Source organism: Pristiophorus japonicus, unplaced genomic scaffold, assembly GCF_044704955.1.
Source record: "Pristiophorus japonicus isolate sPriJap1 unplaced genomic scaffold, sPriJap1.hap1 HAP1_SCAFFOLD_825, whole genome shotgun sequence".
Lineage (NCBI taxonomy): Eukaryota > Metazoa > Chordata > Chondrichthyes > Pristiophoridae > Pristiophorus > Pristiophorus japonicus.
Window position 1 is genome coordinate 16,757 of NW_027254746.1, and position 144,179 is coordinate 160,935.

General features: G+C 51.2%; 1 protein-coding gene and 1 long non-coding RNA gene across 2 annotated transcripts; one reads left to right on the forward strand and one right to left on the reverse strand.

Annotated features, from left to right (window-relative positions):
* The first annotated feature begins 10,003 nt into the window (after window positions 1-10,003).
* LOC139257395 (uncharacterized) lies at window positions 10,004-28,810 on the forward strand. The gene is made up of 3 exons (XR_011592285.1): window positions 10,004-10,094; window positions 19,935-19,977; window positions 28,475-28,810. It is a non-coding gene; the product is annotated as an uncharacterized lncRNA (long non-coding RNA).
* A 16,969-nt stretch (window positions 28,811-45,779) lies between these two features.
* Window positions 45,780-75,759, reverse strand: LOC139257396 (tetraspanin-4-like). The gene is made up of 5 exons (XM_070874444.1): window positions 75,634-75,759; window positions 69,079-69,180; window positions 65,121-65,252; window positions 54,305-54,388; window positions 45,780-46,560 (listed from the first exon to the last, which is right to left on the reverse strand). The coding sequence occupies exons 1-5, from the start codon at window positions 75,757-75,759 to the stop codon at window positions 46,492-46,494; spliced, it is 513 nt and encodes a 170-aa protein (XP_070730545.1). The 3' UTR covers window positions 45,780-46,491.
* Window positions 75,760-144,179: the final 68,420 nt, after the last annotated feature.

The following is a 144,179-nucleotide window of genomic DNA, read 5'->3' on the forward strand; positions in this document are numbered from 1 at the left end:
GATGAGCAGCTTATAGTTTCGGGTCAAATAGGACACGAAGGTAACAAACCGTCTGATTCAGCAGCTGGGTTGGGAATAGAATCAGTGGCGAGAGTGCAGAGTTTGTGGTGAATGTCAAAGGCAGTAGCTTCACTCTTCCCAATCTTTAACTGGAGATAAAAGGGTGGCTCAGTTGTGTCACTGTGGGGAGCTGCTGAGCTCTGGGAGTTCAGCAGCACTGGGGATCGAACTTGTGCCCTACATTGGTGGCAGTGAAGTGAATGAGGATAACCTGTAGCCAGGATTGGATTGTAACCGTGCACTCTAATGTTTACTATGACACCGTTTACCAAATGCAGCATCTGGTGTGGTGCTGAGCCATTAAACACATTGAGGGTCAGCCACTCGTCTCTGTTGAGTTAGCTGATCTGTACATGCAACAGCAGGGGAAGCTGCAGTTGACATCAGTGAGCCTGGAATAAAGCACGGTTCCCATTTCCAACTGATGCCTAGTGTAGATGCTGGGTGAGTTTCGGGCAACACCAGGCTCGGCTGCGGTGCCTCCCTCTGCGGTCGAATAGCCTGTCAGCGCTCGCGGCTGAGGCTCACACATAAAGAATGGCCACCGGGCTTCGGTCTGCCACCCCATTGGACCGTAGAGCAGTGAGGGGGAGGCATAGCTGAGCAGCTAACCAGGATTTCATTCTCTTCCTGTCCTGCCAGCGTGGGCGAAAGTGCGGCAATTGAGGTACGGGGCCCAGAAGAGCCCAGGGCCCAGGGGCAGCACGGGCCAGCCCACACTGCGATATGTGCGCATACTAGGTCCGTGCAGCAGAGCAGGTCTCCAGTCGTCCTGGTTAACCCTTGCCACTGGACCAAGACCTAGCTCTGTCAAGCCCGTGTGGTGGCTGGTGTGCAACGGTCACCACACGTTAAAAAAATCCACGCATCTTCCACCCCCTCAATTGGAGTTCAGGACTGGAACATCGGGTCCTTCATTGAACTCTTGTCGAAGCAAGTGATCCTCGTTCAAAGGACTGCCTATGAATGAATGTATTGCCAGCGACCCTCGATGTGGGCAGTATTCATGTAGCCCTGCGAGCTGCCGTTCCCAATCTCCATACATTCATTTTTTTAAATGAGCCATTTCAGGCTCCATGAACCTTGAAATTATTCTGGGGCCCTGTACTCATTTCCCAACCTAATTCTCATTGAGTCTGCTTAATATCGTTTCAAATTTGACAGCCAGACATCATCAATAGTTCTGCTTGAGTGGGCCAAGTAATTTTCAGCGGAGACTCTCCCAGTGGCTGTGTAAAGCGGTCACCGTTTGATGCTTTGCTCTGGCTGTGATTGGATTGCTGCAGCGTAGGTGGGACACGGAGCTGTCATTCTGTAATGCTACTGTTGGACCTTCGACCTGAAGTGAGCTTGGTGTCTAAGGACTCAAATTTATCCACTCCCCGTCACCTTCAAGGAGCTGGTTGTGAGATTCTTGGGAGAAGAAATCTTTATAAATGAGCAGAGGGAATGGGAGGGATGTAGGTGGTGGTGACTGCAGATCTCTGCAGGGGCCCTCCTTATTTATGAGAGTACTACTTGTGCTTTATCGAATTTGCAGCTATGCATGCGTGAGGGTATTCTCAAACCACATCCCGGGATAGCTGGTGTATTAGGGATGGGCTGATCACTTCCAAAGTGTGATATAAATGTGAGGTAACGTGCCCTGGAGCAGCATGTGTGCCTGAGGGGTGCCCATTTGGCAACGGTAGGGAAGAGCATTGGGTGTGACTGAGAGAGCCCGGGCTTTTATCTGGTTTTTGCCTCTCCCAGGAGATCACATGGCTCCGGTTGGGGTGGAGTGTAGAATGTTTCAGTATAAGGGGTGTCACAGTTGTGTGGGGCGGACTGGTTGGGCTGAGTGCTCTTTAACTTTCCACCATTGTTCATTGTTCGTAGGTTTATATGTAACCTTCAGGGCTGCTGACCAAGGGCCGTGCAGCTCTTTGCCGGCCGGCGCGGACACGATGGGCCAAAATGGCCGCCTCCTGCGCTGTAAATTTCTGTGTTTTTATGATTGTGAAGCTGGTATCACACAGATGATTGGTGTACCAGGATCCATCACCAGGGCACATTCTCTGAGTTTGTGTGAACCTCTGGTCAGGTAACGTTTGGCAATGCCTTGTATAACTTCACAAGGACATTGGTCCACAGGAGCAGCGAGGTGGCCATTCCTGTACTGTTGGGGATGGGGAGAGGAATGGTGCGAAATAGTGGTGATGGGTGAATATTCCAGAATTTTGCATAGCACAGTATTTATGCAGAACTTTCCAGCAGAAACATAGAAAATAGGTGCAGAAGTAGGCCATTCGGCCCTTCGAGCCTGCACCACCATTCAATAAGATCATGGCTGATCATTCACCTCAGTACCCCTTTCCTGCTTTCTCTCCATACCCTTTGATACCTGGAAGAGGGGACAGTGTACTGTAACAAAATTTGCAGATGACACAAAGATTAGTGGCAAAGCGGGTTGTGTATAGGACACGGTAAGTTAAAGAAAAGCATTTTTCATTTCCTCAGGGCATCCGAAGTGCTTTCCAATGAACGACTTACTTTTGGAATAAGGTCCCTGTTTAGTAGGCGGGCAGCCACTTTGCTCGCAGCAAGATCCCACAAAGAGCAAATGATGAATGATTGACTGATCTACTTTTGGTGTGTTGGTGGATGGATGAATGTTGGCCAGATCACTGAGGAAACTTCCTGCTCCAGTCAAGTAGAGGCACGGGATCTTTGACATCAACCTGCACAGCAGACGGGGCCTCAGTTTAACGTCTTACCTGTAAAACGGCACCTCCGGCAATGCAGCATTCCCTCAGTACTGAGCTGAACTGGATTATGTGCTCAATCCCTAGAGTGTGACTTGAACCCTGACTCAGAGGACCCAGTATTAGCAACTGAAGCAAACTGACACTTTGGATAGAGTCCGTCACCGAGTAGATTCTGCATGGCCTATTTGGAGGTCCACGGTTGACGTGTTTAGTGACATTTTCTTGATCCCTGGATCCTTATGTTAAAGTAATTGTAAATGGCTAAATGTTGCTGCCTCTGGAGATTAGTGTGTTACCATCAGTTGTTTCCGATTGTCCTTCTCCCAACAGGGGGGGACGTCGCCAGTACATTTTGCTGGTTACCTGATTTGAAAGGAGCCCAGTGTATGGAGCCATCAGTTAAAATGTAGAGAACTGGGCAGAAGCAATGCTAAAATTCTGTGAAGTCCTGCTACCCAGGAGCTCCGCGACCTCTCCGAGGGCTCTCCTTCCTAGGGGGCTATGCCAGGCCTTGCAAATCCTCAGAGGCTCAGCTTTGCCTGTGAAATCTTCTTGCCCATTCCATGCATCAATCCAGACCCCATTAGCCCCCAGCTAATAACAAGGAGAGACAGTGAGCTTGAGTTGCTGAACAAGGGCTTAGTTCTTTTTATTTGTATCTATATTGAAGACATTTCTTAACCTGTATGGGTCAGGATCATCATGGACTAGTACAGCACAGAAGGAGGCCATTCAGCCCGTCAAGTCTGGACTGGCTCTTTCGAAGAGGAATCCAGTTCGTCCCACTCTCCAGCTCTTTTCCGGCAAATTTTTCTCCTTCAATTATTTATCTAATTCCCTTCTAAAGGCTATATCGAATGTGCATCCACCGCTCTATCAGGCAGTGCATTCCAAATCCTAACCACTCGTTGCGTAAAAAAAGTTTTCCCTTGTGTCACCTCTGGTTCTTTAGCCAATCACCTTAAATCTGTGTCCTCTTGTCATCAATCATTCAGCCATTAGACAGTTTCCCTTTATTTACTCTTATCTAAACCTTTCAATATTTTAAATACCGCTATCAAATCGCCTCTTAGCCTTCTCTGCTCCAAGAAGAACAACTCCAGATTTTCCAGTCTATTCATATAACTGTATTCCCTCATCCCTGGAACATCTCTCCTGTAATCTCTCCAAAGCCTTCACGTCCTTCCTAAAGTGTGGTGCTCAGAATTGGACATACTATTCCAGCTGGGGCCAAACTAGTGCTTTATACAGGTTTAGCATAACTGCCTGGCTTTTGTACTCTCTGCTTCTATTTCTAAAGCCCGGGATCCCCTTTGATTTATTGACTGCTTTGTTAATCTGTCCTGCCACCTTCAAAGATTTGTGCACAAGCACTCCCAGGTTTCTCTGTTCTTGCACCCCCTTTAAAATTGTACCATTTAGTATGTATGGTCCCTCATTTTTCATACCAAAACATATTACCCCACACTTCACTGCATTGAATTTAATTAGCCATGTGTCTGCCCATTCCACCAGCCTGTATATGTCTTCTTGAAGTCTATCACTATCTTCCTCATGATTTAATACACTTCAGAGTTTCGTGTCATCTGCAAATTTCAAAATTGTTCCCAAGTCCAAGTCATTAATGTATATCAGAAGCAGCAGTGGGCCTAGAGCTGAACCTTGGGGAACACCACTGTATACCTCCCTCCAGTCTGACAAACTCTCTGTTTTCTATCCCTTAACCAGTTTTGTATCCATGCTCATACTGCTCGAATTACTTTAAAGATAGTAGCTAACTAATCAACTGCACAAGCCCATTCTTCATTTTTTAAATTCATGTTTGGAGTCTGGGCGTCGCAAACAAGGCTAGCATTTATTGCCCATCCCGAGTTGCCCTTGAGAAAGTGGTGGTATTCCCATCCATCTACTGCCCTTGTCCTTCTAGGTGGTGGAGGTCACAGGCTTGGGAGGTGCTATAGAGGAAGCCTTGGCAGGTTTCTGCAGTGCATCTTATAGATGGTACACACTGCAGCCACGGTACATCGGTGATGGAGGGAGTGAATGTTGAAGGTGGTGGATGAAGTACCGATCAAGCGGACTGCTTTGTCCTGGATGGCGTCGAGCTTCTTAAGTGTTGTTGGAGCTGCACTCATCCAGGCAAGTGGAGAGTATTCCAACACATTCATGACTCGTGGGTTGTTGGTGGTTTTGAGGAGTCAGGAGATGAGTCACTTGCTGCACAGCACCCAGCCTCTGATCTGCTCTAGTAACTACGACATTTCTGCTGCTCCAGTTCAAATCCTGATCAATGATGACCCCCCAGGATGTTGATGCCAGGGGATTCAATGATGGTAATGGCATTGACCATCAAGGGAAGGTGGTTAGTAACGTTCCCATTGAGCTGCGTGACCACGCAGTGCTCAGGATGTCCCGTGCATGCCGTTGACTGGCTTTTGCAGAGGAGAAGCCATGAATGCGCGAAGAATTGAGTGTAGGGGCTGTGCACCCCAAAAATACATTACACAGAACATTGGTGGTTAGGCTCTTTCTGATTGGAGATGGTCATTACCTAGCACTTATGTGCCATGACTGTTACTTGATAGTTACCAGTACAAACATGAATGTTGCCCAGACCTTGTAGCATGCGGGCATGGTTTGCTACATTGTCTGAGGAATTATGAATGGTTCTGAACACTGTGCACTCATCTGTTAACAGCCCCACTTCTGACCTTATGATGGATGGAAGGTGATTGATGAAGCAGCTGAAGATGGTTGGGCCTAGGACACTGCCCTGAGGAACTCCTGCGCAATGTCCTGGAACTAAGATGATTGGCCTCCCAACAACCACAGCCATCTTTCTTAGCACTCGTAGAATGGTTACAGCACAGAGGAGGCCATTAGGTCCGTCAAGCCCGTATCAGCTCTCTGCAAGAGCACTTAAGCGAGTCCCACTCCCTCGCCCTTGCCCCCGTAGCCCTGCAATTTTTTTCCCTTCAGCTACTTATCCAATTCCCATTTGAAAGCCACAATTGAGTCTGCCTCCACGACCCTTTCAGGCCGTGCATTCCAGATCCTAACCACTCGCCGCGTAAAAAGGTTTTCCTCATGCTGCCTTTGGTTCTTCTGCCAATCACCTTAAATCTGTGTCCTCTGGTTCTCAACCCTTCCACCAATGGGAACAGTTTCTCTCTATCTACTCTGCCCAGACCGCTCATGATTTTGAACACCTCTATTAAATCTCCCCTCAACCTTCTCTGCTCTAAGGAGAACAACCCCAGCTTCTCCGGTCTATCCAACTGAAGTCCCTCATCCCTGGAACAATTCGTAAATCTTTTCTGCTCCCTCGCCAAGGCCTTCGCATCCTTCCTAAAGTGCGGTGCCCAGAATTGGACACACTATAGGTTGAACCGCCTTGGCCTGTCCCGAACGAGGGATTTTGCCGGATGAGGGGTGGTCATGTGTTTGGGTGGACTGCGTCTTTAAGTGCTGTTGCTGGGGTAAGTATGTGTGTGCGCTGATTGGCTGGACCGACAGTCAGTCAGTCACCCAAATCAGTGTGCAGGGCTCCCCGAAGAGTCGGCGGGCCTTGAAGAATCGGCCCAACTCCCACCCCGAGGGAGCACTGAGGGGAAGAGCGGCCGGCCCAAGGACTGTGACTGCAGGAGTTCCAGCAGGTGACGAGGAGGAGACAGCCGATTGAGGAGAGAGATTATATTGGTGAGTAGGATTTTGACGGTCACGTTCTGCGCATGCACCACTCGCCAGCCGGGAATGGTCCTGAATGAGGGTTGGTGCCGGATAAGGGAGTCCTGGATAACAGAGGTTCAACCTGTACTCCAGTTGAGGCCGAATGAGTGTTTTATAAAGGTTCATCATAACTCTGCAGTAATTATTACACTGTGAGCCCCTACATGGTTGGAAATGAAGTTTCTGAATTATATTGATGAGTTCTACTGGCTACAAATTAAGTGCTGAGCAAGTAACTGGTCCTGATTTCTGCTAATGAGAGTGTGCAGTGTCTGTAGCTCATTGGTAAATTAATGGGGCATCCATCAACTCCAGACAACTGAGTCACAACAAGTAGATTCCTTGACAGGTTGCCAGAGAATCTCCAATTGAACAATTTCAATCCTAATGGGTATTGAGCGTTCCAAAAGTGAGGAAAATTGCTTCTGTCAAAGAATAAATGAAGTGTTGTTCAATTAAACAGCTGGATCTTTCCGTGGCGGTAACTGTGTTTTTACTCGGCCCTCTTTCTCTGATACAATGGTTTGGGCTCTTGCTGCCTGAACTGGTTTCAGTTGCTTTGGCCACCATCTCTGTGAGCCTTTTTCACTTATAATAACTTTATTTATTTTTTACATATATCTACGGACAGATTGATTCCTGGTCCATTTACCCCCAATACCTGGAGTTATTACAGCGTGACATGCCAGGTACTAACAGCCCTATTGAGGCCATTCACCAACCAGGAGCGGGAGCACTCCAATTTCTCTTAGGGTTCATTTCAGCTTTTGATTGTTGACCCACTCTCTCCCAGGGCAGAAATACCTTGCAGCATGTGATGTAATCGACGGATTTAGAACCTACATTAGAATCCGACCTACATTAGTTTTAGTGAGACACACTCATCACACAGAGGATAAATATGGATTGTGCTTCTGAGCACTTCTCTGGGGATCATAGCTTCCTGGACAGTATTCTGCAGTAATTATTACAGTGTTTGTTAAAATGGAAATCTCTGGATCATTTTGTGTTCTAATGGCTGCAAGTTAGCTCGTATATAGCTGAGCCTGATTTCCTCTTATGAGAGTAGGGATTGAACATTCTATATTTTTAAAAAACTTTTATTCATCAGCTAACTGGAAAATACCACTGTCAATTTGCTAGTTTTCCAAGTTAAAGCAAGAGTTGTTGGATTTGCTGACTCTGTCGACATTAAACTTCCATCATTACTGTACACTCACACAGTTGGTGCACAGCTAGAGACACGATTGGTCAGCCTGCAAGATGTGTTATGTTGCATGAAACAATGCATCAGTACTTGTCTCCAAAAAGGTCTGGGGAAGGGGAGGATCCTTGGCCTTGAAATTCCCTTGCCTCCTCCTCCATTGGTGATTCCCCGGGCTTCCTTTCATTAATACCTCGCATTCACCTTGTGGGAATGAATTGACTTGTGATGGCTCAAGATCTTCCTGATGAGTGAGGCAGTGTTATCAATGGCCAGCATACTGCCGGTTTTTAGAAAAGAAGGCTGAACACACGATGAGACTGTTGTCACAGGGCTGCTCCATTGTGTGTCCTGTACTTGTTAATGTTCAGCGCCTCCGTGTACCATCTCTGTACAACTGTACTATTGCTGCATAGCCTGTTCAGTGGGAAATTGTGTTCAAACATGAAATGGCTCCACCTCACCATACATTCCTTCCTATTTTTGCCACCTCTCCTGCAGCTGTTGATTCCTGGGCAGTTGTGATTCGGGTGCCTCTAGTAAGAACGTAGTAAAAGGAGTAGGCCATTGAACTGATCTGCATAACTCCATATACCTGCCTTTGACCCATATCCCTTAAACACTTTGGTTAACATAAATCAATCAATCTCAGATTTAAAATTAAGAATTAATCTAGCATCCGTTGCCATTTGCGGGAGAGTGTTCCAAGCTTCTGCCACCCTCTGTGTGTAGAAGTGTTTCCTAATTTCTCTCCTGAAAGGTCTGGCTCTAAATATTAGACTATTCCCCCTTGCCTTAGAATCCCCAACCAGTGAAATACTTTCTCTCTATCTACCATACCTGTTCCCCTTAGCATCTTGAAAACTTCGATCAGATCACTCCTTAACCTTCTAGATTCTAGGAAATATATCTCTAACTTGTGTAATCTCTCCTCGTAACTTAATCCTTGGAGTCCAGGTACCATTCTGGTAAACCTACGCTGCACTCCTTCCAAGGCCAATGTATCCTTCCTAAGGTGGTTCTCTGATATCTTGCCCTGAATGAGGGAGAACGGCAGCAGATCTGAACCCCAACATCAATACACACTTTCTGGGTGCAAGATTGCTGGATAATCAATGAACAGAGACCCCGAGGGCTCAGTGAATGATTTGTAGCTGTAGGGAGGAATCCCAGTGATGGGTTGATTTGTAGCATTCTAAAAATATCTACATGGTCAAACAAAAACTCACTTTTTATGCTAACATTTCAACCATGTTGCATTGGATTTGTAGTTTGATGGGGGTGTCAATATCTCATGGTGCATGAGGCTGTAATCAGCGTGTAATTTGTGACTGTGAGTCGGGTAAGTGTGGCTCAGTACGGAGTGTGTACTGATACACTCCTTGTATTTATGTATCATATCTGGGAACGTTTGAGTGCTTGGTACTCCTCACACCCATCAGAACGCACTGGCCCCATTGGCTGCTCTTTTGCCTTTGCCAGCGCCGAGCTGCCGCCTTGTGACAATTTACATTGGATGGTGAATAAATGGTACAAGTTTGAGCCACCTAGCAATGCCATGTGTCGCATGTGACTACAGCTACTGAGCTCGACACAAGAATTGGATGGTGACTGACAGTGGCTCAAGCCACCTAACTCAGCCAGTAGTCTGTGCAGTAGATGTGCTGTTGCCAGTCAGTGAGCAGCATTGTTCCACGCACAGGCATCTTCCATCCTTCAAGATGTAGTTCCGGATCCAGAATATTAGGTCCTTCATTGAAACACCTGTGAACTCATCCCTTTTTGGCGTGGAAGCAAGTCATCCTCGCTTCGAGGGACTGCCTCTGATGATGATGATGATTGTGGTTCTGAGCCGGGTATGTATGATTGAGGCAGGAACACAGTGAGGTAATGATGCAGTGTAAAACACAGTCAAATTTGTGGTCTGGTATGTGATGCTTAGTGACGTAGGCAAGACTGTCTGCTCCAGCCTTAACCAGTATAGACTTTTGTGTCAGACATCCAGACTGAGCTCTGTCCTTCATACATCAGTAGCAGGGAATTCGTGGCCACTTCGTCTTCTGTAGAGTGAAGGGTCAAGTCAAATTGTTGGCTTAGCTACTTATTGTTTCTGAGCAGGTGCAAGTTCAGTTTGGCACATTACAGCACCAAGTGGAGCCTGTGCTCTGAGCGGGAGCAGGTCTGCATACCGAGGGTTACTGTGATAATGACCACAGCCAGTAGTCTCTGAACACAGAACCAGCTATTCAATCACCTTAGTTTTACTTTTTCAGATATATAGAGATTCTGAAAGATCACAAGACAAAACTGCTTTGGGATGAGCAAATTGGTGAACATTACTTCGAATATAAAAGGTGAGTATTTTTTTTTCCAAATATTCAATTAAAGAACAAATCAGTAAACTTCCCTGACATTGCCTGTTCCCCCTCGCTCCTCTCCACATGCCTCCTCTGCTCTCTGCTACATCTCACCGATTCCCTGCGTGGTGCCCAACCACTACATTGCTCAGGTCGAACATTAAATACTGTGTAAGATTTAACCAACAACTGAGCAATAAACCAGATATAGACTCATTGGTTACAGCACAGAAGGAGGCCATTCAGCCCGTCGAGCCTATGCTGGCTCTCTTCAAGAACACCTCAGCCAGTCCCATTCCCCCTCCCTTTCCCCGTAGCCCTGCAAAGTATTTTCCTTCAGGTACTTATCCAACTCCCTTTTGAAAGATAAAATTGAGTTTGCCTCCACCACCCTTTCAGGCCGTGAATTCCAGATCCTAACCACTCGCTGCGTAAACATTTTTCCTCATGTCGCCTTTGGTTCTTCTGCCAATCGTCTTAAATCTGTGTCTTCAACCCTTCCACCAATGGGAACAGTTTCTCTTTGTCTACTCTGTCCAGACCCCTCATAATTTTGAACAAATCTCCTCTCAATCTTCTCTGTCCTAAGGAGAACAACCCCAGCTTCTCCAATCTATCCACGTAACTGATGTCCCTCATCCCTGGAACCATTCTTGTAAATCTTTTCTGCACCCTCTCCAAGGCCTAAAGTGCCTCTCCTTCCTAAAGTGCGGTGCCCAGAATTGGACACAGTCCTCCAGTTAGGGCCGAACCAGTGTTTTATACAGGTTCATCATAATTTTCACACTTTTGTGGTCTATGAAGCCGAAATTTCCCGCTACCTGAAACGGGGAACACATGTCCTGTTTCTCCTGTTTTTACTGCCGCGGTGGTTGAAGTGGCCTCTTGAGCGATATTCTGCTCTTTGGCTTTTTTTTCCAGGCGGACCGGAAGTAGCTGACAATGGGGGCGGAAGTGGGGTGGTGTGTGGAAGTTGTGGGGGTGCGGAGTGACCACCTCTGTCAGTCACCACGGCTCTCCCCTTCACTTAAAGGGGAGATCGCTGCGATTTTTTTTCAGTCCACTGGGCCACCAAGGAGATTTTCGGCCGGGCCAGCAGCCTGGCACCTAAGACGGAGTGCCAGGCCGAACCCGGGGACATAATTGTCGGCCCGATATGACAGTCAGCTGACAAAAGAAAAAACATGGTGACAGCGGCAGTGTGTCTTCCCCTTTAATGGAAGCCGCACCGCCATTTCAGGAGGCCACAGCCCCAGTGCATCGTTGGAAAAGCTGGTTTTGGCACCGCCCGGCAGGAGGAAGATTTTCAAGGCGGAATTTCGCCTGGGGGGGTGGTGAGGGGGGGAAACATCGGCAGTGCGCACTGTGATGACATACTTAGGACGGATCGGCAGCAACGGAACGGTGGGGAGGGGTCACCGCCGGGATACCACAGGGGCGGAATGTTGATAATGGCAGCCATTACACGAAAAGTTGGCGGCCGTTGCACTACGTAGCATGGCCGCCGATTTCTGATAAGAGGCCTGCAGGAAAGGGACAATTTCGGCCCCTATGTCTCTTATTTATGAAGCCCAAGAACCCGTATGCTTTTTAACTGCTTTCTCAACCTGCCCTGCCATTTTCAATGATTTAGAACATACGAACATAAGAAATAGGAGCAGGAGAAGGCCATACGGCACCTCAAGCCTGCTCCGCCATTTAATAAGATCATTGCTGATCTGATCATGGACTCAGCTCCACTTCCCCGCCCGCTCCCCATAACACTTTATTCCCTTATCGTTTAAGAAACTGTCTATTTCTGTCTTAAATGTATTCAATGTCCCAGCTTCCCCAGCTCTCTGAGGCAGCGAATTCCACAGATCGACAACCCTTTGAGAGAAGAAATTCCTCCTCATCTCTGTTTTAAATGGGCGTCCCCTTATTCTAAGATTGTACCCTCTAGTTCCAGTCTTCCCCATCAGTGGAAACATCCTCTCTGCATCCACCTTGTCAAGCCCCCTCATAATCTGATACGTTTCGATAAGATCACCTCTCATTCTTCTGAATTCCAATGAGTAGAGGCCCAACCTACTCAACCTTTCCTCATAAGTCAACCCCCTCATCCCCGGAATCAACCTAGTGAACCTTCTCTGAACTGCCTCCAAAGCAAGTATATCCTTTCGTAATATGGAAATCAAAACTGCACACAGTATTCCAAGTATGGCCTCAGCAATAACCTGTACAACTGTAGCAAGACTTCCATGCTTTTATACTCCATCCCCTTTGCAGTAAAGGCCAAGGTTCCATTGGCCTTCCTGATCACTTGCTGTACCTGCATACTAACCTTTTGTGTTTCATGCACAAGTACCCCCAGGTCCCACTGTACTACAGCACTTTGCAATCTTTCTCCATTTAAATAATAACTTGCTCTTTGATTTTTTTTCTGCCAAAGTGCATGATCTCACACTTTCCAACATTATACTCCATCTGCCAAACTTTTAGCTTGTCTATGTCCTTTTGCACATTTTTTGTGTCCCCCTCACACATTGCTTTTCTTCCCATCTTTGTATCGTCGGCAAACTTGGCTACGTTCCACTCAGTCCCTTCTTCCAAGTCGTTAACATAGATTGTAAATAATTGGGGTCCCAGCACTGATCCCTGCGGCACCCCACTGGCGACTGATTGCCAAACTGAGAATGAACCATTTATCCCGATTTTCTGTTTTCTGTTCATTAGCCAATCCTCTATCCATGCTAATATATTACTCCCAACCCCGTGAACTTTTATCTTGTGCAGTAACCTGTTATGTGGCACCTTGTCAAATGCCTTCTGGAAGTCCAAATACACCAAATCCACTGGTTCCCCTTTATCCACCCTGTTCATTACATCCTCAAAGAATTCTAGCACATTTGTCAAACATGACTTGCCCTTCATAAATCCATGCTGACTCTGCCTGACCGAATTATGCTTTTCCAAATGTCCTGCTACTGCTTCTTTAATAATGGACTCCAACATTTTCTCAACCACAGATGTTAAGCTAACTGGTCTATAGTTTCCTGCTTTTTGTCTGCCTCCTTTTTTAAATAGGGGCGTTACATTTGCAGTTTTCCAATCTGCTGGGACCTCCCCAGAATCCAGGGAATTTTGGTAAATTACAAACAATGCATCCACAATCCCTGCCGCTACTTCTCTTAAAACACTTGGATTCAAGCCATCCGGTCCAGGGGTTTTATCCGTCTTTAGTCCCATTATCTTACTGATTGTGATTGTGTTTAGTTCCTCCCCCGCTATAGCCCCTTAACTATCCACTGTTGGAATATTGTTAGAGTCCTAGTGACATACAAAATATTTGTTCAGAGTTTCTGCCATCTCCATGTTCTCCATTACTAATTCCCCGGTTTCGTCCTCGAAGGGACCAACATTTACTTTAGCCCTCTTTTCCTTTTTATATACCTATAGAAACTCTTGCTATCTGTTTTATATTTCGTGCTAGTTTACTTTCATAAACTATTTTCCCTTTCTTAATCATTTTTTTAGTCATTCTTTGTTGGCTTTTAAACACTTCTCAATCTCTGTCCTCCCACTAGTGCACATACACCCCCAAGTCTCTCTGTTCATGCACTCCCTTTAGAATTGTATCCTTTAGTTTATATTACCTCGCCTCGTTCTTCCTACCAAAATACTTTTATGCATTAAATTTCATCTGCCACGTGTCGGCCCATTCCACCAGCCTCTTGAAGTCTATCCCGATCCTCCTCACTGCTCACGACACTTCCAAGTTTTGTGGCATCTGCAAATTTTAAAAACTGTGTCCTGTACATCCAAGTCATTAATATATATAAGGAAGGCAATGGTCCTAGTACCGACCCCTGGGGAACACCACCGTATACCTTCCTCCAGTCCAAAAAACTTCCTTCATTCACCACTACTCTCTGTTTCCCGTCACTGAGCCAATTCCGTATCCATACTGCCACTGTCCCTTTTATTCAATGGGCTTCAACTTTGCTGGCAAGCCTATTATGTGGCACTTTATCAAATGCCTTTTGGAAATCAATGGACAACATGTCAACCGCATTGTTATCAACAAGCTCATTAAAAATACTCAATAAGGTTAGTTAAACACGATTTGCCTTTAACAAATCCATGCTGGCTTTCCTTAATTAATCCATACTTGTCCAAGTGACGGTTAATTTAGTCCCTGATTATCGTTTCTAAAAGCTTCCCCACTATCGAAGTTAAACTGACCGGCCTGTACTGGCTGGATCTATCCGTACATCCTTTTTTAAACAGGTGTTAACAGGTGAGCCGGATAAAGAGGTGTTAATGGGCAGTGAGCCAGGTATTGAGGTGTTAATGGGCAGTGAGCCAGGTATTGAGGTGTTAATGGGCAGTGAGCCAGGTATTGAGGTGTTAATGGGCAGTGAGCCAGGTATTGAGGTGTTAATGGGCAGTGAGCCAGGTGTAGAAACATAGAAAATAGGTGCAGGAGTAGGCCATTCAGCCCTTCTAGCCTGCACCGCCATTCAATGAGTTCATGGCTGAACATGAAACTTCAGTACCCCCTTCCTGCTTTCTCGCCATACCCCTTGATCCCCCGAGTAGTAAGGACTTCATCTAACTCCCTTTTGAATATATTTAGTGAATTGGCCTCAACTACTTTCTGTGGTAGAGAATTCCACAGGTTCACCACTCTCTGGGTGAAGTAGTTTCTCCTCATCTTGGTCCTAAATGGCTTACCCCTTATCCTTAGACTGTGACCCCTGGTGCTGGACTTCCCCAACATTGGGAACATTCTTCCTGCATCCAACCTGTCTAAACCTGTCAGAATTTTAAACGTTTCTATGAGGTCCCCTCTCATTCTTCTGAACTCCAGTGAATACAAGCCCAATTGATCTAGTCTTTCTTGATAGGTCAGTCCCACCATCCCGGGAATCAGTCTGGTGAATCTTCGCTGCACTCCCTCAATAGCAAGAATGTCCTTCCTCAAGTTAGGAGACCAAAACTGTACACAATACTCCAGGTGTGGCCTCACCAAGGCCCTGTACAACTGTAGCAACACCTCCCTGCCCCTGTACTCAAATCCCCTCGCTATGAAGGCCAACATGCCATTTGCTTTCTTAACCGCCTGCTGTACCTGCATGCCAACCTTCAATGACTGATGTACCATGACACCCAGGTCTCTTTGCACCTCCCCTTTTCCTAATCTGTCACCATTCAGATAATAGTCTGTCTCTCTGTTTTTACCACCAAAGTGGATAACCTCACATTTATCCACATTATACTTCATCTGCCATGCATTTGCCCACTCACCTAACCTATCCAAGTCACTCTGCAGCCTCATAGCATCCTCCTCGCAGCTCACACTGCCACCCAACTTCGTGTCATCCGCAGATTTGGAGATACTACATTTAATCCCCTCGTCTAAATCATTAATGTACAATGTAAACAGCTGGGGCCCCAGCACAGAACCTTGCGGTACCCCACTAGTCACTGCCTGCCATTCTGAAAAGTACCCATTTACTCCTACTCTTTGCTTCCTGTCTGACAACCAGTTCTCAATCCATGTCAGCACACTACCCCCAATCCCATAAGCTTTAACTTTGCACATTAATCTCTTGTGTGGGACCTTGTCGAAAGCCTTCTGAAAGTCCAAATATACCACATCAACTGGTTCTCCATTGTCCACTTTACTGGAAACTTCCTCAAAAAATTCCAAAGATTTGTCAAGCATGATTTCCCTTTCACAAATCCATGCTGACTTGGACCCAACATGTCACCATTTTCCAAATGCACTGCTATGACATCCTTAATAATTGATTCCATCATTTTACCCACCACTGAGTTCAGGCTGACCGGTCTATAATTCCCTGCTTTCTCTCTCCCTCCTTTTTTAAAAAGTGGGGTTACATTGGCTACCCTCCACTCGATAGGAACTGATCCAGAGTCAATGGAATGTTGGAAAATGACTGTCAATGCATCCGCTAATTCCAAGGCCACCTCCTTAAGTACTCTGGGATGCAGTCCATCAGGCCCTGGGGATTTATCGGCCTTCAATCCCATCAATTTCCCCAACACAATTTCCCGACTAATAAAGATTTCCCTCAGTTCCTCCTCCTTACTAGACCCTCTGACCCCTTTTATATCCGGAAGGTTGTTGGTGTCCTTAGTGAATACCGAACCAAAGTACTTGTTCAATTGGTCTGCCATTTCTTTGTTCCCAGTTATGACTTCCCCTGATTCTGACTGCAGGGGACCTACGTTTGTCTTTACTAACCTTTTTCTCTTTACATACCTGTAGAAACTTTTGCAATCCGCCTTAATGTTCCCTGCAGGTTTCTTCTCGTACTCCATTTTCCCTGCCCTAATCAAACCCTTTGTCCTCCTCTGCTGAGTTCTAAATTTCTCCCAGTCCCCGGGTTCACTGCTATTTCTGGCCAATTTGTATGCCACTTCCTTGGCTTTAATACTATCCCTGATTTCCCTTGATAGCCACGGTTGAGCCACCTTCCCTTTTTTATTTTTACGCCAGACAGGAATGTACAATTGTTGTAGTTCATCCATGCGGTCTCTAAATGTCTGCCATTGCCCATCCACAGTCAACCCCTTAAGTATCATTCGCCAATCTATCCTAGCCAATTCACGCCTCATACCTTCAAAGTTACCCTTCTTTAAGTTCTGGACCATGGTCTCTGAATTAACTGTTTCATTCTCCATCCTAATGCAGAATTCCACCATATTATAGTCACTCTTCCCCAAGGGGCCTCGCACAACGAGATTGCTAATTAGTCCTCTCTCATTACACAACACCCAGTCTAAGATGGCCTCCCCCCTAGTTGGTTCCTCGACATATTGGTCTAGAAAACCATCCCTTATGCACTCCAGGAAATCCTCCTCCACCGTATTGCTTCCAGTTTGGCTCACCCAATCTATGTGCATATTAAAGTCACCCATTATAACAGCTGCACCTTTATTGCATGGGCCCCTAATTTCCTGTTTGATACCCTCCCCAACATCACTACTACTGTTTGGAGGTCTGTACACAACTCCCACTAACGTTTTTTGCCCTTTGGTGTTCTGCAGCTCTACTCATATAGATTCCACATCATCCAAGCTAATGTCCTTCCTAACTATTGCATTAATCTCCTCTTTAACCAGCAATGCTACCCCACCTCCTTTTCCTTTTATTCTGGTGTTAATGGGAGGTGAGCCAGTTTTAGAGGTGTTAATGGGCAGAGAGCCAGGTATAGAGGTGTTAATGGGAGGTGAGCCAGGTATAGAGGTGTTAATGGGCAGTGAGCCAGGTATAGAGGTGTTAATGGGCAGTGAGCCAGGTATAGAGGTGTTAATGGAAGGTGAGCCAGGTATAGAGGTGTTAATGGGAGGTGAGCCAGGTGCAGAGGTGTTAATGGGCAGTGAGCCAGGTATAGTGGTGTTAATGGGAGGTGAGCCAGGTACAGAGGTGTGAATGGGAGGTGAGCCAGGTATAGAGGTGTTAATGCGAGGTCAGCCAGGTATGGAGGTGTTAATGGGCAGTGAGCCAGGTACAGAGGTGTTAATGGGCAATGAGCCAGGTACAGAGGTGTTAATGGGCAGTGAGACAGGTACAGAGGTGTTAATAGGCAGTGAGCCAGGTATAGAGGTGTTAATGGGCAGTGAGCCAGGTATCGAGGTGTTAATGGGCAGTGAGCCAGGTATAGAGGTGTTAATGGAAGGTGAGCCAGGTATAGAGGTGTTAATGGGAGGTGAGCCAGGTATAGTGGTGTTAATGGGCAGTGATCCAGTATCGAGGTGGGAATGGGCAGTGAGCCAGGTATAGAGGTGTTAATGGGCAGTGAGACAGGTATAGAGGTGTTAATGGGCAGTGAGCCAGGTATAGAGGTGTGAATGGGAGGTGAGCCAGGTATAGTGTTAATGGGCAGTGATCCAGTATCGAGGTGGGAATGGGCAGTGAGCCAGGTATAGAGGTGTTAATGGGCAGTGAGACAGGTATAGAGGTGGTAATGGGCAGTGAGCCAGGTATAGAGGTGTTAATGGGCAGCGAGCCAGGTATAGAGGTGTTAATGGAAGGTGAGCGAGGTATCGACGTGTTAATGGAAGGTGAGCCAGGTATAGAGGTGTTAATGGGAGGTGAGCCAGGTATAGAGGTGTTAATGGGCAGTGAGCCAGGTATAGTGGTGTTAATGGGCAGTGAGCCAGGTATAGAGGTGTTAATGGAAGGTGAGCCAGGTATAGAGGTGTTAATGGGAGGTGAGCCAGGTATAGTGGTGTTAATGGGCAGTGATCCAGTATCGAGATGGGAATGGGCAGTGAGCCAGGTATAGAGGTGTTAATGGGCAGTGAGCCAGGTATAGAGGTGTTAATGGGGCTTGATATAGAGGTGTTAATGGGGCTTGATATAGAGGTGTTAATGGGGCTTGGTATAGAGGTGTTAATGGGAGGTGAGCCAGGTTTCGAGGTGTTAATGGGAGGTGAGCCAGGTATAGTGGTGTTAATGGGCAGTGATCCAGTATCGAGGTGGGAATGGGCAGTGAGCCAGGTATAGAGGTGTTAATGGGCAGTGAGCCAGGTATAGAGGTGTTAATGGGGCTTGGTATAGAGGTGTTAATGGGGCTTGGTATAGAGGTGTTAATGGGCAGTGAGCCAGGTATAGAGGTGTTAATGGGCAGTGAGCCAGGTATAGTGGTGTTAATGGGCAGTGAGCCAGGTATAGAGGTGTTAATGGAAGGTGAGCCAGGTATAGAGGTGTTAATGGGAGGTGAGCCAGGTATAGTGGTGTTAATGGGCAGTGATCCAGTATCGAGGTGGGAATGGGCAGTGAGCCAGGTATAGAGGTGTTAATGGGCAGTGAGCCAGGTATAGAGGTGTTAATGGGGCTTGGTATAGAGGTGTTAATGGGGCTTGGTATAGAGGTGTTAATGGGAGGTGAGCCAGGTATAGAGGTGTTAATGGGCAGTGAGCCAGGTATAGAGGTGTTAATGGGAGGTGAGCCAGGTATAGAGGTGTTAATGGGCAGTGAGCCAGGTATAGAGGTGTTAATGGGGCTTGGTATAGAGGTGTTAATGGGGCTTGGTATAGAGGTGTTAATGGGAGGTGAGCCAGGTACAAGGTGTTAATGGGCAGTGAGCCAGGTACAGAGGTGTTAATGGGCAGTGAGGCAGGTATAGAGGTGTTAATGGGCAGTGAGCCAGGTATAGAGGTGTTAATGGGAGGTGAGCCAGGTGTAGAGATGTTAATGGGAGGTGAGCCAGGTATAGAGGTGTTATTGGGCAGTGAGCCAGTACAGAGGTGTTAATGAGAGATGAGCCAGGTATTGAGGTGTTAATGGGCAGTGAGCCAGGTATCGAGGTGTTAATGGGAGGTGAGCTTGGTATAGAGGTGTTAATGGGAGGTGAGCCAGGTATAGAGGTGTTAATGAGAGGTGAGCCAGGTATAGAAGTGTTAATGAGAGGTGAGCCAGCTATAGAGGTGTTCATGGGCAGTGAGCCATCTATAGAGGTGTTAATGGGCAGTGAGCCAGGCATAGAGGTGTTAATGGGAGGTGAGCCAGGTTTCGAGGTGTTAATGGGCCGTGAGCCAGGTATAGAGGTGTTAATGGGAGGTGAGCCAGGTATAGAGGTGTTAATGGGCAGTGAACCAGGTATAGAGGTGTTAATGGGAGGTGAGCCAGATATAGAGGTGTTAATACAAAATCAAAATACTGCGGATGCTGGAATCTGGAATAAAATCTCAACATGCTGGGAATCTCAGCGGGTCAGGCAGCTGCGATTTGCAACATTTTCTGTTTATATATAGAGATGTTAATGTTGATTGCTAATCACTGTCAAACACACGCTCTGTACTGGATCACTTTTTTTTCAGCTACCAGGGTGGGAAACATCTTGTGTTTTACCCGACATTAAAGGTAAGACAGTTCTTTGGTATGACTAACTGTTCTGCATTAACTGCTGTGATAGGTCTTTAACTTTCATTATATCCAGCTGTGTCTGTAAGCGGTCCATCGGGAATCCTGCAGATTGGCATAGATCCCAACATTCCCTGTGTGCAGGTTGGGACGAATCTGAACGGGGTAATTCAGTGTCACCTCTGCCCCCAGACCTTGTGGTAATGGGATACCTCACAGGGTACCACACACTTCATAGAATGAGACAGCACAGAAGGCCATTCAGCCCATTGTGGCTCTGCTTGCTCTTTGGTCGAGCTATCCCGGTAGTCCCGCTCCCCTGCTCTTTCCCCTTAGCCTTGTAACTGTTTTCCCTTCATGTGCGTATCCAATTCTCTTTTGAATGTTACAATTGAATCTGCTTCCACTTCCCTTTCAGGCAGTGCATTCCAGATTGGAACATCTCGCTGCATAAAAATCACCTTCCTCGTGTCGCCTCTGGTTCTGTGTCAGCCGTGGCTCAGTGGGCAGCACACTCGCCTCTGAGTCACATGGTTGTGGCTTCAAGTCCCACTCCAGGGACTTGAGCACATAAATCTAGGCTGACACGCCAGTGTAGTGCTGAGGGAGCACTGCACTGTCTTTCGGGTTAAACCAAGGCTTCATCTGCTCTCTCAGGTGGACGTAAAAGATCCCATGCACTATTTTGAAGAAGAGCAGGGGAAATTATCCCCGGTGTCCTGGCCAATATTTAGCCCTCAATCAACATAACAAAAACAGATTATCTGGTCATTATCACAGTGCTGTTTGTGGGAGCTTGCTGTGCGCAAATTGGCTGCCGCATTTCCCACATTACAACAGTGACCACACTCCAAAAGTACTTCATTGGCTGTAAAGCACTTTGAGACGTCCGTTGGTCATGAAAGGCGCTATATAAATGGAACCTCTTTGGTTTTCACCTTAAATCTGTGTCCTCTGGTCATTGACCCTTCTGCCACTGAAAACAGTTTCTCCTTATTTATCAAAACTGTTCATGATTCTGAATACCTCTATCAAATCTCTCTTTAATCTTCCCTGAGGGGAACAACTCCAGCTTCTGCAGTCTCTCCACATAACTCAAACCCCTGATCCATGGAATCATTCTAGTAAATCTCTTCTGCACCCTCTCTCAGGCCTTGACATCGTTCCTATAATGTGGTGCTCAGAATTGACCACAAGCTGGTGTTTGACCCGTGATTTAAAAAGGTTTAGTATAACTCTTGCTTTTATACTCTATGCTGCTATTTATGAAGCCCAGGATCCCGTAAGCTTTTTGAACAGCCTTCTTAACTTGCCCTGCCACCTTCAAATATTTATGTAAATGCACCCCAGGTCTTTCTGTTCCTGTTCTCCCTTTAAAATTGTACCATTTTGTTTGTATTGCATCTCCTCGTTCTTCCTGCTAAAATCTGCGTTTAATTTCCTCTACCATCTGTCTGCCCATTTCATCAGTCTATTTCCTCCTGAAATCTGTTGTTATCCTCTTCCCTGTTTATTGCATTTCTGAGTTTTGTGTCATCTACAAACTTTGAAATTATGCCCTTTTTACCCAAGTCCAGGTCATTAATGGGTCTGAAATCCTGGTACTGGGCTTCCCGCGGGCAGGCACTCGGGTGACAATAGTAACAAAAAAAGATGCGCACCTACCTTTTGGTGCTGCACCCTCCAGCGATCCCGGTCGGAGGCCTCCTCTCCCTGAGCATCGCAGCGCGTTCACGTCTTGCAGAGGCACAGGGAGAGGCTGGAGTCACATGGTACTGGGCAGCCAATCCAGGTAAAGTATTCTCATTCATAACAATGGGAACTCCGTAAGTAGGATTCTCATTATCATGATTGAGAACCCCCCAAACACAAAAAAAAAAACTAGAAAAAAAATCACACATTTAACATTCATTTCAATTAAAGTTAATAAATGTGTTACAAAAAAATATTTTTCCGATTTTTTTTTTTTTACGTTTTTGTAATTATGGTTTAAAATAAAATTACCTTAGTGGGCAGGGTTTTTAACATTAAAGTGTGTTTTTAAAATGTTTTTTTAAGTTTTAAAACTCTTACACTGGTCAAAGTAGGCTATGCAAGAGTTTTAAGGACATTCGCAGGGCAAGAGATGGGCAAATACCGCAATCCTGCCCATGCAAATGTCCTTCTCCCCGAGATGCGGGCATCTGTCAAGCCACAGATCGGAAAAGCCGGTTTTCAGCGCATGCCCATTGCGTGCCGAAAACCGGCTTTTGCAATGCCATCCCGGGTCCGCACACACTCCGCACGGACCTGGGGAGGCCGGGATTGCAGGGCCAACATATTTCAAAAAGAGCAATAGTCCTAATAACGAAACTTGGGGAGCACCTCTGTATACCTCCCTTCAGTTTGATAAACAATTGTCACCACTGCTCTCTGCTTTCTGTCCCTTAGCCAATTTTATATCCATGCTGCCACTGTTCGTTCAATCCTGTGGCCTTTCATTTTGCTAACAAGTCTGTTATCAGGTATTTTGTCACAAGCCTTGTGAAAGTCCATATACACAACATCAACCTCACTACCTTCTTCAACCCTCTCCGTTACTTCATCAAATAACTCAGAGTTAGTCAAACACGATTTGCCTTTAACAAATCCGTGCTGGCTTTCATTTATTAGTCCGTACTTTTCCAAGTGCCAATTAATTTTGTCCCGATTATTGTCTCTAATGGTTTCCCACCACCGACGTTAGGCTGACAGACCTGCAGTTGCCAGATTTATCCCTCTCACAGTTTATGAACAGAGGTGTAACATTTGCAATCCACCAGTCCTCTGGCACTCTCCCCCATGTTTAAGGATGATTGGGAGGTGGTGGCCAGAGCCTTTGCAATTTCCACCCTTACTTCCCTCAGTACCTAGGATGCATCCTATCTGGGGTGGGTGACCTTTCTACTTTGAGCGATGCCAACCTTTTAAATATCTCCTTTTCATCTATTTTTATTCTATCCAATATTGCTATTACCTCCTCCTTTACTGTGACATGGCAGCATCCTCTTCTCTAGTGAAGACAGATGCAAAGTCCTCATCTAGATCCTCAGCTTCCACAAGGCGCTCTCCTTTTTAGTCCCTAATCAGCCCCACCCTTCCTTTGACAACCCTTTTACTAAATAAGTTTAGCAATGATTTTTGGGTTCCCTTTTACATTGACCCCTAATCTGTTTTCACAAGCTCTCTTTGCCCCTCTTCATCCTTTTTTTTAGATCTCTGTACTTCCTGTACTGCTTGGTTCTCCACTAAATTATGAGCCTTACATTTGTCAAGAGCCTCTTTTTTTTCTGTTCATTTTAACCTCAATATCTTTAGTCATCCAGGGAGTTCTAGCTTCGAGGCCTTTTCTTTCCCCCTGGTGGGAATGTGTTTAGTCTGTACCTAAACTGTCGCCTCTTTGAAAGCTTCCCATTGTTCAATTGCTGTTTAGCCTACCAATTTTTGATTCCAATCCACCTGGGTCAGATCCCTTTTTAACTCACTGATGTTAGCCCGCCTCCAGTTAAGTATTTTTACGCTTGATTGTACCTTGACGTTTTCCATAACTATTCTAAACCTGATGATATCATTACTGTTCCCCAAATGCTCTTCCACTGAAACACACTCTGCTTGCCCCCACTTCAATCCCCAGAACCAGATCCAGCATTACTTCCTTCCTCATTGGGCTGGAAACACACTGATCAAAAAGTTCTCCTGTACACATTTCAGGAAATCCCCTCCCCTCTTTACCCTTTGCTCTGTTATTATCCCAGTCTATATTAGGATAATTGAAGTCCCCCATTATCATTACTCTATAATTCTTGCATCTTTCTGTAATTTGCCCCTCTATCTCCTTCCCACTATTTGGTGGTCTATAGTCGTCATCATCATAGGCAGTCCCTCAAAATTGCATCCACTCTTAACATGAGTTCTTAGGTGACTATACAGTCCAATATTGGTCTATAGTATACACCCAGTAGTGTAACAGCTCCCTTGTGGTTCCTTAATTCTAACCAAATAGATTCTGTCTTTGAACCCTCAACATCATTTTCCAGTGCCAAAATAGTTTATTTGATCAATGTTACCCCCCGCCCAGCTTTTTTTATTCCTTCCCAATCTTTCCTAAATACCTTGTAGCCAGGCATAAGGTTTCAAATCCTCCCATTCTTTGAGCCAGGTCTTTGTTATTGCCACTGAAAACCAGTTAGTTCGCCAAAATCCCGGAGGATCCCTGCTCTGCCTACCTCGTTCTACCCGGCCGATTGGCCACCCATTTACTGTCCTGAACTCTCCATAGCTGCTGGTTTCAACTTCCCTATAGCCCTTGACTCCCCTATAGTTCCAGAATCTGTCTATCTCCCCCTTAAATATATTCAATGACCCAGCCTCCACAACTCTCTAGGGTAGAGAATTCCAAAGATTCACGACTCTCTGAGAGAAGAAATTCCTCCTCATCTCCGTCTTAAATGAGTGACCCCTTATTCTGAAACTATGCCCCCTTGTTCTAGATTTCCCCACGAGGGGAAACATCCTCTCTGTATCTACCCTGTCAAGCCCTCTCAGAATCTTATGTGTTTCAATAAGATCACCTCTCATTCTTCTAAATTCCAATGAGTACAAGCCCAACCTGCTCAACTTTTCATCATAAGACAACCCCTTCATCCCAGGAATCAACCCGTGAACCTCATCCACCCTGCTCGTTGCATTCTCAAAGAACTCTAATAAATTTGTCAAACACGATTTTCCTTTTATAAAACCATGATGACTGCTTGATTGTACTTTGATTGTCTAAATGTCCTGCTACTACTTCCTTAATAATGGATTCCAACATTTTCCCAATAACAGATGTTAGGCTAATTGGCCGATAGTTTCCTGCTTTCTGTCTCCCTCCTTTCTTGAATAGGGGCATGACATCTGTTGGGACCTCTCCAGAATCCAGGGAATTTTGGTAGATTACAATCAATGCATCCACTATCTCTGCAGCCACTTCTTTTAACACCCTAGGATACAGACCATCAGGTCCAGGGGACTTGTCAGCCTTTAGCCCCATTAATTTGCCGAGTACTTTTTCTCTAGTGATAGTAATTGTTTTAATTTCCTTCCTCCCTTTTGCCCCCTGATTTTGTACTATCATTGGGATGCTTTTAGTGTCTTCTACCGTGAAGACCGATACAAAATATTTGTTCAAAGTCTCTGCCATTTCCCTGTTTCCTATTATTAATTCCCCAGTCTCATCCTCTAAGGGACCAACGTTTACTTTAGCTACTCTCTTCCTTTTTATATACCTGTAGGAGCTCTTACTGTCTGTTTTTATATTTCTTGCTAGTTTACTCTCAATCTATTTTCTCCCTCTTTATTATTTTTTTAGTCATCCTTTGCTGGTTTCTAAAAGTTTCCCAATCCTCTGGCCTACCACTAAACTTAGCAGCATTCTTTTCGATTTGATACCATCCTTAACCTAGTTAGCCACGGATGGTTCATTCTTCTCGTGGAGTCTTTCTTTCTCACTGGAATATATCTTAGTTGAGAATTATAAAATATTTCCTTAAATATCTGCCACTGCTTATCTATTGTCTTACCTTTTAATCTATTTTCCCAGTCCACTTTAGCCAACTCTGCCTTCATACCTTTATTTAGGTTTAAGACAATGGTTACTGACCCAAGTTTCTCATCCTCAAACTGAATGTGAAATTCTAACATGTTATGATCACTCTTCCCTACAGGATCCTTTACTATGAGATCATTAATTAAACCTGTCTCATTACACACAACCGGATCTAAAATAGCCTGTTTCCTGGTTCCACAACGTATTGTTCGAAGGGCCCGAGTTTGGTGAGACCTAAGTTCTGCCCACTAAGATCCTGACGGTACTTTGGGTGGAAGTTTCGTGAAAAAATGTGGGGAAAACCGTCCGGCGTAAAAAATGGGCCTTGCACACCGATTCTGGGCGGCAGTGGGCGGGAGGTCGCATTCTGGGCGGCAAATGCAATCCTTGGCAAAGTACCACCGGGGGTAGAGTCAGGCCCAGGGAGGGGGGAACTGATAAAATTAAAATGTTTCAAAACATTTTTTAAAAAAACACCGGAAACCCTTCAGGGGATCCCATCGACCAAAATCCCTGCAAAAGAAATAAAGAAAAGAAGTGCACTAGCCTTGTTTTGCAGGTCTTCATACTTACCGTTCAGGTAAGACCTGCCTCCATGTGGCGGTCTCGTCTGCTGCTGGAGCGGGGGACCCCCCGGACCAAACTGGGGACTCGGCAGGCGGGAGGACTCCTGTGGGCGTTGCACACCAGCGGACGGTCCCCAGCGGTCTTCTCTCCCCTCCCCGCCGGCATGAGAACCTGACCAAACTCGCTCGGAGGGGAGAGCGCCCAAAACCCATCGAGACCGCCAAGAAAACTCGCACCCTAAGAAACTGTCCCTAATACACTCCATGAACTCGTCCTCAAGGCTACCTTTGCCAATTTGATTTGTCCAATCTATATGAAGATTAAAGTCGCCCACGATTATTGCAGTACTAATATTATTTCTTTGTTTAACATTTATGTAAACCAGATTCTTATTTTATGCAATTTTGGATCCCTTTAGTGTTAGTATCCTCATCTTAATTTATTTTAGCGCCTTAGATATTTATCCTAAATACTTATCTGTAATTCCTTGGGCTTCCCCCTCTGTGCTAGTTGTGACGTCACTACTTCAATGCTGCTCCTTTGTTTTGCAATGCTCTCAGTGTGTCTGCACTGTGATGTTTCTCAGGACTCCCTCAATATGCCCACTTGGTGGCAGAGCTTTCCTCTGCCCGTTTCCTGCCTCCTGGTGCTCCCTCATTAGTCCGTTTTAGTCTTGTTGCTTCTATCTGCGTCCTCAAAGCCCAACATTTTCACCGTGACTTTGGCTCGCATTCAGAATTCTTCCACTGCTGCTAACTTTGTTCTCTCCTGTGTGAAATGCCTTGGGACATTCTTTGATATTAAAGATACTAAATGCAAGTTATTGGAATGCAACACTGGCAGAGGCCAAACTTTGTATTCAGTGTTCACCTTATACCTTTGTCCTAATTTCCTGAGTAAAAATATGTTAAGATTCAATTTCTGTTGTTCTGAGGCAGTTTGATTCATGGCTGATAATATACTGGCTTAATTCATCACCAGGCTTTGAGGTGGTTTATGTAACTTATCATTGATTGATGGTGTGAGACTTTATATGGACTCTGGCAGTCTGAGAACCGCAGTGCTAGTCCAGAACAGTGACACTAATAGGAGTCAAATCAGCATGCACGCACGCACGCACGCACACAAATATGGGCAGAACGTGTGGGGACACAGAAACACGCAGATGCAGCCGTGCGCACTCACCTCTGTAAATGGACAGAATGTGTGGGAATACATGTATGGACACATACTGTGCCCTCTGCTGAATCAGCTGGTTTCTTCCTGCAATTTTTCCTTTCTCCCATCTCCCCCCCCCCCCCAGGATTCGTACTGGAGTACAACTCCACGTACTCCAAGTGATTTTTAGCAAACTTAAGCTGTGGAAAACATCCCGGCTGAACCTGACCCATTGCTCACCTGATGTTCACACATTTAGCCACTGCCAGTGGTGTAACAATCACTAGCTAAAATCCCACACTTCCTTATCGCTCCCACATCCATGGCCATTGAACCCTGTTGTGGTGCCTCTCCCGTTCTCCTATCTGATATGGCTAACTGCTGATCAGAATGGAGAGCCTCCTGGTCTGTCTGGTGGAAATTCACAGTGAGCAACAGACCTGGACTGCTCAGCGAGCTGATCCAAAGTTTATAGTTTCATTTCCTCTGAATGTTAACAGTCCCAAGTCCATTCAGAATAATCTCCGGAACCTTCGAGAGGCCCTTCCCACAAGCTGCTGCTTCCCCCCCCAGTTATGCAGCTTTAAGATTATTTGTTAACATTAGCCAGAAGTGGAAACAACTTAACATTTTTTTTTAAGTTGCCCCTTTATTTTAAATCCATTGCTCACTCTCAGTTTTAACCTTTTAGCTCCCAACATGGTCTGAGGAGGTATCCCATCTCCCTGGGCTGACTAGTTGGTTTTCAGCCTCTGTGCTGAAACATATTACTGTAATATGTTCAATGAGAGTACTAATTGCTAATCAGCGCTAGCTTTATTGAGCAAAATCTCTCACTAATCAATAGTCAAGGTGCAGGAGGTGAGATGATGGGTACGTGGGCAGTAATCCACTGGATGTGGAATAGAGCGCTTGGGGTCACCAGTCCCCGACACCACTGAGCTCGGCCTGAGTAAGCAATTAGTGCTCAAGGGACTGAGCGTGCCGATGGATGGGTAGCTCAAGTTTGCTGTGATTGAACTGTAATTATATTGGATCCACATTCAGACTGCATGTGAGGATGAGGCGGTACATTGTAATCAGTCAGGGGCACTGATGGCTAGAACCACAGAGCACTGAGAGTGTGTAAAGCAGATTTACTTTATCCCTTCTATTCTTCTTTTACAGTCTATCCAGGTGCGGTTGGAACTGGCTAAAGAGTTGGGCACCGGGATATCTATCTGGGAGCTGGGCCAGGGGCTGGACTATTTCTACGACTTGCTATGAAACGGCACTGAGCAGCACAAGGACTCGCACTTGACATTTCCAAGCAGCCACGAGCTGACCAGAACCAATCACACTGTCACTTTACAGAACTCCAATGCCCAGTGAAGTAAACAGTTGTTGTAGCTGAGTTTCAGGAAGAATTTGAAATTTTGAAATTTGAAATAAATATTGAAACTTGAACCTGCAGCTAAAAGTTCCGTTCCCAAAGCCTCTCTTTAAATAAAAGTTTCTAGAATACGCCTGGTTTCTTTTTTAATTAAATGAGAACTTTTCTGGATTGTTGAGTTACATTCTATTTCCTTTGTTCCTGTTACCAGTTTCTCAGGCTGTGCTAACACAGTGTGGGAGCCAGTTGTGTATAGTTCTGGTACTGTCCTGATATCTACTGGTGATGTGATGAAATACCAACTTAAAGAAGGGTTTCTCAGATCCAGTGAACCCAAGCCCTGGGGGATAGGCCTGAGCTTGACTCTGATTTCAAGCTTGGGGAGTAACTGAAGGACATAAGAATTAGGAGCAGGAGTAGGTCATACGGCCCCTTGAGCCTGCTCCGCCATTCAATGAGATCATGGCTGATCTACCTCAACTCCACTTTCCTGCACTGTCCCCATATCCCTTAATTCCTTTGGAGACCATTTCCTTTCCAGGAAGTTGTTGGACTGCTTCTGGGATCAGCGAGGACAATCCCAGCATAGACCCTGCTTCAACAGCATTTTGTGGCAGATTATCCCCACCCTTAAACCTCCCCTATAATTCTTTTTGTGCCTTCTATTTCCATTTGTTGATGAGATAGTGAGAAATCTATCACTAGTTACCATATAGTAATATTGTATATCAGGTCACCGTTAACCTTTAACACTCCAGTGAAAAAGCCCCAAGTTCTCTCGCCACTTAACAAACTCCTTATCACCAATGACATCCCAGTGGATGGATAAGAACATAAGAAATAGGAGCAGGGTTAAGCCCCTCGAGCCTGCTCCACCATTTAATACGATCATGGCTGATCCAATCATGGACTCAGGTCTACTTCCCTGCCTGGTCCCCATAACCCCTTATTGGTTAAGAAACTGTCTGTCTAGACAGGGCGTTGTGTATTGGTGCGAGACATGGTGTTAGATGGCTGAGGTCAGCGGGACTCCCGAAGCGCCAGGTTTCATTCTGCAGTACCTTCCATTGCTGAGGAAGGGATTGTACCTGAAACATCAATTGCCTGGTGGTTCCTCGGCAGCTGCTGCCTGACCCACTGCATGTCTCTAGCTCCAATCTTCTGCTTGTTTCATTCTTTGCCTGTTCTAACTGGCTGAGATTTTTCAACTCTCAAGATGTAAGATTAAAAGAAAATTAATTCTCGAGACGTGGGTGTCACTGGCAAGGTCGACATTTATTGACCCTCCCCAGTGGCCTTGATTTAATGCCACTGAGAGCAGGTAAGAGTCAATCACATTGGTGTGGGTTTGGAGTCACATGTAGGCCCAGACCGGGTAAGGACAACAGGTTTCCATTTCTAAAGGATATTAGTGAACCAGTGTTTACACCAATCCGACAGCTTCATGGTTACTTTTACTGATCCCCTCCCTGTCTACAAGTACATTTTGGAAAAGAGTAAAAAAAGGAGAAACAGTGTTGGTTTGTGTTAGCAACATAGAGCGAGAAAGGTGGCACTGGGAGGTGAGGGGAGAGGGAGAGTGACCAAGCATGGCAATGAGGAGAGTTTAGAGATAGACTCTGGCTGAGATATACTGAGGAGAGGTGGCACAAACCAGAGAGTTCACTGTGTGTATTGACTTGCACTGAAGGGTGGCAGTGGGATAAAGAAAGCAGCTGTTTATTGGGCCAGAGACATTAAATGTCACCTATGAAACCTGACTAAATGAGCCTGGATGCCACAGGCAGTCTAATAGGCAAGCCTCCATCTTCTTATCCCTTCCACATGCAGCAACCGTAAGAGAGAAACCGGGGGAGCAGAGCTGGCTGGACGGAGTCTACGTGGGTACAATATAAACATGCCATGTGTGTGATGCTTTGCCCGTTCTTTAACAAGCACCTTGTCCTGCAGTGTACCAAACACGGCCTTGTTGGGCATAGTCCTGTGTGACTTGTGCAGCTGAAGTGTGAAGTTCTGATACACAGGCTGTGAGAGTTGGGGCTGCATTTTGGGCTTGTTTGGATTTGGGGGCATTAATTGCGGTGGGGCGTTAAAAGCTAGCGCCTGAAAATAGTTTGTGCCTCTGACTGCAAGTTTCGCCCAAAATGTAAGTTGGATGAGCGTTAAGTCAGACATTACACAACGGACTTTGCGCCCGAGCCGAAACTTGCGGCGGTAAAGAAGTTTCATTCAAAAGCAAAATACTGTGGATGCTGGAATCTGAAATAAAAACAGAAAATACTGGAAATCTCAGCGGGTCAGGCAGCATCTGTGGAGAGAGAAACAGAGTTAACGTTTCGGGTCGATGACCCTTCGAAGTTTCATTGTTGTTTAGTGCCCTGCAACATAACATTGTATATTGTATGGTTTGATTTTGTTTGGGGTGTTTGTGACTTTGTTGCAGTAAATTTAGGACTCATCATTTGCCATTGGTGTCTTGTGCATCATTCCAACTTTCATCGGAGATGTGCCTTTATGGGGGCACATAGTGTATCCAGTGTTAGCTCCATCCCTCAGTTTCCTCCATTTAGGAGAGCTGGTCCATTACGAGCTGGCGACGTGCAACTGTTGGTCCGGCAGCATCTCCACGCTGCCTCCCCCGTGGATGGTGTGGCTATCCAATGGGGGCCTTGCCATCGTTCTCCTCCTCCTGAGGTGAGCCTGCAATCCCCACTGGCAATGCTTGGCCCCTCATGATGGCCAAGCTGTGCAACATGTAGCACACCACAATGAATTAGGAGACCTGTTGAGGGGAGCATTGAAGGCTGCCTCCAGAGTGGTGCAAGCATCAGTCTGCCTGTAGGAGATGGCATATCTCTGTCAGCACTTCCTTCTCACACACTACTCAGAGAGCTGGAGGTCTGAGCGTTGGTGCCTGTAAACATGTGGGGGGTAAGCCCTCCTGCCCGGACGTATTCGGCCTCATCATCTGTGGGCCGACATAGCCAAGAGTGTTTCCTCTAACTTGACACGGCCTGACAATAGCACGGAGCATGATACGCTGGTGAACCAGTAATGCCTCCATTAAATTCTCTCACTGAAGTTATAAGGGCACTGTAATGTCAGATAAAAGTGAAGTTCGTAAGTTGGAGCTTCACACAGCATTATGTGCGCAACCTTTGTAGTCAATGTAACCTGCGATGTCGGATCCTCATCCCTCCATTTAAGAATGCTGCCAATACCGCCTGTCACACCCTGGAACCGCCTGTCTTTTTTAGGCGTTTCCTGGGGTGGGTGTTAAATGAGGCATTAAAGCTGAATGTTCCATCCGGGGTGCTAGCGCAGCGTTGCACGATGATTGACGTCATTATCATGCTAAAAATAGAAGGCGGGGCGATAAGCTTTTGCCCTGGTGCAAACCAATAGCTGAATCTTCCGCCTGGGTGGTAAATCCTGGACGCCCGGCATAACATTCCAAAACAGCATTTAACGCCCCAACGGGGTGCTAATTGAGGTGCAAATGAGCCGAAAATCCAGCCTTTGATGTTTTTCACTGTGATACAATTACACAATCATGGTGTGGCCCTATTCTTTACTGATGAGTGGAGAAGTCAGCGAAGAGGACCAGAGGATATTTACACCAATCTGAGCGTATCAAAAGAACTTCAATTTAAGATTGAATTTAGCAGGCAGGTCTGTAGAGATGCTTTAATTTAAATACAGTTGGATGCTGAGATACAAGAGTTAGGCTCTTCAAAGCTCCGCTCTCCAGAACTCAATAACCTTCTCTCGCCTGTGACCTGACTTAGGGTTATTCATAATTATTAGGAAAGTATGCAGGCAAATGATTAAACTCTCAGCAGTCAGATCTCTTTCCTTCTAACTCTGTTAGGAAACATCACAACGGGATCAGAAGGTGCAGTAAGTTTAAACCAGCCAGGAGCAGCAGGGATCAAGCTCTTTTCATCATTGACTCCCAGGTGAGTGCTCTGTGCTATCTGTGTAGTTGATGTGTGATTGATTCCTCACTCCCAACTGCTTCAAAGTGAGAATTAATTGCAATCCAGAAATGCTTAAAGGTCGATTGATTTATTTTCCCTTCTCCCTTGCATTCTTATTTACTGTTAAGACTTTACCAAATGTCACTTATCCAAAACAGTAGCAATTGGGCTGAGTTTAGTACAAGGAGCAGATAAACGGATTCAGAATCAGATCATGCTGCCCAATTAATCTGACTACCTGTTTTAATGGCGAACAAGTAAGTGTCACTTTCCATTATCCCGCAGGGCCCTGACGTCCTACTGCCGAGCTTATTCATTACCTGCAATTACCGAGATAAGGACGGGAAGATTTCTATCAATTACTTTGTGATTTGTTTAGGATCCTAATGGCCTTCTACAGCTGCTGCAATTGTCCGTGAGGAATCTCAATGGAACATTGACTGAAGCCGAAATGCGGAGGGAGGGCTTGCCTGCTGCAGTCTGACATTGACATTTTGTGGGGTTTTGTTCTGGGTGGACCTGTAGGCCTCTGGTTGACCGTCTGTGAGTGCAGTGCCCAGCATCAGATGCCGTTTGCCTTCCTGTGTGTTGGTGGGGGTGATACACCTGGCTAACATTTGCACTTTGGAAGATTGGTTTGCTGGTCCTGGCAGGGATTTGAACTCTGGATTCTGTTGGGGACACTTTTGAAAGCAGGGTACAACTATCAGAGAAGATTGAACAGGCTGGGGCTCTTTTTAAAAAAAATAAATGACTGAGGGTTGACCTGATAAACGTTGTTAAAATTACGAAGGGATTCAATAGGGTTGACATAGAGAAAATATTTCTGCTTGGGGAGGAGACGACCAAAACTAAGGGCCATAAATACAATATAGTCACTAATAAATCTAATGAGAAACTTCTTTACCCAGAGTGTGATGAGAATGTGGAACTTGCTACCACAAGCGATTTACATATATACATTTCAGGGGAAGGAATTGAAGGTTATGTTGATAGAGTTAAATGAAGTAAGGTAGATGGAGCTTAAACACCAACATCGATCAGTTGGGCTGAATGGTCTGTTTCCGTACTGCAAATTCTATGTGCGCTTAAATGGACAGGAAGAAAACAGAGTAGCAGTTCCCAAAGCAGTCAGGCACATTGGCGGGCTCTGATAGCTCGTACATTTTAGCAAGGCCGTTCCTCTTCTGGCCAAGGATGCTCCCTGCCAACAGGTAATGGTGATTCCCTCCTTGAGGTGGTCCAGTCTGCCCTCCTGAAAGCACAACTTGGAGGGAAACAATGAAAATATAAAGTTGAAGAAAAGCATGAGGAGTAACTACAGAGAGAATTTAGATGAAGCCATTCGTGGAACCTAGGAGCTTCTCTAAAGCTTTATAAAGAGCTGGCGATGTAGGGGTTTTGGTGGCTCTGATCTCCATGTGGATTGTGTCGGCTGGCAATATGCCAGGAGCTAATTCCCCTGGTGGTAGTGTGGAAAACTGATGGTATTTAATTTAATAACCAATGATTACCAACCCTAGTCTTGTCACAGATTGTTTAAAAAGTCAGACGGTACAATGAGTCACAAGGATATCTGGGGGTAACTCTGTTTAATGCACATCCAGGTCAGATGGGTTGCATGCATGCCTCCAATTGAGCAAATACATAGTTGGCAAGAGCACCTGTGGGCCATTCATAGTCCAGTCCCGTTAATCCAGTTTGCACACTTCTGCAAAGTATTGAGCTTATTGGGTTGAAAATGTTCTGGTTCCTCAGGAAGCATTGGGTAGAGATATATCTGGCAGTGGAGGTTAGTTTCCATCCCAGCTCTTTGCAGTGTATCCGGGACCTGGAGGAAGTGTTTAATGTACGGCTAGCAGTATGGATGACCTTCATCCCCTCCCAACAGCTCACGGACAATCTGGCTCCTGTCGTGGGGTTGGCCAAACCTGGTGATGTCTTTCTCATGTAGTTCTGTAAACCACCCATGGTGAATGTGTTGGGGAGTTCCCCATTGCAGCAGAATGGGGAGAGGGTCGATTGAAGATTCTGCAGAACAAAGAGCTGCAGGCTTTTTTTCCAGGCTGTTGATGGTGTTGCTGCTGTGGTGTTTCTACACCCCTGTTGGATTTCTCTAAAGCTTTATAAAGAGCTGGCTATGTAGGGATTGTTTTGGAGGCTCTGATCTCCATGTGGATTGTGGAGGCTGGCAATATGCCAGGAGCTAATTCCCCTGAATTGAGCTGCCCAGTAGTAGTGCCTGAGATTGGAAAGCCAGAGCTTGTTTTTGTGTTTGGCTAGCTGGATGTACAAGATATATAAGAACCTGGAATCATAGGAACGCTGACTATTTTTAATAAAACCTCTGGTTTAGCCAGCAGTTACCCGTGATTGCCATATTACTGTCACGCATAACGTGAGTTCTAATCCCACCATGGCAGCTGGAGAATGGAAATGCAGTTATTAAATCTGCAGTTTAAAAAATAAAGCTAGTATCAGTAATGGTGACCATAAAACTATCGAATCGTTGGAAAACCAGCCCGAAGTCGTGGTCCATATCGGTACCAATGACCTAGGTAGAAAGAGGGATGAGGTCCTGCAGGCAGATTTTAGGGAGCTAGGAGAGAGATTAAAAAGCAGGCCCTCACAGGTAGTAATCTCCAGATTACTCCCAGTGCCATGAGCTAGTGAGTACAGAATTAGGAGGATAGAGCAGAGGAATGTGTGGCTGGAGAGATGGTGCAGGAGAGAGGGCTTCAGATTCCTGAGGCATTGAGACCGCTTCTGGGGGAGGTGGGACCTGTACAAGCCGGACTGTTGCACCTCAACAGAGCCAGGACCAATATCCTCGTGGGGGGTGGAAGGGTTGCTAGCGCTGTTGGGGAGGGTGTAAACTAACTTGGCAGGGGGACGGGAACCTGAGAATTCATTCAGTGCGGAGAGAAGCAAAGCTGGAATTGGAAAGCAAGAAAGTGAATTTGGAAGACAGAGGAAACAAAGGCTAGAAAATAGACAACAAGGGAGTTTGACAGTGCTAAATGGTACATACTTCAATGCAAGGAGTATAAGGGATAAGGCAGATGAGCTGAGAGCACAGATAGACACTTGGGAGTACGATATAGCTATTACTGGGATGTGGTTGAAAGAAGGGCAGGTATGGCAGCTTAACATTCTTGGTTACAGGATTTTCAGACGTGATAAAGAGAGTGGATAAAAAAGGAGGTGGGGTTACAGTATTGATTAAAGAAACAATTACAGCTGTGAGGAGGGATGATATGTTAGAATGATCATCAAATGAGATCACATGGGAGCGATCACACTGCTTGGAGTATATTATAGACCCCCAAACAATCAGAGGGCGATATGGATAGACCGAGTAATTACAGGCCAGTCAGCCTAACCTCGGTGGGGAAAAATAGTTGGAAAAAATTCTGAGGGACAGTATTAATCGTCATTTAGAAAGACACGGATTAATCAAGGACAGTCGGCATGGATTTGTTAAGGGAAGGTCATGTCTGACTAACTTGATTGAATTTTTTGAGGAGGTAACACAGAGAGTTGATGAGGGCAGTGTGTTTGATGTAGTGTATATGGATTTTAGCAAAGCTTTTGATAAGGTCCCACATGGCAGACTAGTCACGAAAGTAAAAGACCATGGGATCCAGGGCAAAGTGGCAAGTTGGATCCAAAATTGGCTCAGAGGCAGGAAGCAAAGGTTAATGATTGGTGGGTGTTTTTGTGACTGGAAGGCTGTTTCCAGTGGGGTTCCGCAGAGCTCAGTGCTGAGTTTTTTGTGGTATATATCAATAATTCAGACAAATAAAGGGGGTATGATTAAGAAGTTTTCAGATGATACTAAAATTGGCTGCGTGGTTGATAATGAAGAAAGCTGTAGACTGCAGGAAGATATCAATAAACTGGGCAGAACAGGCAAGGGAATACACATTAAATGGTAGGACACTGAGACCTTGGAGTGCAAGTCCACAGATCCCTGAAAGTAGCAGGCCAGGTAGATGAGGTGGTTAAGAAGGCATACGGAATGCTTGCTTTATTAGCCGAGGCAAAGAATACAAGAGCAGGGGGGTTATGCTTGAACTGTGTAAAACACTGGTTAGGCCGCAGCTGGAGTACTGCGGGCAGTTCTGGTCACTGCATTACAGGAAAGATGTGATTGCACAACAGAGGAGATTTATGAGGATGTTGCCTGGACTGGAGAATTTTGGCTATGAGGAAAGATTGGATAGGCTGGGTTTGGAACTGACGAGGCTGAGGGGAGACTTGATTGAGGTGTATAAAATTATGAGGGTCCTGGATAGAGTGGATAGGAAGGACCTGTTTCCCTCAGCAGAGGGATCAACAACCAGGGGCCATAGATTTAAAGTAATTGGGAGGTTTCGAGGGGATTTGAGGGGATATGTCTTCATCCAGAGGGAGGGTGGTGGAGGTCTGGAACTCACTGCCTGAAAGGGTGGTAGAGGCAGGAACCCTCACTACATTTAAAAAATACTGGAATGTGCACTTAACGTGCCATAACCTACAGCGCTATGGACCAAGAGCTGGAAAATGGGATTAGGCTGGATAGCTCTTGGCCGGCGCGGACACGATGGGCCGAAATGGCCTCCGTCCGTGCTGTAAATTTCTATGATTCTATGATTCACTAATGTCCTTTAGGGAAGGAAATCTACCATCCTTACATGGTCTGGCATTATTGAGAGTCCAGACCCACTGCAATGTGGTTGACTCTTAACTGCTCTCTGAAATGGCCTAGCAAGCCACTCAGTTATACACAACCGCTACGAAAAACAATAATAAGAATAAAACTGGATGGACCTCGGTACCGGCTTTGGATGCGACAATGGCACACCCAGCCCAGTCGACACTGCAAAGTCCACCTGAGGAATTGTGCCAAAATTAGGAGAGCTGTCCCATAGACTAATCAAGCATCAACCGGATATAGCCATACTCAGAACCATACCTTTCAGCTAATGTTCTGGATTCCTCCACCATTATTCCTGGTTATGTCCTGTCCAACTGGCAGGACAGGCCCACCATAGGTAGCAGCACAGTGGTATACAGGTGGGAGGGAGTGGCCCTGGGAGTCCTCAATATTGACTCTGGATCCCATGAAGTCTCATGGATTCAGGTAAAGCATAGGCAAGGAAAGCTCCTGCTGATTACAACCAAAGCACTGAGAGTAACAAGGGCACAAAATGTACTCTGGGTACAAAAACCTACTTGACCTCGTCCTCACCAATCTATCTGTCACAGATGTATCTGTCCATGACAGTATTGGTAGCAGTGACCACCGTACAGTCGTTGTGGAGACGAAGTCCTGTCTTCACACTGAGGACACCCTCCATTGTGTTGTGTGGCACTACCGTGCTAAATGGGATAGATTTAGAACAGATCTAGCAGCTCAAAATTGGGCATCCATGAGGCGCTGTGGGCCATCAGCAGCAGAATTGTATTCCACCACAATCTGTAACCTGATATCTGGCATATCCCTCACTCTACCATTATCATCCAGCCAGGAGACCAACAAGTCCAGTCAATCCCATTCCCCGCTCTATCCCCAGAGCCCTGCAAGTTTATTTCCCCCAAGTGCCAATCCAATTTCCTTTTGAAATCATTTTTGTGTCTGCTTCCATCACCCTTGTCGGCGGTGAGTTCCAGGTCATTACCACTCGCTGCGTAACAAAGTTCTTCCTCTCATCCCCCTTATATCTCTTGCCCAAAACCTTAAATCTTGACCCCCCTAGTCCTTGTACCATTAGCTAATGGGAACAGCCTTTCCCTGTTTACCTTATCCAAATCCATCATAATCTTGTACACCTCTATCAAATTGCCCCTCAATCTCCTTTGCTCCAAGGAGAACAACCCCAGCTTCTCCAATCTAACCTTGTAGCTAAAATCTCTCATCCCTGGAACTATTCTGGTAAATCTCCTCTGCACCCTCTCAAGGACCTTCACATCCTTCCTAAAGTGTGGTGACCAGAACCAACTGCAGTACTCGAGTTGTGGCCTAACCAGAGCTTTATAAAGGTTCAGCACAACTTCCCTGCTTTTGTACTCAATACCTCTTATGAAGTCCAAGATCCCATGGGGCCGATAATGCCCTTTCCCTTAATTAAGGCCTGTTACCGCCGGAAATTGGCGGCCATGCCGCAGAGTGGAATAGCCGCCGACTTTTAGTGGAATGGCCGCTATTTTGAAATTTCCGCTCCTGCGTTATCCCATCAGTAACCCGCTCCCCTCCTACCGTTCCACTGCTGCTGATCCATCCTAAGTGCGTCATCAGAGCGAGCACCGCCGATGTGCCCCCACCCCGATCGCAAATTTCCACGGAGAAAATCTTGCTGCCGTCGCTCGGTTCCACCATCAGCTTTTTCTGTCGGTGCACTGAGCTTGGAGTCCTTGCAAAATGGTGGTGTGGCCGCCATTAAAGGGGAGGAAGCACTGCCGTGGCCGCTATCTTTATTTTTGTCGGCCGACTGCATGGACCAAACTTCAAGAATCGCACAGGCTCTCCCTTTTAAGTGATGGGGAAAGACATGGTGACACGCCAGCACGATGACATCATCAGCGCAACACTGCTGACTGACAGTGGAGGACAGTCCGCCTATCCCCCAACTTCCGCCCCTCTAGTGTGCGAGCTTCCGCTCACTGCCCCGATTATGACCAACATCCGGTCCGCTGGAAAAAAAGCCAAAGACGGGAATTTCACTCGAGGCCACCACATCCACCGTGCCGGTAGAAACAGCTGGATGTGCCGTGTTTCCCGCAGTGGGCAATTTTGGCCCCCATATGTTTTGCTTACTACTCTCTCAATAGGACCTGCCACCTTCAAAGATCTATGTACATGAACCTCCAGGTCCCTCTGTCCCTGCATACACTTTAGAACTGTGCCATTAAGTCTATGTTGTCTCTCCCTATCCCTTCTGCCAAAATGCATCACATCACAGTTCTCTGTATTAAATTCCATCTATGTCCTGTTATCGTCGATTGGTATCATTCTCACTGTTTGCCACTTCAAGTTTGGTATCATCGGCAAATTTAGAAATTTTACTCTGTATTCCAATAGCCAAGACATTTATATGTATCAAAAATGGCTGTGGTCCTAGCACTGACCCTTGTCTCGCATCCTCTACCATTACCATCAAGCCAGGGGACCAACCCTGGTTCAATGAGGACTGCAGAAAGACAACTGTTCACCACCACGCACTGGTTTCTGTCCTTAAGCCAATTTCTTATCCAAGCTGACACTGACCCTCCTATTCCATGAGCCTCAATTTTGTTAACCATGTGGCACTTTCATTTGGCACTTTATCAAACGCTTTCTTAAAATCCATATACATTCCCTTCATCAACCCTCTCTGCTCCTTCATCAAAAAATTCAATTTGTTTAGTCAAACACGATCTACCTTTTACAAATCCGTGCTGGCTCTCCTTAATTAACTTAAACCTCTCCAAGTGTTTCTAAAACCTTACCCGCCACTGATGTTAAACTGTCCAGCCTGTAGTTATGAGGATTGTCTGTACACCCTTTCTTGAACAAGGGTGTCACATTTGCCACTTTCCCATCCTCTGGCACCTCCCGCGTATCTCGGGAAGATTGGAAGATTATGGCAAGCCCTTCCACTATCTCCACCCCCACTTCCCTTCGCAACCCGGGATGCAAGCCCTCCGGACCAGGCGACTTATCGACTCTAAACATATCCAGCCTTTCCAGTACACCCTGCCTATCCATTTTCACCCCATCCCTTACCTCTACCATCTCCGTTTCTACCAATATTTTGTCAGCATCCTCGTCCTCAGTAAACACCGATACACAGTACCCAGTAAGTATTCTAGCCTTGCCCTGCTAATATGCCTCTAAGCATATATTACCTTCTTTGTCCCTAATAGACCCCAACCCGCCTCTTACTACCCACTTACTATTTACATGCCGGTAGAACATTTTTGAGTTCCCTTTTATGTTAACAGCCATTCTATTCTCATATTCTCTCTTTGCCAGTCTTATTTCCCTCTTCACTTTCCCTGTCAACTTACTGTATTTGGCCTGGCTCTCACTTGAAGAATTCACCCGACATGCATCATACACCCTCTTTTTTGTTTGAAGTGAGTGTGACTGCCTTTGACATCAAGGCAGCATTTGACCGAGTGTGGCATTAAGGAGCCCGAGTAAAACTGATCAGTGGGGAAACTCTCCACTGGCTGGAGTCATACCCAGCACAAAGGAAGACGGTTGTGGTTGTTCGAGGTCAATCATCACAGTCCCAGGACATCGCTATAGGAGTTCCTCAGGGCAGTGTCCTAGGCCCAAACATCTTCAGCTGCTATATCAATAAACTTCCCTCCATCATAAGGTCAGAAGTGGGGATGTTCGCTGATGATTGCACAGTGTTCAGTGCCATTCGCAACTCCCCAGATAATGAAGCAGTCCATGCCCACATGCAGCAAGATCAGGAAGACATTCAGGCTTGGGCTGATAAGTGGCAAGTAACATTCACCGGCGCACAAGTCCCAGGCAATGACTATCTCTAACAGTGAGAGTCTAACCACCGACCCTTGACAGTCAATGGCATTACCATCACCGAATCCCCTACCATCAAAATCCTGGGGGTCACCATTGACCAGAAACTTAACTGGACCAGCCACATAAATACTGTGGCAACAAGAGCAGGTCAGAGGCTGGATATTCTGTGGTGAGTGTCTCACCTCCTGACTCCCCAAAGCCTTTCCACCATCTACAAGGCACAAGTCAGGAGTGTGATGGAATACTCTTCACTTGCCTGGATGAGTGCAGCTCCAGCAACACTCAAGAACCTCAACACCATCCAGGACAAGGCAGCCCGCTTGATTGGCAGCCCATCCATCACCTTAAACATTCACTCCCTCCACCACCGGTGCACCGTGGCTGCAGTGTGTACCATCTACAAGATGCACTGCAGCAACTCACCAAGGCTTCTTCGGCAGCATCTCCCAAACCCACGACCTCTACCACCTAGAAGGACAAGGGCAGCAGGCACATGGGAGCGCCCAACTGCAAGTTCCCCTCCCAGTCACACACCATCCCGACTTGGAAATATATCGCCGTTCCTTCATTGTCGCTGGGTCAAAATCCTGGAACTCCCTCCCTAACAGCACTGTGGGAGCACCTTCACCGCACGGACTGCAGCGGTTCAAGAAGGTGGCTCACCACCACCTTCTCAAGGGGCAATTCGGGATGGGCAATAAATGCTGGTCTTGCCAACGACGGCCACATCCCAGGTATGAAGTTTTAAAAAATCTGTTTTTAAAGAACTATTTTGTATTGCACTTCTAGCTGAATGTAAATTTGCCCCTTGGGCATAGATTAATAATCTCTCCAGATAAAGTAGACCTTGAAAGAGAACAGAACTCTCTTTTTCAGGTAACATTCGCTCTCTGGGGCTCCACACTCAGACTTGTGCGGCAATCCTAGGGTAGAGGCAATAATTTGCTATGTCGAACATTTTTTGTATTCTCCAACATGGCATTGGCTTCCTTTCACTCTTATGAAAGCTATGGAGTTAAAGATAAGATTGGCTGACAGAAAATACCTCCGTTTGTTTTCACGGAATAGCCAAGAGTATGGACAAACTTTGTTTGATATTGCTCCTGTGAAGTGTCTTGGGATATTTACTGCCTTAAAGGAGCTATACAAATGCAAGTTGTTGTTGTGGACGAATGCAGCAATCAATTTAAACACAAGCATCTTGTGGGTTTTACCAATAATCTTGCCCACTGTTCCTCAGGGGCCAGTTCCAACAACCTCCTTCCTACCATGCTCGCCTCTGTAATTTGCACTTTGTCATATTTCCATCTGTCTCCTACTGGCTTGGCATCCATTTAAGTTTCAGTGCCCATCTCCAAACATACAAATAGGCACGTCACAGATAGAAGGTGACCCAGCGCACACAGCATGTACAGGCTGGTCTTCTCATTGAATTCACCCACTGGGAAGGCTCAGTGGGAATGAGGCTACACACACAGCATCGTGAACATTGTGCAAATTTGCTTTCTAACGCAACGTCTTAGAATCAGCTGAGGGTAAGTTCGATGATGATCTGTGGCTGAGGAATGATGAGAATAATAGCCACTTTGATTATACTGTGGTGCCTGGAGGCTTCAATATCTGTGGTGGTAATCCATTGAAAATCAGGCTGATTGGAAATCCAAGCTACTGCGTTTAACTGTAAAAGAATAGTGAAGGAATTGACCATTGCTTGCATTGGTACTTCAGGACTGGAAGTAAACACAACACGATGATTTAAGAAGGGCTGCATATCGAACCCTGGCAACGACTGGCCATTGGCTGAATTTCACTAACAGGCAAACCAAGACGTTGTCTGGACAAGGACCTGAAGTGTGGAAATAGCCAGCGTGGAATAGACGGCCAGAATCTTGCTCTTCTAAACCTCGCAAATTCTTGGAGGGTGTTATATATAAATAGGAGCAATCCCTGTCATTCCATTTCAGCACAAGATTTGCACGTGGAAAATCGTGAACGGCTCGGGGAACACTAATTAAACTGAATCCCACAAGAATCCAGGGGCTGTGTAAGAGGCAACTACAGAGAGTGATCCATGACAGCTGTTTGTGTAATGTCACTTTTTAACTTTCTTCTCAGGGTGTGGGCATTGCTGGCAAGGCCAAAATTTATTGTCCATCCTTAGTTGCCCTTTAGTGCCTGTACTATGTGTGAGGGAGGCTGCGATCACCCACCCCTGGTGGAAGGGCCTGTACTGTGTGTGTGAGGGAGGCTGTGATCACCCACCCCTGGTGGAAGGACCTGTACTGTGTGTGTGAGGGAGGCTGTGATCACCCACCCCTGGTGGAAGGACCTGTACTGTGTGTGTGAGGGAGACTGCGATAACCCACCTGGGTTAAACTGCCCTGCACCGTGTGTGATTGAGGGTGTGATCACCCACCCCTGGTGGAAGGACCTGTACTGTGTGTGAGGGAGGCTGTGATCACCCACCCCTGGTGGAAGGACCTGTACTGTGTGTGAGGGAGGCTGTGATCACCCACCCCTGGTGGAAGGACTTGTACTGTGTGTGAGGGAGGCTGTAATCACCCACCCCTGGTGGAAGGGCCTGTACTGTGTGTGTGAGGGAGGCTGTGATCACCCACCCCTGGTGGAAGGACTTGTACTGTGTGTGTGAGGGAGGCTGTGATCACCCACCCCTGGTGGAAGGGCCTGTACTGTGTGTGTGAGGGAGGCTGCGATCACCCACCCCTGGTGGAAGGACTTGTACTGTGTGTGTGAGGGAGGCTGCGATCACCCACCCCTGGTGGAAGGACCTGTACTGTGTGTGTGAGGGAGGCTGCGATCACCCACCCCTGGTGGAAGGACCTGTACTGTGTGTGTGAGGGAGGCTGTGATCACCCACCCCTGGTGGAAGGGCCTGTACTGTGTGTGTGAGGGAGGCTGTGATCACCCACCCCTGGTGGAAGGGCCTGTACTGTGTGTGTGAGGGAGGCTGCGATCACCCACCCCTGGTGGAAGGACTTGTACTGTGTGTGTGAGGGAGGCTGCGATCACCCACCCCTGGTGGAAGGACCTGTACTGTGTGTGTGAGGGAGGCTGTGATCACCCACCCCTGGTGGAAGGACCTGTACTGTGTGTGTGAGGGAGACTGCGATAACCCACCTGGGTTAAACTGCCCTGCACCGTGTGTGATTGAGGGTGTGATCTCTGGACATACACCAATATTACATTTTAAATGTGTAATTTTGAAGAAAATTCTGGATAACATTTCTCACAGTACAACAGAGGTTTTTATTTGCACCAGTTTGACAGATATGTATATTTGTCTCCACTAAAAACATAAGAATTACAATTTATGTGTAAAACTGACATTTCACTTGAAACTGAAGATAGCATAAAGAGTTTCGTTACAAAATTACATTAAAATGATAAGCATTTTCTGACTTACTGTAACACAGTGTGACACTGACCCACTGTACTGTAACTAACCCACGTGAGTCTCCCCATGTCAGACACATATTCCAGGGGCTGCCTTCGATTTCAAAGGCCCTGTCAACACACTAATGTTTGTAAACTCTATGGTACATCAATTCAGCATGGTTTGTGGTTTTAAGTTCTCTACACTGGCTATTTTAATGTGACTTTGGTTTTCAGTTTATAAATCTAGTGGCATGCACACTTGAAAGTCAAGAATTCTTCGCATTCTCAGTTACAGTAGCCTGTTCCAGTCAGTTGACAGTGCTCTGCTGGTGGTATTGTTTTCCTTCCTGTTCGGGTTTGATTCCTTGCCGGAAACATGTTACCAAAAGGCCTCAACGGTTGCGGCCAGGCAGAGGTTTGGCAGCAGCAAGGGGAAAGGTCACAGTTTTAAAAGCGATTAAAATAAATGTAAGAGAATGAGATGTGTAAGCCATAGCACACATTTACATTTGTAACCATTCATGCCTGAGTGGTACACACCCTCAGTGTCCGCTGCTCATGGGCCGAGGGCTCAGGCCTGGTCTGCTCGAGCCTGGTCTGCTCAGGCCTGGTCTGCTCGGGTCTGCTCAGGCCTGGTCTGCTCGGGTCTGCTCAGGCCTGGTCTGCTCGGGTCTGCTCAGGCCTGGTCTGCTCGGGTCTGCTCAGGCCTGGTCTGCTCAGGCCTGGGCTGCTCAGGCCTGGTCTGCTCGGGCCTGGTCTGCTCGGGTCTGCTCAGGCCTGATCTGCTCGGGCCTGGTCTGCTCGGGTCTGCTCAGGCCTGGTCTGCTCGGGCCTGGTCTGCTCAGGCCTGGTCTGCTCAGGTCTGCTCAGGCCTGGTATGCTCGGGTCTGGCCTGGTCAGGTCTGTTCTGGCCTGCCTGATGGTGATTGTTCAAGCGATTTCCTTCAGCTTCGCACCCAGGCCTGAGCAGACCAGACCCGAGCTGACCAGGCCTGAGCAGACCAGGCCTGAGCAGACCAGGCCTGAGCAGACCCAAGCAGACCAGGCCTGAGCAGACCCAAGCAGACCAGGCCTAAGCAGACCCGAGCAGACCAGGCCTGAGTAGATCCGAGCAGACCAGGCCTGAGCAGACCAAGCCCGAGCAGACCAGGCCCGAGCGGACCAGGCCTGAGCAGACCAGACATGACCAGGTCAGACCAGACCAGATACAAGCAAGCTAGACCAGACCAGATCAAGTAGGCTTGAGCAGACCAGACCAAACCAGGCCTGAGCGGACCAGACCCATTGAGGGAGTAACAGCAAGAGTACTCTGTTTCCCAAGTAGCAGCAGACTGGCAGTCGTGTCCAAGTTACCTTCTCACTGGTTTATCTATTCGGTTCAAATATGATGAAGCTGACAAAATTACATTTTGAAACTTGAAAGGTAATTTTTCCCGTGCCATAATGGGGCGTTTGTGTGGGTTTCCTGCACTTGCCTCTGTTATACTGACCGTGAGTGACAGGTAGTAATTTACTCTCTCCCTTTGGCAAATCCCTCTGGCCACCTCATCTCCCAACCCCAAAGAATTCCCTTCAAACTTCCAGCACATTCTTCCACAGTCATCCTTGCACACGCCTAGCTCTCTAAATCAGCCAATCCCAACTTCAGCGTAGCTCCTCCCCATCCCTCAAATCCACACACACCTTCAAAGCGAATACCACTTCAAAAAGGTTTAATTCTCGTGCCTCCATAGGCTGCTGCCCACTCTGAACAGAAGCTAGTTGCTTAGTAGGGGGATAAAGACAATAACACCCATTGGTCGGACAGAGTCCTTGGGGATATCAGGTTAGGAAGGATATCAGTGAGGTATCGGAGCAGGCAAGCTGGCGTACCCCAAATTTCTGACATGGAGGGAGCCACACGGCACGGAAACGGTCACTAGGCGTAGTACGTGTCCGCTTTCACCGCCTGACAGTACATCGTCATGGCAAAAGTCAGACCCACCACCTGAGGAGAGAGCAAGACAGAAATCCATCAGTCATCACAAACCGCGGCATATTACCATTCAGTAAAAAGAGGCCGGATATAGAGATTACAGTGTAGTATAAAGGGGCTGGATATAGAGATTACAGCAGCATAAAGGGGCTGGATATAGAGATTACAGTACAGTATAAAGGGGCTGGATATAGAGATTACAGCAGTATAAAGGGGCTGGATATAGAGATTACAGTGCAGTATAAAGCGGCTCGATATAGAGATTACAGCAGTATAAAGGGGCTGGATATAGAGATTACAGCACAGTATAAAGGGGCTAGATATAGAGATTACAGTACAGTATAAAGGGGCTGAATATAGAGATTACAGTGTAGTATAAAGGGGCTGGATATAGAGATTACAGTGTAGTATAAAGGGGCTGGATATAGAGATTACAGCAGCATAAAGAGGCTGAATATAGAGATTACAGTGTAGTATAAAGGGGCCGGATATAGAGATTACAGCAGCATAAAGGGGCTGGATATAGAGATTACAGTACAGTATAAAGGGGCTGGATATAGAGATTACAGCAGTATAAAGGGGCTGGATATAGAGATTACAGTGCAGTATAAAGGGGCTGGATATAGAGATTACAGTGCAGTATAAAGGGGCTCGATATAGAGATTACAGCAGTATAAAGGGGCTGGATATAGAGATTACAGCATAGAAACATAGAAAATAGGTGCAGGAGCAGGTCATTCGGCCCTTCGAGCCTGCACCGCCATTCAATATGATCATGGCTGATCATGCAACTTCAGTACCCCACTCCCGCCTTCTCTCCATACCCCCTGACCTCCTTACCCATAAGGGCCACATCTAACTCCCTTTTGAATATATCCAACGAACTGGACTCAACAACTTTCTGTGGTAGAGAATTCCACAGATTCACAATTCTCTGAGCGAAAAAGTTTCTCTTCATTTCGGTCCTATATGGCTTACCCCTTAGCTTTGGACTATGACTCCTGGTAATGGACTTCCCAACATCGGGAACATTCATCCTGCATCTTACCTTTCCAGTCCTGTCATAATTTTATATGCTTCTATGAGATCCCCTCTCACCCCTTTCATTCTTCTAAATTCCACTGAGTATAACCCTAGTCGATCCAATCTTTCTTCATATGTCAGTCCTGCCACCGCGGGAATTAGTCTGGTGAACCTTCGCTGCACTCCCTCAATCGCAAGCACGTCCTTCCTCAGATTAGGAGAACAAAACTGCACACAATACTCAAGGTGTGGCCTCACCAAGGCCCTGCACAACTGCAGTAAAACCTCCCTGCTCCTATACTCATATCCTCTCGCTATGAAAGCCAGCATGCCATTTGCTTTCTTTACTGCCTTTCTTTACTGCCTGCCTACCTTCAGTGACTGATATAGTTCCATGACACCCAGGTCTCGTTGCACCTCCCCTTTTACTAATTTGTCACCATTCAGATAATAATCTGCCTTCCTGCTTTTGCCACCAAAGTGGATAACGTCACATTTATCCACATTATACTGCATCTGCCATGCATTTGCTCATCCACCTAACCTAGCCAAGTCACCCTGCAGCCTCTTAGCATCCCCCTCACAGCTCACATAGCCACCTAGCTTAGTGTCACCTGCAATCTTGGAGATATTACATTCAATTCCTTCGTCCAAATCATTAATGTATATTGTAAATAGCTGAGGTCCCAGCACTGAACCTTGCAGCACCGCACAAGTCACTGCCTGCCATTCTGAAAAGGACTCGTTTATTCCCACTCTTTGCATCCTGTCTGCCAACCAGTTCTCTATCCACATCAATACATTACCCCCAATACCATGTGCCTTAATTTTGTACACTAATCTCTTGTGTGGGACCATGTGTAAAGCCTTTTGAAAGTCCAAGTACACAACATCCACTGGTTCTTCCTTATCTCCACTCTGCTAGTTACATCCTCAAAAAACTCTAGAAGATTTGTCAAGCATGATTTCCCTTTCATAAATTTGTGCTGACTTGGACCGATCCTGTCACTGCTTTCCAAATGCGCTGCTATTACATCTTTAATAATTGATTCCAGCATTTTCCCCACCATCGATGTCAGGCTAACCTGTCTATAATTACCTGTTTTCTCTCTCATTGGAAAATGACTACCAATGCATCTACTATTTCTAGGGCCACTTCCTAAGTACTTTGGGATGCAGACTATCAGGCCCTGGGGATTTATCGGCCTACAGTCCCATCAGTTTCCCTAACACCATTTCCTGACTAATAAGGATTTTCCTCAGTTCCTCCTTCCCGCTAGACCCTCGGTCGGCTAATATTTTCGGGAGGTTATTCGTGTCTTCCTTAGTGAAGACAGAACCAAAGTATTTGTTCAATTGGTCTGCCATTTCCTTGTTCCCCATTATGAATTCACCTGATTCTGACTGCAAGGGACCTACATTAGTCTTCAATAATCTTTTTTTCTTCACATATCTATAGAAGATTTGCAGTCAGTTTTTATGTTCCCTGCAAGCTTACTCTCATACTCTATTTTCCCCCTTCTAATTAAAACCTTAGTCCTTCTCTGCTGAATTCTAAATTTCTCCCAGTCCTCAGGTTTGCTGCTTTTTCTGGCCAATTTATATGCCTCTTCCTTGGATTTAACACTATCACTAATTTCCCTTATTAGCCACAGTTGAGCCACCTTTCCCATTTTATTTTTACGCCAGATAGGGATGTACAATAGTAATAATTCATCCATGTGATCTTTAAATGTCTGCCATTGCTTATCCACCATCAACCCTTTAAGCATCATTTGGCAGTTTATCCTAGCCAAATCACGTCTTATACCATCGAAATTTCCTTTCTTTAAGTTCAGGAACCCAGTCTCCAAATCAAGCAGTTTAAAGAGGCTGGATATAGAGATTACAGCAGTATAAGGGGCTGGATATAGAGATTACAGCAGTATAAAGAGGCTGGATATAGAGATTACAGCACAGTATAAAGGGGCTGGATATAGAGATTACAGCAGTATAAAGAGGCTGGATATAGAGATTACAGCAGTATAAAGGGGCTGGATATAGAGATTACAGCACAGTATAAAGGGGCTGGATATAGAGATTACAGCAGTATAAAGGGGCTGGATATAGAGATTACAGCAGTATAAAGGGGCTGGATATAGAGATTACAGCAGTATAAAGGGGCTGGATATAGAGATTACAGCACAGTATAAAGGGGCTGGATATAGAGATTACAGTACAGTATAAAGGGGCTGGAAATAGAGATTACAGTACAGTATAAAGGGGCTGGATATAGAGATTACAGTACAGTATAAAGGGGCTGGATATAGAGATTACAGTACAGTATAAAGGGGCTGGATATAGAGATTACAGCACAGTATAAAGGGGCTGGATATAGAGATTACAGTACAGTATAAAGGGGCTGGATATAGAGATTACAGTACAGTATAAAGGGGCTGGATATAGAGATTACAGCAGTATAAAGGGGCTGGATATAGAGATTACAGCACAGTATAAAGGGGCTGGATATAGAGAGTACAGTACAGTATAAAGGGGCTGGACATAGAGATTACAGCAGTATAAAGGGGCTGGATATAGAGATTACAGCTGTATAAAGGGGCTGGATATAGAGATTACAGCACAGTATAAAGGGGCTGGATATAGAGATTACAGTACAGTATAAAGGGGCTGGATATAGAGATTACAGCAGTATAAAGGGGCTGGATATAGAGATTACAGTACAGTATAAAGGGGCTGGATATAGAGATTACAGCAGTATAAAGGGGCTGGATATAGAGATTACAGTACAGTATAAAGGGGCTGGATATAGAGATTACAGCAGTATAAAGGGGCTGGATATAGAGATTACAGTACAGTATAAAGGGGCTGGATATAGAGATTACAGCAGTATAAAGGGGCTGTATATAGAGATTACAGCAGTATAAAGGGGCTGGATATAGAGATTACAGCAGTATAAAGGGGCTGGATATGGAGATTACAGTACAGTATAAAGGGGCTGGATATAGAGATTACAGTACAGTATATAGAGATTACATTACAGTATAAAGGGGCTGGATATAGAGATTACAGTACAGTATAAAGGGGCTGGATATAGAGATTACAGCAGTATAAAGGGGCTGGATATAGAGATTACAGCAGTATAAAGGGGCTGGATATAGAGAGTACAGCAGTATAAAGGGACTGGATATAGAGATTACAGCAGTATAAAGGGACTGGATATAGAGATTACAGTGCAGTATCATCACAGGCAGTCCCTCGATGCCGAGGATGACTTGCTTCCACGCTATGAATGAGTTCTCAGGTGACTGATGAACTTTTAAATGGTGGAAGATGCCTGTGCGTGAATTCTTTTAACGTGGGGTGGCCGTTGCACACCAGCCACCACACGGGTTTGACGGAGCAAGGTCTTGGTCCAGTGGCAAGGAGATCCAAGCCGACTGGAGACCAGGCTCCACACATGTGCCAATACATACACACAAACTCAGACATACTCCTACTGTCCTCCTTCTGTCCTCCTTCCCACAGGGTCTCTCTCTATGTGGAATTCATAGTACGCAATGTTTGCCTCACAACTTCTCCGTCTCGCTATTGGCCTGTGCTGCGCCTTCCCTTGGTCTTGTCCACGCTGCTCCACCTCTGGGCTCCAACCTCTCTGCTCCGCAGTGCCTCGTCCGTCCTCTCCACTTCCGATCGCCGGACCTCGCTAGTCCCGACCTCCGGACCTCGCTCATCCCGACCTCCGGACCTCGCTCATCCCGACCTCCGCTCCTCCCCACTTCTGTCCTCTGCTTTTCCCATTCCTACTCCTGGGTCCTGACCCCTCCATTAGACTCTATCACACTCCAAGAGATGCTACCAATCATCTACCTGCATTCTGACGACATCTAGTTTTGTCTAACGTCTACAGTGCAGTATAAAGAGGGGCTGGATATAGAGATTGCAGTGCAGTATAATGAATGGTGTGACTATTTGTACTAAGTCTCCCAACGCTTGCACAGAAGCGAGAGTTAGGAAAAAAATCACCGACTCCGCCCCCCTCCCGCCCCCCTCCCGCCCCCAGCACAATTCCTACTAACCCTTTTCTGCGCATGCGTCCAACACCACGTTGCCTCCACTGAGCAGCTGAACGCATCCGCCGAGCCTCCCACAGCCCTGAGCCCAACACAGGGCCCCGAGGCTCTCACAGAGCCTCGAGCCTCCCACAGGGCCCCGAGCCTCCCACAGCCCTGAGCCCAACACAGGGCCCCGAGGCTCTCACAGCCCCGAGTCTTCCACAGGGCCCCGAGCCTCCCACAGCCCCGAGTCTTCCACAGAGCCTCGAGCCTCCCACAGGGCCCCGAGCCTCCCACAGCCCCGAGTCTTCCACAGGGCCCCGAGCCTCCCACAGCCCTGAGCCCAACACAGGGCCCCGAGGCTCTCACAGAGCCTCGAGCCTCCCACAGGGCCCCGAGCCTCCCACAGCCCTGAGCCCAACACAGGGCCCCGAGGCTCTCACAGCCCCGAGTCTTCCACAGGGCCCCGAGCCTCCCACAGCCCCGAGTCTTCCACAGAGCCTCGAGCCTCCCACAGGGCCCCGAGCCTCCCACAGCCCCGAGTCTTCCACAGGGCCCCGAGCCTCCCACAGCCCTGAGCCCAACACAGGGCCCCGAGGCTCTCACAGAGCCTCGAGCCTCCCACAGGGCCCCGAGCCTCCCACAGCCCTGAGCCCAACACAGGGCCCCGAGGCTCTCACAGAGCCTCGAGCCTCCCACAGGGCCCCGAGCCTCCCACAGCCCCGAGTCTTCCACAGCCCCGAGTCTTCCACAGGGCCCCGAGCCTCCCACAGCCCCGAGTCTTCCACAGGGCCCCGAGCCTCCCACAGCCCCGAGCCTCTCACAGGGCCCCAAGCCCCAAGCCTCCCACAGGACCCCAAACCCCAAGCCCCAAGTCTCCCACAGGGTCCTGAGCCTCCCACAGCGGCGGGGAGAGTGAGAAGCGGGGAGAGGGCTTTGTGGTGGGGGGAGAGAGAAAGAGAGCACTTGGGAGGGGGGAGAGTGTGAAAGAGAGCCTGGGGGGAGAGAGAGAGCGCTTGGGGGGGGGGAGAGAGAGAGAGCTTGGGGAGAGAGAAAGAGAGAGCCTGGGGAGAGAGAGAGAGCAGCTTGGGGGGGGGTGGGGAGGGACGGAAGGGGGAAGAGAGAGAGAGCTGGGGGGGCGGGGGGGGAGAGAAGGCTTGGGAGGTGTTGGGAGAGAGACCAGGTGGGAGGGGGGTCAAAGGAGAGAGAGGGAAAACGGATCACATCATTCCAACTCCTGGTGCTTGCAAGCTCGGTGCGTGTGTTACAAGGGACATCATTGGGGTGGATGAAACCCAGAAGTCACAACACTGTCACTATTCACTTCATATCCAATAAACCTGTGAACAATCTGTACACAATGTCCCATCTATCGGGGGGGGTAAGGTCTTGCTCTTGGGTAAGGGACTGCGGCTGGAACTTGGTGGCTTTTGGGGAGATCTATCCTCTGTGGCTTTTGAAGTCAAAATGAACCGAATTACAAATTGGAAAGTCACGCAGAACTTGACTGGGCGGTTCCAGTTACACATTCCAGAGGATCTTCAGGGCATGGCTTATCCTCCAAAGGGACCAATCAGAAATAGGTCTGGAGAGCCAATCAGAGAAACGGTTGCCTTTCAGTTAGTACAAATAAAGAATGGCTGGATATAGAGATTACAGCCATATAAAGACGGGCTGGATATTACAGTGCAGGATAAAGAGGGGCTGGATATAGAGGTTATATCTGTTTAAAGTGGGGCTGGATATAGAGATTAGAGCAGTATAATGAGAGGCTGATGTGGAGATTAGAACATTATATAAATGGCCCTCGCTCAGCACCAGCAGTGTTAACTGTACTGGTGAGCTGCAGTGTCTATTTGCCGAGACGTTAAACGTTGCAGACTGGTAGATCCCTGGTTGAATGAGGACTGCAAACGACCTCTCGCCCGCTTTCTAGGTACATGATAGAGCAGGAGGTGTGCCTGATTGTTATTGAGGGACACCCCCACTGGGCAGTCTGTAGAAGGGCACAGGCAGGCTGGGCCGTGGTCCCTGTGAACAAAGTGCTGACTATCTGCCTGTGCTGACTGGTACAGAGTGAGCATTTGGGTGAGTTATCGGAGTGCATGCAGTGGCCCTTGAAGGAGAACCCGGTAAAATGTGGCTCTCTCTGGACTGGAACAAATGATGGGGATTGATTGGGAAAATGTGTTTCGCTTTTATGTTGGCACATGGCAATGATTTCAGTCGCATGGAAATCCACCATTGTGTCCTCTATATCATCCCCTTTTAGTCTGGGGAGAGAGAATCCCAAGAGCTGCACACCAATTGTCTCTTTATAAAGACGGTATCATTCAGACTCAGTTATGTACCATTGGCAGGGTTGGTGCCAGCTGTTTCACGTTGCCAGCTGCCATCAGCAAGCGGCTCTGTCATTCTCCCTCGACTCAGCGAGACCATAACACTGCACCTCCCTGCGAGCGAGACCTACCATTCCCACTGGCTTTCAGGGACCACTTTTATAGGGTTGGCTATAGCCTCGGACGGCAGATCATTCATACCAGCCGTATCGTTTTCCAGAACGGATGTGTGAAAGCATTTGTACTCAGTAACTCCAAGATGAGTGGAAATAGGAGAAATAAGCCAATGGAAAGCAACTGACTCTGGTGATTGACTGTAAAATGAGTGCAGCGAATCTTTACCTGGACCAGAGCTGTGCAAAGTGCGAAGATCCCCACAGCCAGCAGATTGTCCTGAAGCCACATCTTGACTCTTTCGTAGCAGGCCTGTTGAAAAGGATACAGTTGCCCATTACTGCCAGACTCCAATGTGGAGCTATATGTTCAGTCTATGTCCCTGATAAAGTGCAACATCCCCACCGACACCTGGGAGTCCCTGGCCCAAGACCACCCTAAATGGAGGAAGTGCATCCGGGAGGGCGCTGAGCACCTCGAGTCTCGTCGCCGAGAGCATGCGGAAATCAAGCGCAGGCAGCGGAAGGAGTGTGCGGCAAACCAGTCCCATCCACCCTTTCCTTCAACGACTATCTGCCCCACCTGTGACAGAGACTGTGGTTCTCGTATTGGACTGTTCAGCCACCTAAGGACTCATTTTTAAGAGTGGAAGCAAGTCTTCCTCGATTCCGAGGGACTGCCTATGATGATGATGCCTATGTGCTTAGTAGCTGTGTGGGTTAAGCCTCCGCCAGCACTAACCCCTGCACACCACAATGTCTCCCAGTTGGATCCCGAGCTGATCTCAGCCACAGCGGGAGCCCTTGGCCTCGGAGCCCTGGGCTAGGGAAGGCGAAGAAAATGAGCATCCGATCACTATCCAGCAACCCTACCGAATTCTTTCCAAGAGCCAGCATGGGCCTCCTTCTGTGCTGTGATGTTCTATTTCTCTAACCCCTGCTGAACAGCATGCGTGTCAATGTCGGGTGAGGGCCAGCTTGTGATTCTCTACACCATCTGCTGATGCGCTCTCTAACTCGTGCATGAATAACGACAGGGTTCAGCAGGGGTGTAGAGCTGGAGGAGGTTACAGAGATAGGGAGGGGCGAGGCCATGGAGTGATTTGAAAACAAGGATGAGAATTTAAAAATCGAGGCGTTGCCGGGCCACGAGCCAATCTATGTCAGCGAGCACAGATGTGGTGCGAGTTAGGATGCGGACAAGCCTTTTAGCTTCACCGATCTATTTTGTGGCGAGTTTTAAGCTGATTTGGCAGTTGGCGAATCAGGCCCAGGAAAAGGTTTGTAGTTCCCTGGCACAGAAGGAGCCTTGGATGTTGAGCAGCAGCCCAGCCATACTCGTGGTCAAAAACATAACCATGCATGTTGGATATCTGCCCAGTGGGACCTAGAACGGCCCAATTAAATACAGGCGTGTAGCCGAGTGCATTTGGAATAAGCACAACCCCTGAGGTAGTTCCTGGCACTCATGCTATTTTAATACTGCGTCTTCATTCATTATTTATCTCCCTGTGTGTCCTTGGCGTTAGTTCAGTGTTTGGCTTTTTGTTTTGCTGGTACAATTTGTGTTTACATCGAGTCGTAACAGAAGAGCATTTCCCAAAGGGCTTCACAGAAATGTAACTTTACAAGATGGGCGCTGAACCAAAGAAGGAGAGATTAAGAGGGGTAACATAAAAACATAACATAAGAAAATAAGAATTAGGAGCAGGAGTAGGCCATTCGGCCCCTCGAGCCTGCTCCGCCATTTAATAAGATCATGGCTGATCTTCTACCTCAACTCCACTTTCCTGTACTGTCCCCATATCCCTTGATTCCCTTAATATCAAAAATCTGTCGATTTCTGCCTTGAATATACTCAAAGACTGAGCCTCCACAGCCCTCTGAGGTAGAGAATTTCAGAGATTCACCGCCCTCTGAGTGAAGAAATTTCTCCTCATCTCAGTCCTAAATGGCCGACCCCTTATTCTGAGACTGTAACCCCTGGTTCTAGACTCCCCAGCCAGAGGAAACATCCTCCCTGCCTTTACCCCGTCGAGCCCTGTATGTATTTTGTATGTTTCAATGAGGCTACCTTTCATTCTTCTAAACTCTAGAGAATATAGGCCTAGTCTACTCAATCTCTCCTCGTAGGACAATCCCCCCATCCCAGGAATCAGTTTGGTGAACCTACCCTGCACTCCCTCTATGGCAAGTACATCCTTCCTTAGGTAAGGAGACCAAACCTGTACACAATACTCCAGGTGTGGTCTCACCAGGGCCCTATATAATTGCAGTAAGACATCTTTACTCTTGAACTCAAATCCTCCTATAATAAAGGCCAACATACCATTTGCTTTCTTAATTGCTTGCTGTACCTGCATGTTAACTTTCAGTGATTTGTGTACAAGGACACCCAGGTCCCTCTGAACACCAACCTTTCCCAATCTCTCACCATTTAAAAAATACTCTGCTTTTCTATTTTTCTTACCAAAGTGGATAACTTCACATTTCCTTACATTATATTCCATTTGCCATGTTCTTGCCCACTCACTTGGCCTGTCTATATCCCCTTGAAGCCTTCTCACAACTTACGTTCCCACCTAGCTTTGTATCAGCAAACTTGGGTATATTACATCCGGTCCCCTCATTGGGCCCAAGTTTCCACATGATTTGCGCCTGATTTTTAGGAGCAACTGGTGGAGAACGGACTATTTTAGAAATCGCAATTCTCCACATTTTTTTTTCTGCAGTTCTAGTCAGGTAGAACAGTTCTAGTTTAGAACAGAATTTTTTCTTCAAAAGGGGGCGTGTCCGGCCACTGACGCCTGATTTGAAAGTTTCCACAGTGAAAATGTACTCCAAACTAAAGTAGAATGGAGCCAGTGAAGATTTTTGTAGAACTGAAAAAACCTGTTCTACACATTAAAAAATCAGGCGCAGGTTACAAATTAGGCGTCTAGAACGAGGTGGGGAGGAGGGGGGGGGAAGAGAACTCATTAAATTCGACAATAAATCCTTATTTATACTTCTACAAATATTATACAAATAAATCCAACCTGAATAAACATTTATAAGCCAAGAAAAGATTAAATAAACCATCTTCCTATCTGTGTGAAAGTGCTTCAGCCAGGGAGAATTCTGCAGCCGTTCGTGCCGCTGAGCGGAAGGGGGAGAGAGAGAGAGAGAGAGAGGGAGGGAGAGAGAGAGAGGGGGGGGAGGGAGGGAGAGAGGGGGGGGAGAGAGGGAGAGAGAGGGGGGGAGGGAGGGAGAGAGAGAGGGAAGGGAGGGAGAGAGAAGGGGGAGGGAGGGAGAGAGAGAGAGAGAGGGGAGGGAGGGAGAGAGAGAGAGCGGGGGGGGGAGAGAGAGGGGGGGGGAGAGAGAGGGGGGGGTGGGGAAGGGAGAGGTCAGGTCGGATCGGATCCAGTCCGGGAGTCAGGAGTCGGGTCCAGTGGCGGGGGGGAGGGGCGGGTCGGGTCGGGGAACAGGAGCGCGGGTCGGGTCGGGTCAGTCGGGGGGGGGGGGGGATGAGCGGGTCTCGGGTCTCGGGTCGGGGCGGGGGGGGGGAGCGGGTGTCGGGTCTGGTCGGGGGGGGAGCAGGAGCAGGCCGTGGGAGGAGCCTCATTCATGCAGCCCCAGTGAGGCCATTCAGCCAGGGCTAGGGGCTGCGTGCTTCGGGCCCCTCCCACACAGTTCGGCGCCTGGAGCTACTGCACTTGCGTGCCCACTGTAGAGCGTATGTGCAGAGGTCCCGGCACTGTTTTCAGCGCCGGGACCTGGCTCCGCCCCCCCCACAGCTCGTGCTGGCTGCGCCGGGGGCCAGAGGACCTGTAAGTAGGTGGAGAATACTGAGGATTTTTTTAGGCGCCGTGCTGGGCGCCCGTTTTTTTTCTTGTGGAAACTTGGGCCCATTGATTGTGAATATCTGGGGCCCAAGCACCAATCCTTGCGGCACCCCACTAGTTACAGCCTCCAACCCGAAAATGACCGGTTTATTCCTACTCTCTGTTTTCTGTCTGTAACCAATCTTCAATCCATGCTAGTATATTACCCACAATCCCATGAGCACTAATTTTGTTCAAAAGCCTCTTGTGTGGCACCTTATCGAATGCCTTCTGAAAATCTAAATACACCACATCCACTGGTTCCCCCTTATCTATTCTACTAGTTACAACCTTAAAAAACTGTAACAGATTTGTCAAACATGATTTCCCTTTCATAAATCTGTGTTGACGCTGCCCAATCCGATTATTATTTTCTAAGTGCCCTGTTACCACATACTTAATAATCGATTCTAACATTTCCCTACAACTGATGTCAGGCTAGCTGCTCTGCAGTTCCCCGTTTTCTCTCTCCCTCCTTTCTTAAATAGCGGGGTTACATTAGCTACCTTCCAATCTGCGGGAACCGTTCTCGAATCTATACAATTTTGGAAGATGATAACCAATGCATCCGCTATCTCTATAGCGACCTTTGATCGAATACTATCTTTAACTTTACTTGTTATCCACGGTTGGATCACTTTTCTTGTGGGGTTTTTGTGCCATAAAGGAATGTATGTTTCTTGTAAATTATGTATGAATTATTTAAATGCTAGCCATTGCTTGTCTACTGTCTTACCTTTTAATGTAGTTTCCACCGGGAGCTTCCTGCTACCAAGCTTTTCGCTCCCCACTGGATGTGGCTGACTCAGCTGCTTCACTCGATCCCCGACGGCATCCGGTGAGCCTCCGACCAGCTCCGACCACAGGTTTGGTCCCTACCTTCACTCTTTGCCCTCACGTTTGGGCCTCCATCCCTCTGCCGACGTTTGGGCCTCCCCCCCGGTCGCTGGTCCCACTCAATGGCGGAACCCCTGGTGAGCATGTGGTGTACACAATGGCTGCGGCCTCTCTGACCTCTCCGCCTTCCACAAAGTGGACCTCTGGCCATCCCGTTGCCTGGGAGAGGGAAGCAGCACCTGAAATATCTCACCCCTCCTTCCACGCCTCGGATCTCTCACTATCTCATCGAAGGGCACTGCTCAGCATCGAGCTTGCAGCTCGCAGCCTGCCATAGGCAGCTAGGCCCATGCACTAGAGCCTAGTCTCCAGTCATCTTGGACCCCCTTACCACTGGACCAAGACCTCGCTCAGCTAAGCCCGTGTGGTAGCCAGTGTGCAACGGCCAACCCACGTTAAAAGAACTCACCACAGGCATCTTCCACCCTTCAATATGAAGTTCGGGACCTGGAATGTCAGGACCCTCATGGACAACTCCAACAGCGACAGGCCGGAACGCCGCACCACCATAGTTGCCCGGGAACTTCGACGCTTCGATGTTGATGTTGCCGCCCTAAGCGAGACCCGGCGGGCAGGGGAAGACCAGCTCAAGGAACAAGGCGAAGGTTACACCTTCTTCTGGAAAGGCAAACCAGAAGAAGAACGCCACCTCCATGGAGTCAGCTTCGCCATCAAGAACGAGCTGGTCGACCGCCTCAGAGACTCCCCCTGCGGAATTAGTGAACGTCTCACAACTCTCCGACTCACCCGACCCCGGAACCAGTGCACAACAGTTATCAGCGAGTACACCCCAACACTCGATGCAATAGATGAGACCAAAGAGGCATTCTACTCCAGCCTCAAACAATCCCTGTCCCACGTCCCTACGGTCGACAAATTGATCCTCCTCGGCGACTTCAATGCCAGGGTCGGTAAGGACACAGCCCTCTGGGGAGGCGTGATCGGCAGAGAGGGGGTAGGGAAAGCCAACTCCAGCGGTACCCTACTCCTGACAAAATGCCGAGAAGATGAACTTCTCATCACCAACATCTTGTTCCGCCAGAGGGACAAATACAAGGCATCGTGGCAACACCCTCGCTCCAAACACAGGCACCTGCTTGACTATGTCATCATCCGAGTGAGGGACCACAAGTATGTGCATATCACCCGCACATGACAGGAGCCGACAACTGCTGGACAGACCACTGCCTAATCCGACCCATCATCAACATTAATATAGCCCCAAAGTAACGATGGCAACAGAAGCAGTGCCGCAGAGAAATCAACGCCGGAGCAGTCAAAGACCCAGCTAAGAGAGCCCTATACAGCCAGCGCATCACTGCATCCCTTGATGACCTCGAGACACAGAATGCCCACAGCGCCTGGTCTGCCCTCCAGGCCACCATAACCAGTGCCTGCGAAGAGACGCTGGGGCACTCAACCAGGAAACACCAGGACTGGTTTGATGAGAATGACCAGGAGATCCAAGAGCTAATAAATCACAAGCGCAGGGCATTTTTGAACCTAAACCAACAACCCAACTTGGGAGCAGCAAAGCAGCTTTGCAGACGGCTTAAGGCGAGGTCCAACAAAAAAACCCAGGACCTAAAGAACAGATGGTGGGTGGAGAGGTACAGGAGATTCAGCAGCTGGCCAACAGCCAAGATGTGCGAGGATTCTTCACCGCAGTCAAGGCCACCTACGGCCCAAACACCCAAGGCCCCACCCCACTGCTGGCCAAGAATGGGGAGACACTCATCAAGGACACCAAGGCAGTCAGGACCCGCTGGAAGGAGCACTTTGAAGATCTCCTTAACCGAGAATCTGTCTTTGACACGAGTGTCCTCAACTCCATCCTGCAGCATGCTACCCACCACCACCTCAGCAAAACCCCAGCCCTGCATGAGGTAGAAAAGGCCATCCGCCAGCTCAAGAACAACAAGGCAACGGGAGCGGATGGAATCCCTGCTGAAGCACTAAAGTATGGCGGAGAGGTACTATTGGCACGAATGCATGACCTCATTTCTCTTATCTGGAAGGACAAGAGCATGCTGGGAGATCTCAAAAATGCAGTAATCGTGACCATCTTCAAAAAAGGGGACAAATCCGACTGCGGCAACTACAGAGGAATCTCCCTGCTATCAGCCACTGGGCAAGTCATCGCAAGAATCCTCCTCAACTGTCTTCTCCCTGTGGCTGAAGAGCTCCTCCCAGAGTTACAATGCGGATTTCGTCCACTAAGGGGTACAACGGACATGAACTTCACCACGCGACAACTGCAAGAGAAAAGCAGGGACCAGCACCAACCCTTGTACATGGCCTTCTTTGACCTCACAAAGGCCTTCGACACTTCAACTGTGAGGGACTATGGAGCGTCCTCCTCCCTTTCGGCTGCCCCCAAAAGTTTGTCACCATCCTCCGCCTGCTCCACGACGACATGCAGGCCGTGATCCTGACCAAAGGACCTACCACAGGCCCAATCCACGTTTGGACCGGGATCAAGCAGGGCTGCGTCATCGCGCCAACACTCTTCTTGATCTTCCTCGCTGCAATGCTCCATCTCACTCTCAACAAGCTGGAATGGAACTAAACTATAGAACCAATGGAAACCTGTTCAACCTTCGTTGCCTCCGGGCTAGTTCCAAGGTCGTCCCATCCTCTGTCGTTGAACTACAGTACGCGGACGACGCTTGCATCTGCGCACATTCAGAGGTCGAACTCCAAGTCATCGTCAACATCTTCACTGAGGCGTATGAAAGCATGGGCCTTACACTAAACATCTGTAAGACAAAGGTCCTCCACCAACCTGACCCCGTCACACAGCATTGACCCCCCCCCCCCCCCCCCCCCCCCCCCCACTGGTCATCAAAATCTACGGTGCTGCCTTGGACAACGTGGACCATTTTCCATACCTCGGGAGCCTACTGTCAGCAAGGGCAGACATCGATGACAAGGTCCAACACCGCCTCCAGTGTGCCAGTGCAGCCTTTGGTCGCCTGAGGAAGAGAGTGTTTGAAGACCAGGACCTCAAATCTGGCACCAAGCTTATGGTCTACAGGGCAGTAGTGATACCCACCCTCCTGTATGGCTCAGAGATGTGGACCATATACAGTAGACATCTCAAAGCGTGAAATACCACCAGCGCTGTCTCCGCAAGATCCTGCAAATCCACTGGGAGGATAGACGCACCAACGTCGGTGTTCTTGCTCAGACCAACATCCCCAGCATCGAAGCACTGACCACACTCGACCAGCTCCGTTGGGTGGGCCACATTGTCCACATACCCGACACGAGACTCCCAAAGCAAGCGCTCTGCTTGGAACTCCTACACGGCAAGTGAGCCCCAGGTGGGCAGAGAAAACATTTCAAGGACGCCCTCAAAGCCTCCTTGATAAAGTGCAACATCCCTATCAGCACCTGGGAGTCCCTGGCCAAAGACCGCCCTAAGCGGAGGAAGAGCATCTGGGAGGGCACTGAGCACCTCGAGTCTTGTCACCGAGAGCATGCAGAAAACAAGCGCAGGCAGCGGAAGGAGTTTGCGGCAAACCAGACTCCCCATCCACCCTTTCCTTCAACCACTGTCTGTCCCACCTGTGACAGAGACTGTAATTCCCACATTGGACTGTTCAGTCCCCTGAGAACTCACTTTTAGAATGGAAGCAAGTTTTCCTCGATTTCGAGGGACTGCCTATGATGATGAGTTTGCCGATCTACCTTAGCCAACTCTCTCCTCATACCTACGTGGTTTTCTTTGTTTAGATTTAAGACCCTAGTTTCAGATTTAACTTAATCACTTTGAAACTTAATGTAAAATTCTATCATATTATGGTCATTCTTCCCTAAAGGCCCCTTTACTGCAAAGTTATTAATTAACCCTTTCTCATTGCACAATACTAGATCTAAAATAGCTTGTTCCCTAGTTGGTTCTTCAACATACTGATCTAGAAATCCATCTTGTATACATTCCATGTATACTATTACTGTAAATTTGGTTTGCCCAGTCTATATGTAGATTAAAGTCCCCCATGATTACTGTATTACCCTTGTTACATGCACCTCTCATTTACTGATTTATACTCTGCCCTACATTACCACTACTGTTTGGGGGCTTATAAACAACTTCCACCAATATTTTCTCCCCTTGCTGTTTCTTAGCTGCACCCAAACTAATTCTACTTCTTGATTTACTGAGCTAAGATCCTTTCTCTCTACTGTCTTTATCCCATCCTTTATTATCAGGCTTTTCCATTTTATCTATCTCCTCTAAAAGTTAAATATCCGGGAATATTTAGTTTGCAACCTTGGTCACTTTGCAACCACGTCTCTGTAATGGCTATTAGATCAAACCTATTCATTTCTATCTCAGCTGAACGGATGGTCTCAATCTTAGTGACAAAAGTTTTACTGGAGTCAAGGGCATCACAGGAGAAGCTGAGAGACTGGTTGAGCAGATGCTCAATGAGCAGTAGCTGCAGATAAGTCGTGGTTATTGGAGGGCTAAAGGCTAGATGGCTGGGAATTTGAAAGTGCTGTGGGCAAGAGTTTTTCCAGGGGCTGGTGCTGAAGGAAGTAGGGTTGGAAGCAGGAAGGGGGTGTGGATGGTGTGGGACACAAGGAAGTGATCAGATATGGCCTTATCTGGGATTGAGACAATGGGAGTAGAGAGGCACATGAGATGGTAAGGTGGAGGGGGTGTTGTGAACATGGGTAGGTATATAGAGAGTTAGGTTTAGGGAGGACAGGACAACAAGGATTCAGTCGGGGGGCTGAGTGCACTGAACATAGTAGAGGCAGAGTGACAGATGTGAAAAGGCTGAAGATTCAGAGTGTCAGGTGGGCTGGTGTTAAGGGGTGTCACCTTTAGCTGCACTGTATATTTTAACCTGCAGCAGCGAGGGACAAATGTTTGATTTCTTTGATGAAAAAGAGACTTTGAGGTGACTTCACTGATACTCTGAGCAGTATCAAGGGTGCAACAAATGAAGGAGGAGTTATTGTCTCGTCCTCACAATGTCTTCCTTTGGGAGAGATATTTGGATCAGAGTGTGTATTGACACCACTGTGTCAGCCAGTGAATTGGAGGTGAGGCAGAACTTCCTGCAAAGATTCTATTCAAACAGAGTCTGCACACACTACAGCAAACAGTGTCTATTTACTCAGCAACCAGCAAACAGTGTCTATTTAAACAGTCTCTGCACTGCAGCAAACAGTGTCTATTTACTCAGCAACCAGCAAACAGTGTCTATTTAAACAGTCTATGCACTGCAGCAAACAGTGTCTATTTACTCAGCAGACAGTCTATTTAAAAAGCAGCATTATTTCTCCAGCATAGTTATACAAGTCAGATTATGTGTAAAATCAATCCCGGTCACTTATAACATAGAGATTACATAGAAGGAATCCAGTCCATTCGGCCCATCATGTCTGTGCCAGCCTAACAAGAGCTAGCCAGCCTAATCCTACTTTCCAGCTCTTGGTCCGTAGCCCTGTAGGTTACAGCACTTCAAATGCACATCCAAGTACTTTTTAAATGCAATGAGGATTTCTGCCCCTACCACCCTTTCAGGCAGTGAGTTCCAGACCCCCACCACCCTCTGGGTGAAAGGGAATCTTCTCAAGCCCCCTCTAATCCTTCTACCAAATACTTTAAATCTATGCCCCTAGTATTAACCTCTCTGCTAAGGAAAATAGATCCTTCCTATCCTCTCTATCGAGGACCTGATAATTTTATACATGGGTGTGATTGCCGTAGTGCTCAGTGGGGTTAAGCTGGGGAGTGCTGCGCCTGGAAACAGGGCTCCCGCTGACACCGACTAACTGTACACACATCATCTGTGCAACAGGACCAGTGTCAGTAAGATCCTAAGCACTAAGACGGGACATTGTGGGGACACCTACCCTAGATTCTATTCTCCATCATTCCCTTCCCTCTGCCCCCCTTTCCCCCCATTGTCCTCCCCTGAAGGCACTGACTCCTCAATGGGTTACAGTTCCACTGGCATTCGGCACCCCTTCTGCCAGTGGCCATTCCTCGCGCGAGAGCCTGGGCAGTGATTATCTGTTTGGCCCTGAACGACATTATAGTTGACCTCCACTCCAAGCAGGGACTCCGGGATGTTAGGTAATGTTGATTTTTTCCTCACCTGTCCAGAGGCGAGGAGGCCGTGACTGAGTTGGGCCAAGCTGCTACCATCTGGGATTGTGAGGCTCAACCTCTTGCCACCTTTACCAACTGGCCCCTCGCTATATCAGTTCTAAAATGTAGTGACCCGCACAGAGCCCACAGGCGACAGCGCTGTTACTTACATCTTTCCACCATGTGTCTGGAGAGTGCAGGCCACAGCTCGCACTGTATTCCCGGCAGCAGGAGTCGGGCACTTGAGTGGTGTTGAAGACCTCAAACCAGTCGGTGTAGTTTGAAACTCCGCAGCACCTGAACTGGAACAGCCAATGTAAACAAGTTAGGGCGGTCCACGAAGGGGCAGTGAACTCCAGCAGTAAATGACCATCACCGACCGTTAACCTTTCGCCAACCTAATCCGTTTACACCTTTGTCACAAGCATAAATGGCAACGTGAACTGCTGGGGCACAAGGGCTTGTTTCCATGTCGTTCTATGTGAGGTGTCTCTGAATTTAACCCTGTGTCATACCTCTCTCTCAGTCTACCTTTCATTCTCCTGGGATATTTACTCATGCTGGCCCTATTCCTAAAGAAGGCGCTCACTCCCACCTTTCCAATTACCATCCCATTGCCCTGAAATCTGCACCATATACTTGTCCTCACTATCCTCCCTGATGGTAAATGGGACTCCCACCTCTCCTCTGTCACTAAAACTGATTCCAAGGAGCTTGGTTTTCTGCTTCTGCTCTAAACGCATCTCTTTCCTTGTGACAACTAACCATCTAAATAAAGCCTGAGTCACCTCACACCTGTATGCTGCTCTCTCATCTAGAGACTCCTGTAGTGCCAATCTTACTCTCTTGTACAGGACAGAGTGAAACATTGTCTAACAGAGAAGCCTCTGTCACATCCAGCCTCCAATTTCTCTGTTTTTTTCTCGGATACTATGGTCAATATTACTCTGAATTTCCCCTCTTTTTCCAATGTACTATCCTTCGCACATTCCCTCCCTTACACTGTGTTCCAATCAAGTCAGCAAACATTTTTCAATGCTACTTTGCTCTTTTCCAGAACCTCCAGAATGACTTCTCACCATTTCCCTTCCTCCTAGATGCTTCACCGTTTTAAACCCCAAGCCAAGCCTGATCCACTCACCCTTTACTCAATTTTTTATCTTTACTACTCTTCTCAACCTTGCATTGTGTGTCTTGGTCCTTCACCTGGGCCCGTCAGTAAAAAGGCAGCAGGGGTACAACTTAACATAATAAGGATGCATTTATATAGCACCCTTCACCACCTTGGGACATTCCAAAGCGCTTTACAGTCAATGAAATATTTAGAAGTGTAATCACTGTTATAATGTAGGAACCGCGGTAGCCAATTTGTCCTACAAACAGCAATGTGTTGGTGACCAGGTAATCTGTTTTTTGTGATGTTGGTTGAGGGATAAATATTGGCCAGGACATCTGGGATAACTCTCCTGCTCTTCTTCGAAATAGTGCCATGGGATTTTTACATCCACTTGAGAGAGAAGACGGGGCCTCGATTTAACGTCTCAGCTGAAAGACGGCACCTCCAACAATGCAGCACTCCCTCAGCACTGCACTGGGAGTGTCAGCCTAGATTGTGTGCTCAAGTCTCTGGAGTGGGACTTGAACCCATAATCTTCTGACTCAGAGGCGAGAGTGCTGCTCACTGAGCCACACTTAATAACCTTGATAAATCAGGGGGTAGAATTTCCCTGGTGGGGGGGTTGTTCCCTGATCTTCTACCATAACCCCGATTAAACCCCAAAGTCGAACACAGTCAGAACACAGAATGCAGCATAGCCCGCACTGTCCCTGACCTGCGGACCCCTGGGTGAAGCACTACAAGCGGAGCTTTACTCAGCATCTAACTATGGTGGATCTTACCTGAGTGTGCTTCCTGGAGTAGAATAGAGCCATGGGCTGCAGCAGCCCCTGATAATCTGGCCGTCCCTCCTCGCCCAGTGAACTGGGTGTGCGAAAGCAGAATTATCCAGGTTCCTGCTCCTGATCACTATCCATGCATAGACGTGAGGTGAGGACAGGCTCAAGTTCAACTACGGTGCCTCCCCTCCCCACCCAAACCAATTCACCTCCACCCGCCAGTGCCCACCGCAACCCCCCACCCCCTCCAATTCTGCTTCCTCTATCCTCTGCATTGTAGTTGAATAGTTTGCTGAATTTAACCATCGAGGCACATAAAAATTATCAGGGCTAACTTAGCATTCATAGTGCTAGTGAAAGGTCTCCATTATAAGTATAGACCCTGTAGAGGAGCTCACTACTGCTACAAATGCTGAGATTTCCTGTATAGTAGATGAGGTTAGTGAGAGTCCGAACTCCCCAGCCACAAGAATGGGAACTCATGAATTGTCCCGTGAAGTTGATAGTCACGAGCACTGGGTGTATTCCAAAGATTACTAACCTTTGAACTCCTGCTCTTTAAGCTCCTCCCTAGCTCCTGAAACTCGATAGGACCTCAACCTTTTTCCTTTCTATGTCATTGGTTCCTACATGGACCACGACTTTTGGCTGATCTCCATGCCCTCAAAAGGTTCTGCACCCTCTCAGTGATGTCTTGCTCCCTCTCACTACCTTGCTGCATGGCCACCCACTTATTATTCCCCTGGGCTCCATGTAGCTGTAGGGGGTGACCACCTCCTGCAACGTGCCCGCCAGAAAACTCGTAGCCTCCTGTTTGCCTTGCCATGACGCCAGCCGCTCTTCAAGCTCAGAAACTCTGAGCTCAGCTTCAAGCAAATGGAGTCACTTTTGTTTAAAAGTCTTTTGTAATAGATTAGTATCCCCTTACTCCATTTACTATTTAATTATTTATGTATACCAGATTTGTATTTAATGCAATTTGGATCCTTTTAATGTTGGTATCTTCTACTTAGTTAATTAAATTTATCTCCTTAGATCTAATTAATTACTCTTGATTATTTATATATTTACTCATTTACTATTGCTCCTTGGTTTCAATTAATTGGCATCTCCTTCCCCCTCTGCACTGAATTCCCACTCTCAGCAAATTGCCATCGGCCACTCTGTTTAGCAGATTGCCCCACTCCCACACAGTTCTGCGCTTCAGCAGGTAGCCCTCTAATATATACATCTTTTGGAACAACTGGTCACTCAGTTGCCAGCCACAATGATTAACACCTATAATATAAACAGCACACGTAGACTTTACTCTGTATCTAACCCATGCTGTACATGACACTTTGTCAGTTCTGACACAATACCTGACGAAGGGTCATCGACCTGAAACGTTAACTCTGTTTCTCTCTCCACAGATGCTTCCCGACCTGCTGAGTATTTCCAGCATTTTCTGTTTTTATTTTACATTCCAGCATCTGCAGTATTTTGCCTTTATAATTAACACCTAGTCAGTAACCTACATACAGCAGTTTAACTGTTAATTGCCACATGCAATTTTAAAATACAGTTTAACAGGAAGAAAACTAGGGTTAGGGTTACACTATCAGCACTACTCACCCACAATGTACCAATGAATTCCCACTCACCAAATTCCCGTTATCACTCAGGTTAGCAGATTCACCCAACCCTCCCTCAGCTTTGTGCTCACAGCTCTGTATCTAACCCGTGCTGTACCTGCCCTAGGAGTGTTTGATGGGACAGTGTAGAGGGAGCTTTACTCTGTATCTAACCCATGCTGTACCTGCCCTGGGAGTGTTTGATGGGACAGTGTAGAGGGAGCTTTACTCTGTATCTAACCCGTGCTGTACCTGCCCTGGGAGTGTTTGATGGGACAGTGTAGAGGGAGCTTTACTCTGTATCTAACCCGTGCTGTACCTGCCCTGGGAGTGTTTGATGGGACAGTGTAGAGGGAGCTTTACTCTGTATCTAACCCGTGCTGTACCTGCCCTGGGAGTGTTTGATGGGACAGTGTAGCTGTTTAGTATTAACTTGTGTTGTTAGCTGATGCCCACCTGGAAGTGGACTGAAACTCATTTCACATGGGACCCTTACAGCAAACAGGCAGAGAAAATGTTGTCCTGACAGTCTGGGCTGGATTGAAACTTAGGGCCCTGAGTCAAAGACCAGTGTCTCCCCCACAGCACCCCCCAGTGCTGTGCGAAATGGTGCACCTACATCTGTCTGTATGATGCTCCAAGCGTTTGTGAGTCCGATGTTCCCGTCTGTCTCGAACAGTCGAAGCCCTTTCTTCAGATCCTCCTGAGCGTAAGTATCAATCTGAGAGCAGAAAAAGAGAGAAGCTTGTGTTCAGAGAGATTTGATCCAAAGTAAATCTCTGGCTTAAGTTATAGGAGAGTAATAGGTAGGGTGGCAGGAAGCTGTGAGCGTTACAAAGCAGAGGGGCTCAGAGAACATCAGAGATGGTGAGGGCACAGTGAGAGTAGAATATCAGGATACAAAGCATTGGAACAGTGGCTGCTGTCTCAGAACGGCTTGGATTAAACCACAGACTGGATGAGTCATGTTTTGCCTACAGCCATTGGGGCCTTGTAGCTGAAGTGTCAATGGTGTGCAGACATGTTACATCCCATCCCACCGGGCAGAGTGAGTGCGGATGGGGGTCGGGGGAAGGGGGGGTTGGAGGGTGGTGGTCTGAAGTGGAGGAGGGGGAGTTTGCCCGCTCTGACCTTTCTGCTAGTTTTCAGGCTTTGTTCCAAATGATTCCTCTTTAATGCTTAACAGGCAATGTGACAGACGGCAGCCGATGTCAAGTGTTGAGCTGTGAGGTACTTCACTCGCTGCTCCTGCTGTGACTGTCACCTCAGGCACTCCAACACACTCAGGGTTGACAGGCCTAGCGTCACAGCTCACAATAAATTCCAGCCTGATCCCATCGCCACTTAACATGCTGCCAGGTGTGTTGGTGCGTCCCTTGGCGTGTTACACCAAGGAGTCTCCTCGCCTCATATACACAGAATGTATTTGTTTGATCAGCTGATGGAAGTTGAAAGGTGAAGTTAGCCTGGCAGCAGGTTTGGGATTGGGCTTTTGTGAGCAGCCTGCGGCCTTTGCATCGCTCCTGATGAGGATGGCTATCAACCAGAGCAAACTGAATTACACAGACACGCGCTCTGAGACTAACATCAATCGAATTAGTCGCTGCAAAACCCAGGTAAATTGAAATGAGAAGGCTGGTCCCTTTCTGGCCAAGTGACTTGGCTAAGTAGATATGGATTGTACGAGAATTAAATGAGGATCCAACACTAATCCGCTGGGATCGGACGAAAACACATTGAGGTATACAACAACAACTTGTATTTGAATAGTGCCTTTAACGTAGTAAAACGTCCCAAGGTGCTTCACAGAGTGTTTTAAGGCAAAAACAAATAACTTTGACACCAAGCCACTTAAAAAGAAATTACGGCAGATGACCAAAAGCTTGGTCAAAGAGGTAGGTTTTAAGGAGCGTCTTAAAGGGGGAAAGAGAGGTAGAGAGGCGGAGAGGTTTAGGGAGGGAGTTCCAGAGCTTGGGGCCCAGGCAGCTGAAGGCACAGCCACCGATGGTTGAGCGATTATAATCAGGGATGTTCAACAGGGCAGAATTAGAGGAGCGCAGATATCTTAGGGAGTTGTGGGGCTGAAAGAGATTACAGAGATAGGGAGGGGCGAGGCCATGGAGGGATTTGTAAACCAGAATGAGAATTTTGAAATTGAGGCATTGCTTAACTGGGAGCCAATGTAGGTCAGTGAGCACAGGGTGATGGGTGAGCGGGACTTGGTGCGAGTTAGGATACGGGCAGGCGAGTTTTGGATAACCTCTAGTTTACATAAGGTAGAATGTGGGAGGCCAACCAGGAGTGCATTGGAATAGTCAAGTCTAGAGGTAACAAAGGCATGGATGAGGGCTTCAGCAGCGGATGAGCTGAGGCAGGGGCGGAGTCGGGCGATGTTACGGAGGTGGAAATAGGCGGTTTTAATTATGCCGCTGATATGTGGCCGGAAGCTCATTTCAGGGTCAAATGTAATGCCTAGGTTGCAAACCGTCTGGTTCTGCCTCAGACAGATGCTAGGGAGAGGGATGGACTCGGTGGCTAGGGAACGCAGTTTGTGGCAGGGAGCAAAAACAATGGCTTTGGTCTTCCCAATATTCAATTGGAGAAAATTTCTGCTCATCCAGTACTGGATATTGGACAAGCAATCTGACAATTAGAGAATGTGGAGGGGTTGAGAGAAGTGGTAGTGAGGTAGAGCTGGGTGTTATCAGCGTACATATGGAAACTGATGCTGTGTTTTCGGATGATGTCGCCAAGGGGCAGAATATAGATGAGAAATAGGAGGAGACTATGGACAGACCCTTCGGGGACACCAGAGGTAACGATGCGGGAGTGGGAGGAGAAGCCATTGCAGGAGATTCTCTGGCTACGATTAGATGGATAAGAATGGAACCAGGCGAGTGCAGTCCCACCCAGCTGGACGATGGTGGAGAGGTGTTGGAGGAGGATGGAGTGGTCAACTGTGTCAAAGGCTGCAGACAGGTCCAGAAGGACGAGGAGAGATAGTTTGCCTTCGTCAAAGTCACCAAGGATGTCATTTGTGATTTTAATGAGAACCGTTTCGATACTGTGGCAGGCGCGGAAACCGGATTGGAGGGATTCAAACATGGAGTTTCAGGGAAAGATGGACTCAGAATTTGGAGGCGGCACCACGTTCAAGGACTTTGGAGAGGAAAGGGAGGTTGGAGGTGGGGTGATAGCTTGCAAGCACAGTGGGGTCAAGGGTTGTTTTTTTGAGGAGAGTGGGACAGTACCTGAGGAGAGAGAACCATTAATAATGTCAGCTAACATGGGAGCCAGAAAAGGAAGTTGGATGGTCAGCAGTTTAGTGGGAATAGGGTCAAGGGAGCAGGAAGTGGATCTCGTGGACAGGATGCGCGTGGAGAGGTCAAGAGGGGAGATCAGAAACTGGAGAGAGATGCGAGTTCAGGACTAGGCCGAGGGGAACCTCAAAGGAAGTTTGGCCCTGTGGGCTAGGGGAAGGAAGGGAAATGGCAGAGGCAGCTGAAACGAGAGAAGCTTGTGTTCAGAGAGCTTTGATCCAAAGTCAATCTCTGGCTTAAGTTATAGGAGAGTAAGTGCAGGGTGGCAGGAAGCTGAGTGTTACAAAGCAGAGGGGCTCAGAGAGCATCAGAGACGGTGAGGGCACAGTGAGAGTAGAATATCCAGGATCCATTGGAACAGTGGCTGCTGTCTCAGAATGGCTTGGATTAAACCACAGACTGGATGAGAGTCATGTTTTGCCTGCAGCCATTGGGGCCTTGTAGCTGAAATGTCAATGGTGTGCAGACACGTTACATCCCATCTCACCGGGCAGAGTGAGTGTGGATGGGGGTCGGGGGAAGGAGGTCGGTGGGTGGTGGTCTGAAGCGGAGGAGGGGGAGTTTGCCCGCTCTGACCTCTCGCTCCCACTCCGACCTCTCCGTCCTCGGCCTCCTACACTGTTCCAATGAAGCTCAACACAAGCTCGTGGAACAGCACCTCATCTTTTGTTTACACATCTTCTGGACTCAACATCGAGTTCAACAATTTCAGACCATAGCCTCTGCCCTTATTGTGTTCCCTTTCCTTCTTTTTTTTAAAACCCCCCCCTTGCCCCCCGCCGATCTTATGTATCTTTTCTCTGTCTCCAATGGCCGCTGATCATTATCCTGCCATTCAGTCCCTGTCTAGACTAATCTTTTTCTAACTCCTGCCATTACCATCTCAAGTCGGCCCATCATCCCTTTCATCTCTCTAATCTCTCCTGTCTTCCACCCTATCACAGGCCTTCCCTTTTGTTCGTTCCTCCCCTCCCCCTCTCAGTGCTCCTTAAGAATCTGTTCATTTCGAACACTCTCCAGTTCTGATGAAGGGTCATTGACCCGAACCGTTAACTCTGGTCCTCTCTCCACAGATACTGCCTGACCCGCTGAGATTTCCAGCATCCTCTGTCTTTGTTTCAGATTCCAGCCTCCGCAGTATTTTGCTTTTGTGTTGTGACTGGGTGGGGGAAGGGGGATGTGGGAGGAGAGCGATGCAAGGAATTGGTCAGAGATGGCCTTATCCAGGAGGTGACCGTGAATAGGGATAGGGGAGTTCACTTGGAGGGAGAGATTAAGGGAGGATTGGAAGGTAGTGAACTCAGAGGAATGAGAGCATGATGAATTGAGGATGAGAAGTCGCTCGGTGCAGAGGCAGAGGGAGGAAATCAGTGAAGGTATCTCGGTGAGAACATTTTTATCATATTTGGGTGGGCGGTAGAGAATGAGACTTTTAAATGAGAGGGGTGGAATAAGGTGAGATGCTCAAAGGAGGAGAAAGTGCCGGAGGAACAGGGGGACAGACCAAGGTGTGAGTTGGTGATGAGAGCCACACTGCCACCACAGTGGTCTGAGCGGGGCAAGTGGTGGAAGGTATAGCTGGATGGGGAGGCTTCGTTTAAAGGTAAGATGTCATCACCCCTCAGCCAAGTTTCTGTCAGGGCCATGATGTCGATGCAATCATCCACGATAAGCTCATGGATGGGAAGGGTCTTGTTCGCAAGTGAACGGACATTCTGGAGGGAGATGCGGAGAGGATCTCCTTGCAGAATGTCCATTTACTTGCGACAACTTGTGAGCATACACAGCGTCAGCACTTGGACGGATGAGTTGGATAGGGAGGAGATTGGCAAGGTTAGCCCCCCCCGGGCAAGCTGGGCAGCAAGGTCGGTGAGAGAGTAGGATGGGATAGTTGGGGTTGCTACCCGTGAGGAGACAGTGAAGACTGCCACAGTGGGCCCTTCAGAGGATGCCAAGAGAGGCCGGATATGCCGACATAATCAGCCTTTCAATATCACTCTGCCATTAGCCGGGTCTAGCACAAGCCTGTGGTCTGTCACTCAATGACGCTGCTCCAATCAGAGCCTGACATTCGAGACTTGGATCTGGCTGGATGCTGTGCATCTAATTTGCTGGAGAATGTCAGCAAGAGATGGCCTAATACATAATCCCGTCCCCTTTCACTGTGCTGAAGATGATGGAGGGTCCTCCAGTGGATCGCAAGCTCTGAATCTGTCTGCTGGTTTAATGAATGATTACCAGCCCCCGTCACAAACTCCGTTTCCTCGCTGAGGCTGAACCAGACTCTTCGCAACCTTGGCATCCTATTTGATCCTGAGCTGATCTTCCGGCCCCTATATCCAATGGTCTGGTCGGCCTCCCATCTTTCACCCTCCATGAACTTGAGCTCAACCAATACTCTGCTGCCTGTATCTTAATTCACACCAGGCCTCATTCACCCATCACCCCTGTGCTCACTGACCGACATTGGCTCCCGGTTCAGCAACATCTCTATTGTGTCTGTAAGCACTCTAGTAATGACTCCACGAGGGTCTGTGGCGACCTTAGTCCATTTATTACAGCTCCTGAGTGTACAGCGTGGTGAGCTCCCTCTTTACCTGGTTACCTGTTGTGTACAGGTGACCCCTAGGTCTCCACCAGTTGCACCCTCTGGTGGTACATGCACACTGTATACAGTGTGAAGGTACATCCAGTGGTCTTATGTAACTGTACATTGAGTGTACAGGGCGTATGCTTATATTATACATACACAATATTACTCTCCCCTAAGTCTTGTGCCACTGGCCTTTGCATTGTGTGCTCTGGCCCGAGACTTGATTGCCCAAAGCCCTTGCACCTTGTCTATGCTTTGGCTTGGCTCTCTCCCTGTTGACCCCCAAGTCCTTATTGTCACAACATTGGGAAATGGTCAGCAGTGGACGGTTAGAGGTTGCAGTGGGGGTTGAGTGGATTCTGGGTGTGATCCATGTGTGTCCATGGCTACATACATCCATTCCCCCCCCACCCCTTCCCATACATAGACCATGTGTGTGGCTCAAACCTGCATGTGCGTACATGTACAGAAAGAACCAAAACATAGGATTAATTACATCACTGTTTGGGTTCTGCAGTAGTAGAACAAATACATTTCACAGATAAGGTACATACATGATATCACAGTCTTGCCCCTGGGGTGTAGGTGCAGGTGGGTGAGGTCGCTAGTTCCAGAGTGCCCGGACTGTGTCCAGGTTGTCTGATGGCGGCGCTGCGCCCCCTGCCAGCTGGGTGGGCTCGGATCGCTCACCTGGCTCAGTCTCAGGGCCTTTGCCAAGTGGTGGGCAGAGCCACATGGGTGTGTGGTCTCTCTGTCCTCCTTTGAGGACTGTAGTGTCTCCCTGCTGCCCTTCAGCGATAGTGGGAGCCTGGCCGTCCCAGGTCCCATTGGGAAAGCTGGAGGGTGCTAGCCTCTTGCTCCTGGTACTGGCCACTGGTGGCCAGAAAGGTAGAGCCGATCAGGGGCAGGGTACCGGTAGTGGTGCCTTTGCCGTCCACTGATCGCTGGCCCTGCAGCTGGTATGCTCCCTCTGTGTGTGGCCACGCTCCCTGGGGCATCACATTGGTCCTGGAGGCGCAGGCTACATGGTCAGGTAGTCCGCTGGACCTGGGTGCTTCCGACAGGAGGTTGCCCTTGGTTTTGTCGGTGTACATGTAGAACCCAGATAGCACATCATCACTTCATTTACTCTCACAATACATTGGTTCCGACCGCAATCACCCGACTTATTATGGTTAGTTACATTTGCATACTTGAATTTGTCAATTACATCGCTTACATATGTATCACCGGCATCGCTGTATAAAGAGTGGAACTATACCTCTAATTGTGATGGATTGCCGGTCTCCTTTAAGACGGCCTTGCAATCTTTACCCCAATCCGGTTCGCTGCTCAGCATCATGTGTTGCTCCATCAACGCTGCCCCTTGTGGCCTGGCCGCCTCCATCTTTATTTCAGGTGCTTCACCTCGTGGTTCAGGCGCCACCTTCTTTCTCTCCACGAGGTAGGCTGCGGTGATCCTTTTCTCCCCAGATTCTGCCACGGAAGCAGGGAAGTTGCCTTCTGCGCTGATTCTCTTCCTCCAGAGTCCTGCCACTGGAGCCTGGAAGGTGAGGTCGGGTCGTTTCGGCTGGATCATCTCGCTGTTGGGTTGAGCGATCTGTGTCATCGAATTGGGTGGTTGGTTTTTCAGGTGCTGTGCTGGATCCAACTTCGGGGCCACGGAGGACTTAGATCGCTGGAGGCTGGAGGTTTTCCCAGCTCCAACGGATCTTTTTCATCCATCTTCTTCCTAGCAGCGTTGGACCATCACCAGCAACGATCCACAAAGGTAATTTGTGCATCGCGCCGTCATGGGGCATCTGGACATCCACGCTGCCAACGACTGGGATGGTGTTGTTTGTGTAGGTGAGCAGCTTCACTTGGATCGGGATCATTTTAGGTCGTTCGATTGGATTGTCCCAGAGTTTCTCAAAGGCCGCCTGATTCATCAGTGACTGGCTCACCATCGTGACTGGAACATCATTGATTTTAACTTCCATTTTCAACAGGGAACTCTCGGTGGTGCAGGTAAACACTCTGTGCACCTCATCGTGGGGCTGAGCTGCCTCATGGACTATCTTTTCATCGTCGCTAGAGTCCGGATGATTGGCCAACTCTTCATCGACTCGGTGAGTACAATTTCTCTTGCACATTCGCTGGAGGTGGCCCTTCGTGTTACAGCCTTTGCATGCATAGTCTTTATAGCGGCACTGGTGGGCCCTGTGATTCCCTCCACAGCGCCAGCATGGGGTTGGCCGGTTGGCCCCATGTGGTGGACTCAGGGTTGCGGGACTCGGGGTTCTGTTCTCTTTTCCCTGACAGAGACCGCTTGCAGCAGCCCTGCCTCTAAAAGGCACCAGTCCGTTCACGTAACTTGCCGGGTTAGAGTCCTGGGGGTGAGACATCTGCTTGGAATCACAGGCCGAGATCATGAACGCCTGGCTCATGTTAATTGCCTTCTGCAGGGTGACCGTGGTGTCTGCAGAGAGCAGCTTGTGGAGAAGGCCCTCGTGGCCGATTCCGATAACAAAGATGTCCCGTAGCACTTCAGTGAGGTGGTCGCAAAATCACACGGTGCAGCCAATCGTCTGAGGTCTGCAGCATATTTTGCAATTTCTTGGCCTTCGGGCCTCCGGTCGGTGTAGAACCGGTGTCTGGCTGTGAGGATGCTCTCTTTAGGTTTGAGCTGTTCCTGTATCATCGTTACGAGCTCCGCATACGTTTTGGTCGTTGTCTTCACTGGGGTTAGTAAGTTCCTGATGAGGCCATTGACGGTGGGCCCACAACTGGTGAGCAGGATAGCTCTGTGCTTATCAGCCAGCAAGGTCGGTGAACCGATACCTCGCCACCACAGCGCTTTCTTTAGGATTTAGGTGCTCCCAGACCAGTGTGCACAATTCTTCATAGGATTTAGTTGTTGGTTTTACCGGAGCTAGAAGATTCTTTACGAGGCCATAGGTTGTTACCCCACAGACAGTAAGGAGGATCGCCCTTCGTTTGGCAGCGTTCTCGTCCCCTTCCAGCTCGTTGGTCACGAAGTATTGGTCAAGTCTCTCCACGAAGACCTCCCAATCGTCCCCTTCTGAGAACTTCTCCAGGATACCAACTGTTTTTTGCATTTTCGCGTGGTTGTTCGTTATCTCATCGCCAATTATTATGCTCATAATAAAGGAAGAAACTGAGTACTGTGAGCAATGAGTAAGTGTGACCTTAGCTCCTTTAATAAGACTCCAGAGTGCAGGTACCTCATGGGTGGCCTGCTTATATACAGTGCTCCCAAGGGATGCTGGGATCCCTTGGGACTCCAACGGGTAGGCCCTCTGGTGGTGGTGTGATACAGGTTACAAGGGTTAAATACATAACATCACTCCCTCATAAAGTTAACAGTACACTTATTTACAGGGTGAGACAATCTGGGGCTTTTTGCTCCCTTGTTGATCGTCTCGGTGCAAATGCGGATGTGGGTGAGTTGGTTGGTTCTTCACTGGGCTGTTGGGCAGCCGGCCTTGCTGGGCTGCTGGGGATGGTGAGTTTGGCTTCGTGGTCAACCATGACTTCGGTTGCCACTTGTGTGTATGTGTTGGAGAGTCAAAGTTGGTGGTGTCGTCTTCGGGTTGATTGTAGCTGTTGGTGAACCGCAAGTTGATTTGCTCCAAATGTTTTCTGCACATTAGTCCATTGGCCAATTTGACCTGAAACACCCTACTCCCCTCTTTGGCTATGACTGCCAGCAAGCCATTTGGGACCATGTCCATAATTGAGTACAAACACAGGATCATTGACCTCAATATCGCTGACTAGGACATCAGGCAGGCCGTGCGTGGCAAACATGGCTCGTAGGCTTTCGATGGTGGCCGTGGACGTGCTTACAGACATTATTACACATTCAATCCATTTTGAATAAGCACCTACGACAACTAAGAATATTTTGCCTAGAAATGGACCTGCATAATCCACGTGGATCCTCGACCATGGTTTGGAGGGCCACAATCACAAACTTAGCAGTGCCTCTCTCGGTGCATTGCTCAGCTGAGAGCAAGTGTTGCACTGGCGCACGCATGACTCTAAATCTGAGTCGATGCCGGGCCACCACACATGGGATCTGGCTATGGCATTTATCATTACAATGTCTGGGTGGGTGCTGTGTAGGTTACAAATGAACGTTTCTCTGCCTTTCTTGAGCAAGACCACGCGATTGCCCCACAACACAGTCCGCCTGCAAGGACATTTCGTCTTTGTGCCGCTGGAACGGTTTAATTGCCTCCTGCATCTCCGCTGGGATGCTGGACCAGCTCCCATGGAGGACACAGTTTTTTACCAAGGACAGTAAAGGATCCTGGCTGGTTCAGGTCCTGATCTGGCGGGCCGTAACAGGTGACTTTTCGTTTTCGAATGCATCCATCACCATGAGCAAGTCTGCAGACTGTGCCATTTTCACCCCGGTGGTGGGCAATGGTAGCCGACTGAGAGCATCAGCGCAGTTCTCTGTGCCTGGTCTGTGGCAGATTACATAGTTGTATGCCGACAGCATGAGCGCCCATCTTTGGATGCGGGCAGAGGCATTGGTATTAATCCCTTTGCTCTCTGAGAACAGCGATATGAGCGGCTTATGGTTAGTTTCAAACTCAAACTTGAGGCCAAACAAGTACTGGTGCACTTTTGTACCCCGTAAACGCACGCCAGAGCCTCTTTTTCAATCATGCTGTAGGCCCTTTCGGCCTTGGACAAACTCCTGGATACATAGGCGACCAGTTGCAAAATCCCCAATTCGTTAGCCTGTTGTAACACACACCCGACCCTGTATGACGGCGTATCGCAAGCTAGCACTAATCATTTACATGGGTTATACAGGACAAGCAGTTTGTTTGAACGCAACAGATTTCTGACTTTCTCAAAGACAGCCTCTTGTGAAATCCCCCATACCCAGTCATCTCCCTTGCGCAGTAGCACATGTAGGGGTTCTAGCAGGGTGCTTAACCCGGGTAGGAAATTACTGAAATAGTTGAGGAGTCCCAGGAACGACTGCAGCTCCGTCACGTTCTGTGGTCTCGGCGCGTTCTTGATGGTCTCCGTCTTGGCGTCGGTGGGTCCGATGCCTTCTGCTGCGATTCTTCTTCCCAAGAACTCAACCTCCGGCACCAGGAAAACACACTTCGAGTGTTTCAACCTGAGTCCCACGCGATCCAACTAACTAAGAACTTCTTCCAGATTCTTCAAGTGCTCAATGGTGTCCCGACCTGTAACCAGTATGTCATCCTGGAAAACCACGGTGCGAGGGACCGACTTTAGCAGCTCTCCATGTTCCGTTGGAAGATTGCCGCGGCCGACCGAATCCCGGGCATCTGTTATAGATGAACAGACCTTTGTGCGTGTTGATGCAGGTGAGGCCTTTCGAAGACTCCTCCAGCTCCTGCGTCATGCAGGTCCAGCTTGGTGAACGTCTTCCCTCCAGTCAGGGTCGCAAATAGGTCGTCTGCCTTGGGTAGTGGGTACTGGTCCTGTAGCGAAAAACGGTTAATCGTTACTTTATAATCCCCACAAATTCTGACCGTACCGTTACCTTTAAGTACCGGGACAATTGGACTAGCCCACTCGTTGAATTCCACCGGCGCGATGATGCCTTCTCGCTGCAGCCTGTCCAGCTCAATTTCCACTTTCTCACAAATGGATCTGCACTTTCACCCCCGAGAAGCTTCCAATGCCTGGCTCGAACAACGATGGAAATCTGCTCAGAACCTGGGCACATGAGGTGTCGTCGACGGATGAAAGCACTCTGATGTCGTCCCAGTTCCAGCAGATTTTTCCCAGCCAGCTTCTGCCAAACAGTGTGGGGCCATCCCCAGCACAATCCACAGCAGGAGTTCGTGCACTGCTCCGTCATAGGAGACTTTGATTTCAGCATGACCAATCACAGGGAGTTGTTCCTTGGTGTAAGTTCTTAGCTTGGTGTGAATGGGGCTGAACTTGGGCCTGTGTGCCTTGTTGCACCACAGCCTGTCGAAGGCCTTTTTGCTCATTATGGACTGACTCGCACCCGTGTCCAGTTCCATGGATACTGGAATTCCATTCAGTTCAACTTTCAACATTCTTGGTGGACATTTCGTGGTGAAGGTTTGTACCCCGTACACTTCTGCCTCCTCGGTTCAAGTCACCGATTAAGCCTGACCCACAGTGGATCAACCTTCCTTTGCAACGCAGTGGTTTACAGGTTTTGCAGCTCGTCTGCACATTCGCTGGCGGTGTCCCATTGTTCTGCAGCCGTTGCACGCATAGTGCTTGAAGCGGCATTGATGAGCTCGATGATCACCTCCACAGCGCCAACAAGGTGTTAACTGCCTCGCATTAACCATTGATGGCGGACTCTGGGTCATCTGAGGACGTGCAGCAGCAGCCGGCGTGTACGTTTTGCCACGTATATACCTGCTCAAAAACAACGTTACTTTGTGCACAGTACTGGTCGAAACCTCTTTATGCTGCAAAATTTGTTTGGTGTTGTTGCTGGTGGACATAAATGCCTGGGGTAGCGTTATGGCTTTGCTCAGATTCGGAGTTTCAACAGTCAATAATTTGCGAAGGATTACCTCATGGCCAATGCCATGCACAAAAAAGTCTCTCAGCATTTGTTCTTGGAATCCATCAAATTCGCAATGTCCTGCGAGGTGCATTAGTTCGGCGACGTAGCTCGTCACTTCCTGGCCCTCCGACCTTTGACATGTGTAGAACCGATACCTCGCCATCAGAATGCATTCTTTAGGATTTAGATGCTCCCGGACCAGCTTACACAATTCTTCATAGGATTTAGTTGTTGGTTTTACCGGAGCTAGAAGATTCTTCATGAGGCCATAGGTTGTTGCCCCACAGACAGTAAGGAGGATCGCCCTTCATTTGACAGTGTTCTCTTCCCCTTCCAGCTCGTTGGCCACGAAGTATTGGGTCGAGTCTCCACGAAGGCCTCCCAATCATCCCCTTCTGAGAACTTCTCCAGGATACCGACTGTTTTTTGCATTTTCGCGCGGTTGTTCGTTATCTCATCGTCAATTATTATGCTCATAATAAAGGATGAAACGGAGTACTGTGAGCAATGAGTAAGTGTGACCTAAGCTCCTTTAATAAGACTCCAGAGTGCAGGTACCTCGTGGGTGGCCTGCTTATATACTGTGCTCCCAAGGGATGCTGGGATCCCTTGGGACTCCAACAGGTAGGCCCTCTGGTGGTGGTGTGATACAGGTTACAAGGGTTAAATACATAACAGTCAGGTTGTCTCCCGCCAGGTCGTTCGCAATGAAAAAGTGTTCGAGCCTTTCCACAAAGGCCTCCGAACCTTCCCCATCGGCGAATTGTTGAATCGTGCCAAGGTTAGCCATTTTCACGTGGAGATTCGTAATGTCGTTGCCAGTTATTGTGTCTGTAAGCACTCTAGTAATGACTCCACGAGGTAAGGTATTGTACTTGAACTGTGGTGACCTTAGTCCATTTATTACAGCTCCTGAGTAAGGGTACAGCATGATGAGCTCCCTCTTTACCTGGTTACCTGTTGTGTACAGGTGACCCCTAGGTCTCCACCAGTTGCACCCTCTGGTGATACAAGCACAGTGTATACAGTGTGAAGGTACATCCAGTAGTATCCTGTAACTGTACATTGAGTGTACAGGGAGTATACTTATGTTATACACACACAACAGTCTCGATTTCAAAATTCTCATTTGTGTTCAGATCACTCCATGGCCTCCCCTCCCTATCTCTGTAACCTCCGCCAGCACTACAACCCTCCGAGATCTCTGTGCTCCTCCAATTCTGGCCTCTTGTGCATCCCTGATTTCCTTTATCCTACCATTGGCAGCCATGCCTTCAGCTGCCTAGGGCCTAAGCTCTGGAATTCTCTCCCTAAAACTTGCTGCCTCTCTACCTCTCCCTCTTGAAGCTGCCCTAGAAAATCTCCCTCGTTGACTAAGCTTTCGGTCACCCCTACTAATATCCTTCTTTGGCTCAGTCTCGTCGGGACTGATAATATTCCTGTGAAGGCTTTGGGACCTTTTACTATGTTAAAGGTGCTATATAAATGCAATTGCTGTTATTCTTGAATCACTGAATTGGGTTAAACAAACACTACTCTCCCTTCCTCCGTCTCCACCAGGTACACTAGGAACACCAGCTCAGTCCAGGTCATGTGCCTCCTGTTGGGGAGGAGTGTAGAATGTTTCAGTATAAGGGGTGTTGCAGTTGTGTGGGGTGGACAGGTTGGGCTGGGTGCTCTTTGCCTTTCCCTCATTGTTCATGGGTTTATATGTAACCTTTAGGGCTGCTGACCAAGGGCCGTGTGACTCTTTGTCGGCCGGTGCGGACACGATGGGCCGTAATGGCCTCCTTCTGCGCTGTAAAGTTCAATGTTTCTAAGACCATCCCAACAGGAGTTGCTGATTATTTTTTGCATGCGTGTGTGTGTGTGTGTTTGTGCACTTGTCTCTCCACCTAGCTCAAGTCTCCCAGATGTGATGATTTGATAGTGTGTGTACACTCGCTCGGTATTTGCCTGTGTTTGTGATGGGGCTGGTTATCACTGATGTTTGTGCAGGTACTTCGGTGGCTGCACTGTAATGTAATGTGCAGTCAGGAGCATCAATCCGGGTCAAACGTGTCCCTTTTAGAGCCCCGGGAACATCCCTCCATCCAGCTTTTAAATTAAAACCCAACACAGTCACTGCTGCGATAATTGTGATAATTACACATCATCAGTGAGCACCTCCACCAGCCAATCAGAAGGGATGTTATTACTGTTCACCTCCCTTTGTCTCAGGTTGTTCCTCAGTCTTCAGACGCCATTTGTTGTTTCAGCGAGCAGAATGACTTGAGGATTCAATCCGCTTTCAGTCTCCACGCTGCAAACTCATTTACATCCTTTAAACTCTCCTGGGAATTGGTGCATTCTGTCCCAGGGAATTGGAAATAGAAGTGAGCTGCGCTCGTCATTGAGGTTATTAATGGTGATCTATTTTATCGATAAATCTGTTCAGATCAGTGTGTTCGATAAAATAATCTGTGATCCATTGCTTGTCCAGATTTTGCTGCAGTTAAACTCGGACAAAGACTCACTACTACATCGGGACCCCGGCCCGTTTCATAAATGGTCTTGGCTTTCGGGATCACCCCCTGGGGCCGAGACTCAGGGCCGCCAGTAAGCTGGTGCACCTACCTTTTTCTTGCAAGTTTTTCCGCCAGGATCGTTGAGGCGGCCTTTCTGTCCGTTTTCGGGACTTTGCCGTTTATTTTGACATTGGACCAGAAGTCGGTCACAGTGGGGGCAGAAGTCAGGCGGTAATCATGCTGAGGGGCGGAAGTTGGGTTGGGATCGTGTCTCTGCCGCCGTCACTCAGCGGTGGCGATGTCACTGCGCGTGCGAGGGGCGAGATTGGGGGTTTTTGTATCTTCGGCCCACTGGGCCAACAGGGAGGGTTACGACCGGGCCAGTGGCCGAACCCCCAAGGGGGGTGCCAGGCTGCCCGTTGGCGGCCCGACCGAACCTGTGAGCACTATTTTGTCGGCCGATCGGGAAGTCGAAGGGCTGCCGCACTGACGGGCCATGAGCACACAGTCGGCCGAAGGTGCACCAACAGAGAGAGCTGTCGGAGGCACCACGCAGCGGGGCAATGATTGTTTCAGGTTTTTTATGACGCGCTTGCGGCGGTCGACAGCAGCGGGGCATGAGTGGGGACAGGCCGATAAATCCCCGAGCTGAATTTGGGTCGGTCCGGCCTGTTAACCACAGAGCGGCGGCAGCAGGATTCCGCCGTATGGCCGCCGCAAACGGACAGTAACGGGTCTTACCAAGACCCGAGGTTTCGGCTCCAGCTGTTTTCTACATTTTACTCCCAGTACCATCAAACACAGTCACACTCAATGCATTTTTACAGGCACACCCATTTTAGTATACAGGTTCTTCACATTCTCCGCCCAACTCCCCATGGCAGGCAACGTTTAACTCTCCCACAGGGACAGGTATCTCACCCACAGGGACAATTGTGTCACCCACAGGGACAGGTATCTCACCCACAGGGACAGGTGTGTCACCCACAGGGACAGGTATCTCACCCACAGGGACAGGTATCTCACCCACAGGGACAAGTATCTCACCCACAGGGACAGGTATCTCACCCACAGGGACAGGTATCTCACCCACAGGGACAAGTATCTCACCCACAGGGACAGGTATCTCACCCACAGGGACAGGTATCTCACTCACAGGGACAGGTATCTCACCCACAGGGACAGGTGTCTCACTCACAGGGACAGGTATCTCACTCACAGGGACAGGTGTCTCACCCACAGGGACAGGTATCTCACTCACAGGGACAGGTATCTCACCCACAGGGACAGATATCTCACCCACAGGGACAGGTATCTCACCCACAGGGACAGGTATCTCACCCACAGGGACAGGTGTCTCACCCACAGGGACAGGTATCTCACCCACAGGGACAGGTATCTCACTCACAGGGACAGGTATCTCACCCACAGGGACAGGTGTCTCACTCACAGGGACAGCTATCTCACTCACAGGGACAGGTGTCTCACCCACAGGGACAGGTATCTCACTCACAGGGACAGGTATCTCACCCACAGGGACAGGTATCTCACCCACAGGGACAGGTATCTCACCCACAGGGACAGGTGTCTCACTCACAGGTACAGGTGTCTCACCCACAGGGACAGGTGTCTCACCCACAGGGACAGGTATCTCACTCACAGGGACAGGTATCTCACTCACAGGGACAGGTATCTCACCCACAGGGACAGGTATCTCACTCACAGGGACAGGTATCTCACTCACAGGGACAGGTATCTCACTCACAGGGACAGGTGTCTCACTCACAGGGACAGATATCTCACCCACAGGGACAGGTGTCTCACTCACAGGGACAGGTATCTCACTCACAGGGACAGGTACCTCACTCATAGGAACAGGTACCTCACTCACAGGGACAGGTATCTCACCCACAGGGAGAGGTATCTCACTCACAGGGACAGGAATCTCACCCACAGTGACAGGTATCTCACCCACAGGGACAGGTATCTCATCCACAGGGACAGGTATCTCACCCACAGGGACAGGTACCTCACCCACAGGGACAGGTACCTCACCCACAGGGACAGGTATCTCACTCACAGGGACCTGTACCTCACGCACAGGGACAGGTACCTCAGCCACAGCGACCTGTATCTCACCCACAGGAACAGGTATCTCACCCACAGGGACAGGTATCTCACCCACAGGGACAGGTATCTCACCCACAGGGACAGGTGTCTCACTCACAGGGACAGGTATCTCACTCACAGGGACAGGTGTCTCACCCACAGGGACAGGTATCTCACTCACAGGGACAGGTATCTCACCCACAGGGACAGATATCTCACCCACAGGGACAGGTATCTCACCCACAGGGACAGGTATCTCACCCACAGGGACAGGTGTCTCACCCACAGGGACAGGTGTCTCACCCACAGGGACAGGTATCTCACTCACAGGGACAGGTATCTCACTCACAGGGACAGGTATCTCACTCACATGGACAGGTGTCTCACCCACAGGGACAGGTATCTCACTCACAGGGACAGGTATCTCACCCACAGGGACAGGTATGTCACCCACAGGGACAGGTATCTCACTCACAGGGACAGGTATCTCACTCACAGGGACAGGTGTCTCACTCACAGGGACAGATATCTCACCCACAGGGACAGGTGTCTCACTCACAGGGACAGGTATCTCACGCACAGGGACAGGTACCTCACTCACAGGAACAGGTACCTCACTCACAGGGACAGGTATCTCACCCACAGGGACAGGTACCTCACCCACAGCGACCTGTATCTCACCCACAGGGACAGGTATCTCACCCACAGGGACAGGTATGTCACCCACAGGGACAGGTATCTCACCCACAGGGACCTGTATCTCACCCACAGGGACAGGTATCTCACCCACAGGGACAGGTATCTCATTCACAGGGACAGGTATCTCACCCACAGGGATAGGTATCTCACCCACACGGACAGGTACTCACCCACAGGGACAGATATCTCACCCACAGGGACAGGTATCTCACCCACAGGGACAGGTACTCACCCACAGGGAAAGGTATCTCGCCCACAGGGACAGGTATCTCACTCACAGGGACAGGTATCTCACTCACAGGGACCTATATCTCACTCACTGGGACAGGTACCTCACCCACAGGAACCTGTATCCCACCCACAGGGACAGGTATCTCACCCACAGGGACCTGTATCTCACCCACAGGGACAGGAACCTCATCCACAGGGACAGTTATCTCACCCACAGGGACCTGTATCTCACCCACAGGGACAGGTATCTCACCCACAGGGACAGGTGTCTCACCCACAGGGACAGGTATCTCACTCACAGGGACAGGTATCTCACCCACAGGGACAGGTGTCTCACTCACAGGGACAGGTATCTCACCCACAGGGACAGGTATCTCACCCACAGGGACCTGTACCTCACCCACAGGGACAGGTACCTCACCCACAGGGACCTGTACCTCTCCACAGGAACCTGTATCTCACCCACAGATACCTGTACCTCACCCACAGGGACCTGTATCTCACCCACAGGGACAGGTATCTCAACCACAGGGACCTGTATCTCACCCACAGGGACAGGTATCTCAGCCACAGGGACCTGTACCTCACCCACAGGGACCTGTATCTCACCCACAGGGACAGGTATCTCACACACAGGGACAGGTATCTCACCCACAGGGACAAGTATCTCACCCACAGGGACAGGTATCTCACCCACAGGGACAGGTATCTCACTCACAGGGACAGGTATCTCACCCACAGGGACAGGTATCTCACTCACAGGGACAGGTGTCTCACCCACAGGGACAGGTATCTCACTCACAGGGACAGATATCTCACCCACAGGGACAGGTATCTCACCCACAGGGACAGGTATCTCACCCACAGGGACAGGTGTCTCACTCACAGGGACCTATATCTCACCCACAGGGACAGGTATCTCACACACAGGGACAGGTATCTCACCCACAGGGACAAGTATCTCACCCACAGGGACAGGTATCTCACCCACAGGGACAGGTATCTCACTCACAGGGACAGGTATCTCACCCACAGGGACAGGTGTCTCACTCACAGGGACAGGTATCTCACTCACAGGGACAGGTGTCTCACCCACAGGGACAGGTATCTCACTCACAGGGACAGATATCTCACCCACAGGGACAGGTATCTCACCCACAGGGACAGGTATCTCACCCACAGGGACAGGTGTCTCACTCACAGGGACAGGTGTCTCACCCACAGGGACAGGTGTCTCACCCACAGGGACAGGTGTCTCACCCACAGGGACAGGTATCTCACCCACAGGGACAGGTATCTCACTCACAGGGACAGGTATCTCACCCACAGGGACAGGTACTCACCCACAGGGAAAGGTATCTCGCCCACAGGGACAGGTATCTCACTCACAGGGACAGGCATCTCACTCACAGGGACCTATATCTCACTCACTGGGACAGGTACCTCACCCACAGGGACCTGTATCCCACCCACAGGGACAGGTATCTCACCCACAGGGACAGGTATCTCACCCACAGGGACAGGTATCTCACTCACAGGGACAGGTATCTCACCCACAGGGACAGGTGTCTCACTCACAGGGACAGGTATCTCACTCACAGGGACAGGTGTCTCACCCACAGGGACAGGTATCTCACTCACAGGGACAGATATCTCACCCACAGGGACAGGTATCTCACCCACAGGGACAGGTATCTCACCCACAGGGACAGGTATCTCACTCACAGGGACAGGTGTCTCACCCACAGGGACAGGTGTCTCACTCACAGGGACAGGTATCTCACTCACAGGGACAGGTATCTCACTCACAGGGACAGGTGTCTCACCCACAGGGACAGGTATCTCACTCACAGGGACAGGTATCTCACTCACAGGGAAAGGTGTCTCACTCACAGGGACAGGTGTCTCACTCACAGGGACAGATATCTCACCCACAGGGACAGGTGTCTCCCTCACAGGGACAGGTATCTCATTCACAGGGACAGGTACCTCACTCACAGGAATAGGTACCTCACTCACAGGGACAGGTATCTCACCCACAGGGAGAGGTATCTCACTCACAGGGACAGGAATCTCACCCACAGGGACAGGTATCTCACCCACAGGGACAGGTATATCATCCACAGGGACAGGTATCTCACCCACAGGGACAGGTACCTCACCCACAGGGACAGGTATCTCACTCACAGGGACCTGTACCTCACCCACAGGGACAGGTACCTCACCCACAGCGACCTGTATCTCACCCACAGGGACAGGTATCTCACCCACAGGGACAGGTATGTCACCCACAGGGACAGGTATCTCACCCACAGGGACCTGTATCTCACCCATAGGGACAGGTATCTCACCCACAGGGACAGGTATCTCACCCACAGGAAAAGGTATCTCGCCCACAGGGACAGGTATCTCACCCACAGGGACAGGTATCTCACTCACAGGGACAGGTATCTCACTCACAGGGACCTATATCTCACTCACTGGGACAGGTACCTCACCCACAGGGACCTGTATCTCACCCACAGGGACAGGTATCTCACCCACAGGGACCTGTATCTCACCCACAGGGACAGGAACCTCACCCACAGGGACAGGTATCTCACCCACAGGGACCTGTATCTCACCCACAGGGACAGGTATCTCACCCACAGGGACAGGTACCTCACCCACAGGGACAGGTACATCACCCACAGGGACAGGTGTCTCACCCACAGGGACAGGTATCTCACTCACAGGGACAGGTCTCTCACCCACAGGGACAGGTGTCTCACCCACAGGGACAGGTATCTCACCCACAGGGACAGGTATCTCACCCACAGGGACCTGTACCTCACCCACAGGGACAGGTACCTCACCCACAGGGACCTGTACCTCTCCACAGGAACCTGTATCTCACCCACAGATACCTGTGCCTCACCCACAGGGACCTGTATCTCACCCACAGGGACAGGTATCTCAACCACAGGGACCTGTATCTCACCCACAGGGACAGGTATCTCAGCCACAGGGACCTGTACCTCACCCACAGGGACCTGTATCTCACCCACAGGGACAGGTGTCTCACTCACAGGGACATGTACCTCACCCACAGGGACAGGTACCTCACCCACAGGGACAGGTATCTCACCCACAGGGACAGGTATCTAACCCACAGGGACCTGTACCTCACCCACTGGGACAGGTGTCTCACCCACAGGGACAGGTATCTCACCCACAGGGACAGGTATCTCACCCACAGGGACCTGTACCTCACCCACAGGGACAGGTGTCTCACCCTCAAGGACAGGTATCTCCCCCACAGGGACAGGTACCTCACTCACAGGGACCTGTACCTCACCCGCACGGACAGGTATCTCACCCACAGGGACAGGTATCTCACTCACAGGGTCAGGTATCTCACTCACAGGGACATGTGTCTCACTCACAGGGACAGGTATCTCACTCACAGGGACCTGTACCTCACCCACAGGGACAGGTGTCTCATTCACAGGGACAGGTATCTCACCCACAGGGACAGGTATCTCACTCACAGGGACAGGTATCTCACCCACAGGGACAGGTATCTCACTCACAGGGACAGGTATCTCACCCACAGGGACAGGTGTCTCACTCACAGGGACAGGTATCTCACTCACAGGGATAGGTATCTCACCCACAGGGACAGGTATCTCACCCACAGGGTCAGGTATCTCACCCACAGGGACAGGTATCTCACCCACAGGGACAGGTATCTCACTCACAGGGACAGGTATCTCACCGACAGGGACAGGTATCTCACCCACAGGGACCTGTATCTCACCCACAGGGACAGGTATCTCACTCACAGGGACAGGTATCTCACCCACAGGGACAGGTATCTCACCCACAGGGACCTGTATCTCACTCACAGGGACAGGTATCTCACCCACAGGGACAGGTATCTCACCCACAGGGACATGTATCTCACTCACAGGGACAGGTATCTCACCCACAGGGACAGGTATCTCACCCACAGGGACCTGTATCTCACTCACAGGGACAGGTATCTCATCCACGGGGACAGGTACTCACCCACAGGGACCTGTATCTCACCCACAGGGACAGGTATCTCACCCACAGGGACAGGTATCTCACCCACAGGGACAGGTATCTCACTCACAGGGACAGGTATCTCACTCACAGGGACAGGTATCTCACTCACAGGGACCTATATCTCACCCACTGGGACAGGTACCTCACCCACAGCGACCTGTATCTCACCCACAGGGACAGGTATCTCACCCACAGGGACCTGTATCTCACCCACAGGGACAGGAACCTCACCCACAGGGACAGGTATCTCACCCACAAGGACCTGTATCTCACCGACAGGGACAGGTATCTCACCCACAGGGACAGGTACCTCACCCACAGGGACAGGTACATCTCCCACAGGGACAGGTGTCTCACCCACAGGGACAGGTATCTCACTCACAGGGACAGGTATCTCACCCACAGGGACAGGTGTCTCATTCACAGGGACAGGTATCTCACCCACAGGGACAGGTATCTCACCCACAGGGACCTGTACCTCACCCACAGGGACAGGTGCCTCACCCACAGGGACCTGTACCTCACCCACAGGGACAGGTATCTCACCCACAGGGACAGGTATCTCACCCACAGGGACAGGTGTCTCACTCACAGGGACAGGTGTCTCACCCACAGGGACAGGTGTCTCACCCTCAGGGACAGGTATCTCACTCACAGGGACAGGTATCTCACTCACAGGGACAGGTATCTCACTCACAGGTGTGTCACCCACAGGGACAGGTATCTCACTCACAGGGACAGGTATCTCACTCACAGGGACAGGTGTCTCACTCACAGGGACAGATATCTCACCCACAGGGACAGGTGTCTCACTCACAGGGACAGGTATCTCACTCACAGGGACAGGTACCTCACTCACAGGAACAGGTACCTCACTCACAGGGACAGGTATCTCACCCACAGAAAAAGGTATCTCACTCACAGGGACAGGAATCTCACCCACAGGGACAGGTATCTCACCCACAGGGACAGGTATCTCATCCACAGGGACAGGTATCTCACCCACAGGGACAGGTACCTCACCCACAGGGACAGGTATCTCACTCACAGGGACCTGTACCTCACCCACAGGGACAGGTACCTCACCCACAGCGACCTGTATCTCACCCACAGCGACCTGTATCTCACCCACAGGGACTGGTATCTCACCCACAGGGACAGGTATGTCACCCACAGGGACAGGTATCTTACCCACAGTGACCTGTATCTCACCCACAGGGACAGGTATCTCACCCACAGGGACAGGTATCTCACCCACAGGGACAGGTATCTCACCCACACGGACAGGTACTCACCCACAGGGACAGATATCTCACCCACAGGGACAGGTATCTCACCCACAGGGACAGGTACTCACCCACAGGAAAAGGTATCTCGCCCACAGGGACAGGTATCTCACCCACAGGGACAGGTATCTCACTCACAGGGACAGGTATCTCACTCACAGGGACCTATATCTCACTAACTGGGACAGGTACCTCACCCACAGGGACCTGTATCTCACCCACAGGGACAGGTATCTCACCCACAGGGACCTGTATCTCACCCACAGTGACAGGAACCTCACCCACAGGGACAGGTATCTCACCCACAGGGACCTGTATCTCACCCACAGGGACAGGTATCTCACCCACAGGGACAGGTACCTCACCCACAGGGACAGCTACATCACCCACAGGGACAGGTATCTCACTCACAGGGACAGGTATCTCACCCACAGGGACAGGTGTCTCACCCACAGGGACAGGTATCTCACCCACAGGGACAGGTATCTCACCCACAGGGACCTGTACCTCACCCACAGGGACAGGTACCTCACCCACAGGGACCTGTACCTCTCCACAGGAACCTGTATCTCACCCACAGATACCTGTACCTCACCCACAGGGACCTGTATCTCACCCACAGGGACAGGTATCTCAACCACAGGGACCTGTATCTCACCCACAGGGACAGGTATCTCAGCCACAGGGACCTGTACCTCACCCACAGGGACCTGTATCTCACCCACAGGGACAGGTGTCTCACTCACAGGGACATGTACCTCACCCACAGGGACAGGTACCTCACCCACAGGGACAGGTATCTCACCCACAGGGACAGGTATCTAACCCACAGGGACCTGTACCTCACCCACTGGGACAGGTGTCTCACCCACAGGGACAGGTATCTCACCCACAGGGACAGGTATCTCACCCACAGGGACCTGTACCTCACCCACAGGGACAGGTGTCTCACCCTCAAGGACAGGTATCTCCCCCACAGGGACAGGTACCTCACTCACAGGGACTTGTACCTCACCCGCACGGACAGGTATCTCACCCACAGGGACAGGTATCTCACTCACAGGGTCAGGTATCTCACTCACAGGGACATGTGTCTCACTCACAGGGACAGGTATCTCACTCACAGGGACCTGTACCTCACCCACAGGGACAGGTGTCTCATTCACAGGGACAGGTATCTCACCCACAGGGACAGGTATCTCACTCACAGGGACAGGTATCTCACCCACAGGGACAGGTATCTCACTCACAGGGACATGTATCTCACCCACAGGGACAGGTGTCTCACTCACAGGGACAGGTATCTCACTCACAGGGATAGGTATCTCACCCACAGGGACAGGTATCTCACCCACAGGGTCAGGTATCTCACCCACAGGGACCTGTATCTCACCCACAGGGCCAGGTATCTCACTCACAGGGACAGGTATCTCACCCACAGGGACAGGTATCTCACCCACAGGGACCTGTATCTCACCCACAGGGACAGGTATCTCACTCACAGGGACAGGTATCTCACCCACAGGGACAGGTATCTCACCCACAGGGACCTGTATCTCACTCACAGGGACAGGTATCTCACCCACAGGGACAGGTATCTCACCCACAGGGACCTGTATCTCACTCACAGGGACAGGTATCTCACCCACAGGGACAGGTATCTCACCCACAGGGACCTGTATCTCACTCACAGGGACAGGTATCTCATCCACGGGGACAGGTACTCACCCACAGGGACAGGTATCTCACCCACAGGGACAGGTATCTCACCCACAGGGACAGGTATCTCACTCACAGGGACAGGTATCTCACTCACAGGGACAGGTATCTCACTCACAGGGACCTATATCTCACCCACTGGGACAGGTACCTCACCCACAGCGACCTGTATCTCACCCACAGGGACAGGTATCTCACCCACAGGGACCTGTATCTCACCCACAGGGACAGGAACCTCACCCACAGGGACAGGTATCTCACTCACAGGGACCTGTACCTCACGCACAGGGACAGGTACCTCAGCCACAGCGACCTGTATCTCACCCACAGGGACAGGTATCTCACCCACAGGGACAGTTATCTCACCCACAGGGACAGGTATCTCACCCACAGGGACAGGTGTCTCACTCACAGGGACAGGTATCTCACTCACAGGGACAGGTGTCTCACCCACAGGGACAGGTATCTCACTCACAGGGACAGGTATCTCACCCACAGGGACAGATATCTCACCCACAGGGACAGGTATCTCACCCACAGGGACAGGTATCTCACCCACAGGGACAGGTGTCTCACCCACAGGGACAGGTGTCTCACCCACAGGGACAGGTATTTCACTCACAGGGACAGGTATCTCACTCACAGGGACAGGTATCTCACTCACATGGACAGGTGTCTCACCCACAGGGACAGGTATCTCACTCACAGGGACAGGTATCTCACCCACAGGGACAGGTATGTCACCCACAGGGACAGGTATCTCACTCACAGGGACAGGTATCTCACTCACAGGGACAGGTGTCTCACTCACAGGGACAGATATCTCACCCACAGGGACAGGTGTCTCACTCACAGGGACAGGTATCTCACGCACAGGGACAGGTACCTCACTCACAGGAACAGGTACCTCACTCACAGGGACAGGTATCTCACCCACAGGGACAGGTACCTCACCCACAGCGACCTGTATCTCACCCACAGGGACAGGTATCTCACCCACAGGGACAGGTATGTCACCCACAGGGACAGGTATCTCACCCACAGGGACCTGTATCTCACCCACAGGGACAGGTATCTCACCCACAGGGACAGGTATCTCATTCACAGGGACAGGTATCTCACCCACAGGGATAGGTATCTCACCCACACGGACAGGTACTCACCCACAGGGACAGATATCTCACCCACAGGGACAGGTATCTCACCCACAGGGACAGGTACTCACCCACAGGGAAAGGTATCTCGCCCACAGGGACAGGTATCTCACTCACAGGGACAGGTATCTCACTCACAGGGACCTATATCTCACTCACTGGGACAGGTACCTCACCCACAGGAACCTGTATCCCACCCACAGGGACAGGTATCTCACCCACAGGGACCTGTATCTCACCCACAGGGACAGGAACCTCATCCACAGGGACAGTTATCTCACCCACAGGGACCTGTATCTCACCCACAGGGACAGGTATCTCACCCACAGGGACAGGTGTCTCACCCACAGGGACAGGTATCTCACTCACAGGGACAGGTATCTCACCCACAGGGACAGGTGTCTCACTCACAGGGACAGGTATCTCACCCACAGGGACAGGTATCTCACCCACAGGGACCTGTACCTCACCCACAGGGACAGGTACCTCACCCACAGGGACCTGTACCTCTCCACAGGAACCTGTATCTCACCCACAGATACCTGTACCTCACCCACAGGGACCTGTATCTCACCCACAGGGACAGGTATCTCAACCACAGGGACCTGTATCTCACCCACAGGGACAGGTATCTCAGCCACAGGGACCTGTACCTCACCCACAGGGACCTGTATCTCACCCACAGGGACAGGTATCTCACACACAGGGACAGGTATCTCACCCACAGGGACAAGTATCTCACCCACAGGGACAGGTATCTCACCCACAGGGACAGGTATCTCACTCACAGGGACAGGTATCTCACCCACAGGGACAGGTGTCTCACTCACAGGGACAGGTATCTCACTCACAGGGACAGGTGTCTCACCCACAGGGACAGGTATCTCACTCACAGGGACAGATATCTCACCCACAGGGACAGGTATCTCACCCACAGGGACAGGTATCTCACCCACAGGGACAGGTGTCTCACTCACAGGGACAGGTGTCTCACCCACAGGGACAGGTGTCTCACCCACAGGGACAGGTATCTCACCCACAGGGACAGGTATCTCACTCACAGGGACAGGTATCTCACCCACAGGGACAGGTACTCACCCACAGGGAAAGGTATCTCGCCCACAGGGACAGGTATCTCACTCACAGGGACAGGCATCTCACTCACAGGGACCTATATCTCACTCACTGGGACAGGTACCTCACCCACAGGGACCTGTATCCCACCCACAGGGACAGGTATCTCACCCACAGGGACAGGTATCTCACCCACAGGGACAGGTATCTCACTCACAGGGACAGGTATCTCACCCACAGGGACAGGTGTCTCACTCACAGGGACAGGTATCTCACTCACAGGGACAGGTGTCTCACCCACAGGGACAGGTATCTCACTCACAGGGACAGATATCTCACCCACAGGGACAGGTATCTCACCCACAGGGACAGGTATCTCACCCACAGGGACAGGTATCTCACTCACAGGGACAGGTGTCTCACCCACAGGGACAGGTGTCTCACCCACAGGGACAGGTATCTCACTCACAGGGACAGGTATCTCACTCACAGGGACAGGTATCTCACTCACAGGGACAGGTGTCTCACCCACAGGGACAGGTATCTCACTCACAGGGACAGGTATCTCACTCACAGGGAAAGGTGTCTCACTCACAGGGACAGGTGTCTCACTCACAGGGACAGATATCTCACCCACAGGGACAGGTGTCTCACTCACAGGGACAGGTATCTCATTCACAGGGACAGGTACCTCACTCACAGGAACAGGTACCTCACTCACAGGGACAGGTATCTCACCCACAGGGAGAGGTATCTCACTCACAGGGACAGGAATCTCACCCACAGGGACAGGTATCTCACCCACAGGGACAGGTATATCATCCACAGGGACAGGTATCTCACCCACAGGGACAGGTACCTCACCCACAGGGACAGGTATCTCACTCACAGGGACCTGTACCTCACCCACAGGGACAGGTACCTCACCCACAGCGACCTGTATCTCACCCACAGGGACAGGTATCTCACCCACAGGGACAGGTATGTCACCCACAGGGACAGGTATCTCACCCACAGGGATCTGTATCTCACCCATAGGGACAGGTATCTCACCCACAGGGACAGGTATCTCACCCACAGGAAAAGGTATCTCGCCCACAGGGACAGGTATCTCACCCACAGGGACAGGTATCTCACTCACAGGGACAGGTATCTCACTCACAGGGACCTATATCTCACTCACTGGGACAGGTACCTCACCCACAGGGACCTGTATCTCACCCACAGGGACAGGTATCTCACCCACAGGGACCTGTATCTCACCCACAGGGACAGGAACCTCACCCACAGGGACAGGTATCTCACCCACAGGGACCTGTATCTCACCCACAGGGACAGGTATCTCACCCACAGGGACAGGTACCTCACCCACAGGGACAGGTACATCACCCACAGGGACAGGTGTCTCACCCACAGGGACAGGTATCTCACTCACAGGGACAGGTATCTCACCCACAGGGACAGGTGTCTCACCCACAGGGACAGGTATCTCACCCACAGGGACAGGTATCTCACCCACAGGGACCTGTACCTCACCCACAGGGACAGGTACCTCACCCACAGGGACCTGTACCTCTCCACAGGAACCTGTATCTCACCCACAGATACCTGTGCCTCACCCACAGGGACCTGTATCTCACCCACAGGGACAGGTATCTCAACCACAGGGACCTGTATCTCACCCACAGGGACAGGTATCTCAGCCACAGGGACCTGTACCTCACCCACAGGGACCTGTATCTCACCCACAGGGACAGGTGTCTCACTCACAGGGACATGTACCTCACCCACAGGGACAGGTACCTCACCCACAGGGACAGGTATCTCACCCACAGGGACAGGTATCTAACCCACAGGGACCTGTACCTCACCCACTGGGACAGGTGTCTCACCCACAGGGACAGGTATCTCACCCACAGGGACAGGTATCTCACCCACAGGGACCTGTACCTCACCCACAGGGACAGGTGTCTCACCCTCAAGGACAGGTATCTCCCCCACAGGGACAGGTACCTCACTCACAGGGACCTGTACCTCACCCGCACGGACAGGTATCTCACCCACAGGGACAGGTATCTCACTCACAGGGTCAGGTATCTCACTCACAGGGACATGTGTCTCACTCACAGGGACAGGTATCTCACTCACAGGGACCTGTACCTCACCCACAGGGACAGGTGTCTCATTCACAGGGACAGGTATCTCACCCACAGGGACAGGTATCTCACTCACAGGGACAGGTATCTCACCCACAGGGACAGGTATCTCACTCACAGGGACAGGTATCTCACCCACAGGGACAGGTGTCTCACTCACAGGGACAGGTATCTCACTCACAGGGATAGGTATCTCACCCACAGGGACAGGTATCTCACCCACAGGGTCAGGTATCTCACCCACAGGGACAGGTATCTCACCCACAGGGACAGGTATCTCACTCACAGGGACAGGTATCTCACCGACAGGGACAGGTATCTCACCCACAGGGACCTGTATCTCACCCACAGGGACAGGTATCTCACTCACAGGGACAGGTATCTCACCCACAGGGACAGGTATCTCACCCACAGGGACCTGTATCTCACTCACAGGGACAGGTATCTCACCCACAGGGACAGGTATCTCACCCACAGGGACATGTATCTCACTCACAGGGACAGGTATCTCACCCACAGGGACAGGTATCTCACCCACAGGGACCTGTATCTCACTCACAGGGACAGGTATCTCATCCACGGGGACAGGTACTCACCCACAGGGACCTGTATCTCACCCACAGGGACAGGTATCTCACCCACAGGGACAGGTATCTCACCCACAGGGACAGGTATCTCACTCACAGGGACAGGTATCTCACTCACAGGGACAGGTATCTCACTCACAGGGACCTATATCTCACCCACTGGGACAGGTACCTCACCCACAGCGACCTGTATCTCACCCACAGGGACAGGTATCTCACCCACAGGGACCTGTATCTCACCCACAGGGACAGGAACCTCACCCACAGGGACAGGTATCTCACCCACAAGGACCTGTATCTCACCGACAGGGACAGGTATCTCACCCACAGGGACAGGTACCTCACCCACAGGGACAGGTACATCTCCCACAGGGACAGGTGTCTCACCCACAGGGACAGGTATCTCACTCACAGGGACAGGTATCTCACCCACAGGGACAGGTGTCTCATTCACAGGGACAGGTATCTCACCCACAGGGACAGGTATCTCACCCACAGGGACCTGTACCTCACCCACAGGGACAGGTGCCTCACCCACAGGGACCTGTACCTCACCCACAGGGACAGGTATCTCACCCACAGGGACAGGTATCTCACCCACAGGGACAGGTGTCTCACTCACAGGGACAGGTGTCTCACCCACAGGGACAGGTGTCTCACCCACAGGGACAGGTATCTCACTCACAGGGACAGGTATCTCACTCACAGGGACAGGTATCTCACTCACAGGTGTGTCACCCACAGGGACAGGTATCTCACTCACAGGGACAGGTATCTCACTCACAGGGATAGGTGTCTCACTCACAGGGACAGATATCTCACCCACAGGGACAGGTGTCTCACTCACAGGGACAGGTATCTCACTCACAGGGACAGGTACCTCACTCACAGGAACAGGTACCTCACTCACAGGGACAGGTATCTCACCCACAGAAAAAGGTATCTCACTCACAGGGACAGGAATCTCACCCACAGGGACAGGTATCTCACCCACAGGGACAGGTATCTCATCCACAGGGACAGGTATCTCACCCACAGGGACAGGTACCTCACCCACAGGGACAGGTATCTCACTCACAGGGACCTGTACCTCACCCACAGGGACAGGTACCTCACCCACAGCGACCTGTATCTCACCCACAGCGACCTGTATCTCACCCACAGGGACTGGTATCTCACCCACAGGGACAGGTATGTCACCCACAGGGACAGGTATCTTACCCACAGTGACCTGTATCTCACCCACAGGGACAGGTATCTCACCCACAGGGACAGGTATCTCACCCACAGGGACAGGTATCTCACCCACACGGACAGGTACTCACCCACAGGGACAGATATCTCACCCACAGGGACAGGTATCTCACCCACAGGGACAGGTACTCACCACAGGAAAAGGTATCTCGCCCACAGGGACAGGTATCTCACCCACAGGGACAGGTATCTCACTCACAGGGACAGGTATCTCACTCACAGGGACCTATATCTCACTAACTGGGACAGGTACCTCACCCACAGGGACCTGTATCTCACCCACAGGGACAGGTATCTCACCCACAGGGACCTGTATCTCACCCACAGTGACAGGAACCTCACCCACAGGGACAGGTATCTCACCCACAGGGACCTGTATCTCACCCACAGGGACAGGTATCTCACCCACAGGGACAGGTACCTCACCCACAGGGACAGCTACATCACCCACAGGGACAGGTATCTCACTCACAGGGACAGGTATCTCACCCACAGGGACAGGTGTCTCACCCACAGGGACAGGTATCTCACCCACAGGGACAGGTATCTCACCCACAGGGACCTGTACCTCACCCACAGGGACAGGTACCTCACCCACAGGGACCTGTACCTCTCCACAGGAACCTGTATCTCACCCACAGATACCTGTACCTCACCCACAGGGACCTGTATCTCACCCACAGGGACAGGTATCTCAACCACAGGGACCTGTATCTCACCCACAGGGACAGGTATCTCAGCCACAGGGACCTGTACCTCACCCACAGGGACCTGTATCTCACCCACAGGGACAGGTGTCTCACTCACAGGGACATGTACCTCACCCACAGGGACAGGTACCTCACCCACAGGGACAGGTATCTCACCCACAGGGACAGGTATCTAACCCACAGGGACCTGTACCTCACCCACTGGGACAGGTGTCTCACCCACAGGGACAGGTATCTCACCCACAGGGACAGGTATCTCACCCACAGGGACCTGTACCTCACCCACAGGGACAGGTGTCTCACCCTCAAGGACAGGTATCTCCCCCACAGGGACAGGTACCTCACTCACAGGGACTTGTACCTCACCCGCACGGACAGGTATCTCACCCACAGGGACAGGTATCTCACTCACAGGGTCAGGTATCTCACTCACAGGGACATGTGTCTCACTCACAGGGACAGGTATCTCACTCACAGGGACCTGTACCTCACCCACAGGGACAGGTGTCTCATTCACAGGGACAGGTATCTCACCCACAGGGACAGGTATCTCACTCACAGGGACAGGTATCTCACCCACAGGGACAGGTATCTCACTCACAGGGACATGTATCTCACCCACAGGGACAGGTGTCTCACTCACAGGGACAGGTATCTCACTCACAGGGATAGGTATCTCACCCACAGGGACAGGTATCTCACCCACAGGGTCAGGTATCTCACCCACAGGGACCTGTATCTCACCCACAGGGCCAGGTATCTCACTCACAGGGACAGGTATCTCACCCACAGGGACAGGTATCTCACCCACAGGGACCTGTATCTCACCCACAGGGACAGGTATCTCACTCACAGGGACAGGTATCTCACCCACAGGGACAGGTATCTCACCCACAGGGACCTGTATCTCACTCACAGGGACAGGTATCTCACCCACAGGGACAGGTATCTCACCCACAGGGACCTGTATCTCACTCACAGGGACAGGTATCTCACCCACAGGGACAGGTATCTCACCCACAGGGACCTGTATCTCACTCACAGGGACAGGTATCTCATCCACGGGGACAGGTACTCACCCACAGGGACAGGTATCTCACCCACAGGGACAGGTATCTCACCCACAGGGACAGGTATCTCACTCACAGGGACAGGTATCTCACTCACAGGGACAGGTATCTCACTCACAGGGACCTATATCTCACCCACTGGGACAGGTACCTCACCCACAGCGACCTGTATCTCACCCACAGGGACAGGTATCTCACCCACAGGGACCTGTATCTCACCCACAGGGACAGGAACCTCACCCACAGGGACAGGTATCTCACCCACAAGGACCTGTATCTCACCCACAGGGACAGGTATCTCACCCACAGGGACAGGTACCTCACCCACAGGGACAGGTACATCTCCCACAGGGACAGGTATCTCATCCACGGGGACAGGTACTCACCCACAGGGACAGGTATCTCACCCACAGGGACAGGTATCTCACCCACAGGGACAGGTGTCTCATTCACAGGGACAGGTACCTCACCCACAGGGACAGGTACATCTCCCACAGGGACAGGCGTCTCACCCACAGGGACCTGTACCTCACCCACAGGAACCTGTATCTCACCCACAGGTACCTGTACCTCACCCACAGGGACCTGTATCTCACCCACAGGGACAGGTATCTCAACCACAGGGACCTGTATCTCACCCACAGGGACAGGTATCTCACCCACAGGGACCTGTATCTCACCCACAGGGCCAGGTATCTCACTCACAGGGACAGGTATCTCACCCACAGGGACAGGTATCTCACCCACAGGGACCTGTATCTCACCCACAGGGACAGGTATCTCACTCACAGGGACAGGTATCTCACCCACAGGGACAGGTATCTCACCCACAGGGACCTGTATCTCACTCACAGGGACAGGTATCTCACCCACAGGGACAGGTATCTCACCCACAGGGACCTGTATCTCACTCACAGGGACAGGTATCTCACCCACAGGGACAGGTATCTCACCCACAGGGACCTGTATCTCACTCACAGGGACAGGTATCTCATCCACGGGGACAGGTACTCACCCACAGGGACAGGTATCTCACCCACAGGGACAGGTATCTCACCCACAGGGACAGGTATCTCACTCACAGGGACAGGTATCTCACTCACAGGGACAGGTGTCTCACTCACAGGGACCTATATCTCACCCACTGGGACAGGTACCTCACCCACAGCGACCTGTATCTCACCCACAGGGACAGGTATCTCACCCACAGGGACCTGTATCTCACCCACAGGGACAGGAACCTCACCCACAGGGACAGGTATCTCACCCACAAGGACCTGTATCTCACCCACAGGGACAGGTATCTCACCCACAGGGACAGGTCCCTCACCCACAGGGACAGGTACATCTCCCACAGGGACAGGTATCTCATCCACGGGGACAGGTACTCACCCACAGGGACAGGTATCTCACCCACAGGGACAGGTATCTCACCCACAGGGACAGGTGTCTCATTCACAGGGACAGGTACCTCACCCACAGGGACAGGTACATCTCCCACAGGGACAGGCGTCTCACCCACAGGGACCTGTACCTCACCCACAGGAACCTGTATCTCACCCACAGGTACCTGTACCTCACCCACAGGGACCTGTATCTCACCCACAGGGACAGGTATCTCAACCACAGGGACCTGTATCTCACCCACAGGGACAGGTATCTCACCCACAGGGACCTGTACCTCACCCACAGGGACCTGTACCTCACCCACAGGTACCTGTATCTCACCCACAGGGACAGGTGTCTCACTCACAGGGACATGTACCTCACCCACAGGGACAGGTACCTCACCCACAGGGACAGGTATCTCACCCACAGGGACAGGTATCTCACCAACAGGGACAGGTATCTAACCCACAGGGACCTGTACCTCACACACAGGGACAGATATCTCACCCACAGGGACAGGTATCTCACCCACAGGGACAGGTGTCTCACCCTGAAGGACAGGTATCTCACCCACAGGGACAGGTACCTCACTCACAGGGACCTGTACCTCACCCACACGGACAGGTATCTCACCAACAGGGACAGGTATCTCACTCACAGGGACAGGTATCTCACTCACAGGGACCTGTACCTCCCCCACAGGGACAGGTGTCTCATTCACAGGGACAGGTATCTCACCCACAGGGACAGCTATCTCACTCACAGGGACAGGTATCTCACCCACAGGGACAGGTATCTCACTCACAGGGACAGGTATCTCACCCACAGGGACAGGTGTCTCACTCACAGGGACAGGTATCTCACCCACAGGGACAGGTATCTCATTCACAGGGACAGGTATCTCACCCAAAGGGATAGGTATCTCACTCACAGGAACAGATATCTCACTCACAGGGACAGGTATCTCACTCACAGTGACCTGTACCTCACCCACAGGGACAGGTGTCTCATTCACAGGGACAGGTATCTCACTCACAGGGACAGGTACTCACCCACAGGGACAGGTATCTCACCCACAGGGACAGGTATCTCACTCACAGGGACAGGTATCTCACTCACAGGGACAGGTATCTCACCCACAGGGACAGGTATCTCACCCTGAGGGACAGGTATCTCACCCTCAGGGACAGGTATCTCACTCACAGGGACAGGTATCTCACCCACAGGGACCTGTATCTCAATCACAGGAACAGGTATCTCTCCCACAGGGACAGGTATCTCACTCACAGGGACAGGTATCTCACTCACAGGGACAGGTATCTCACCTACAGGGACAGGTATCTCACCCACAGGGACCTGTATCTCACCCACAGGGACAGGTATCTCACTCACAGGGACAGGTATCTCACCCACAGGGACAGCTATCTCACCCACAGGGACCTGTATCTCACCCACAGGGACAGGTATCTCACTCACAGGGACAGGTATCTCACCCACAGGGACAGGTATCTCACCCACAGGGACCTGTATCTCACCCACAGGGACAGGTATCTCACTCACACGGACAGGTATCTCACCCACAGGGACAGGTATCTCACTCACAGGGTCAGGTATCTCACTCACAGGGACATGTGTCTCACTCACAGGGACAGGTATCTCACTGACAGGGACCTGTACCTCCCCAAAGGGACAGGTGTCTCATTCACAGGGACAGGTATCTCACCCACAGGGACAGGTATCTCACTCACAGGGACAGGTATCTCACCCACAGGGACAGGTATCTCACTCACAGGGACAGGTATCTCACCCACAGGGACAGGTGTCTCACTCACAGGGACAGGTATCTCACTCACAGGGATAGGTATCTCACCCACAGGGACAGGTATCTCACCCACAGGGACAGGTATCTCACCCACAGGGACCTGTATCTCACCCACTGGGACAGGTACCTCACCCACAGCGACCTGTATCTCACCCACAGGGACAGGTATCTCACCCACAGGGACCTGTATCTCACCCACAGGGACAGGAACCTCACCCACAGGGACAGGTATCTCACCCACAAGGACCTGTATCTCACCCACAGGGACAGGTATCTCACCCACAGGGACAGGTCCCTCACCCACAGGGACAGGTACATCTCCCACAGGGACAGGTATCTCATCCACGGGGACAGGTACTCACCCACAGGGACAGGTATCTCACCCACAGGGACAGGTATCTCACCCACAGGGACAGGTGTCTCATTCACAGGGACAGGTACCTCACCCACAGGGACAGGTATCTCACCCACAGGGACAGGTCCCTCACCCACAGGGACAGGTACATCTCCCACAGGGACAGGTATCTCATCCACGGGGACAGGTACTCACCCACAGGGACAGGTATCTCACCCACAGGGACAGGTATCTCACCCACAGGGACAGGTGTCTCATTCACAGGGACAGGTACCTCACCCACAGGGACAGGTACATCTCCCACAGGGACAGGCGTCTCACCCACAGGGACCTGTACCTCACCCACAGGAACCTGTATCTCACCCACAGGTACCTGTACCTCACCCACAGGGACCTGTATCTCACCCACAGGGACAGGTATCTCAACCACAGGGACCTGTATCTCACCCACAGGGACAGGTATCTCACCCACAGGGACCTGTACCTCACCCACAGGGACCTGTACCTCACCCACAGGTACCTGTATCTCACCCACAGGGACAGGTGTCTCACTCACAGGGACATGTACCTCACCCACAGGGACAGGTACCTCACCCACAGGGACAGGTATCTCACCCACAGGGACAGGTATCTCACCAACAGGGACAGGTATCTAACCCACAGGGACCTGTACCTCACACACAGGGACAGATATCTCACCCACAGGGACAGGTATCTCACCCACAGGGACAGGTGTCTCACCCTGAAGGACAGGTATCTCACCCACAGGGACAGGTACCTCACTCACAGGGACCTGTACCTCACCCACACGGACAGGTATCTCACCAACAGGGACAGGTATCTCACTCACAGGGACAGGTATCTCACTCACAGGGACCTGTACCTCCCCCACAGGGACAGGTGTCTCATTCACAGGGACAGGTATCTCACCCACAGGGACAGCTATCTCACTCACAGGGACAGGTATCTCACCCACAGGGACAGGTATCTCACTCACAGGGACAGGTATCTCACCCACAGGGACAGGTGTCTCACTCACAGGGACAGGTATCTCACCCACAGGGACAGGTATCTCACCCACAGGGACAGGTATCTCATTCACAGGGACAGGTATCTCACCCAAAGGGATAGGTATCTCACTCACAGGAACAGATATCTCACTCACAGGGACAGGTATCTCACTCACAGTGACCTGTACCTCACCCACAGGGACAGGTGTCTCATTCACAGGGACAGGTATCTCACTCACAGGGACAGGTACTCACCCACAGGGACAGGTATCTCACCCACAGGGACAGGTATCTCACTCACAGGGACAGGTATCTCACTCACAGGGACAGGTATCTCACCCACAGGGACAGGTATCTCACCCTGAGGGACAGGTATCTCACCCTCAGGGACAGGTATCTCACTCACAGGGACAGGTATCTCACCCACAGGGACCTGTATCTCAATCACAGGAACAGGTATCTCTCCCACAGGGACAGGTATCTCACTCACAGGGACAGGTATCTCACTCACAGGGACAGGTATCTCACCTACAGGGACAGGTATCTCACCCACAGGGACCTGTATCTCACCCACAGGGACAGGTATCTCACTCACAGGGACAGGTATCTCACCCACAGGGACAGCTATCTCACCCACAGGGACCTGTATCTCACCCACAGGGACAGGTATCTCACTCACAGGGACAGGTATCTCACCCACAGGGACAGGTATCTCACCCACAGGGACCTGTATCTCACCCACAGGGACAGGTATCTCACTCACACGGACAGGTATCTCACCCACAGGGACAGGTATCTCACTCACAGGGTCAGGTATCTCACTCACAGGGACATGTGTCTCACTCACAGGGACAGGTATCTCACTGACAGGGACCTGTACCTCCCCAAAGGGACAGGTGTCTCATTCACAGGGACAGGTATCTCACCCACAGGGACAGGTATCTCACTCACAGGGACAGGTATCTCACCCACAGGGACAGGTATCTCACTCACAGGGACAGGTATCTCACCCACAGGGACAGGTGTCTCACTCACAGGGACAGGTATCTCACTCACAGGGATAGGTATCTCACCCACAGGGACAGGTATCTCACCCACAGGGACAGGTATCTCACCCACAGGGACCTGTATCTCACCCACAGGGACAGGTATCTCACTCACAGGGACAGGTATCTCACCCCCAGGGACAGGTATCTCACCCACAGGGACCTGTATCTCACCCACAGGGACAGGTATCTCACTCACAGGGACAGGTATCTCTCCCACAGGGACAGGTATCTCACCCACAGGGACCTGAATCTCACCCACAGGGACAGGTATCTCACTCACAGGGACAGGTATCTCACCCACAGGGACAGGTATCTCACCCACAGGGACCTGTATCTCACTCACAGGGACAGGTATCTCACCCACAGGGACAGGTATCTCACCCACAGGGACCTGTATCTCACCCACAGGGACAGGTATCTCACTCACAGGGACCTGTACCTCACCCACAGGGACAGGTGTCTCACCCACAGGGACAGGTATCTCACCCACAGGGACAGGTATCTCACTCACAGGGACAGGTATCTCACCCACAGGGACAGGTATCTCACTCAGAGGGACAGGTATGTCACCCACACGGACAGGTACTCACCCACAGGGACAGGTATCTCACTCACAGGGACAGGTATCTCACCCACGGGGACAGGTACTCACCCACAGGGACCTGTATCTCACCCACAGGGACAGGTATCTCACCCACAGGGACAGGTATCTCACCCACAGGGACAGGTATCTCACTCACAGGTACAGGTATCTCACTCACAGGGACCTATATCTCACCCACTGGGACAGGTACCTCACCCACAGCGACCTGTATCTCACCCACAGGGACAGGTATCTCACCCACAGGAACCTGTATCTCACCCACAGGGACAGGAATCTCACCCACAGGGCCAGGTATCTCACCCACAAGGACCTGTATCTCACCCACAGGGACAGGTATCTCACCCACAGGGACAGGTACCTCACCCACAGGGACAGGTACATCTCCCACAGGGACAGGTGTCTCACCCACAGGGACAGGTATCTCACTCACAGGGACAGGTATCTCACCCACAGGGACAGGTGTCTCATTCACAGGGACAGGTATCTCACCCACAGGGACAGGTATCTCACCCACAGGGACCTGTACCTCACCCACAGGGACAGGTACCTCACCCACAGGGACCTGTACCTCACCCACAGGAACCTGTATCTCACCCACAGGTACCTGTACCTCACCCACAGGGACAGGTATCTCACCCACAGGGACAGGTATCTCAACCACAGGGACCTGTATCTCACCCACAGGGACAGGTATCTCACCCACAGGGACCTGTACCTCACCCACAGGGACCTGTACCTCACCCACAGGGACCTGTATTTCACCCACAGGGACAGGTGTCTCACTCACAGGGACATGTACCTCACCCACAGGGACAGGTACCTCACCCACAGGGACAGGTATCTCACCCACAGGGACAGGTATCTCACCAACAGGGACAGGTATCTAACCCACAGGGACCTGTACCTCACCCACAGAGACAGGTGTCTCACCCACAGGGACAGGTATCTCACCCACAGGGACAGGTATCTCACCCACAGGGACAGGTGTCTCACCCTCAAGGACAGGTATCTCACCCACAGGGACAGGTACCTCACTCACAGGGACCTGTACCTCACCCATACGGATAGGTATCTCACCCACAGGGACAGGTATCTCACTCACAGGGACAGGTATCTCATTCACAGGGACCTGTACCTCCCCCACAGGGACAGGTGTCTCATTCACAGGAACAGGTATCTCACCCACAGGGACAGCTATCTCACTCACAGGGACAGGTATCTCACCCACAGGGACAGGTATCTCACTCACAGGGACAGGTATCTCACCCACAGGGACAGGTGTCTCACTCACAGGGACAGGTATCTCACCCACAGGGACAGGTATCTCACCCACAGGGACAGGTATCTCACTCACAGGGACAGGTATCTCAGCCAAAGGGATAGGTATCTCACTCACAGGAACAGATATCTCACTCACAGGGACAGGTATCTCACTCACAGTGACCTGTACCTCACCCACAGGGACAGGTGTCTCATTCACAGGGACAGGTATCTCTCCCACAGGGACAGGTATCTCACTCACAGGGACAGATATCTCACTCACAGGGACAGGTATCTCTCCCACAGGGACAGGTATCTCACCCTCAGGGACAGGTATCTCACCCTCAGGGACAGATATCTCACTCACAGGGACAGGTATCTCACCCACAGGGACCTGTATCTCAATCACAGGAACAGGTATCTCACCCACAGGGACAGGTATCTCACTCACAGGGACAGGTATCTCACTCACCGGGACAGGTATCTCACCCACAGGGACAGGTATCTCACCCACAGGGATAGGTATCTCACTCACAGGAACAGATATCTCACTCACAGGGACAGGTATCTCACTCACAGTGACCTGCACCTCACCCACAGGGACAGGTGTCTCATTCACAGGGACAGGTATCTCACTCACAGGGACAGGTACTCACCCACAGGGACAGGTATCTCACCCACAGGGACAGGTATCTCACTCACAGGGACAGGTATCTCACTCACAGGGACAGGTATCTCACCCACAGGGACAGGTATCTCACCCTGAGGGACAGGTATCTCACCCTCAGGGACAGGTATCTCACTCACAGGGACAGGTATCTCACCCACAGGGACCTGTATCTCAATCACAGGAACAGGTATCTCACCCACAGGGACAGGTATCTCACTCACAGGGACAGGTATCTCACTAACAGGGACAGGTATCTCACCTACAGGGACAGGTATCTCACCCACAGGGACCTGTATCTCACCCACAGGGACAGGTATCTCACTCACAGGGACAGGTATCTCACCCACAGGGACAGGTATCTCACCCACAGGGACCTGTATCTCACCCACAGGGACAGGTATCTCACTCACAGGGACAGGTATCTCACCCACAGGGACAGGTATCTCACCCACAGGGACCTGTATCTCACCCACAGGGACAGGTATCTCACTCACAGGGACCTGTACCTCACCCACAGGGACATGTGTCTCACCCACAGGGACAGGTATCTCACCCACAGGGACAGTTATCTCACCCACAAGGACAGGTATCTCACCCACAGCGACAGGTATCTCACCCACAGGGACCTGTACCTCACCCACAGGGACAGGTATCTCACCCAAAGGGACCTGTATCTCACCCACAGGGACCTGTACCTCACCCACAGGGACCTGTATCTCACCCACAGGGACACGTATCTCACCCAAAGGGACCTGTATCTCACTCACACGGACAGGTATCTCACTCACAGGGACCTGTACCTCACCCACACGGACAGGTATCTCACCCACAGGGACAGGTATCTCACTCACAGGGACAGGTATCTCATTCACAGGGACCTGTACCTCCCCCACAGGGACAGGTGTCTCATTCACAGGGTCAGGTATCTCACTCACAGGGACATGTGTCTCACTCACAGGGACAGGTATCTCACTCACAGGGACCTGTACCTCACCCACAGGGACAGGTGTCTCATTCACAGGGACAGGTATCTCACTCACAGGGACAGGTATCTCACCCACAGGGACAGGTATCTCACTCACAGGGACAGGTATCTCACCCACAGGGACAGGTGTCTCACTCACAGGGATAGGTATCTCACTCACAGGGATAGGTATCTCACCCACAGGGACAGGTATCTCACCCACAGGGACAGGTATCTCACCCACAGGGACCTGTATCTCACTCACAGGGACAGGTATCTCACCCACAGGGACAGGTATCTCACCCACAGGGACAGGTATCTCACTCACAGGGACAGGTATCTCACCCACAGGGACAGGTATCTCACTCACAGGGACAGGTATCTCACCCACAGGGACAGGTATCTCACCCACAGGGACCTGTATCTCACCCACAGGGACAGGTATCTCACTCACAGGGACCTGTACCTCACCCACAGGGACAGGTGTCTCACCCACAGGGACAGGTATCTCACCCACAGGGACAGGTATCTCACTCACAGGGACAGGTATCTCACCCACAGGGACAGGTATCTCACTCACAGGGACAGGTATGTCACCCACACGGACAGGTACTCACCCACAGGGACAGGTATCTCACTCACAGGGACAGGTATCTCACCCACGGGGACAGGTACTCACCCACAGGGACCTGTATCTCACCCACAGGGACAGGTATCTCACCCACAGGGACAGGTATCTCACCCACAGGGACAGGTATCTCACTCACAGGGACAGGTACCTCACCCACAGCGACCTGTATCTCACCCACAGGGACAGGTATCTCACCCACAGGAACCTGTATCTCACCCACAGGGACAGGAACCTCACCCACAGGGCCAGGTATCTCACCCACAAGGACCTGTATCTCACCCACAGGGACAGGTATCTCACCCACAGGGACAGGTACCTCACCCACAGGGACAGGTACATCTCCCACAGGGACAGGTGTCTCACCCACAGGGACAGGTATCTCACTCACAGGGACAGGTATCTCACCCACAGGGACAGGTATCTCACCCACAGTGACAGGTATCTCACTCACAGGGACAGATATCTCACTCACAGGGACAGGTATCTCTCCCACAGGGACAGGTATCTCACCCTCAGGGACAGGTATCTCACCCTCAGGGACAGGTATCTCACTCACAGGGACAGGTATCTCACCCACAGGGACCTGTATCTCAATCACAGGAACAGGTATCTCACCCACAGGGACAGGTATCTCACTCACAGGGACAGGTATCTCACTCACAGGGACAGGTATTTCACCCACAGGGACAGGTATCTCACCCACAGGGATAGGTATCTCACTCACAGGAACAGATATCTCACTCACAGGGACAGGTATCTCACTCACAGTGACCTGCACCTCACCCACAGGGACAGGTGTCTCATTCACAGGGACAGGTATCTCACTCACAGGGACAGGTACTCACCCACAGGGACAGGTATCTCACCCACAGGGACAGGTATCTCACTCACAGGGACAGGTATCTCACTCACAGGGACAGGTATCTCACCCACAGGGACAGGTATCTCACCCTGAGGGACAGGTATCTCACCCTCAGGGACAGGTATCTCACTCACAGGGACAGGTATCTCACCCACAGGGACCTGTATCTCAATCACAGGAACAGGTATCTCACCCACAGGGACAGGTATCTCACTCACAGGGACAGGTATCTCACTCACAGGGACAGGTATCTCACCCACAGGGACAGGTATCTCACTCACAGGGACAGGTATCTCACCGACAGGGACAGGTATCTCACCCACAGGGACCTGTATCTCACCCACAGGGACAGGTATCTCACTCACAGGGACAGGTATCTCACCCACAGGGACAGGTATCTCACCCACAGGGACCTGTATCTCACTCACAGGGACAGGTATCTCACCCACAGGGACAGGTATCTCACCCACAGGGACATGTATCTCACTCACAGGGACAGGTATCTCACCCACAGGGACAGGTATCTCACCCACAGGGACCTGTATCTCACTCACAGGGACAGGTATCTCATCCACGGGGACAGGTACTCACCCACAGGGACCTGTATCTCACCCACAGGGACAGGTATCTCACCCACAGGGACAGGTATCTCACCCACAGGGACAGGTATCTCACTCACAGGGACAGGTATCTCACTCACAGGGACAGGTATCTCACTCACAGGGACCTATATCTCACCCACTGGGACAGGTACCTCACCCACAGCGACCTGTATCTCACCCACAGGGACAGGTATCTCACCCACAGGGACCTGTATCTCACCCACAGGGACAGGAACCTCACCCACAGGGACAGGTATCTCACCCACAAGGACCTGTATCTCACCGACAGGGACAGGTATCTCACCCACAGGGACAGGTACCTCACCCACAGGGACAGGTACATCTCCCACAGGGACAGGTGTCTCACCCACAGGGACAGGTATCTCACTCACAGGGACAGGTATCTCACCCACAGGGACAGGTGTCTCATTCACAGGGACAGGTATCTCACCCACAGGGACAGGTATCTCACCCACAGGGACCTGTACCTCACCCACAGGGACAGGTGCCTCACCCACAGGGACCTGTACCTCACCCACAGGGACAGGTATCTCACCCACAGGGACAGGTATCTCACCCACAGGGACAGGTGTCTCACTCACAGGGACAGGTGTCTCACCCACAGGGACAGGTGTCTCACCCACAGGGACAGGTATCTCACTCACAGGGACAGGTATCTCACTCACAGGGACAGGTATCTCACTCACAGGTGTGTCACCCACAGGGACAGGTATCTCACTCACAGGGACAGGTATCTCACTCACAGGGACAGGTGTCTCACTCACAGGGACAGATATCTCACCCACAGGGACAGGTGTCTCACTCACAGGGACAGGTATCTCACTCACAGGGACAGGTACCTCACTCACAGGAACAGGTACCTCACTCACAGGGACAGGTATCTCACCCACAGAAAAAGGTATCTCACTCACAGGGACAGGAATCTCACCCACAGGGACAGGTATCTCACCCACAGGGACAGGTATCTCATCCACAGGGACAGGTATCTCACCCACAGGGACAGGTACCTCACCCACAGGGACAGGTATCTCACTCACAGGGACCTGTACCTCACCCACAGGGACAGGTACCTCACCCACAGCGACCTGTATCTCACCCACAGCGACCTGTATCTCACCCACAGGGACTGGTATCTCACCCACAGGGACAGGTATGTCACCCACAGGGACAGGTATCTTACCCACAGTGACCTGTATCTCACCCACAGGGACAGGTATCTCACCCACAGGGACAGGTATCTCACCCACAGGGACAGGTATCTCACCCACACGGACAGGTACTCACCCACAGGGACAGATATCTCACCCACAGGGACAGGTATCTCACCCACAGGGACAGGTACTCACCACAGGAAAAGGTATCTCGCCCACAGGGACAGGTATCTCACCCACAGGGACAGGTATCTCACTCACAGGGACAGGTATCTCACTCACAGGGACCTATATCTCACTAACTGGGACAGGTACCTCACCCACAGGGACCTGTATCTCACCCACAGGGACAGGTATCTCACCCACAGGGACCTGTATCTCACCCACAGTGACAGGAACCTCACCCACAGGGACAGGTATCTCACCCACAGGGACCTGTATCTCACCCACAGGGACAGGTATCTCACCCACAGGGACAGGTACCTCACCCACAGGGACAGCTACATCACCCACAGGGACAGGTATCTCACTCACAGGGACAGGTATCTCACCCACAGGGACAGGTGTCTCACCCACAGGGACAGGTATCTCACCCACAGGGACAGGTATCTCACCCACAGGGACCTGTACCTCACCCACAGGGACAGGTACCTCACCCACAGGGACCTGTACCTCTCCACAGGAACCTGTATCTCACCCACAGATACCTGTACCTCACCCACAGGGACCTGTATCTCACCCACAGGGACAGGTATCTCAACCACAGGGACCTGTATCTCACCCACAGGGACAGGTATCTCAGCCACAGGGACCTGTACCTCACCCACAGGGACCTGTATCTCACCCACAGGGACAGGTGTCTCACTCACAGGGACATGTACCTCACCCACAGGGACAGGTACCTCACCCACAGGGACAGGTATCTCACCCACAGGGACAGGTATCTAACCCACAGGGACCTGTACCTCACCCACTGGGACAGGTGTCTCACCCACAGGGACAGGTATCTCACCCACAGGGACAGGTATCTCACCCACAGGGACCTGTACCTCACCCACAGGGACAGGTGTCTCACCCTCAAGGACAGGTATCTCCCCCACAGGGACAGGTACCTCACTCACAGGGACTTGTACCTCACCCGCACGGACAGGTATCTCACCCACAGGGACAGGTATCTCACTCACAGGGTCAGGTATCTCACTCACAGGGACATGTGTCTCACTCACAGGGACAGGTATCTCACTCACAGGGACCTGTACCTCACCCACAGGGACAGGTGTCTCATTCACAGGGACAGGTATCTCACCCACAGGGACAGGTATCTCACTCACAGGGACAGGTATCTCACCCACAGGGACAGGTATCTCACTCACAGGGACATGTATCTCACCCACAGGGACAGGTGTCTCACTCACAGGGACAGGTATCTCACTCACAGGGATAGGTATCTCACCCACAGGGACAGGTATCTCACCCACAGGGTCAGGTATCTCACCCACAGGGACCTGTATCTCACCCACAGGGCCAGGTATCTCACTCACAGGGACAGGTATCTCACCCACAGGGACAGGTATCTCACCCACAGGGACCTGTATCTCACCCACAGGGACAGGTATCTCACTCACAGGGACAGGTATCTCACCCACAGGGACAGGTATCTCACCCACAGGGACCTGTATCTCACTCACAGGGACAGGTATCTCACCCACAGGGACAGGTATCTCACCCACAGGGACCTGTATCTCACTCACAGGGACAGGTATCTCACCCACAGGGACAGGTATCTCACCCACAGGGACCTGTATCTCACTCACAGGGACAGGTATCTCATCCACGGGGACAGGTACTCACCCACAGGGACAGGTATCTCACCCACAGGGACAGGTATCTCACCCACAGGGACAGGTATCTCACTCACAGGGACAGGTATCTCACTCACAGGGACAGGTATCTCACTCACAGGGACCTATATCTCACCCACTGGGACAGGTACCTCACCCACAGCGACCTGTATCTCACCCACAGGGACAGGTATCTCACCCACAGGGACCTGTATCTCACCCACAGGGACAGGAACCTCACCCACAGGGACAGGTATCTCACCCACAAGGACCTGTATCTCACCCACAGGGACAGGTATCTCACCCACAGGGACAGGTACCTCACCCACAGGGACAGGTACATCTCCCACAGGGACAGGTATCTCATCCACGGGGACAGGTACTCACCCACAGGGACAGGTATCTCACCCACAGGGACAGGTATCTCACCCACAGGGACAGGTGTCTCATTCACAGGGACAGGTACCTCACCCACAGGGACAGGTACATCTCCCACAGGGACAGGCGTCTCACCCACAGGGACCTGTACCTCACCCACAGGAACCTGTATCTCACCCACAGGTACCTGTACCTCACCCACAGGGACCTGTATCTCACCCACAGGGACAGGTATCTCAACCACAGGGACCTGTATCTCACCCACAGGGACAGGTATCTCACCCACAGGGACCTGTATCTCACCCACAGGGCCAGGTATCTCACTCACAGGGACAGGTATCTCACCCACAGGGACAGGTATCTCACCCACAGGGACCTGTATCTCACCCACAGGGACAGGTATCTCACTCACAGGGACAGGTATCTCACCCACAGGGACAGGTATCTCACCCACAGGGACCTGTATCTCACTCACAGGGACAGGTATCTCACCCACAGGGACAGGTATCTCACCCACAGGGACCTGTATCTCACTCACAGGGACAGGTATCTCACCCACAGGGACAGGTATCTCACCCACAGGGACCTGTATCTCACTCACAGGGACAGGTATCTCATCCACGGGGACAGGTACTCACCCACAGGGACAGGTATCTCACCCACAGGGACAGGTATCTCACCCACAGGGACAGGTATCTCACTCACAGGGACAGGTATCTCACTCACAGGGACAGGTGTCTCACTCACAGGGACCTATATCTCACCCACTGGGACAGGTACCTCACCCACAGCGACCTGTATCTCACCCACAGGGACAGGTATCTCACCCACAGGGACCTGTATCTCACCCACAGGGACAGGAACCTCACCCACAGGGACAGGTATCTCACCCACAAGGACCTGTATCTCACCCACAGGGACAGGTATCTCACCCACAGGGACAGGTCCCTCACCCACAGGGACAGGTACATCTCCCACAGGGACAGGTATCTCATCCACGGGGACAGGTACTCACCCACAGGGACAGGTATCTCACCCACAGGGACAGGTATCTCACCCACAGGGACAGGTGTCTCATTCACAGGGACAGGTACCTCACCCACAGGGACAGGTACATCTCCCACAGGGACAGGCGTCTCACCCACAGGGACCTGTACCTCACCCACAGGAACCTGTATCTCACCCACAGGTACCTGTACCTCACCCACAGGGACCTGTATCTCACCCACAGGGACAGGTATCTCAACCACAGGGACCTGTATCTCACCCACAGGGACAGGTATCTCACCCACAGGGACCTGTACCTCACCCACAGGGACCTGTACCTCACCCACAGGTACCTGTATCTCACCCACAGGGACAGGTGTCTCACTCACAGGGACATGTACCTCACCCACAGGGACAGGTACCTCACCCACAGGGACAGGTATCTCACCCACAGGGACAGGTATCTCACCAACAGGGACAGGTATCTAACCCACAGGGACCTGTACCTCACACACAGGGACAGATATCTCACCCACAGGGACAGGTATCTCACCCACAGGGACAGGTGTCTCACCCTGAAGGACAGGTATCTCACCCACAGGGACAGGTACCTCACTCACAGGGACCTGTACCTCACCCACACGGACAGGTATCTCACCAACAGGGACAGGTATCTCACTCACAGGGACAGGTATCTCACTCACAGGGACAGGTATCTCACTCACAGGGACAGGTATCTCACCCACAGGGACAGGTGTCTCACTCACAGGGACAGGTATCTCACCCACAGGGACAGGTATCTCACCCACAGGGACAGGTATCTCATTCACAGGGACAGGTATCTCACCCAAAGGGATAGGTATCTCACTCACAGGAACAGATATCTCACTCACAGGGACAGGTATCTCACTCACAGTGACCTGTACCTCACCCACAGGGACAGGTGTCTCATTCACAGGGACAGGTATCTCACTCACAGGGACAGGTACTCACCCACAGGGACAGGTATCTCACCCACAGGGACAGGTATCTCACTCACAGGGACAGGTATCTCACTCACAGGGACAGGTATCTCACCCACAGGGACAGGTATCTCACCCTGAGGGACAGGTATCTCACCCTCAGGGACAGGTATCTCACTCACAGGGACAGGTATCTCACCCACAGGGACCTGTATCTCAATCACAGGAACAGGTATCTCTCCCACAGGGACAGGTATCTCACTCACAGGGACAGGTATCTCACTCACAGGGACAGGTATCTCACCTACAGGGACAGGTATCTCACCCACAGGGACCTGTATCTCACCCACAGGGACAGGTATCTCACTCACAGGGACAGGTATCTCACCCACAGGGACAGCTATCTCACCCACAGGGACCTGTATCTCACCCACAGGGACAGGTATCTCACTCACAGGGACAGGTATCTCACCCACAGGGACAGGTATCTCACCCACAGGGACCTGTATCTCACCCACAGGGACAGGTATCTCACTCACACGGACAGGTATCTCACCCACAGGGACAGGTATCTCACTCACAGGGTCAGGTATCTCACTCACAGGGACATGTGTCTCACTCACAGGGACAGGTATCTCACTGACAGGGACCTGTACCTCCCCAAAGGGACAGGTGTCTCATTCACAGGGACAGGTATCTCACCCACAGGGACAGGTATCTCACTCACAGGGACAGGTATCTCACCCACAGGGACAGGTATCTCACTCACAGGGACAGGTATCTCACCCACAGGGACAGGTGTCTCACTCACAGGGACAGGTATCTCACTCACAGGGATAGGTATCTCACCCACAGGGACAGGTATCTCACCCACAGGGACAGGTATCTCACCCACAGGGACCTGTATCTCACCCACAGGGACAGGTATCTCACTCACAGGGACAGGTATCTCACCCCCAGGGACAGGTATCTCACCCACAGGGACCTGTATCTCACCCACAGGGACAGGTATCTCACTCACAGGGACAGGTATCTCTCCCACAGGGACAGGTATCTCACCCACAGGGACCTGAATCTCACCCACAGGGACAGGTATCTAACTCACAGGGACAGGTATCTCACCCACAGGGACAGGTATCTCACCCACAGGGACCTGTATCTCACTCACAGGGACAGGTATCTCACCCACAGGGACAGGTATCTCACCCACAGGGACCTGTATCTCACCCACAGGGACAGGTATCTCACTCACAGGGACCTGTACCTCACCCACAGGGACAGGTGTCTCACCCACAGGGACAGGTATCTCACCCACAGGGACAGGTATCTCACTCACAGGGACAGGTATCTCACCCACAGGGACAGGTATCTCACTCAGAGGGACAGGTATGTCACCCACACGGACAGGTACTCACCCACAGGGACAGGTATCTCACTCACAGGGACAGGTATCTCACCCACGGGGACAGGTACTCACCCACAGGGACCTGTATCTCACCCACAGGGACAGGTATCTCACCCACAGGGACAGGTATCTCACCCACAGGGACAGGTATCTCACTCACAGGTACAGGTATCTCACTCACAGGGACCTATATCTCACCCACTGGGACAGGTACCTCACCCACAGCGACCTGTATCTCACCCACAGGGACAGGTATCTCACCCACAGGAACCTGTATCTCACCCACAGGGACAGGAATCTCACCCACAGGGCCAGGTATCTCACCCACAAGGACCTGTATCTCACCCACAGGGACAGGTATCTCACCCACAGGGACAGGTACCTCACCCACAGGGACAGGTACATCTCCCACAGGGACAGGTGTCTCACCCACAGGGACAGGTATCTCACTCACAGGGACAGGTATCTCACCCACAGGGACAGGTGTCTCATTCACAGGGACAGGTATCTCACCCACAGGGACAGGTATCTCACCCACAGGGACCTGTACCTCACCCACAGGGACAGGTACCTCACCCACAGGGACCTGTACCTCACCCACAGGAACCTGTATCTCACCCACAGGTACCTGTACCTCACCCACAGGGACAGGTATCTCACCCACAGGGACAGGTATCTCAACCACAGGGACCTGTATCTCACCCACAGGGACAGGTATCTCACCCACAGGGACCTGTACCTCACCCACAGGGACCTGTACCTCACCCACAGGGACCTGTATTTCACCCACAGGGACAGGTGTCTCACTCACAGGGACATGTACCTCACCCACAGGGACAGGTACCTCACCCACAGGGACAGGTATCTCACCCACAGGGACAGGTATCTCACCAACAGGGACAGGTATCTAACCCACAGGGACCTGTACCTCACCCACAGAGACAGGTGTCTCACCCACAGGGACAGGTATCTCACCCACAGGGACAGGTATCTCACCCACAGGGACAGGTGTCTCACCCTCAAGGACAGGTATCTCACCCACAGGGACAGGTACCTCACTCACAGGGACCTGTACCTCACCCATACGGATAGGTATCTCACCCACAGGGACAGGTATCTCACTCACAGGGACAGGTATCTCATTCACAGGGACCTGTACCTCCCCCACAGGGACAGGTGTCTCATTCACAGGAACAGGTATCTCACCCACAGGGACAGCTATCTCACTCACAGGGACAGGTATCTCACCCACAGGGACAGGTATCTCACTCACAGGGACAGGTATCTCACCCACAGGGACAGGTGTCTCACTCACAGGGACAGGTATCTCACCCACAGGGACAGGTATCTCACCCACAGGGACAGGTATCTCACTCACAGGGACAGGTATCTCAGCCAAAGGGATAGGTATCTCACTCACAGGAACAGATATCTCACTCACAGGGACAGGTATCTCACTCACAGTGACCTGTACCTCACCCACAGGGACAGGTGTCTCATTCACAGGGACAGGTATCTCTCCCACAGGGACAGGTATCTCACTCACAGGGACAGATATCTCACTCACAGGGACAGGTATCTCTCCCACAGGGACAGGTATCTCACCCTCAGGGACAGGTATCTCACCCTCAGGGACAGGTATCTCACTCACAGGGACAGGTATCTCACCCACAGGGACCTGTATCTCAATCACAGGAACAGGTATCTCACCCACAGGGACAGGTATCTCACTCACAGGGACAGGTATCTCACTCACCGGGACAGGTATCTCACCCACAGGGACAGGTATCTCACCCACAGGGATAGGTATCTCACTCACAGGAACAGATATCTCACTCACAGGGACAGGTATCTCACTCACAGTGACCTGCACCTCACCCACAGGGACAGGTGTCTCATTCACAGGGACAGGTATCTCACTCACAGGGACAGGTACTCACCCACAGGGACAGGTATCTCACCCACAGGGACAGGTATCTCACTCACAGGGACAGGTATCTCACTCACAGGGACAGGTATCTCACCCACAGGGACAGGTATCTCACCCTGAGGGACAGGTATCTCACCCTCAGGGACAGGTATCTCACTCACAGGGACAGGTATCTCACCCACAGGGACCTGTATCTCAATCACAGGAACAGGTATCTCACCCACAGGGACAGGTATCTCACTCACAGGGACAGGTATCTCACTAACAGGGACAGGTATCTCACCTACAGGGACAGGTATCTCACCCACAGGGACCTGTATCTCACCCACAGGGACAGGTATCTCACTCACAGGGACAGGTATCTCACCCACAGGGACAGGTATCTCACCCACAGGGACCTGTATCTCACCCACAGGGACAGGTATCTCACTCACAGGGACAGGTATCTCACCCACAGGGACAGGTATCTCACCCACAGGGACCTGTATCTCACCCACAGGGACAGGTATCTCACTCACAGGGACCTGTACCTCACCCACAGGGACATGTGTCTCACCCACAGGGACAGGTATCTCACCCACAGGGACAGTTATCTCACCCACAAGGACAGGTATCTCACCCACAGCGACAGGTATCTCACCCACAGGGACCTGTACCTCACCCACAGGGACAGGTATCTCACCCAAAGGGACCTGTATCTCACCCACAGGGACCTGTACCTCACCCACAGGGACCTGTATCTCACCCACAGGGACACGTATCTCACCCAAAGGGACCTGTATCTCACTCACAGGGACAGGTATCTCACTCACAGGGACCTGTACCTCACCCACACGGACAGGTATCTCACCCACAGGGACAGGTATCTCACTCACAGGGACAGGTATCTCATTCACAGGGACCTGTACCTCCCCCACAGGGACAGGTGTCTCATTCACAGGGTCAGGTATCTCACTCACAGGGACATGTGTCTCACTCACAGGGACAGGTATCTCACTCACAGGGACCTGTACCTCACCCACAGGGACAGGTGTCTCATTCACAGGGACAGGTATCTCACTCACAGGGACAGGTATCTCACCCACAGGGACAGGTATCTCACTCACAGGGACAGGTATCTCACCCACAGGGACAGGTGTCTCACTCACAGGGATAGGTATCTCACTCACAGGGATAGGTATCTCACCCACAGGGACAGGTATCTCACCCACAGGGACAGGTATCTCACCCACAGGGACCTGTATCTCACTCACAGGGACAGGTATCTCACCCACAGGGACAGCTATCTCACCCACAGGGACAGGTATCTCACCCACAGGGACAGGTATCTCACTCACAGGGACAGGTATCTCACCCACAGGGACAGGTATCTCACTCACAGGGACAGGTATCTCACCCACAGGGACAGGTATCTCACCCACAGGGACCTGTATCTCACCCACAGGGACAGGTATCTCACTCACAGGGACCTGTACCTCACCCACAGGGACAGGTGTCTCACCCACAGGGACAGGTATCTCACCCACAGGGACAGGTATCTCACTCACAGGGACAGGTATCTCACCCACAGGGACAGGTATCTCACTCACAGGGACAGGTATGTCACCCACACGGACTGGTACTCACCCACAGGGACAGGTATCTCACTCACAGGGACAGGTATCTCACCCACGGGGACAGGTACTCACCCACAGGGACCTGTATCTCACCCACAGGGACAGGTATCTCACCCACAGGGACAGGTATCTCACCCACAGGGACAGGTATCTCACTCACAGGGACAGGTACCTCACCCACAGCGACCTGTATCTCACCCACAGGGACAGGTATCTCACCCACAGGAACCTGTATCTCACCCACAGGGACAGGAACCTCACCCACAGGGCCAGGTATCTCACCCACAAGGACCTGTATCTCACCCACAGGGACAGGTATCTCACCCACAGGGACAGGTACCTCACCCACAGGGACAGGTACATCTCCCACAGGGACAGGTGTCTCACCCACAGGGACAGGTATCTCACTCACAGGGACAGGTATCTCACCCACAGGGACAGGTATCTCACCCACAGTGACAGGTATCTCACTCACAGGGACAGATATCTCACTCACAGGGACAGGTATCTCTCCCACAGGGACAGGTATCTCACCCTCAGGGACAGGTATCTCACCCTCAGGGACAGGTATCTCACTCACAGGGACAGGTATCTCACCCACAGGGACCTGTATCTCAATCACAGGAACAGGTATCTCACCCACAGGGACAGGTATCTCACTCACAGGGACAGGTATCTCACTCACAGGGACAGGTATTTCACCCACAGGGACAGGTATCTCACCCACAGGGATAGGTATCTCACTCACAGGAACAGATATCTCACTCACAGGGACAGGTATCTCACTCACAGTGACCTGCACCTCACCCACAGGGACAGGTGTCTCATTCACAGGGACAGGTATCTCACTCACAGGGACAGGTACTCACCCACAGGGACAGGTATCTCACCCACAGGGACAGGTATCTCACTCACAGGGACAGGTATCTCACTCACAGGGACAGGTATCTCACCCACAGGGACAGGTATCTCACCCTGAGGGACAGGTATCTCACCCTCAGGGACAGGTATCTCACTCACAGGGACAGGTATCTCACCCACAGGGACCTGTATCTCAATCACAGGAACAGGTATCTCACCCACAGGGACAGGTATCTCACTCACAGGGACAGGTATCTCACTAACAGGGACAGGTATCTCACCTACAGGGACAGGTATCTCACCCACAGGGACCTGTATCTCACCCACAGGGACAGGTATCTCACTCACAGTGACAGGTATCTCACCCACAGGGACAGGTATCTCACCCACAGGGACCTGTATCTCACCCACAGGGACAGGTATCTCACTCACAGGGACAGGTATCTCACCCACAGGGACAGGTATCTCACCCACAGGGACCTGTATCTCACCCACAGGGACAGGTATCTCACCCACAGGGACAGGTATCTCACTCACAGGGACAGGTATCTCACTCACAGGGACCTATATCTCACCCACTGGGACAGGTACCTCACCCACAGCGACCTGTATCTCACCCACAGGGACAGGTACCTCACCCACAGGAACCTGTATCTCACCCACAGGGACAGGAACCTCACCCACAGGGCCAGGTATCTCACCCACAAGGACCTGTATCTCACCCACAGGGACAGGTATCTCACCCACAGGGACAGGTACCTCACCCACAGGGACAGGTACATCTCCCACAGGGACAGGTGTCTCACCCACAGGGACAGGTATCTCACTCACAGGGACAGGTATCTCACCCACAGGGACAGGTATCTCACCCACAGGGACAGGTATCTCACTCACAGGGACAGATATCTCACTCACAGGGACAGGTATCTCTCCCACAGGGACAGGTATCTCACCCTCAGGGACAGGTATCTCACCCTCAGGGACAGGTATCTCACTCACAGGGACAGGTATCTCACCCACAGGGACCTGTATCTCAATCACAGGGACAGGTATCTCACCCACAGGGACCTGTATCTCACCCACAGGGACAGGTATCTCACTCACAGGGACCTGTACCTCACCCACAGGGACATGTGTCTCACCCACAGGGACAGGTATCTCACCCACAGGGACAGTTATCTCACCCACAAGGACAGGTATCTCACCCATAGCGACAGGTATCTCACCCACAGGGACCTGTACCTCACCCACAGGGACAGGTATCTCACCCAAAGGGACCTGTATCTAACCCACAGGGACCTGTACCTCACCCACAGGGACCTGTATCTCACCCACAGGGACAGGTATCTCACCCAAAGGGACCTGTATCTCACTCACAGGGACAGGTATCTCACTCACAGGGACCTGTACCTCACCCACACGGACAGGTATCTCACCCACAGGGACAGGTATCTCACTCACAGGGACAGGTATCTCATTCACAGGGACCTGTACCTCCCCCACAGGGACAGGTGTCTCATTCACAGGGTCAGGTATCTCACTCACAGGGACATGTGTCTCACTCACAGGGACAGGTATCTCACTCACAGGGACCTGTACCTCACCCACAGGGACAGGTGTCTCATTCACAGGGACAGGTATCTCACCCACAGGGACAGGTATCTCACTCACAGGGACAGGTATCTCACCCACAGGGACAGGTGTCTCACTCACAGGGACAGGTATCTCACTCACAGGGATAGGTATCTCACCCACAGGGACAGGTATCTCACCCACAGGGACAGGTATCTCACCCACAGGGACCTGTATCTCACTCACAGGGACAGGTATCTCACCCACAGGGACAGGTATCTCACCCACAGGGACAGGTATCTCACCCACAGGGACCTGTATCTCACCCACAGGGACAGGTATCTCACTCACAGGGACAGGTATCTCACCCACAGGGACAGGTATCTCACCCACAGGGACCTGTATCTCACCCACAGGGACAGGTATCTCACTCACAGGGACAGGTATCTCACCCACAGGGACAGGTATCTCACCCACAGGGACCTGTATCTCACTCACAGGGACAGGTATCTCACCCACAGGGACAGGTATCTCACCCACAGGGACCTGTATCTCACCCACAGGGACAGGTATCTCACCCACAGGGACCTGTATCTCACCCACAGGGACAGGTATCTCACTCACAGGGACCTGTACCTCACCCACAGGGACAGGTGTCTCACCCACAGGGACAGGTATCTCACCCACAGGGACAGGTATCTCACTCACAGGGACAGGTATCTCACCCACAGGGACAGGTATCTCACTCACAGGGACAGGTATGTCACCCACACGGACAGGTACTCACCCACAGGGACAGGTATCTCACTCACAGGGACAGGTATCTCACCCACGGGGACAGGTACTCACCCACAGGGACCTGTATCTCACCCACAGGGACAGGTATCTCACCCACAGGGACAGGTATCTCACCCACAGGGACAGGTATCTCACTCACAGGGACAGGTATCTCACTCACAGGGACCTATATCTCACCCACTGGGACAGGTACCTCACCCACAGCGACCTGTATCTCACCCACAGGGACAGGTATCTCACCCACAGGAACCTGTATCTCACCCACAGGGACAGGAACCTCACCCACAGGGCCAGGTATCTCACCCACAAGGACCTGTATCTCACTCACAGGGACCTGTACCTCACCCACAGGGACATGTGTCTCACCCACAGGGACAGGTATCTCACCCACAGGGACAGTTATCTCACCCACAAGGACAGGTATCTCACCCATAGCGACAGGTATCTCACCCACAGGGACCTGTACCTCACCCACAGGGACAGGTATCTCACCCAAAGGGACCTGTATCTAACCCACAGGGACCTGTACCTCACCCACAGGGACCTGTATCTCACCCACAGGGACAGGTATCTCACCCAAAGGGACCTGTATCTCACTCACAGGGACAGGTATCTCACTCACAGGGACCTGTACCTCACCCACACGGACAGGTATCTCACCCACAGGGACAGGTATCTCACTCACAGGGACAGGTATCTCATTCACAGGGACCTGTACCTCCCCCACAGGGACAGGTGTCTCATTCACAGGGTCAGGTATCTCACTCACAGGGACATGTGTCTCACTCACAGGGACAGGTATCTCACTCACAGGGACCTGTACCTCACCCACAGGGACAGGTGTCTCATTCACAGGGACAGGTATCTCACCCACAGGGACAGGTATCTCACTCACAGGGACAGGTATCTCACCCACAGGGACAGGTGTCTCACTCACAGGGACAGGTATCTCACTCACAGGGATAGGTATCTCACCCACAGGGACAGGTATCTCACCCACAGGGACAGGTATCTCACCCACAGGGACCTGTATCTCACTCACAGGGACAGGTATCTCACCCACAGGGACAGGTATCTCACCCACAGGGACAGGTATCTCACCCACAGGGACCTGTATCTCACCCACAGGGACAGGTATCTCACTCACAGGGACAGGTATCTCACCCACAGGGACAGGTATCTCACCCACAGGGACCTGTATCTCACCCACAGGGACAGGTATCTCACTCACAGGGACAGGTATCTCACCCACAGGGACAGGTATCTCACCCACAGGGACCTGTATCTCACTCACAGGGACAGGTATCTCACCCACAGGGACAGGTATCTCACCCACAGGGACCTGTATCTCACCCACAGGGACAGGTATCTCACCCACAGGGACCTGTATCTCACCCACAGGGACAGGTATCTCACTCACAGGGACCTGTACCTCACCCACAGGGACAGGTGTCTCACCCACAGGGACAGGTATCTCACCCACAGGGACAGGTATCTCACTCACAGGGACAGGTATCTCACCCACAGGGACAGGTATCTCACTCACAGGGACAGGTATGTCACCCACACGGACAGGTACTCACCCACAGGGACAGGTATCTCACTCACAGGGACAGGTATCTCACCCACGGGGACAGGTATCTCACCCACAGGGACAGGTATCTCACCAACAGGGACATGTATCTAACCCACAGGGACCTGTACCTCACCCACAGAGACAGGTGTCTCACCCACAGGGACAGGTATCTCACCCACAGGGACAGGTGTCTCACCCTCAAGGACAGGTATCTCACCCACAGGGACAGGTACCTCACTCACAGGGACCTGTACCTCACCCACACGGACAGGTATCTCACCCACAGGGACAGGTATCTCACTCACAGGGACAGGTATCTCATTCACAGGGACCTGTACCTCCCCCACAGGGACAGGTGTCTCATTCACAGGGACAGGTATCTCACCCACAGGGACAGCTATCTCACTCACAGGGACAGGTATCTCACCCACAGGGACAGGTATCTCACTCACAGGGACAGGTATCTCACCCACAGGGACAGGTGTCTCACTCACAGGGACAGGTATCACACTCACAGGGACAGGTATCTCACCCACAGGGACAGGTATCTCACCCACAGGGACAGGTATCTCACTCACAGGGACAGGTATCTGAGCCAAAGGGATCGGTATCTCACTCACAGGAACAGATATCTCACTCACAGGGACAGGTATCTCACTCACAGTGACCTGTACCTCACCCACAGGGACAGGTGTCTCATTCACAGGGAGAGGTATCTCTCCCACAGGGACAGGTATCTCACTCACAGGGACAGGTATCTCTCCCACAGGGACAGGTATCTCACCCTCAGGGACAGGTATCTCACTCACAGGGACAGGTATCTCACCCACAGGGACCTGTATCTCAATCACAGGAACAGGTATCTCACCCACAGGGACAGGTATCTCACTCACAGGGACAGGTATCTCACTCACAGGGACAGGTATCTCTCCCACAGGGACAGGTATCTCACCCTCAGGGACAGGTATCTCACCCTCAGGGACAGGTATCTCACTCACAGGGACAGGTATCTCACCCACAGGGACCTGTATCTCAATCACAGGAACAGGTATCTCACCCACAGGGACAGGTATCTCACTCACAGGGACAGGTATCTCACTCACAGGGACAGGTATCTCACCCACAGGGACAGGTATCTCACCCACAGGGACCTGTATCTCACCCACAGGGACAGGTATCTCACTCACAGGGACAGGTATCTCACCCACAGGGACAGGTATCTCACCCACAGGGACCTGTATCTCACCCACAGGGACAGGTATCTCACTCACAGGGACAGGTATCTCACCCACAGGGACAGGTATCTCACCCACAGGGACCTGTATCTCACCCACAGGGACAGGTATCTCACCCACAGGGACCTGCACCTCACCCACAGGGACCTGTACCTCACCCACAGGTACCTGTATCTCACCCACAGGGACAGGTGTCTCACTCACAAAACATGTACCTCACCCACAGGGACAGGTACCTCACCCACAGGGACAGGTATCTCACCCACAGGGACAGGTATCTCACCAACAGGGACAGGTATCTAACCCACAGGGGACCTGTACCTCACCCACAGAGACAGGTGTCTCACCCACAGGGACAGGTATCTCACCCACAGTGACAGGTATCTCACCCACAGGGACAGGTGTCTCACCCTCAAGGACAGGTATCTCACCCACAGGGACAGCTACCTCACTCACAGGGACCTGTACCTCACCCACACGGACAGGTATCTCACCCACAGGGACAGGTATCTCACTCACAGGAACAGGTATCTCACTCACAGGAACCTGTACCTCCCCCACAGGGACAGGTGTCTCATTCACAGGGACAGGTATCTCACCCACAGGGACAGCTATCTCACTCACAGGGACAGGTATCTCACCCACAGGGACAGGTGTCTCACTCACAGGGACAGATATCACACTCACAGGGACAGGTATCTCACCCACAGGGACAGGTATCTCACCCACAGGGACAGGTATCTCACTCACAGGGACAGGTATCTCACCCAAAGGGATAGGTATCTCACTCACAGGAACAGATATCTCACTCACAGGGACAGGTATCTCACTCACAGTGACCTGTACCTCACCCACAGGGACAGGTGTCTCATTCACAGGGACAGGTATCTCACTCACAGGGACAGGTACTCACCCACAGGGACAGGTATCTCACCCACAGGGACAGGTATCTCACTCACAGGGACAGGTATCTCACCCTCAGGGACAGGTATCTCACCCTCAGGGACAGGTATCTCACTCACAGGGACAGGTATCTCACCCACAGGGACCTGTATCTCAATCACAGGAACAGGTATCTCACCCACAGGGACAGGTATCTCACTCACAGGGACAGGTATCTCACTCACAGGGACAGGTATCTCACCCACAGGGACAGGTATCTCACCCACAGGGACAGGTATCTCACTCACAGGGACAGGTATCTCACCCACAGGGACAGGTATCTCACCCACAGGGACCTGTATCTCACCCATAGGGACAGGTATCTCACTCACAGGGACAGGTATCTCACCCACAGGGACAGGTATCTCACCCACAGGGACCTGTATCTCACCCACAGGGACAGGTATCTCACTCACAGGGACCTGTACCTCACCCACAGGGACAGGTGTCTCACCCACAGGGACAGGTATCTCACCCACAGGGACAGTTATCTCACCCACAAGGACAGGTATCTCACCCACAGCGACAGGTATCTCACCCACAGGGACCTGTATCTCACCCACAGGTACAGGTATCTCACCCAAAGGGACCTGTATCTCACCCACAGGGACCTGTACCTCACCCACAGGGACCTGTATCTCACCCACAGGGACAGGTATCTCACACAAAGGGACCTGTATCTCACCCACAGGGACAGGTATCTCACTCACAGGGACCTGTACCTCACCCACACGGACAGGTATCTCACCCACAGGGACAGGTATCTCTCTCACAGGGTCAGGTATCTCACTCACAGGGACATGTGTCTCACTCACAGGGACAGGTATCTCACTCACAGGGACCTGTACCTCACCCACAGGGACAGGTGTCTCATTCACAGGGACAGGTATCTCACCCACAGGGACAGGTATCTCACTCACAGGGACAGCTATCTCACCCACAGGGACAGGTATCTCACTCACAGGGACAGGTATCTCACCCACAGGGACAGGTGTCTCACTCACAGGGACAGGTATCTCACTCACAGGGATAGGTATCTCACCCACAGGGACAGGTATCTCACCCACAGGGACAGGTATCTCACCCACAGGGACCTGTATCTCACCCACAGGGACAGGTATCTCACTCACAGGGACAGGTATCTCACCCACAGGGACAGGTATCTCACCCACAGGGACCTGTATCTCACCCACAGGGACAGGTATCTCACTCACAGGGACAGGTATCTCAGCCACAGGGACAGGGATCTCACCCACAGGGACCTGTATCTCACTCACAGGGACAGGTATCTCACCCACAGGGACCTGTATCTCACCCACAGGGACAGGGATCTCACTCACAGGGACCTGTACCTCATCCACAGGGACAGGTGTCTCACCCACAGGGACAGGTATCTCACCCACAGGGACAGATATCTCACCCACAGGGACAGGTATCTCACTCACAGGACAGGTATCTCACCCACAGGGACAGGTATGTCACCCACACGGACAGGTACTCACCCACAGGGACAGGTATCTCACTCACAGGGACAGGTATCTCACCCACGGGGACAGGTACTCACCCACAGGGACCTGTATCTCACCCACAGGGACAGGTATCTGACCCACAGGGACAGGTATCTCACTCACAGGGACAGGTATCTCACTCACAGGGACCTATATCTCACCCACTGGGACAGGTACCTCACCCACAGCGACCTGTATCTCACCCACAGGGACAGGTATCTCACCCACAGGAACCTGTATCTCACCCACAGGGACAGGAACCTCACCCACAGGGCCAGGTATCTCACCCACATGGACCTGTATCTCACCCACAGGGACAGGTATCTCACCCACAGGGACAGGTACCTCACCCACAGGGACAGGTACATCTCCCACAGGGACAGGTGTCTCACCCACAGGGACAGGTATCTCACTCACAGGGACAGGTATCTCACCCACAGGGACAGGTGTCTCATTCACAGGGACAGGTATCTCACCCACAGGGACAGGTATCTCACCCACAGGGACCTGTACCTCACCCACAGGGACAGGTACCTCACCCACAGGGACCTGTACCTCACCCACAGGGACCTGTACCTCACCCACAGGAACCTGTATCTCACCCACAGGGACAGGTGTCTCACTCACAGGGACATGTACCTCACCCACAGGGACAGGTACCTCACCCACAGGGACAGGTATCTCACCCACAGGGACAGGTATCTCACCAACAGGGACAGGTATCTAACGCACAGGGACCTGTACCTCACCCACAGAGACAGGTGTCTCACCCACAGGGACAGGTATCTCACCCACAGGGACAGGTATCTCACCCACAGGGACAGGTATCTCATCAACAGGGACCTGTATCTCACCCACAGGGACAGGTATATCACTCACAGGACAGGTATGTCACCCACAGGGACAGGTATCTCACTCAAAGGGATCTGTATCGCACCCACAGGGACATGTATCTCACCCACAGGGACAGGTATCTCACCCAGAGGGACCTGTATCCCTCCCACAGGGACCTTTATCTCACCCACAGGGACAGGTATCTCACTCACAGGGACAGGTATCTCACCCACAGGGACATGTATCTCACCCACAGGGACAGGTATCTCATCCGCAGGGACAGGTATCTCACTCACAGGGACAGGTGTCTCACCCACAGGGACAGGTGTCTCACTCACAGGGACAGGTATCTGTCCGACAGGGACCTGTATCTCACCCACAGGGACCTGTATCTCACCCACAGGGACAGGTATCTCACTCACAGCGACCTGTACCTCACCCACAGGGACCTGTACCTCACCAACAGGGACAGGTATCTCACTCACAGGGACCTGTACCTCACCCACAGGGACCTGTACCTCACGCACAGGGACCTGTACCTCACCCACAGGGACAGGTATCTCACCCAGAGGGACAGGTACTCACCCACAGGGACCTGTATCTCACTCACAGGGACAGGAACCTCACCCACAGGGACAGGTATCTCACTCACAGGGACAGGTATCTCACCCACAGGGACAGGTATCTCACTCACAGGGACAGGTATCTCACTCACAGGGACAGGTATCTCACTCACAGCGACCTGTACCTCACCCACAGGGACAGGTGTCTCACTCACAAGGACAGGTACCTCACCCACAGGGACAAGTATCTCACTCACAGGGACAGGTATCTCACCCACAGGGACAGGTATCTCACCCACAGGGACAGATATCTCACTCAAAGGAATCTGTATCGCACCCACAGGGACATGTATCTCACCCACAGGGACAGGTATCTCACCCAGAGGGACCTGTAACGCTCCCACAGGGACCTGTATCTCACCCACAGGGACAGGTATCTCACTCACAGGGACAGGTATCTCACTCACAGGGACAGGTATCTCTCCCACAGGGACAGGTATCTCACCCACAGGGACAGGTACTCACCCACAGGGACCTGTATCTCACCCACAGGGACAGGTATCTCACCCACATGGACAGGTATCTCACCGACAGGGACAGGTATCTCACTCACAGGGACAGGTATCTTACCCACAGGGACCTGTATCTCACCCACAGGGACAGGTATCTCACTCACAGCGACCTGTACCTCACCCACACGGACCTGTACCTCACCAACAGGGACAGGTATCTCACTCACAGGGACCTGTACCTCACCCACAGGGACCTGTACCTCACCCACAGGGACAGGTATCTCACCCAGAGGGACAGGTGCTCACCCACAGGGACCTGTATCTCACTCACAGGGACAGGTACCTCACCCACAGGGACAGGTATCTCACTCACAGGGACAGGTACCTCACCCACAGGGACAGGTATCTCACTCACAGGGACAGGTATCTCACTCACAGGGACAGGTATCTTACTCACAGTGACCTGTACCTCACCCAAAGGGACAGGTGTCTCACTCTCAGGGACAGGTACCTCACCCACAGGGACAGGTATCTCACTCACAGGGACAGGTATCTCACCCACAGGGACCTGTACCTCACCCACAGGTACAGGTGTCTCACTCACAGGGACAGGTACCTCACCCACAGGGAAAGGTATCTCACTCAGAGGGACAGGTATCTCACCCACAGGGACCTGTATCTCACCCACAGGGACAGGTATCTCACCCACAGGGACAGGTATCTCACCCACAGGGACCTGTATCTCACCCACAGGGACAGTTATCTCACCCACAGGGACAAGTATCTCACTCACAGGGACCTGTATCTCACCCACAGGGACAGGTATCTCAGTCACAGGGACAGATATCTCACTCACAGGGACAGGTATCTCACTCACAGGGACAGGTATCTCACCCACAGGGTCAGGTATCTCACCCACAGGGACAGGTATCTCACTCACAGTGACAGGAATCTCACCCACAGGGACAGGTTTCTCACTCACAGGGACAGTTATCTCACCCACAGGGACAGGTATCTCACTCACAGGGACCTGTATATCACCCACAGGGACAGGTCTCTCACCCACAGGGACAGGTATCTCACCCACAGGGACAGGTACTCACCCACAGGGACAGGTATCTCACCCACAGAGACAGGTATCTCACTCACAGGGACAGGTATCACACTCACAGGGACCTGTATCTCACTCACAGGGACAGGTACCTCACCCACAGGGACAGGTATCTCACCCACAGTGACCTGTATTTCACCCACAGGGACAGGTATCTCATCCACAGGGACCTGTATCTCACTCACAGGGACAGGTATCTCACACACAGGGACAGTATCTCACCCACAGGGACAGGTATCTCACTCACTGTGACAGGTATCTCACTCACAGGGACAGGTATCTCACCCACAGGGACAGGTATCTCACCAACAGGGACCTGTATCTCACCCACAGGGACAGGTATATCACTCACAGGGACAGGTATGTCACCCACAGGGACAGGTATCTCACTCAAAGGGATCTGTATCGCACCCACAGGGACATGTATCTCACCCACAGGGACAGGTATCTCACCCAGAGGGACCTGTATCCCTCCCACAGGGACCTGTATCTCACCCACAGGGACAGGTATCTCACTCACAGGGACAGGTATCTCACCCACAGGGACATGTATCTCACCCACAGGGACAGGTATCTCATCCGCAGGGACAGGTATCTCACTCACAGGGACAGGTGTCTCACCCACAGGGACAGGTGTCTCACTCACAGGGACAGGTATCTGTCCGACAGGGACCTGTATCTCACCCACAGGGACCTGTATCTCACCCACAGGGAAAGGTATCTCACCCACAGGGACCTGTATCTCACCCACAGGGACAGGTATCTCACTCACAGCGACCTGTACCTCACTCACACGGACCTGTACCTCACCAACAGGGACAGGTATCTCTCTCACAGGGACCTGTACCTCACCCACAGGGACCTGTACCTCACGCACAGGGACCTGTACCTCACCCACAGGGACAGGTATCTCACCCAGAGGGACAGGTACTCACCCACAGGGACCTGTATCTCACTCACAGGGACAGGAACCTCACCCACAGGGACAGGTATCTCACTCACAGGGACAGGTATGTCACCCACAGGGACAGGTATCTCACTCACAGGGACAGGTATCTCACTCACAGGGACAGGTATCTTACTCACAGGGACCTGTACCTCACCCAAAGGAACAGGTGTCTCACTCTCAGGGACAGGTACCTCACCCACAGGGACAGGTATCTCACTCACAGGGACAGGTATCTCACTCACAGCGACCTGTACCTCACCCACAGGGACAGGTGTCTCACTCACAGGGACAGGTACCTCACCCACAGGGACAAGTATCTCACTCACAGGGACAGGTATCTCACCCACAGGGACAGGTATCTCACCCACAGTGACAGGTATCTCACTCAAAGGAATCTGTATCGCACCCACAGGGACATGTATCTCACCCACAGGGACAGGTATCTCACCCAGAGGGACCTGTATCCCTCCCACAGGGACCTGTATCTCACCCACAGGGACAGGTATCTCACTCACATGGACAGGTATTTCACCCACAGGGACAGGTATCTCACCCACAGGGACAGGTATCTCATCCGCAGGGACAGGTATCTCACTCACAGGGACAGGTGTCTCACCCACAGGGACAGGTGTCTCACTCACAGGGACAGGTATCTCTCCCACAGGGACCTGTATCTCACCCACAGGGACCTGTATCTCACCCACAGGGACAGGTATCTCACCCACAGGGACCTGTATCTCACCCACAGGGACAGGTATCTCACCCACAGGGACCTGTATCTCACTCACAGGGACAGGTATCTCACTCACAGGGACAGGTATCTCTCCCACAGGGACAGGTATCTCACCCACAGGGACAGGTACTCACCCACAGGGACCTGTATCTCACCCACAGGGACAGGTATCTCACCCACATGGACAGGTATCTCACCGACAGGGACAGGTATCTCACTCACAGGGACAGGTATCTTACCCACAGGGACCTGTATCTCACCCACAGGGACAGGTATCTCACTCACAGCGACCTGTACCTCACCCACACGGACCTGTACCTCACCAACAGGGACAGGTATCTCACTCACAGGGACCTGTACCTCACCCACAGGGACCTGTACCTCACCCACAGGGACGTGTACCTCACCCACAGGGACAGGTATCTCACCCAGAGGGACAGGTGCTCACCCACAGGGACCTGTATCTCACTCACAGGGACAGGTACCTCACCCACAGGGACAGGTATCTCACTCACAGGGACAGGTACCTCACCCACAGGGACAGGTATCTCACTCACAGGGACAGGTATCTCACTCACAGGGACAGGTATCTTACTCACAGGGACAGGTATCTCACCCAAAGGGACAGGTGTCTCACCCACAGGGACCTGTATCTCACCCACAGGGACAGTTATCTCACCCACAGGGACAAGTATCTCACTCACAGGGACCTGTATCTCACCCACAGGGACAGGTATCTCACTCACAGTGACAGGTATCTCACCCACAGGGACAGGTATCTCACTCACAGGGACAGTTATCTCACCCACAGGGACAGGTATCTCACTCACAGGGACCTGTATATCACCCACAGTGACAGGTCTCTCACCCACAGGGACAGGTATCTCACCCACAGGGACAGGTACTCACCCACAGGGACAGGTATCTCACCCACAGAGACAGGTATCTCACACACAGGGACAGGTATCTCACTCACAGGGACCTGTATCTCACTCACAGGGACAGGTACCTCACCCACAGGGACAGGTATCTCACCCACAGTGACCTGTATTTCACCCACAGGGACAGGTATCTCATCCACAGGGACCTGTATCTCACTCACAGGGACAGGTATCTCACACACAGGGACAGTATCTCACCCACAGGGACAGGTATCTCACTCACTGTGACAGGTATCTCACTCACAGGGACAGTAATCTCACCCACAGGGACAGGTATCTCACCAACAGGGACCTGTATCTCACCCACAGGGACAGGTATATCACTCACAGGGACAGGTATGTCACCCACAGGGACAGGTATCTCACTCAAAGGGATCTGTATCGCGCCCACAGGGACATGTATCTCACCCACAGGGACAGGTATCTCACCCAGAGGGACCTGTATCCCTCCCACAGAGACCTGTATCTCACCCACAGGGACAGGTATCTCACTCACAGGGACAGGTATCTCACCCACAGGGACATGTATCTCACCCACAGGGACAGGTATCTCATCCGCAGGGACAGGTATCTCACTCACAGGGACAGGTATCTCACCCACAGGGACAGGTGTCTCACTCACAGGGACAGGTATCTGTCCGACAGGGACCTGTATCTCACCCACAGGGACCTGTATCTCACCCACAGGGAAAGGTATCTCACCCACAGGGACCTGTATCTCACCCACAGGGACAGGTATCTCACTCACAGCGACCTGTACCTCACCCACACGGACCTGTACCTCACCAACAAGGACAGGTATCTCACTCACAGGGACAGGTATCTCACCCACAGGGACCTGTACCTCACCCACAGGTACAGGTGTCTCACTCACAGGGACAGGTACCTCACCCACAGGGAAAGGTATCTCACTCAGAGGGACAGGTATCTCACCCACAGGGACCTGTATCTCACCCACAGGGACAGGTATCTCACCCACAGGGACAGGTATCTCACCCACAGGGACCTGTATCTCACCCACAGGGACAGTTATCTCACCCACAGCACAAGTATCTCACTCACAGGGACCTGTATCTCACCCACAGGGACAGGTATCTCAGTCACAGGGACAGATATCTCACTCACAGTGACAGATATCTCACTCACAGGGACAGGTATCTCACCCACAGGGTCAGGTATCTCACCCACAGGGACAGGTATCTCACTCACAGTGACAGGTATCTCACCTACAGGGACAGGTATCTCACTCACAGGGACAGTTATCTCACCCACAGGGACAGGTATCTCACTCACAGGGACCTGTATATCACCCACAGGGACAGGTCTCTCACCCACAGGGACAGGTATCTCACCCACAGGGACAGGTACTCACCCACAGGGACAGGTATCTCACCCACAGAGACAGGTATCTCACTCACAGGGACAGGTATCTCACTCACAGGGACCTGTATCTCACTCACAGGGACAGGTACCTCACCCACAGGGACAGGTATCTCACCCACAGTGACCTGTATTTCACCCACAGGGACAGGTATCTCATCCAGAGGGACCTGTATCTCACTCACAGGGACAGGTATCTCACTCACTGTGACAGGTATCTCACTCACAGGGACAGTTATCTCACCCACAGGGACAGGTATCTCACCAACAGGGACCTGTATCTCACCCACAGGGACAGGTATATCACTCACAGGGACAGGTATGTCACCCACAGGGACAGGTATCTCACTCAAAGGGATCTGTATCGCACCCACAGGGACATGTATCTCTCCCACAGGGACAGGTATCTCACCCAGAGGGACCTGTATCCCTCCCACAGAGACCTGTATCTCACCCACAGGGACAGGTATCTCACTCACAGGGACAGGTATCTCACCCACAGGGACATGTATCTCACCCACAGGGACAGGTATCTCATCCGCAGGGACAGGTATCTCACTCACAGGGACAGGTATCTCACCCACAGGGACAGGTGTCTCACTCACAGGGACAGGTATCTGTCCGACAGGGACCTGTATCTCACCCACAGGGACCTGTATCTCACTCACAGGGAAAGGTATCTCACCCACAGGGACCTGTATCTCACCCACAGGGACAGGTATCTCACTCACAGCGACCTGTACCTCACCCACACGGACCTGTACCTCACCAACAGGGACAGGTATCTCACTCACAGGGACCTGTACCTCACCCACAGGGACCTGTACCTCACCCACAGGGACAGGTATCTCACCCAGAGGGACAGGTATCTCACTCACAGGGACAGGTATCTTACTCACAGGGACCTGTACCTCACTCACAGGGACAGGTATCTCACTCACAGGGACAGGTATCTCACTCACAGGGACAGGTATCTCACCCACAGGGACAGCTATCTCACTCACAGGGACAGGTATCTCACTCACAGGGACAGGTATCTTACTCACAGGGACCTGTACCTCACCCAAAGGGACAGGTGTCTCACTCTCAGGGACAGGTACCTCACCCACAGGGACAGGTATCTCACTCACAGGGACAGGTATCTCACCCAGAGGGACCTGTATCCCTCCCACAGGGACCTGTATCTCACCCACAGGGACAGGTATCTCACTCACAGGGACAGGTATCTCACCCACAGGGACATGTATCTCACCCACAGGGACAGGTATCTCATCCGCAGGGACAGGTATCTCACTCACAGGGACAGGTGTCTCACCCACAGGGACAGGTGTCTCACTCACAGGGACAGGTATCTGTCCGACAGGGACCTGTATCTCACCCACAGGGACCTGTATCTCACCCACAGGGAAAGGTATCTCACCCACAGGGACCTGTATCTCACCCACAGGGACAGGTATCTCACTCACAGCGACCTGTACCTCACTCACACGGACCTGTACCTCACCAACAGGGACAGGTATCTCACTCACAGGGACCTGTACCTCACCCACAGGGACCTGTACCTCACGCACAGGGACCTGTACCTCACCCACAGGGACAGGTATCTCACCCAGAGGGACAGGTACTCACCCACAGGGACCTGTATCTCACTCACAGGGACAGGAACCTCACCCACAGGGACAGGTATCTCACTCACAGGGACAGGTATCTCACCCACAGGGACAGGTATCTCACTCACAGGGACAGGTATCTCACTCACAGGGACAGGTATCTTACTCACAGGGACCTGTACCTCACCCAAAGGAACAGGTGTCTCACTCTCAGGGACAGGTACCTCACCCACAGGGACAGGTATCTCACTCACAGGGACAGGTATCTCACTCACAGCGACCTGTACCTCACCCACAGGGACAGGTGTCTCACTCACAGGGACAGGTACCTCACCCACAGGGACAAGTATCTCACTCACAGGGACAGGTATCTCACCCACAGGGACAGGTATCTCACCCACAGTGACAGGTATCTCACTCAAAGGAATCTGTATCGCACCCACAGGGACATGTATCTCACCCACAGGGACAGGTATCTCACCCAGAGGGACCTGTATCCCTCCCACAGGGACCTGTATCTCACCCACAGGGACAGGTATCTCACTCACATGGACAGGTATTTCACCCACAGGGACAGGTATCTCACCCACAGGGACAGGTATCTCATCCGCAGGGACAGGTATCTCACTCACAGGGACAGGTGTCTCACCCACAGGGACAGGTGTCTCACTCACAGGGACAGGTATCTCTCCCACAGGGACCTGTATCTCACCCACAGGGACCTGTATCTCACCCACAGGGACAGGTATCTCACCCACAGGGACCTGTATCTCACCCACAGGGACAGGTATCTCACCCACAGGGACCTGTATCTCACTCACAGGGACAGGTATCTCACTCACAGGGACAGGTATCTCTCCCACAGGGACAGGTATCTCACCCACAGGGACAGGTACTCACCCACAGGGACCTGTATCTCACCCACAGGGACAGGTATCTCACCCACATGGACAGGTATCTCACCGACAGGGACAGGTATCTCACTCACAGGGACAGGTATCTTACCCACAGGGACCTGTATCTCACCCACAGGGACAGGTATCTCACTCACAGCGACCTGTACCTCACCCACACGGACCTGTACCTCACCAACAGGGACAGGTATCTCACTCACAGGGACCTGTACCTCACCCACAGGGACCTGTACCTCACCCACAGGGACGTGTACCTCACCCACAGGGACAGGTATCTCACCCAGAGGGACAGGTGCTCACCCACAGGGACCTGTATCTCACTCACAGGGACAGGTACCTCACCCACAGGGACAGGTATCTCACTCACAGGGACAGGTACCTCACCCACAGGGACAGGTATCTCACTCACAGGGACAGGTATCTCACTCACAGGGACAGGTATCTTACTCACAGTGACCTGTACCTCACCCAAAGGGACAGGTATCTCACTCTCAGGGACAGGTACCTCACCCACAGGGACAGGTATCTCACTCACAGGGACAGGTATCTCACCCACAGGGACCTGTACCTCACCCACAGGGACAGGTGTCTCACTCACAGGGACAGGTACCTCACCCACAGGGAAAGGTATCTCACTCAGAGGGACAGGTATCTCACCCACAGGGACCTGTATCTCACCCACAGGGACAGGTATCTCACCCACAGGGACAGGTATCTCACCCACAGGGACCTGTATCTCACACACAGGGACAGTTATCTCACCCACAGGGACAAGTATCTCACTCACAGGGACCTGTATCTCACCCACAGGGACAGGTATCTCAGTCACAGGGACAGATATCTCACTCACAGGGACAGATATCTCACTCACAGGGTCAGGTATCTCACCCACAGGGACAGGTATCTTACTCACAGTGACCTGTACCTCACCCAAAGGGACAGGTGTCTCACTCTCAGGGACAGGTACCTCACCCACAGGGACAGGTATCTCACTCACAGGGACAGGTATCTCACCCACAGGGACCTGTACCTCACCCACAGGTACAGGTGTCTCACTCACAGGGACAGGTACCTCACCCACAGGGAAAGGTATCTCACTCAGAGGGACAGGTATCTCACCCACAGGGACCTGTATCTCACCCACAGGGACAGGTATCTCACCCACAGGGACAGGTATCTCACCCACAGGGACCTGTATCTCACCCACAGGGACAGTTATCTCACCCACAGGGACAAGTATCTCACTCACAGGGACCTGTATCTCACCCACAGGGACAGGTATCTCAGTCACACGACAGATATCTCACTCACAGGGACAGATATCTCACTCACAGGGACAGGTATCTCACCCACAGGGTCAGGTATCTCACCCACAGGGACAGGTATCTCACTCACAGTGACAGGTATCTCACCCACAGGGACAGGTATCTCACTCACAGGGACAGTTATCTCACCCACAGGGACAGGTATCTCACTCACAGGGACCTGTATATCACCCACAGTGACAGGTCTCTCACCCACAGGGACAGGTATCTCACCCACAGGGACAGGTACTCACCCACAGGGACAGGTATCTCACCCACAGAGACAGGTATCTCACTCACAGGGACAGGTATCTCACTCACAGGGACCTGTATCTCACTCACAGGGACAGGTACCTCACCCACAGGGACAGGTATCTCACCCACAGTGACCTGTATTTCACCCACAGGGACAGGTATCTCATCCACAGGGACCTGTATCTCACTCACAGGGACAGGTATCTCACACACAGGGACAGTATCTCACCCACAGGGACAGGTATCTCACTCACTGTGACAGGTATCTCACTCACAGGGACAGTAATCTCACCCACAGGGACAGGTATCTCACCAACAGGGACCTGTATCTCACCCACAGGGACAGGTATATCACTCACAGGGACAGGTATGTCACCCACAGGGACAGGTATCTCACTCAAAGGGATCTGTATCGCGCCCACAGGGACATGTATCTCACCCACAGGGACAGGTATCTCACCCAGAGGGACCTGTATCCCTCCCACAGAGACCTGTATCTCACCCACAGGGACAGGTATCTCACTCACAGGGACAGGTATCTCACCCACAGGGACATGTATCTCACCCACAGGGACAGGTATCTCATCCGCAGGGACAGGTATCTCACTCACAGGGACAGGTATCTCACCCACAGGGACAGGTGTCTCACTCACAGGGACAGGTATCTGTCCGACAGGGACCTGTATCTCACCCACAGGGACCTGTATCTCACCCACAGGGAAAGGTATCTCACCCACAGGGACCTGTATCTCACCCACAGGGACAGGTATCTCACTCACAGCGACCTGTACCTCACCCACACGGACCTGTACCTCACCAACAGGGACAGGTATCTCACTCACAGGGACAGGTATCTCACCCACAGGGACCTGTACCTCACCCACAGGTACAGGTGTCTCACTCACAGGGACAGGTACCTCACCCACAGGGAAAGGTATCTCACTCAGAGGGACAGGTATCTCACCCACAGGGACAGGTATCTCACCCACAGGGACAGGTATCTCACCCACAGGGACCTGTATCTCACCCACAGGGACAGTTATCTCACCCACAGGGACAAGTATCTCACTCACAGGGACCTGTATCTCACCCACAGGGACAGGTATCTCAGTCACAGGGACAGATATCTCACTCACAGGGACAGATATCTCACTCACAGGGACAGGTATCTCACCCACAGGGTCAGGTATCTCACCCACAGGGACAGGTATCTCACTCACAGTGACAGGTATCTCACCCACAGGGACAGGTATCTCACTCACAGGGACAGTTATCTCACCCACAGGGACAGGTATCTCACTCACAGGGACCTGTATATCACCCACAGGGACAGGTCGCTCACCCACAGGGACAGGTATCTCACCCACAGGGACAGGTACTCACCCACAGGGACAGGTATCTCACCCACAGAGACAGGTATCTCACTCACAGGGACAGGTATCTCACTCACAGGGACCTGTATCTCACTCACAGGGACAGGTACCTCACCCACAGGGACAGGTATCTCACCCACAGTG

Coding starts and splice junctions, on each gene's coding strand:
- LOC139257396 (XM_070874444.1), bottom strand. CDS start 75,759: ATGGAGGCGGCCAGGCCACAAGGGGCAGCGTTGATGGAGCAACACATG. Junction 69,181..75,633: donor GCAATCCATCACAATTAGAG/GTATAGTTCCAC, acceptor TTCTGCTCTCAG/ATTGATACTTACGCTCAGGA. Junction 65,253..69,078: donor GGAGCATCATACAGACAGAT/GTAGGTGCACCA, acceptor TGGCTGTTCCAG/TTCAGGTGCTGCGGAGTTTC.